At 37.6% G+C, this 144,179-nt stretch overlaps 1 protein-coding gene across 1 annotated transcript; it reads right to left on the reverse strand.

The window, feature by feature from the left end:
- Window positions 1–40,343: 40,343 nt before the first annotated feature.
- LOC114650065 (neuropeptide FF receptor 1-like) lies at window positions 40,344–112,366 on the reverse strand. Its single transcript, XM_028799543.2, has 3 exons — window positions 112,035–112,366; window positions 77,717–77,816; window positions 40,344–43,632 (listed from the first exon to the last, which is right to left on the reverse strand). Exons 1-3 carry the CDS (start codon window positions 112,342–112,344, stop codon window positions 42,780–42,782), a joined length of 1,263 nt encoding a protein of 420 aa, XP_028655376.1. The 5' UTR covers window positions 112,345–112,366; the 3' UTR covers window positions 40,344–42,779.
- Window positions 112,367–144,179: the final 31,813 nt, after the last annotated feature.

Below are 144,179 nucleotides of genomic sequence, written 5' to 3' on the forward strand. Positions count from 1 at the left end.
AGCACTGCGCCACCGTGTTCCCATGTTTAATAACATGCTTTCATTCCTATCATCATGAAAAAGATATCACGTATACATCTAAGTATTTTAATAATTCAGAGAGCTGTAATATCACGAATGTAATGGATTATGTGTCCTGTCGGAGAAAGAGAAAGCCCGTTTAAAAAGCAGGTAGTGATTCATACACACAGAGCACATAGAAGATCAAATACAGAACAAAGCATTTAACATGCCACTTTAGTTACAATAGGATTTGAGAAACTAGTAAAATAAACGATTTTAAGATGAAGTTTATGATGTTCTACTTTAATGGCAAAATAAACTACGTGATTAAAGTGGAAATTTCGAGATTAAAGTTGACATTTCGTGCTTTTTTCCCCACTGTGTGCCTTTTTTTTGTCAGTACCCTAATAAGCTTTCATATGACACTCAGACGGTTGGCTACGACTCGCTTTTTCACGGCGACTTTGATATGTGATTTCTTTTTTATTTCGGGCACTGTGCGACTTTGTGAATTTGATCTTTCGAGTTTCTCCGACACTCTGTCACTCGATCAGCTTCCTTTTGTTGATTATACCACTGTTTAAACCAACAAATAGTACGTTTTTCCTTTGCCTCCACTTGGTATTCGCTGAAATTCTTATATTTTCTCCCGTGCTTTTCCCATTGTCTTTTCACAGAAGGCTATTTATATTGATTTGCATATTCAAAGAGGCGTAATTCTGGGAGGAGTTGGGGCGGGACAGAAGGCGCGTGCACGTGCGTTACTTTTCACGCAAATCGGGATTTATGTAGTAGAAGAACGTGAAAGTATGCGTGCGCACAGATTCCTGCATCTGGATTTTTCTGTGCGTACGCACAATCCCGCTTTTGTGCTTACGCCATGTTATAGTGTGAGTTCTACGCACGGCGTTATACATGAGGCCCCAGGTGAGGAGAACAAGGAACAAGCACTCCTTCCTTTACCTTGTAAACATAACCAGGCAGGTCACAGAGTCCAAGGAAGGCAGTGGTAAAGGATTGCAGGTTTTTAAAAGTTAATCTTATTAACAGGAAGGTGAAAAAAACTGGTGCAGTGGGTCTTCATTTAGGAAGAAGAAACATCCAAACATAGGACAAAAACTACTTGTTGTATCCAAAGACAAAACATCCAATCAATAAAAAAATGCTTAAAAAAATCAAATACATAAATGAACCTTTGGGTCAGGCCAGTTGGGGTGCTGAGGTGTCCCTTGTTGCACGGCAGCACTCGGGTCTTAATCTGAGGCAGCTCATCTGGGTAGGCTCGCAGAATGTCTTGTCTCTCTGGCATGACGACCATCTTCTTCTGCTTTCAAAGGAGCTTTCTAAACTCTTCATTTCAGTGGCGGCATTCTCTGAGGTATGCAGACTTAGGACTAGCCAGGTCTCTGTAGATGGGTAGACCTTGTATTGGTGTGACAGTTCTGATGGCTGTGTTACTCATTGGGTACCTGTTACTATGGCGGATTGGCTCCTCTCAATGGTGTCCGATGTCACTCCATTCAATGAGTGTATTATGAGACTCTGATTAAGGTACTCTTTAGGTGCCTTGTCTGTTGTCTTAGTGTATGCTCCGACCATAGTGAGTGATGTCTTGATGAGGGAGACATTCTATTCGCAACTTCACTCGATGGTTGATGGGTGCCCACGAAGTAACACTCCTCAGCTCATGGGTGATTTCAGTGCTAACACTGGCACTGAAAGGGATGGCTATGAAGATTATGTTGGTTCCCATGGGTCTGGCGACTGTGGTGAAAGTGGCTATATGTTCCTTGATTCTGGTTCCAGTACCCAGGCTGATTACGTGAGGAAGAACACCATAAAAGGATGAAGAAAAATTAGAGCAGTGCCATCTGCTGAGCATCAACTGTGGGATTCAGAATGCAACAATGACAAAGATGGAGAAATGCATGATGAGAATTGCTTGGTGAGTTTACTGTTGTTTATATCTAGTCTTTTGTTGGGTCACACAACGCCCTCCCATAAGAAGACAAGACACTGAACCACAATGAAAAACAAAATGTAACCTAGTTGAGCAGCAGACAAACATGATGGCGTATGGGCTTGCAAGACAAATTCCAAGATGCAGAATACAAGAACACACCAATGCACAGTGACAATTGAGATGATTGGCAATTAGTCCAAACTTCCAACCATATGAAAGCATTTCTTTTACATCCTTACATGTATGTTTCTTTAAAGACTACTATTTACAAATGGTACATCAGCAAATGTGATCAGTATCAATCTGTATTTTCACATGGTGAAAACAAAAGAACATGTTCTTAAAATTGAAAACTTCCCTTTGCTCTAGATGAGCCACCAGAAGTAATAAAATACATGATCACTTCTAGAGGAAGTGAAAGAAGTAACTATTAGGAAAACATAAGAAGTATCAACAGCTCCTTATTTCTAACTTGGCTATTATTTAGCTATTATTTTAGGACCCAGAATCCATGTGTTTCAATCGTTTGATTATATTTTTCTCAACGAATAGAAAGCACACTTTCTGTCACTACTGTTATTACCACTACAATGGCTTTTTGGGATGGAAATGGATAGCTGTGTCAACACCATGGTTTCTTATGCCAAAACAGCTGCATGCAACTACTACTGCTGGCTGTCCTGACCATTTTTTTTTCATTAGCTTTGATTTGTGACATTTCACTTGTTCTATGTAAGATACTGTTAACAGCTGTAGTATCGGAGTTGAGTTAGTTGTAGATCAAAGTCTCTGATTAGGCTGTAGTGTTATCACAGAAGGTATAACCGAAATCTGTTTTTTTGTGCCCTAAATGTTAGTGTCTGGATGTCTGGACTGAGTTTGGTTAAGAACTCTTCAGGAAGTACTCAAGATCAGTGAAGCTTTTGGGTACAGCTTCTTAAAATTTTTTATGTTGCAAACAAACTTTGCCTTCCTTGGTGTCTTGACTTTGCAAAAGGTGAGGAGCTGTGAATCATTAGATCCTGGTTCCAGTGCCCTGAGCCACATCGTTGGACTTAGTTCTTCAATCCTGGTGGTGCAGTGAAGGAGATCAATCACATCCTCATGGGCAGACTTTGGAGGCTCTTACAGAACTGCTGGGTGTACAGAAGTGCCCAGTTTATTAATTATGACCACATACTTGTTGTTGCTACTCTGAAGATCCGGCTTAGGTCCAGTAGGCTACCACCTACTAGGAGAATGATGTTGGACCTGGCCAGACTCTAATATCAGGCTGTTTCTGATGAGTTTGCATGCAGTCTGCGTGAGGAACTTGCACACTTGGGTATGACTGCCAATTCTAATGTGATGTGGGAGACCTTCCGTTACAAGACCCTGAAGGTTGCTCAGGGTTGTTTTGGTGTTGCCAGTGTTCCCAGGAGGAATGTCATGTCACTGGGCACCCTGGATGTTGTCGAGAGGAGTCGCAGTGCACAGCTTGATGTAACTCCAGTCTGTACCAGGAACTGAGAAAGATGGCGGCAAGGGCTCTGAGGGCAGATAAGGAGGTGTTTGTTAGGGGAATCTGCAAGCAAGGGACACACCATCTATGGTCTAGTGACGCACGTCCTGCTTACAGAAGAATTGAAATATTAAGCACATCCAAATCTGTTCTTCAGCGAGTCACAGTCAAGGAGGGTGATTGATCTGTCCTTACAGATAATGCTGCAATCATGACCCTCTAGGCTGGCTATTTTTCGCAGCTGTTTAAAGCTGATCCTCCAGCTGGGATGTTGGACATTTCTGGGTCCATGATTCTTGAGGCTGATCCAAATAGCTGTGAACCACCCAATCTCAGTGAGATTGCACAAGTGATGAATCAGCTGCAGGGATATGTGGTATATGATATCCAGAGTGAACTTCTCCGGGCTGGTGGTAAAGCTGTCCTCCTGGCATTTTAAGCTGTCTTTGCTTCCATTTGGGAGACATGTGTCATCCCAACTGACTGAAAAACGGGATTTGTCATCACTGTCTGGAATGGGGTGGGTGATCGTCTGGATTACAGGGGGTAACACTGCTGTCAGTGCCAGGTAAGAGCGTCACTGGGGTCATCCTTAATGGGATCCGTGATCACTTGCTCACCTACCAGCAACAGGAGCAGTCTGGTTTTGCTCCTAAGATGTCTACCATCGACTGCATCCTAGAACTGAGGGTTCTCACTGAGTGCAAATGCAAATATCGGCACAGTTGCTTTGCACCCTTTGTCGATTTTTATAAAGGTTTGATTTGAACTGCCCTGCTGGACATATTGAGACTTTGCGGGATCCCCACAAAGTTGCTGGATGTCATTGCTGGCCTGTATGCTGGTACTGTGAGTACTGTGCAGAACTAATCCAGAACCTCTGTGTTCTTCCCAGTTGATTCTGGGATTTGTCAGGGATGATGTGATCTTCGTGCAGTCCATGGAGGTTCTGATCAGGGCTCTCGAGAGACTAAGCGAGGAGTCTGAGTGTCTGGGCTTGTGAGTGTCCTTGATAAAAACCAAGATACAGGCCTTTATTGATCTCTTGAGTGCAGCCATCAGCAGTGTGTCTGTCTGCAGAGAGAATGTCGACCGCATTGAGAGGTTTACTTACCTCGGCAATTACATTTATGTCTCTGGTGACTCTTCCTATGAAGTCATTAGACAGATGGGAGAGCATGGAGGGATCATGAGGTTGCTGGAAAGGGGTGTGTAGTGCTATCAATATCTTTGCAAGAGGACCAAGGTCCAGGTCTTTAGAATCCTGGTGCTTCCTGTTTTGCTATATGGAAGTTATCCAGTGACCTGACAAAGACTGAACTCCTCTGGTACTGTGTCTCTTCAGAGAATCCTTGGGCTCTGCTGGTTTGACTTTGTATCAAATGAGCGGTTGCTCATTGAGTCCTGAATGAGATATGTTACCTGCATTGTGAGTTGCAGCACTATGATCATGTGGCCCGATTCCCTGAGGGTGATCCGGCTTGCAGGACCATCATTGTTGAGGACCTGAGCAGTTGGACCAGGCCAAGGGGATGCCCATGTAACACCTGGGTGCTGCAGATAGACAGCCATTTCTGGAGGGTGGGACTGGACCGCATATCTACCTGGGGGATTGCCAGCTAGGATCCCGAGGTGTTTCATTATGTGGTTTATGCAGCAATCTGCTGTACTAGTGCATGCTCCCCAACCTGACATGATCCTGACCAAAGTTTTTATTTCATCTGGTTAGCATAGGTACATGTGGTTGTCCCATTCCACATCTGTAGGAGGTTCCCAAAAATATAAATTATAATAAGATACTTATAATTTGGTCTCATCTGCAGCAGCGGTGTCCACTTTGGACATGGCATCAAATGAGCTCATTCATAAGCTCATGAATGAAACAGCATTGAATGATTGCTTTACAGAACCATCTACTGCACCTCAGATACAATTGTCTGCAAAAAAGAGAAAACATGAATAAACAAATGATGATTTGATAATATAAAAAACTGAAGGGGTCTGAATACTTTCTGAAACCACTCTATATGTCTTTTGTTTATATCAGATTAATTGTCACTGTTCTCATGAAAGGAAGAACTTCAAAGAAAGAACTTCAGTGTACTTAGCACACTACAATAATTTTGTTCAACCCATTAGACAAAATAACTGCCACCACAGAACCAATATAAATATTTTTTTAGGAATATTTCATTCTCTGGTGTATGACAAAATGTCATATTTTGATTTAAGTTAGAGTTCTTCACCTGTAATGATCACAACTTTGTTACCTTGTCCTGTAGCAATTGTTTCAAAACAGTCCCTTCACACTGATATTTACTTGATCACGTTGACCTCTTTTGTAAGTTGTTTTGGATAAAACTGTCTACTAAGTGAATGAATGTAAACGTAAATTAAAATTTTACTTTTTAAGGAGCAAGAGTCAAATTTGTTACTGTTTGTTTGGACTAAAAATTATAACAATGAAAATGTTGTTTGAAAGCGTGAATTTGGGTTGCTTTGTGTGTGCTGAAACATGAACACTGAATTCAGTTCTTTGCCAAGTGTAACAGTAGTCTCTTTTTTTGAGGAAAATTCTGATTGCATGCCATAGTAAAAGCAGGCCAAACTTAATTTCCTTGTGGCATTGCATTATTCAAGAAAGATGCATTGTCTGTAGAGTACTGTTCAAACAAAATTAGTCTTTTGTATTGGTTGTATCTCACTGTAATGTTTGATATGTGGGATAATTTGTTTCTGTTTCACACAGGGACGGGAAGGTGACACTTGCTGACTCCCTGGGGGCAACAAAAAGGGAAAACAAAAAGCAGATTAAAACAGATTTGTTTGTCTCCTGCCATTCACTTGAGGCAAAGTCTCGAATATGAAACATTCTTTCACTTAGGCTACCATACAATACATTATTCAAAGTTAAAATATGTCACTCACTGATTGTTTTATGTTTCGAGCAGCACTTTATATTCATTACTTTTTCCTTATATCTTTTTGCCTTTTTTTTCTTGAAATAAACATACGCTTTTGTTACTGGTTCATTCAGCCATGAAGCACGTCAGAAATCCTATATAGTCAGTCTGCATTGTTACTTTATAACTGAAGGCTAGTCAGTTGTTCATTGTTTCTATATTTAAGGATTTTATACTTCTGTTAATTATATATCTTTCTTATGTAAGTGTGCATTATTTATTTATCTTTTGAATACTATTTATTCATTATTATTATTATTCTTATATTAATTTAATTTATTTTTCTTTGCATATAATTACATCTTTGACATGTTGTAAAGCAGTTTGAGCACATCCTTTGTATGAAAATATGCTATAGGAGTAGATAATGTTGTTGTTTTATTGTACATACTGCTGTTCTGTCATAAAGTGTTTTAACAAAGTATTTCAAATTCTTCTTCTTCTTTCGGCTGCTCCCGTTAGGGGTTGCCACAGCAGATCATTTTGTTCCATATCTTCCTGTCCTCTACATCTTGCTCTGTCATACCCATCACCTGCATGTCCTCTCTAACCACATCCATAAACATTCTCTTATGCCTTCCTCTTTTCCTCTTGCCTGGCAGCTCTATTCTTAACATTGTTTTCACAATATACCCATGCACATGTTCAAACCAATGCAATCTCGCCTCTCTGACTTTTTCTCCCAACCATCCAACTTGAGCTGACCCTCTAATGAACTCATTTCTAATCCTGTCCATCCTCGTCACACCCAATGCAAATCTTAACATGTTTAACTTTGCTACCTCCAGCTCTGTCCCCTGCTTTCTGGTCAGTGCCACCATCTCCAGCCCATATAACAAAGCTGGTCTCACTATCATCCTATTGACCTTCCCTTTCACTCTTGCTGTTAACCTTCTGTCACAAATTACTCCTGACACTTTTCTCCACCCATTCCACCCTGGCTGCACTCTCTTTTTCTCCTCTCCACCACAATCCCTTTTACTCTGAACTGTTAATCTCAAGTATTTAAACTCATACACCTCGGCCAATTCTACCCCCTGCATCCTCACCATTTCCTGACCTTCCTGTCATTCACACACATGTATTCCACCTCTCCAGAGTCTCCTCAACGTGCTCCCTATTCTCGGTACAGAACACAATGTCATCAGCAAACATCACAGTCCAAGGGGGCTCTTGTCTAATCTCATTTGTCAACCTGTTCATCACTACTGCAAATAAGAAAGGGCTCAGAGCCAATCCCTGTAATCCCACCTCCACGTTGAATGCATCCATCACTCCTAACGCAGACCTCACCACTGTCACACTTCCCTCATACATATCCTGTACAACTCTTACGTACTTCTCTGCCACTCCCAACTTCCTCATACAAAACCTCAACTCCTCTCAAGGCACCCTGTCATATGCTTTCTCTTTCTTGGCATGAAACCATACTGCTGCTCACTAGTCATCACCTCACTTGTTAACATAGCTTCCACTACTCTTTCCCATAACTTCATGCTGTGACTCATCAATTTTATCCCCTTGTAGTTACTACAGTCCTGCACATCCCCCTTATTCTTAAAAATCTGCACCAGCACACTTCTTCTCCACTCCTCAGTCATCCTCTCACTTTCCAAAATTCCATTAAACAATCTGGTTAAAAACTCCACTGCCATCTCTCCTAAACACCTCCATGCATCCACACGCATGTCATCTGGACCAACAGCCTTTCCATTCTTCATCCTTTTCAAAGCAGTCCTTACTTCCTCCTTGCTAATCTGGTGCACTTCCTGATTCACTATCTCCACATCATTCAACCTTCTCTAACTCACGTTCTCTTCATTCATCGGCGTCTCAAAGTACTCTTTCCATCTTCTCAACACACTCTCCTCGCTTGTGAGTACATTTCCATCTTTATCCTTTTTCACCCTAACCTGCTGCACATCTTTCCCAGCTCGGTCCCTCTGTCAAGCCAATCGGCACAGGTCCTCTTCTCCCTCACTAGTGTCCAACCTCTCATACAACTCATCATACGCCTTTTCTTTAGCCTTCATCACCTCTCTTCACCTTGTGCCTTATCTTCTTGTACTCTTGTCTACTTTCTGCATCTCTCTGACTATCCCACTTCTTCTTCACCAACTTCTTCCTCTGTATACTCTCCTGTACTTCGCCATTCCACCACTAGGTTTCCTTTTCCTCCTTCCTCTGTCCAGATGTCACACCAAGCACCCTTCTAGCTGTCACCCTTAGTACTTCTGCTGTAGTTTCCCAGCTGTCTGGTAACTCTTCACTGCCACCCAGTGCCTGTCTCACTTCCAACCTAAACTCAACCTTGCTGTCTTCCTTTTTCAACTTTCACCATTTGATCCTTGGATCTGCCCTCACTCTCCTCCTCTTCTTGATCTCCAACGTCATCCTACTTACCACCATCCTATGCTGTCTAACTACACTTTCCCCTGCCACCACTTTGAAGTCTTTAATCTCCTTCACATTGACTCTTCTGCATAGGATATAATCTACCTGTGTGCATCTTCTGCCACTCTTGTATGTCACCCTATGTTCCTCCGTCTTCTTAAGATATGTATTCACCACAACCATGCCCATCCTTTTCACAAAAGCCAATATCATCAGACCTTCTTCATTCCTCTCCTTGACACCATACCTAACCATCACCTCTTCATCTCCTCGCTTCATCCAACTCACTCCAGAAATCATCTTTCTCATCCATCGCACACCTTGCTGGGCATATGCACTAACAACATTCATCATCACACCTCCAGTTTCCAGCTTCATAATCATTACTCTGCCTGGCACTCTTTTCACCTCCAAAACACTCTTGACATACTGTTCCTTCAGAATAACTCCTACTCCATTTTTTCTCCCAGCCACACCAAGATAGAACAATTTGAATCCACCTCTGATCCACCTGGCTTTACTGCCCTTCCATTTAGTCTGTTGAACGCACAATATGTCAACCTTCCTTCACTCCATCATATCAGCTAACTCTCTCCCCTTACCAGTCACATTGCCAACATACAAAGTTCCTACCCTCAGTTCCACCCTCTTTACCTTCCTCCTCTCCTCTTTCCTCTGGACACATCTCCCACCTCTTCTTCTCCTTCTTTGGCCAACAGTAATTGATATTATTCAAAAAATAATAACACTGCACAACACAAAATAACGCATAAAGGCATCTTAAAATAGACAATATAATAAAGGGAAAAGGACACACAAGGACTTAAGTCAATGAATGGTTGAATCACAATGTGCATTTGTGGTTCCAGTGCTTTCAGATCAGTTTGGGAAAATAGGTCAACTGAAGTGGCACAATTTAGAGAAAGTCCATCCATCCATCTTGATTTTAATTTGATATACTGTATTAATCCACAAGGGGAAATTGTCTTTTCACATGACCTCTGAAGGTCAGAGTCAGGCCCTGGAGCAATTTTCACTCAAGAGCCCAATGGAGTAGGATCACTTCTGGCAGTAACAGGATTTAAACCGGCAACCTTCCAACTACCAGCTCAGATCCTTAGCCTCAGAATCACCAATCCATCCATGTTCAAACTTGCTCAGTCCAATTGTAAGGTGATGGCAGATAAGGTCAGTTCTATCAGCATTGGGCATTAGGCAGAAACTATGCATTCTTTGATTTTTGTCAGGTTTCTATTGAATTTGATGTAATTTCAGGATAGGTTATTTTTTTTCAAGAAATCAGCTTTAAAGGTAGCTTCTAGCATAAAATTAAATAATCTATCTATCTATCTATCTATCTATCTATCTATCTATCTATCTATCTATCTATCTATCTATCTATCTATCTATCTATCTATCTATCTATCTATCTATCTATCTATCTATCTATCTATCTATCTATATATCTATCTATCTATCTATCTATCTATCTATCTATCTATTTCATGCACATGCACCATGGGGGATCACATGATATTTAAATGCTATTATTAGAAATTGTACTGTTTATGTATACAAGAAGTACCTTTTCAATGATAAAGTGTTTGCCAGAGACTTTGAATCTATTTAGAGCTTTTGGTACCTTTTTTATCTATACAAAACATAAGGTGTATGATGAGCCATATAATTCTTGCTGGGTTGATGCATTTTACTGCTGTGTTTTGCAAAGTATGCTTGCCACCGTAGGATTGAGCAATTTTTCTTCTGTCTTGGTGAACTGAGCTGTTCACACAGCAGGACTCCATCCAATCTTTGTAATGAAGGACATCCATTGAGACCATTTTAGTGGTGATCTTGGCTGTTATTTAAAGGAAAATCCCCAGGCAATCTTTCTAGTAAGATACAATCTGTTGCTCTCAGCAGCCAGGTGGGAAAGTAGAAGCATCCCTGGCTACACACTTAAACAAGCTTCCTTTAATGTGGAAAGACACATTCTACAACTCAGTGAGGGCTCGTGCAATTTTCTATGCTTTGGTGAACTGGGCTGGTAACATTTTTTCAGAGAAACCCACCATCATATCAGCTGTGGGATGCATTCTTGTCCCAGTGGAAGAAGTAGAAGAGGAGAGAATAAAGACAAAACGGAAATCCTTTATGAAATAATACCCCACATCCTCTCTCCAACACTCCAGCATTGAGAACATTTAACCAATGAATTATTGAACAACAACATTTATATAACACCTTTTCATAGAAATAGTGTAGCTTAAAGTGTGTCTTTATAATCCCTCACAGTGCTCACTTATTTTTAGCAAAGTCTTCTTTATGGTAACTTTTGTGTGCAGTTGAGATGGGTTGTATTTGTTTCTTATAATATTTCATGAGTTCCTATAAAAAGCAAATCTTGAAGCAAATATGGTACTATCTATCTATCTATCTATCTATCTATCTATCTATCTATCTATCTATCTATCTATCTATCTATCTATCTATCTATCTATCTATCTATCTATCTATCTATCTATCTATCTATCTATCTATCTATCTATCTATCTATCTATCTATCTATCTATTGTAAATCTGGCTGAGCACCCATTGGCTCTAGCAGGCAAAAGAATTCAAAAAGAATCCACCCTCCAACTACCAACACGCAATGATTTTGTTTTAGTGAGTCACAGAGAGTTTAAAATCTTATGACTGAGTCACTACACGACTGGCAGCAATGACATACACTGTGAATGTCTGCAACTCACTACAACAGCTTTTTCATAACATTATCTAAATAGATGTTAGGATTGGTAATTGTTGGAAATGTTGTGTAGTGTGATGACTGTTCCTGTAATTATCTGTTTTTGGCTGTATATTTATGGGTTTCAAATTAATCAGTTAATCATCTCACCGTGTATATCTCCGAGTCTCATTGAAACTGTGGAATGCCACATATGGTATGTAATATATAGTGCAGTCTCAGGTCTTGCTGACTAAATGAGTAAAATATAAGCCTGGTCTTATTGGCTGCGGTTATTAGGGCTACTACAAGCCCGATTTAAAGCCATCAGTGTCCTCAGCTATTTTGTGACATTAATTGCCATATGCTGATGTGTTCTTTACCCACTTTTTGTACTCTGTACATCATTTAAATATTTAGTATTTTACTGTTAGTTATCCTAATGTAGCCAAGGTATAAAATGATCATTGGATTTGGTACAAATCAAAACTTCTACCAACGGCATTTTAAACATTTCAGAGTCAGACAATGATTCACTCAGAAATGCAAGGGTTAAAGGCTTGATGAAAGACTTTGATAGAGCAACTATGGTAAATGCTGAACCATAGTATATAAACAGAATTTTAATGGCATCCTCTGTGGACTAGATGTGATAATATATATACTGCAGAGAGTCCAACATATCTGGAACATTTTATTTAAAGTGACAAGGATAAATAAACATAGGCTTTGTATTGATCTGAAATGTTTTGCTGTCATTTGGCTGAAAAAAGAGTGAATTCATTTGAGCACTAACGTCATTGAGGCAAGCAGTTTGCTTGACCATAGCTAATTTCATCTAGAAGTTTTTTTTTTTCATAAACCGCAGGGGAGTGTGATGCCTGGGTTGCCTGCAGCTGCCATTATGTCCTTGAACCCAGGACATCGATAGTCATAGACTGAAATGGACTAGGGTGAATGGGACCCACATAACAACACTGGTTGATGCAAAAGTGCATTTTATTCAGAAAAAAATTCTTCAATCCAATAAAGTGCAGTGCAGTTCTTCATAGTAAACACACCGAATAAATAAGTTTGTAAAATCCAGTACTCAATGAGTAAGTTAAAATCACAATAAATACATACAGTGTAACAAAGAGAGTCAACAGACATCAAAGGTTTGGAACAGCCACCCGTAGAATATGCCCTGGCTGCAAATGGGTATTTTCTTGAGTTGTGTTCAGGTTGAAATCCAAAACAGAACTGACTTTAGTTTGAAAACATGGCGGCTTTAAAGGCCATGACAGGAAGTGATGTCATCTGGACAGATGGAAATGATGACATCAAGACTGGAAGTGACGTCAACCATAGTGCCGGAAAACCAGAAGTGACGTCTTCGGGACCAGAAGTGGCGTCATCCATGGCACCAGTACTGTACATCATCAATATCTCCGGCACCTAGTGGGATTTCCCGTGGATAGTCTTCAGAGGACTATTATTTAGGCCCTCTAGCTACCTCCCAATTGCACATGTGTGACAACAGTTCATATTTTCATAAAATGAATGTTAAACATGAGCCAGATTCAGTATTTTAAAATCCTCTCATCTCACTGTGCTCAGTCATCCATCATGTGTCAAATTCCCATCTCAGTCCCCATCCCATGGAGTCATCTGGGACACACTGAGCATGGCTCCATCTTCCCTGTTGCCTTGGCATCCATTGGATCCCTAGGTGCCCCTTCTTGACTCCCGTCCCAACCATTATCAAGGAGAATGCACTGAGCCCAGCTCCATCTTCCCTATTGTCTTCATGTCTGAGGGATCCTTAGGAGCCCTAATCACTCCTGCTCTCTACTGCGCAGCAGGAATGATCTGGTGTACCCCCGGTGCACCCCTCATGCTGCTCCACCACAGGGTTTCCCCTGACTGCTTTGCCTCTTTCTCTCCATACTGGTCCCAACTGATTCTTCTTCTTTCTTACTTCCTCAGTTCTTTATTCTCATTCTTTTATTGTTCACCTCAGGCTCCCCCTTTATACTCCTGTCAGTGTGGCTTCCTAATTATGATCCACAAAGTGCTGATGTGGAACAGCTGACCGAATCAAACAACTGGCTTACACTGTTTTTGTTTTAAATCTGCTCATGCCACAGACCCCTAATGTGACTTACCACAAGGTGGTTGTCATAACTACAAAAGTAGAATATGTTAGAACAGTGGAAGACAATGTAGCCCACTGTAAGCTTGTTAATATTTAAAATGAAATTCACAAGCAACAGGATCATGAATTCATCATTAAATATCACTGCACATAACCACAGGGTTTAATTATAATCCACATGTTTAAAAAAGCTGCTTCAGTGGATCAGAGGAAGGATATGGACAAGTGTTATACAGTAATGGTGCTTGAATGAAAAGTCAAAACTGTCACAAAAAAAGCTTTGCAACATAATATAATAATATAATTTCATTTTCTTGAATTTGTGGCTGCTTGCTGATGATATCTTCATGGTAACTTTACCTCAGGTTGATGTTGAGTCAGTTTAATTTTTGTAATTTTTTTGATTAGTATTTGTCATCCTCATGTTTTATCATGGTATGTATCTGTTGTTTAGGAGAGAGTTATGTTGGGAAGTAAATGTGATTTTTGTTTGTAACATTATCAATATAATTTTTTTTATCCATCCATCCATTTTCCAACCCGCTGAATCCGAACACAGGGTCACGGGGGTCTGCTGGCTTATTTTTGCTTTGCGCTCCCCTCTACTATAATCATCTATGGGGGAGAAGCGAAAGATTTAGATTCGTCAAAAATTTTGATATTCGGTTTACAACAGATCTTGACGTTTTAGGGACAATATCTTGATGATGGGTGTGTGTGTGTCTGTGTGTCACATTTTCTTGAGGACAGTCTAGAGCTAAAATGACTGGACAGATGAATCACCAAATTCGAAACTTAAGCCTGTTACGAGATGACGTTTTGATTAGTTTTTGAGCCAAAGCATGCAAGAGAAAGAGGCACTCTAGATAAACCCGTAATTCTGCAATTAATTATGAATTATTATCGTCAATTGCTATCACAATGGCCTATTTTATTACAGCATCAGAGCAGTAAATAATTACTGAAATGTTATAGAATAGTTCGGGTAACTTGGTTCCTAGGGCACAACGCCTACTGACGCTCACGTCCAAATTTTTTATATTCAGATCCTTTCCAATTGCTAATCTAAAGTAGTGAAATCCTGGTCCACATATCTTTCTGAGTATTTGTTTCCTAGAAATTACATAATAAAAATAACTGTAAAATAATTGGATTTTTATTGCTTAAACAAGGTCATTTTTATAATGTAAGAATATTTGTTCATATTCAAAGCAAAAAGTGTTTTTTACTGAATTTCACTAATCATTAAAGGTCATTTGTCATTCCCCATTGTCCTGTGGTCTCCACTCTATCTGCCCATTACCTTCAATATGACAGTGAATAGGTCAAGTATGCACAATGTTTAAATTGCATCCTGCTGGTCCCCAGTTCTGATGTACCCCTCTAGTTCAGGGGATGGTGCAGTATTAAGCTGTCTGGTGTGGTCATTGCCCTGAAGAACACACATGAATTTCTCTTGTGGGCAATTTCTGTTAAGTTGAGAAAAGTGTTATATTTAAAATATAAGTTTGATAACAATATCCGAGCTTCCATCTATCAGATTCTCAGATTTTGTTTTCTTCATTGTGTTTGCCGGGAATTGATGTAATATTTTTCAAAATTTTGTATTCATTGCTGCATTGTAATAAGCATGCTCAAGTGCAGTGCTGACATATCATAGGGAAAATTAGCATTCAGAAAGATAGACTAGTTACACAGTTTGCATGAATGAGAAAGCAAGGTCGTTTCAGAAGCTATTCTTACATATCACAGGGTAAAAGGCAACACTCTCACAATCATTTTTGTAGAGCAAGATGTTCAGTCACTGAAATATTAGACAGTTTAAGCAGAAAAACTGAAATTGAGTTAATGAGAAGAGCATTACTGTCCCAATTGTGAAACATCATGCAATAGACTTCATAATTATTCATTTAGAGCAGACCCACATATAACTGAAAGATTTCATTAGTTTAGGAGCGGACAGAAATTTTTATGGACTTTGTGAAAGTGCTGCTCATCAGTGAGGTGCACAGCAGGGTTTTTTGGTGCCTTCAGGGTGTTGGTTGAGACTGCTGCCCAGACAGGAAGCCAATACACCATCTGGTGGATGGGAAGCCAATGTGACACCCAGGGGTTAGTCAGGAACACCACCCGGATAAGAGTCCAGTGTGCTGTCTGGGGCGTGGTTGGGACCTCTGCCAAGATGGGACGCAAAGGAGCAATCCAAGAATTAGAGTTCCCGTCCCACATGAAGTACTGAAGTTGGCCAAAGGAGGACTAGAGCTCTTCTATTAGTCCTTATGATTATGAGGAAGTAGCCTGAAGCTGCTCCCATATTGAATCCAAGTATAGATGCACCTGGCCTTTCAAGTAGGTGTCAATATGCTTCACAAAGGGTTGAGGATGACCCAGAACCATTGGTGAGTCAATTGGCTGTGACCCCAAAAGTAGTCTACACTTCAAAAAGAGCCTCATTACCTCAGCCAGGTGAGCTTGGAATTAGGAGTGAAGTGTAGCAAAGGGCTTGCCCACCCACTAGAAACCCACCAGTATTATTGTTGGGACAGGAGGGAGAGGGAAAAAGGTAGGCAAGGGACAGAATATTGCGTATTGTGGTGAGTGTTTGTGTTATCTTTATATAACCTGTGTCCTGTACCTCCCTGGAACACTCTTTTCTATATATAAAAACCCCTGTAACTGAACTGCATGGTGTCTGTGTGTCATTTTAAGTGAACGGTTGGCTCAAGAGGAGCCCACCACTGGTCACACTTTAAATCAGCTAAATTTGTTAAACATGTATATTAAGAGATGTGAAAAGCAAAAAACAATCCAGACTTCAGCTGAAAGGTAATCTGTTGTAGAGATTAATTGAGCTACCAAATCAGCTGCTATTTTTTCAGGTATCTTAATTTGTGTGACAGTTTATTTGCTTTAATTAGGTCTTGTTTATCAATTTTTGTTATCTGTTATTGTTAGAATTAAAATAAATTATCTTAACAAATAAACATAATTTTCAGTTTATTTAAGTTGCACCTCAAATTAGTTTTCACTATTTCTACATACTAATTTGAGTTATTAAATGGGATTAACAAACAAAAACATCTAATTTATACTCTTATAATATAAATAGTGGTGCCCAGAAACAGTTGCCTTGTGAAGAAAAAGCATGTCAGAAATAATTACATAGCATTGGAATAATTTATTGGTTCAGAGTGGTAGTTAATATGGAGGTTATGAATGTATGATAAAATGACACAACTGGTTACCTGTAATGGCACTGAGGCACACACAGATGGCACATCCAGTCGAGCATGCAGGCAATAGTGGCTATGGGGCATACTCTAGCAGCCACCTCAGAATGTCACGCTCCTCGCCCACTGGAGACAGCTCTGGTGATACAGTTGATCAGTAAAGGTGCTAACATCTTTTATTTGGGATATTTTTGGGAGAGGGCAACTGTGCTTTGTTCCTATAATAATAAAAATGAGTTAGGGTTAGGGTTAGGGTTAGTTTTCCTATACTCAAGTGCCTTACAAACACTGATTCTTGGTGAGCTACGTATATTGCTTTTTATATTTAGAGCACAGGGAGGTTAAATGACTGGTTCAGAATTAAATAGTCATAAATGGAGACTGAATCAGCAACCTTGTGGCTTAAAATTAAATATATTAGTCATTAAACATCACTATTGCATCGAGGTCTTTGTGATAGCCTGGGTTCCCACAGACTGGGTATCTTCCCGTTCCCAGGACATCGATAGTCATGAACCAAGAATGGACTAGGACAAATAGGACAACAAGAAATGATGTAAAGTGCTCAGTGCATTTTATTAACAGTAAAACAAGCAGTGCCTAAAATCAAAAGTGCGGTGCCATTAATGAATAATCCTCTTTATTAATAAATATTTCATAAAAACTGTAAGGATGTTAATCATTTAAAAGAAGCAATAAAGATTCAATTAAAGCCAAGCATGAAATCAGAATCAGTCATTCAGAGGGCCATCCTTCCTTTCTTCCATGTTTCTCTCTACTCATCCATTTCCGAGGGATACGCAGCAGGGCAGAGATATCAATGAATGTAACGTACATATGACTGCCCGTCCTGCCGAACTTCAATTGGCATCCACCGAGATGCACTGGGACTGACTCTCTCATCTTGCTGTCTCTTTTCTTTTGTAGTTCTGAACTACTCAAAAAGAGCAATCCAGTCTGCTTCTGGATCACCTCTCACTCCGTTCCTTCACAGGGTCTCCCTGTCTGCATAGCTGCCATTCCTCCACACTGCCTCCCTTTCTGATTCTGCCCTCTCTCTCCTTTCAACAGTCAGACTAACTTGATTTCTTTGCCTTCTGTTTTTCCATCTTTCTTTTTCTCTTCTCTTTCTTTTTGTTTTCATTCCCTGTTTGTCCTGCCCCAACCTTTTTTTACTTTAACAGTGCAAGTGTTTTCAGTAATGACTTATGGAGAATTTGTAGGGAATAGCTGCACGTGAGTAATCATTCAGCCAATTTATCCATTAAACATTCCACACGGTTTTTCACTTGCATGCACCTACACACTCTCAAAGCTTGAGCTGCACTGTTTAATATAATTACGAGCCACTACGGACCTCTGACGAGCTTCACCACAGTCTTTATGTAACTGGGATCATTTATTGTAGGCCATCATCAAATAAACAATACTGTGTAACTTGCCAAGAGACACTTTTGGTAGCCTGCTATGACTGTAGATATTAAACAATTTGTTAATTTTTAAAACCACTGTAGAAGTATTAATTTTTATTTAGTTTGCCTCTTATGATATTTGCTTGTGCATGACAGAGCACAGGCGCATCTTTCAATGGATAGTCCTGCTCCATTAGATTAGTTTTGTAACAGTTCCTGTAGTCTGTAGGCTGCTCATTTGTTGTCACTTGAGAAGATTTTTCTTTTCTTAAGCAGTAATTGTCATTAACAGAACTTTTACATCTTGTATGAGTTGGTGGCTTGGTGACCTGTTGCCACATTGGTTAGTGTTGCTGGATCATAGATCCAACATCCTGGTTTTGAATCTTGCACCTGGCAGTTGTCTGTGAAGAGTTTGCACATAATCTGCATGTCTGTGCAGATTGTTCCCCATATACTCTAGTTTTCCTCACAAAATTTTCAAAGGATTCTCAGGTTACATTACTAGCAGATCCATAATGGCTCCTATAGGAGTTGAGCCCGACAATGAACTGACACCCTGTCCATGGGTGATTCCTGTCTTGTGCCCAGCGCTACCAGTATAGATTGTTGTAATGGAAAATAGTATCTAACATATAGCTTGATCATTTTTTTTATTATTCTGTAAAGACTTTGTGCTGCCGATTTGACAGGGCAAGTGACAGTAAGAAAACTATTCCTTAAAGGACAAAATAGGGTCTTGAAATACCAGATGTGGACTACTGCAGACTTCACAAAGTCTCTTCTTCAAAGTAGAAATTGAGACTTGCTTTTTTCCACCACTATTAAGCTGTGAATGAAGCTATTGTGCTGCGAGGCACCTATGACGCAAGCCGAGGACCCTCAGAAATGTGTCTTCTGATTGGGTTGTGACTTTGGGTCATCCAGATCTAATTCCTGTCAGAATTTGTTCCAGTTTCCAATTACCTTTGGCATGGGTAGGACGCCATACTCACTGTCACTTTGATTTTATTTTTTGGAAATTTCTCTAAGTGAAAAGCCTACACTTTTAGGGGTAATAAAGCTCTGTCTCATTTCATTTGTTAATTTCAGTTTTCTTGCCATTATTATAGGAATATTGTCCCACTCTGTTTTGATTTCCAACTCTGCTTTGGTAACCTGTGCAGAACGTGAAAGGTTTAATTTACTTTATTTGCTGCAGAACATCTGCAGATTGTAACATATTAGTTGTTTCCTGAAGAAGCCCCATTTGTAATATTCTGATATTTCCTTTTTTCAATTTTTGCTAAACTAAACTTTAAATTTAAACCTCTGGTAGTTTACTGCTTACCTTTTCCCCAATTATAAGTCATTCATTGCATTTCAGCTTCAACTTAAATTTGAAGAAAACTGGAAAAACTGAGGAGTTCTAAACCTTTTGACTGGTTATATATATATTTTACACAATCCACTCAAAGAATGATCCTACAAAGAGTTCAGAACTAAGATCTGTGGGAATCCTAAAAAGGTAAGCAATGACGTTAAGAGGATTTGTGAGTTTATTATAAATATTGTGTATCTATACATTTTTTGTATTAATGAGAATGTTTGATTTTCATCCAAAAAAAAAGGTTATTCATATTGTCAAGAAAACGCTTCTATATTTATTATTGTCTGTCATCATTTCTGTGGCCTCGGATGCATATTTTTATAGTGGTTTTCCATCTAACCTGGAGAGTGTGTTTGTCAGGTTGTACACTGGCAATACATGCTCTTAGAAATCTTTATTGGCTTCATTGCAGTACAAGGCCAGAGTTTTGCGTGACTCTTTCTGGCTGGGACTCTTTGTTTTCATAGTACTATAAATGGCTAGTCCAAACCTGGTTCCAAAAAAGTTGGAATGCTGTGTAAAATGTAAAGAAAAACAGAATGCGATGAATTGTAAATCGTTTCAATCCATATTTAACTGCAAATAGAATAGAAGACAACATATCAAATGCTGAAACTAAGAAATGTTATTGTTTGATGAAAAATATAAGAACTCATTTATAAAAGAAGAAACCCAATCTGCTCGTTATCTTCTGTTTCAGGGTCCCAAGGAGAATCTGATGGATTCTGTAACACTGTGAGCACACGTTTTGAATTGTCAAAACAGCATGGCCAACATGTGCAAAGAAGAACTTTAAATTGTAACTGAAAAAGGTATAGACAACAGAATATTTGAGAAGACAAGCTTGTTAAGATGCCACTCTGTGTTGGCAGATGAATAGATGTAATAGTATAAAACACATGGAAAAACAAAAACATGATATACCATTTATGAAGTACAGCCACCTGATGAGGAGTATAAAAGCGTTCTATATTCCATAGCATTTCAAGGTCAAAACACTATCATTCAGATGTTATCATTTTAATGCCTCTTTAATGTTATCATTTTTAAATGACTAAACACCTGAAAGATACATTCTATTAATCCTAACTTGTGTTCAAGCTTGCAAAAATAAAGATAGGGTGCTACCAAGATAATTCATGCACCATCAATAGGCATCAGGTCATTTGGCAACCCGACCCCACTTTTACTACATAACTGGTTCATCAACCAAATGCTGTCTTAATGTTTGAATTTACTGAGCCATCAGACGCTGGACCTTTTTTTCTGAACTAAGCTACCAGGACAAAGCTAAAGAGCCAAGACATAAACTTCAGATAGAACACTTGCTTGTGATCCTGTTGTAGAGAGTTTTGAACATGCTGCATTCAAGTGCTGCTGGTTTCAAGACGTTAAATCAGGATTTAAAGAGAAGCCAAGTGCTATTTGTTTCTCAGATAGGCAAGTGTTTTGTCCTTCACTGCCATTTTGAGGTGTAGGCATGTTTTTAAGTTGGCAATGGGTTGCACGATAAAAGAACCTGTTTTTCGGGGAGGATGTGCCCTCAGCAAAATGCCCACATAACGCCTGTGTGATGAGGCTTTTGAGAAGAGTTCTGCTTTGAAAAGCATTGTACTTACTGTTCATCTTAAACTAATGTTGAATGCAGCTTTGTTTCATTATTTATCTGTTTGAGATCACACTGTCATACAAATGATTTGTCTGTGTGCTTATGAATTTTCTTCCTGGTACGAATAAACAAACTTCCATAGTTTATTTCTTTAAATATAACATTTCATATTTATTGTTTTAAATTAAAACATTACCATCTGGTTTATGTCCTTTCTGAATTCATATTTTCTGCAAGTTTATCTGTTAATCTCTATAACTTAGAATAATGTAAGCAAGTAGAGCACTATACCATGAAAGGAAAACAGACCTACAATCAATGCCATAACTTTGGCTCCATAAACATCTGCAGCAGGTAATCAGACAATGGAAGCAATTCAATTGCAGCAGACTTCAGCATCAGCCACTTGCATCACTACAACAACAGTCTTTGAAAGTGACCATCAGTAAACAACCAAGGAGGAGGTAGAATGTCTTCAGTGCTTCCCTGCTACTCTGTTCTCTAGTCTCTTCTTCATCCTGCTTCACTTCTGACCCTGAGCAACTTTCAGTTGCCACAGGTCTTTTAATTGCCACTATTGTATAGACTCAGTGAGCAAATTATTAAGAACACTGTACTAATACTGAATAGGGCCTCATTTTGCTCTTAAAACAGATTCAGTTTTCCTGGCTTTAATTCCAAAAGGTTCTTTGAGATTCTGGTGCATGTTGATATGATTGCATTATGCAATTTCTATAGACTTTTCAGCTTCATAGTCGTACTGCGAATCTCCCATTCTACCAAATTCCAAAGGTGTTCTATTGGATTCAGAGCCATATTCATAAAACCAGATTGAATTTAACTTTGTTTTGCAACATGGTGCATTATTATGGAAGTAGTCATCAGATGATGGGTAAATTGTGACCAAAAAGGAATCCATGTGGTCAGCAGCAATATATACAGTAAATAGACATGGCATTCAAGATTGGTATTCATGGTCCCAAAGTGTGCCAAGAAAATATTCCCTACACCATTACTCCACCACCACCAGCTAGGACTGTTAACACAAGGCAGGTGGGTGCATACATTTATGCTGTTGGTGCCAAATTCTGAGCCTACCATTTGTGTGCCTCAGCAGAAATTGAGGTTCCTCAGACCAGGATACAATTTTCCAGTCTTCAGCTATCCAGTTTTGGTGAGCCTGAACCCACTGCAGCCTCAGCTTTCTGTTCATGGATGACAGGATTGGAACCTGACGTGTTGTAGACCATCCGCCTCAATTTTTGACTGCTTTTCTGCTCACCACAGTTGTAGAGAGAGTGGTTATCTGAGTTGTGAGTTGTAGCCTTTCTTGTGAATTTCCCATTGGGATTAATAAAGTTATCTATCTATCTATCTATCTATCTATCTATCTATCTATCTATCTATCTATCTATCTATCTATCTATCTATCTATCTATCTATCTATCTATCTATCTATCTATCTATCTATCTATCTATCTATCTATCTATCTATCTATCTATCTATCTATCTATCTATCTATCTATCTATCTATCTATCTTTCTGTCAGCTGGAAAGAGTCCATCCATTCTCCTCTGACATCTCTCATCATCAAGGTGTTTCCATCCAACAGAACTGCTGCGAACTGGATGATTTCTTGTTTTTCTCACTATTCTAAGTAATCTCTAGAGACTGTTGTGTGTGAAAATCTCAGGAGATCAGCAGTTACAAAAATGCTCAAACCAGTGCAACAATCATGCCTCCATCAAAATCACTGACATCACATTTGTTTTCCCATTTTGGTGTTTGATGTGCACATTAATTGAAACTGTTGACCTGTATCTACAAGATTTTATGATTGTGTTCCTGCTACTTGATTGGTTAATTAGATAATTGCATAGATAAGTAGGTGTACACTGTTTCTCAGAGAGTGTATTTTTTTCATTAACCCTTTAACTGGCAACTCCCTAAATATTCCCCACGCCAGGCGAAATCTGAACAATTTTTTTTACTTTTTTACATTTTTTTTACATTTTTTACATTTATTCAAGCAGTATTGACCACTAAATGTTGTGCAAATTGCCAGTGTATACACGAAATCTATAAATGTAACCTGAATTCTCAGCTAAGCAAAACATCTTGATACCAAACCGTGCCCTTTTCAATGGTAGATACTGTCGAAACTGTAAGTGGCCCTTCCACGACAATAAACTTTCATCAACTGCAACTGACGGTCCTGGCATGTAGGGCAACTGAAATGCTTCAAATAAATGATCAATCAAAGGACGTAGCTTGAACAAGTGGTCGCGGTTTGGATCTTTCTTATCTGGCTCGTTTCTGTTGTCATTCAAATGAAAGAATTTCAGCAGCAAAGAGAATCGGTTACGTGTCATGACAGCTGCAAAAATAGGTGTTGCATACATAGGATCTGTAGACCAGTACATCTCAATATCTGGTTTTCTGATTATTCCCATCAACATCAAAATCCCAATGAATTTTTTCATTTCGTTTTCATCAGTGTCAAACCAAGCACGAACACGGGAATGTGGAGGTAAATTGGGATTTTTCTCAATAAACTGTGCTGCATACAGATTTGTCTGATGAACAAAATGTCTGATCAAATCAGGTGACACAAACAGCTCATAAAACTGCTCAGCAGTGTAATTGTTTACATCAACAATAAAGCCACACGTTCCCTCAAACGAATGCAGAAAAGGTAGTTCACCACGGGCAGCAGCCCAGCTGAGATGCTGGGGATACACCCACTCAGTGCCGTCATCCGATGCGTCTTCATTCACAGTATCATGCAGGGCACGTTGCTGCTCATCACTGTCGCTAAAATCTTCTTCAGAACTGCTACAATCATGATCAGAACTGTCCAAAATCGCCTGCAAAGCCTCACTTGAAGTCAGTTTACGTTTCGCCATATTCACAGCTGTTACATGCGAATCATGTCACATGACCGGCCAAAACAACCACAGACTTGTCGAAATACAACGTAGTAATAATACCCACGCCAAACCGTCAGTTATACTACTTGCCAGGCATTCATATAACCACAGGCAAATGTGCCGGATAATTCCGGCAGTATGGCGTTAGCAATAAAACAACGGTGCCGGATATATCCGGCAGAGGGCGGTTAAGGAAGTGGAACAGCCATCTTTTTCCATAACCTGTGTAGGCCTTATCACAGTTAAGAGGATTTGGAAGCTTTCCTAGCAAGGTAAAGTGCAAAGCAGACACCCACCCTGAATGGGGTGTCAGTTCATCACAAGGTACACTCAACACTCATTAATAATCAATTCACTAATTGACATAAAATTCAAGTTTTGTTATGTCTGAAGAAAAAACCTGCACCTGAGGAAAAACTCACACAGACACGGTGGACCTGACCCAAACCAACTTAGCTAAAATGGTGCTTCCAAAAATTTGGTCTGTGATCAAGTAAACACACATGCCAACACGGAGATGCATTCCCACAGACACCTTGCTTGGTTGCAGTGTGCTTCAGTTAATAAGAAGAAAATTTGTGCACTGTGGAAACCAATTCTTTTAGAAAGCACTATTACTTTTTGAATGTGTGGGTGTCTCATCACTATAACAAGAAGATCAGAAAAGCAGGCATCATAATTAAAATGAATTGGTGTAGTTTGTACACAGACATCACAGCTACTCTCCTCATCATAACATACTACAGACCAACAAAATGAGCACTCAAATATTTATTCTACATTTTTATGAAAGTAATAACTATATTATAGGCCATACTACTTGCATTTGGGATAGTAAATGATAATCTGTGTAACTTTAACGAATCACATTGCTTATCACTGCTTATTCTCTGTTTCTTATGAAGAAAAGGAAGGACACATATGTGCTCAGAAGTGATCATTTGGGTTCTAACTGAAGAAAAATGCATAATGGTCAATAATGGGAAATAGGAGGGGCTTGAGCCACTGTAGGCACCCCTTCGTGCACATTCCTGATCACCAGTAGGCATTATAGTTCACTACGGCCACAAATTTCTAAGGCTCCCCATGATCCCAAAATAGAGTTTGGACATCCCCACTGAGCAGAATAGCTGTTCCTTGCCAGAGTCCATTGACTCTAGTGTCAGAAGATGATCTGAAGTAAACCATCACTAGTACAGCAATAATATGACCAGTTATCCATAAATGAGGCACAGGAACACAGTCATGAGTGTTATCAGTATGATCAGATCTGCTCTAAAAGAGAATTGCTGACTGAATGTCTTTTCAGCTTGCTTGCTTCCAAAGTAGTGGAAAACATTCTCCTCTCTCATCTTCCTCTTACCCTCTTTCATACAACCCTGACTCATCATCTAAACTGTACTCTGTCTAGACTGACAGATTCTGCTGTGGGGAATCTTAACCCCATTCCAGTCTCCTTGAATCACTTCTTGGCTAAACCCCAAAATCATTTCTGGAGTCAGAGCAGCCATCTTGCTACAGAGACTTAAATTAGAACTAACTGTTGTGGGTCCAGGAGGCTCTCCAGCCCACAGCCCTGTGTAAGGCTGATCTCTCAGGCAGCTTGCACACCATTTGGTTCCTTAATGAGACAACATGACCATTGCAAGGAAAATGTTCTGTGTGCCTTTATGTGTGCTTTTAAGTGTAACCAAGACTTAATTTGCACATCTATTTCCAACACATTCACCTTGGGGATGATGAGATTACATGACACTTAAATGTTATTATTAGAAAATGTACTGTTTATATATATACAGTATATATATATATATATCCATCCATCCATCCATCCATCCATCCATTCTCTTCCGCTTATCCGAGGTCGGGTTGCGGGGGCAGCAGCTTGAGCAGAGATGCCTAGACTTCCCTCTCCCCGGCCACTTCTTCTAGCTCTTCCGGGGGAATCCCGAGGCGTTCCCAGGCCAGCCGAGAGACATAGTCCCTCCAGCGTGTCCTGGGTCTTCCCCTGGGCCTCCTCCCGGTTAGACGTGCCCAGAACACCTCACCAGGGAGGCGTCCAGGAGGCATCCTGATCAGATGCCCGAGCCACCTCATCTGACTCCTCTCGATGCGGAGGAGCAGCGGCTCTACTCTGAGCCCCTCCCGGATGACTGAGCTTCTCACCCTATCTTTAAGGGAAAGCCCAGACACCCTGCGGAGGAAACTCATTTCAGCCGCTTGTATTCGCGATCTCGTTCTTTCGGTCACTACCCATAGCTCATGACCATAGGTGAGGGTAGGAACATAGATCGACTGGTAAATTGAGAGCTTCGCCTTGCGGCTCAGCTCCTTTTTCACCATGACAGACCGATGCAGCGCCCGCATTACTGCGGATGCCGCACCGATCCGCCTGTCGATCTCACGCTCCATTTTTCCCTCACTCGTGAACAAGGTCCCGAGATACTTGAACTCCTCCACTTGGGGCAGGATCTCGCTACCAACCCTTAGAGGGCACTCCACCCTTTTCCGGCTGAGGACCATGGTCTCGGATTTGGAGGTGCTGATTCCCATCCCAGCCACTTTACACTCAGCTGTGAACTGATCCAGAGAGAGCTGAAGATCACGGCCTGATGAAGCAAACAGGACAACATCATCTGCAAAAAGCAGTGACCCAATCCTGAGTCCACCAAACCTGACCCCCTCAACGCCCTGGCTGTGCCTAGAAATTCTGTCCATAAAAGTTATGAACAGAATCGGTGACAAAGGGCAGCCCTGGCGGAGTCCAACTCTCACTGGAAACGGTTTTGACTTACTGCCGGCAATGCGGACCAAGCTCTGGCACCGATCGTACAGGGACTGAACAGCCCTTATCAGGGAGTCCAGTACCCCATACTCTCGGAGTACCCCCCACAGGATTCCCCGAGGGACACGGTCGAATGCCTTTTCCAAGTCCACAAAACACATGTATACTGTTTGGGCGAACTTCCATGCACCCTCCAGGACAAAGTGTGTCTTTATAATGCCTCACTGTGAGTGCTCTCTTATCTTTAGCAAAGTTTTCTTCTTTATGGTAACTTTTGTGTGCAGTTGAGATGGGTTGTTGTTGTTTCTTATAATATTTCATGAGCTTCTTTAAGAAGTAAAATTTTGGGGCAAATATGGTACTACCTACAGTAATCTATCTATCTATCTATCTATCTATCTATCTATCTATCTATCTATCTATCTATCTATCTATCTATCTATCTATCTATCTATCTATCTATCTATCTATCTATCTATCTATCTATCTATCTATCTGTCCTCATCAAAAGTTTTCTGTCTGTGTACCTATTTATCTTGCAGTGCACGGTAGGTGACCATAGAATGGTTAAGTACTGAATTTGTTTCAAACCTCTTCTGGTCTTCTGTCTTTTACTATAACTGCTATAAAGAGATTTATTTGATTTTGTGTTGCCATGGCTACAAATTTAGGAAGACTGAGCCACTGCACCACCATGGGATAAAATTGATGTTAGAGCAGTTTGTCCTGTTGGCGACTGCAGTTGGAGAAAAGTGATGGTAATTTAAAAAAACATATTTAAAAACTTTTTTAAGTAAAGTGATTTTATTTACTTTAGTTATAAATGCACCAAAAAGCAAAAAATATTTTTTTCTTTAACCACAATTTTCATGGTTATACAGTATGTGAGTAAATAAAATCGTTTGGCGCACATAAATTAATTGATTCAAGCAATTTTTTAAACTTATTTAGCATGGTGGGGAATTACAATGTTGTTGTTTTTTATATTTTATGATGAAATTAGCTATTCTATTAATTCATTGAATTAAAAACTTATCACATTCAGTATAACATTTTCTTAGAACCGAAACAGAACAATTTGCAGCATATTTCAAGAAAAATGGATTCTTAGTTTACTGCACTCATGTACAGTAAATGGTCTAGTGCAGAAACTTGGCAGAGAGAACAATGGAGACTATTTAAGACTCAGCTAAAAGAAGCCAAAATGGAGCACTTCTTTTTAATGGCAATAAATATGCATCAATACCTGTAACTCATTTTATGCATTTCAAATAAACCGAACTTTGAAAATCTTCTTGAGAAAATGAACTACAATGAGCAAACAATGATTCATATGTGGGGACCTGAAAGTTCTAGGTATCTTACTCTTTCAGCAGTCATGACATACAAAACTCTCATGCATGCCTTGTGAGAGGGACAGCAGAGCCATACATTTACCTTGGATTCAAAAGTAATGGCCAGCTAAACAAAAGCAACAGTGCCAAATACATTATTAAGTTCAGTTTGGTGGATCCAAATAAAGTGCTGCTACCACCGCTTCACGTTAAGCTTGGTTTAGTGAAGCAGTTTGTCAAAGCCTCCTTTGGCATCTGCCAAACCGATCAAGGTTGGTTGTCCTCCCTACTTCTCGTTCCCCTCTCGTACCTCGAATCCACCATCATCGCACCTGCTCCTCTGAAACATCAGTGGGGATAATCTGTTCCCAGAGTGCCGTTCCTTCGGCCATCCATGGAGTTAACGACCACTCTGCTTCTCGTTCACCCGCTTCAGCACCCGATACTGATCTCATAATCTATTTCTTTCTCTGTTGGTGTTTCTGCCGTGAAGACTCCTTTTATCCTGCCTGTTTGGGTACAGGTGTGTTACTCTGCCTACTCCAAGTTGTGAATGAGGCACCTGACTGATTCGCTCACATTTGCACAAGAAACCACCCCAATCAACCCCTGGGCGAGTGCAGGTATGTGCACACCCACACCCAATTGGAGCAGGCATGTTCTGGGACTCAATTATTTATTTAAAACTGACCTCTTATGACAATGTTATGAATAAGTAATTTAATTAAATTATTTGTGGAATTTTTTAATCAAGACAGTATTTTTGAAAATTAATTTTTTCAAGTTTTTGATCCTGTGGTTTTAATATAGTTAATTGATTAATTTAATAAAAATTGTTTTTAAAACAACAACAGCGTTTATTTATGTAGCACATTTTTATACTTGCAAGATGTCAACTAGAAAGTTACAAGAAAAGAAAAAACAAATGAGATTAGACAAGAAAAAAGAAAATGTATTTTTTTTTTCCGATCTATCTATACAGCCCCAGCTTCTACAATTTAGTAGGACCATGTGTTACCACCTACCAGCCTGGAGATCTTCTTAACATGTTGCCAAATCTTTGATCTCTCTCTCTCTTTCTCTGTATGTTCAATTATATTAAATTACTTACCCTTTAATATCCACAGTCTTCAGTGTTTTCAGTGTCTCTGGGTACTTCACATTGTTGCTTTATAACCCTTAGGAGCCTTCCATCTGAGAACTGGGTCTACTATCCTCTAGTGACCCCCACCTTCCCACACTAGTTTACACAGGAGCTCTCTCATTGCTATCAAAGATTTCTCTCATTTTCTCTTTAAAAAAGTTTTCTTGGAGACAAGCATCCTGGTGACATTTATAGACCACTTCTTGCCAGCTGGACAACACTCCACACTATAAAGGCAGGAACAGTGGAGAAGCAAGGTTCCCTTTTGACATTTGTTTGTTTTATACTTTATTTAGTCCCTTTGTTGTTCCTGCTCTTGTATGTGTTCCTTATTGTTAGACCATTTTCTCTCACTTTATTTCACTTTTTTACTTCACTTTAAGATCTAATTAGCTGTGTTAAATTATCAATGACCTTACCCTTTATCACCATTAATAGACAACAGTTGAGAATCAAATTGATTTGCCAGTGCTTCTCTGTAAGAGCAAGAAATTGGAACGAGACCAATACAAAGCAAAGGTCAAGGAGAGGATAATTGAGTGGCAGAAGATGAAAGACGAGGGAAGAAAAGACAAGCAGCCCCTGAGATTTGTAGGGCGCGCTGAAAAGTGGTTAGATAAGAGAAAATTAGGGATTGGTGCTTTGGGTTGAATATTTATTATTCAATGCCTGTAGTGTCTTTACGTGGAGATTTTAGATTTTTTAAACACTTACCCGCATATATATCTGTATTTTATTTTTGTGTAGATCAAAAATGTTTGAGAATGTTTAATAGTGATTCTATATATGTACATATACAGTATACCATATATTATACTGTAACTTTATGATATTATGGATACAATTATGTTGATAAAGAACAGTAAGGTGCATGAAAGTGAAAGTAATTAATGAAATTCAATAATGTAGCTTAATGAGTAAGATGCAGTCTTATTTGCCAGACATATGGTAAATTCTGGATCTAGACACAGCCTTTCTCTTTCTGCTCTTTCAATAATAAATGTATTACAAGCTGTACCTGGAAGTCTTCACCTCATTTTTATCCTTGTCACACACAGATGCAGTACTGCTTGAAGGGGAAGGGAGTTTATCAGTCTGTTTATGAATGAACAAATGAATACTTCAGGGAAAATGACATGCTCAACAAAGAGACCCACATTTCAAGGGTCAGCGCTCACCTGCAATTGTATGTATGCTGCAGTTTGAGCCAAATGCTGTAAACCTGCCTCTGCTAACACTGCAACCTCCCTAGAGCCAACCAGTGAAGCAGCCTCCAACAGCGTAGACAATCTACAAACAAAGACGCTAAATCTGTATCAAGACCTTCAAGTGGGTCACTGCTCTCTCCGTAGCCCAATGCTACCAAATTCTACAGGCTATCAAGGCCCCAGTGGAGCCATAATGAAGCACCATGACTATCTTAGAGACTGGCACTGCACATCATACCACTCATCCACACCTAATCCTCAATGTCGTAAACTGTGCCTCAAGAATGGGGTCTAATCTGATGTATTCTAAAGCGAAAGTGTATATCCAAAGTAGGAGTTGATGATGCTCCCAGACATATTCTGAAAGAGGAGAGGAGGTTTCTCGATTACCTCTGAGATCCCAGAAAGCCAAATCCAAAGGCACTGATGAAACAGACTCAGAGGCACTAAAATACTATGGATTATGTTGTGACAGTTAGGAAAGCCAACAGGACAGGATGCAAGTGACATTGAGTATGACATCAGCTGGAAACTATTGCTTCTTCATTCAGCTACGACAGCCTCCTTTGACTCACAGAGCATTACCATTCAAGAATGGGGTGCAAACTTTCCAGAAAAGGTGAGTGCTCACTAATAATTCACAACACGAATGGGCCAAATTCCAGTCCAACAAGAAGCATAAAGGTTTAGCAGAGACTACACAATGTCTTGATTACTCCTTCTGCATACATTTTTTTTCTCTGTGTCAGCCAGTTTATGTTAAAGAAATAAGCTCCACAAAAATGATTTTTTTAAATGTTACTTATCCCATGTTGTTTGCTGTGATGGCTGAGAAAAATCTTTAACCTCATGTTTCAAACAGAATGACAAGAACAAAAAATTATGATATAACAGGACTCAGTGGTGACTAATGCTGTACACTTGCAAACAAAATGAAAACATTTTCTTCCTCACGGTCATACTTTCTATAGCGGCTAAGCCTACACTATAAATAAATTGTAATTGTTTTATGCCACTTCATTGTACTTCCTTATAGTTTAGATATATTGCATAACCTATTACATTGGGCCCATCAGGGATTAATGAACTATAACAATCTGCCTTTCTTAATTTCCTCGATATTTTTATTACTGTGCATGAACACACGCATCAATCCACAAAAAGCGCATAAAAATGAGTGTTAGTTAGTATTACAAATTTAGTGATCCCATGAAAGTTGTCAATTGCAATGACACTTTGAAATATCAGAGGTTTTCATTTGGCAAAAAATGTAATGCAGTGTAATCAGTTCAGTTCCTCTTTATTATCACGTGTGCAGAGTATAATGGAGTTCACATTTGCATTCTTGATCAACACAGCACACATGACAGTATCCGGTGCTGCAAATGTTACTCAGTTGCTTTACTAAGATAGCAACACAGAATAGAAATCCATCCATCCATCATCCAACCCGCTATATCCTAACTACAGGGTCACGGGGGTCTGCTGGAGCCAATCCCAGGGCGCCAGGCAGGAAACAAGCCCTGGGCAGGGTGCCAGCCCACCGCAGGGCACACACACACCAAGCACACACTAGGGACAATTTAGAATCTCCAATGCACCTAACCTGCATGTCTTTGGACTGTGGGAGGAAACCCACGCAGACACGGGGAGAACATGCAAACTCCACGCAGGGAGGACCCGGGAAGCGAACCCGGGTCTCCTAACTGTGAGGCAGCAGCGCTACCCACTGTGCTACCATGCCACCCGCAGAATAGAAATTATTCAAAAATATCAACTGCAGTCTATGGGGCAATAAGGGTTTATTTGCTCTGAAAGCACTACATTGCATTAGAAGAAACACAAATGAACTTTAATGGGGTAAAAAGTAACAAGCATGTCTGGTGTTTTAAAACAAGTTATAACAAACATGCAAAAGTGAAGCAACTCACTTTGATATGCTGCTTTCTATTTTTTTAAGAAATACTTTATGAATATTACCAAGCTATTTACAGAGTTTATATCTCTCATCTATTGACTTTGATTGCTTTTTTTTTCTTTTCCATCTCATGGGGACTCCACACAGCTTCAGCTACTGTATGTTACTCATTCTAATCTTGTTAGCTTTGAATCTGCAGACTTCTGATCCTATCAAGTCTTAATTGTGTTTTAATTTTTTATGTTAACTATTCATTCTATTTTCATTATTTTTCAGTTTACAGTTATGACGGTAATGCCATTTGCTCATGATTTTGTGCCTTTGGATTTTATGGAGCTGCCATGCCATGTGTGTCTTGTCGCTATGAAGTAATGTACGGGGGCTGAGCAGGGCAGCCATGGTTTAAAAGATTGTCACATGCATTGAAATGTGTGCAGTTTGTGAAGACACACAAAAACAAACATTCAGGTAGACTTTTTTTGTTTTTGTGTTTGAGTTGGGTTTTGACTATGGATTTTAAGTTAGTGCTTTGGTTTTGATAACAGTCCCTAAAGAAAGCTGTGTACCTGAGGAAAGTTATTGTTAATGTTAAATTCACATAAGTATTTGCTTAAACCAAAAAGGGTCATTTCCATGAATTGTTCTGTTATCAGTTTTGCTTCTTCTTTATCCTGTGTAAAGGATAGCCCGGCCACAGACAGACACGACACCAGAATGTCCAAACACACACACGCTTTATTCACAATAATTACGCAATATTTCCACACTTTACTCAGTCCTTGTTCCTTCAGCCGCCTCCACTCCTCTCTCACAAGCTCCTCTTCATCTGACTCCGGCTCCCTGAATAGTGGCCGCAGGCTCTCTTTATAGTTCACCCGGAAGTGCTCCAGGTGGCAATTAACCTAAATTAGGCTGCACTTCTGGGTGTGGCTGCGTTGCCACCCACTCAGGCTCAGGAAGCCTTGCAGCTCCTCCTGGCGGTGGCCACGGAGCCCAACAGAGATGTGCTCTGGTGTTCCAAGGTATTGGCTGCCAGGGGGGCTGCCACCAAATGTTCCAGGGGATGTAGTGTGCATCTCATGGCTGCTCCCCCGGATCCAGTATCAAAGGGTCGTCCCGGCCAGGCATGGGTCTCAGCCGTCCTCCACACCTGTCACATCTTGATTTCTCACATTACAGTATGAGTCCAGTGTGAACTTTTTCAGTAGCAGCTGAATTTTGAAAACATCAACGGTCAGCCACACAGACCTTACCTTTATCGTCTGATTATTCTTTTCTTTTCTCCCTTAAAAAAGCCAGTAGCTCATCTCTGCCACATTGCAAAGAAATCCTGTTCTGTTGGGTTCACCATATAACCAACTTGATCTCACTAGCAAGCGTTTTAGTAGCATCTTTGCTAACGAAGACTTTCAGATTCGATTCATTGCTTCAAAACAGTTTTAGCCACTGACAGCTACTCCATACTTTATGGTCCTTCTTGTACTTCAGTCTCTTCTGTTTGTTGTCTTTGCATAAGAATAGCTTTTTAGCTGCAGCACACCCTACAATATTATTTGTTTTAAAACGTCTTTACACAGTCAAAGAATGCACTTTGCTGCCAAGGATCTGGGAAAGAATTTCACTGGATTTATTTCTGTCTTGTAAGGGAATGTTCATTAAACACTGTTCATCAGAAGCAGACAGCTTTATTGCCTTCAACTTGCCCAGTTTCTTTAAATTTCCTTAGAACAGTATAAACACCATAGCCTGAAAATCTGGTTTGGTGTGCTATTGATCACTCACTATAGCCATGGTATCTATAATTGTAAACTATAATTTAATGTCTTTCAGAGTTATTGTATTATGTATTATATATAATTTAGCTGTTATTAAACTTCTCACCAAGGCACTCCTGTATTTGAGGCTACAATTAAATGCATCCATTTATTTATTAATCTTCATTACAATTCTGTCTGTCATGAATAATAATTCTTTGCATTATATAACGCTTTTCTTGCTACTCCAACAGAGCAGAGTCCCTTTTGGCATTTACGGGATTCAAACCGGCAACCGTCCGATTGCCAGTGCAGATCCCTAGCCTCAGAGCCACCACTCCGCCTAAGAAAATATCTTTATTCTGCTCAACATGTCGACTCCCGCCCGGAAGGTGGAATCAAACCATTTTGCCGCAAGGCAGCTACAGGTCTGAAGCCCTTTGTGTAACATTTGAAAAAGTAAATCCTTGTATCACATTATACTTTAGGGTTGCTGCCAGGCAAGAGGAAAAGAGGAAGGCCTAAAAGAAGGTTTATGGATGTATTGAGAGAAGACATGCAGGTGATGGTGAAACAGAGCAAGATGCAGAGGACAGAAAGATATGGAAGAAGATGATCTGCTGTGGTAACCCCTAACAGGAGCAGCTGAAAGAAGAAGATTCAGTCATTTTCAATTCAGGTTAACATGGGTCAGGAAACAAACCTGCCAGCACTGAGTTCAATGCAGGAATCATTGGGGACTAGTCCATTGCAGGACACACTCATGCACACACACACAGTTTATAAGCAACAATTAGCCTAATATGTGCTGTCACACACATGCGTGTAGGAGACAGATAAAGGGCCTGAGTTATAGTAATTCTACGCCAGACCTGGGGGCAGAGGGGTGCACTGACTGTCTTTCTCAGTTCCATGTAGACCATTCTCGGGAAATCCCGCCCTGTTCCAGTGCCTTCGATGATGTCACTTCCAGCTCTGGTGCCTCCGATAACGTTACTTCCAGGTTGTGATGCTGATGACGTCATTACCTATACTGGCTAATAAAGACCCCATCTTTGATACCATGTTTTCAGTTCTGTTATGGACTCGGATCTGTGAATATGTCTGTTCAATTTAACCCAATTTTTCAGCCTTGGAACAATATATGGGTGGCTGCCCCAAACCTTCATGATGTCTTTGACTCATTCTTGTGACAGTGCATACTAGTTGTGCTACCAATCTAAGATTGAAATTTAAGAAATTAATGTAGAGCTGAGCATTAATGTTTACAGTGTACTATTCTATGTATATGTCTCTGGTATATACCATTTAGTATGGGATTAATATAAGCAGTGCTAAAGTTTGTAATGCACCATCTGTTGGAATGACATATGCATTGCAGTTTGTTGCTGAAATGTTTGTGATGCGCCATCTGTTGGAAAGACAGAGAAATCGCAACCAGATGGACACACAGATACAGTACTTACCATTTTATTAACATAGATTTAGGAAGCAAATTAAAATTGGAGTACTAGGAGCAGCCCAAGAACTCTGCTAAGCATTGTGTCATCCCAGTAATCCTCTTTAATAAAATCCCTGTGTGCGTCCATGTGTCCATGTGTGTGTGTCTTCTGGTGAATTGCGCATGTGCTGGGCACGGTGCGATGCTTCAAAGACCGCCTGATGCGCCACACAAAACAGAGAGGGCGGGACCTATAAAATATCGCACGGCCGATCCAATCGGATTTCGGTAAATGAGGTAAGACCTAAAACATAACGCACGAAAAAATTCAATTGGGTACTGAGACACGGAGACCAGCTTCCCCAAAGAGGTGGGATTAGTGTTTGTTGTTGTGAAAGTGTTCACTCTGAGGATGTCAGATTTGCGATTAACAAACTTGGCCCGGTAAAGTGTAAAGTGTTTTCCTAAATATATGAATTTTCATGATATTACAATAGGATGACTTTTAAAGTAGATTTATTTTCGCGCACATAAAATCCGTTGCTGGGGAGACACCACACATACAATAATCAGCTGCACGCCAGCACAGATTAAAATACTTGCTGGAGAGACGTATTACTGTGAGAGAAAATTACAGGCACACAATACAGTGACGCATATTACAGCCACATACAAGCCAGTATTACTGTAACAGAAAATAGACAGTCCTTTGCCATTGTGAGATATGGCCGGCCGTTCATCCCGGCCAATACCCCCAGGCCGCTAGATGGAGCCTTCCCTGTAGCATGGAAGTGCCCCGAAGACCAGCAGGGAATTATGGACAATGGAGTTTTTATTCCCGATCCTGCTGGACACCGTGGGGCCCACTAGAGGACGCTACAGGGAGGCTCAAGGACTCATTCGTGCCCTATAACCCGGAAGCACGTCATGATCATATGACTAGAAGGAACAACGTGTTTCCAGGTTGAAGATAAGGACTGTTTACCCTGACCCGGAAGGAATAAGGACTTGTGGGTAATGGAATAGAAACACCTCCAGGTCAGGGAATATAAAAGGACTCTGGGAAAGCCAGACGTCAAACTGAGCTGGGTGGAAGGGTGGCAACGCGTCTGGGAGTGGAGGATTGATTATTGATTGTTTTATTATATTGGTTATTAATTATATGAGTATTGTGGAGTGTAGGTGCTTTGCGCACGTTAGATATAATAATATATATTCATCTTTGGATTTTACCTGGTGTCTGACATCTGATCTGAGGGTTCAAGGGGTCGACAGGGCCTCTATCTGTTACACCATTTAATATAGACTGTTCCTACTAATGTTTATGCACTACTATTCTAGCACCCGTTATTGTAACGGGCTTAATGTCTAGTATTTGATATAATCGTTCTTTATCTGTCTGACTTTTCTATACAGTTATCAGATATGACAAGTGCTGTTTGGCCTCTTCTCACCTTGTGTTCTGAAACTATAAGCTAAACCCAAATGATATGGGATACTGCACTGCTGTGTATTAAATGAGATTATAGTGTGGATTTATAGTAAAAAAAAAGTACTGCAACTGACCACAAGGGAGAACTACTCTTCTGGGGTGACATTCCCAAAAGCATCATGACACTCCAAGGCCATCGTAAACGGCAACTTCTTAAGATTGGTCATTAAGAACTGTTCTTCAAAACCCAATTTAACTAAAGTAAGAAATTAAAAGCATTTTTATCTTCATGCTTTGCAACCAAGTGATTCATAAATCGATTACCTTTTGTGCCAACAGTGGTGACAAACACAGAATACATTCAATTAACATTGTGACAATATTCTAAATGTTCATTTGAGACCATGATGAATTTTCATGATGAAATATATGAATGCATTTGTAGGATTGAATTACTGTAAATAGATACATTCATTTAAATGGTTAATAATAATACATTTGAATTAAATGTGAGTTAATATTATATGTTCTTTAAGTGTCTTGAATATCCTGTGCTTTAAGGTGTCATTTAAAATAACAGGGAAGGACAAGAATTACAGGCTTGTACATTTGGAGAGAGACAGAATGACTACAGTGAAGAAAACCCTCCCCAGAGGAAAACCCATTCATATCTGTGCCTGTGTCTGTAATCACCATCTCATCAACCCAACACTCGGTCATTATTTAAATTAAATAAGTGGGTTTTAACTGATACTCATTCATGCTCCCAGCTTCTTGGAATCTCGTTACACAAGCTATAACAGTTATGTACATTGAGTATATATGTGATAGTGCAAACACTAACAATATTTCACAGATAGGTTGGAAAAGTAGCATGAATCTTTCCTCTGTGCCAATTTGATAGCGTGCCAAAAAACAAATAATGATAAATTTAGCAGTGAACGACTACTGGATTTTAGCAAATTTAGTTCATATCTATTGACACATTAAACTAACTCTGAAATGGCGGCCAAACAACAATACAGCGCAGCATGTAACCAAACCTGTCGCTTGATGGAATGCAAGACATGAGTATACGTATAGCTGTTTGGAAAACCATAAATCATTCGGCAACATCAGATTTTCATCTCAGCTACACTATATTGCCATCGTTTTGTGTGCTATTCTGCAAAACATTACTAAGGTATTAGAGCAAGATTACCCAGACTAGTGAAGAAGTGGAAGGGGAACTGGAGATTGTAAATATCAGATGTCCTGGTCTTAGAGCACTGAATGAATACCAGGCTGGTGTGGAGACTAGGTAGGTTACCATCACTATCGTTTTGCTCTCTAGTTTCTGATTCAGAGAACTTGCTTGTATTCCATGATGCTGAAGTTGTTCCATATACATTATATTTGAAGAAATAAACACAATGCATGCCGACCAAGGGAGTGCTAGAATTTTCACTTCATGCTTAAATTTATTTACTCAACTTCATTTAAAAATTATGGAAAAATAACAAATTATATAAATGAATTATACATAACCTATACCAACTCTAATATACACTATATATATGTGTCTGAATGAAAGTAAATTTGCATTTGTGCGGCTACTTATTATCTTCATTGTTACATCCCACTCTAGTTTTTTTTTTCTTGTTGCCGCTACCTGTGCCTTAGTAAACAATGACACTGTATTTGCATCTAAAAGAATACGCTCTTCTTTAGAAAAGTGGTGCTGTGATTTACAGAGAGTGTCTGTCATTACTTTGCAATTGTCTTAGAAACAATATGTGTCAGATTTTGTGCTAATTCATATGCTTTGTTTTAATTGTTATTTACAATTTGATGTCATGTCTACTTCATTTTATTTTTTACAACTTTACTTCATTCCATCAGAATACCAAAAATGACACCCCATAATGAAAGTAGTGTTTTTCAATTGTTTTACAATCCACTTATGATGCCATTTTGTAAATGACTTCAATGGCAGAGCTAACAAAGTAGTACTTCATTCTCACTCACAAAGTAGTCAGTTCAGAGGGGTTTCGAATGACTAGTTAAACGCTGCAAAAAGCTGCCATAAAATATGTTAACTTAGCTGCATATTTTAATAGCAATAACTGTTTCACAATTAATGATTCTAAACTGATAAAAAAAACTCACATACATATAGGGGCATTGCAGCACCCCAAGCCGTAGATGTGACCTCACAAAACACAAGTTCCAGGTGCAAATACAAGGTTCATTACAATAAAGAACCTTACAAATAGGCTTCTTTGCAATAATAAAACACCAGCACAACTCTTCTTCTCTGTTTTCCTTCTCCTTCCACTCCTCCAAGCAAGCTTCGTTCATCTTCCAGCCAAACACAACTTCTCTGGACGAGGTTGAGCGACTTCTGTTATCTTAGACCTGGAACTACTTCCAGTGCTATTGAATAGCAGGTTGGAAACACTTCCTGGCCAAACATAAGTTCCATAAAGTAGAGATAGATAGATAGATAGATAGATAGATAGATAGATAGATAGATAGATAGATAGATAGATAGATAGATAGATAGATAGATAGATAGATAGATAGATAGATAGATAGATAGATAGATAGATAGATAGATAGATAGATACTTTATTAATCCCAATGGGAATATTAACATTATCCAGCAGCAGCATACTGATACAATAAATAATATTAAATTAAAGATCGATAATAATAATAACGCAGGTGAAAAACAGACAATAACTTTGTATAATGTTAAATGTTAACGTTTACCCCCCCGGGTGGAGTCGCATAGTTTGGGGGAGGAACGATCTCCTCAATCTGTCAGTGGAGCAGGACAGTGACAGCAGTCTGTCGCTGAAGCTGCTCCTCTGTCTGGAGATGATACTATTTGATGATACTATTTAGTGGATGCTAGTAGGTATCATGGATCTCAACAGCACCCCCTGTTGGCACCCATGTAATCTGACAAGGCTGTCCAATGGCAGCACAGTTACCAGCATACCCTTTAGCTGTCTCCTTGTCAGGTAGTCTCCTCCTTTCCTTCCATCACACTGAACTCCCGACCAGGTAAGTGTGATCAGTCCATCCCTGCCAGGAAGCCAAAGTTCCCTCCTGCATACTGGCATCTTTTACCGATCTTCTGGCAAGGGCCTATCCTTCTTCGTGCTCATTCACTGTCATGTCATTGTTAATCAAAATTTTATGTGTAGTTACATTTAACAGGTTGCAAGCCAAATATGCAGCTTGGCCAAATGTTGCTCTTTAATTGAAATAGTTTAATCTAATGATGGAAATGATGATCGAATATTAATTGTCTACTGCTGTGGAACGCCACCCCAACCCTGACACAGACAGGCAGAGACACAAGTTCCAGAACAGCACACGTTTATTTACAAGTGGGGAAGCGCTTGTCCCTCACTCCCCACAGCAGCACAGTACAATGCACCAATACACAGTTCCCTTTCTTTTCCTTTCCGCCTCCACTCCTCCACAGTCAAGCTTCGTCCCTCTTCCTCCCGACTCTGGCTCCCCAAATGGAGGGAGGCAGCTTCTTTTATGTTACACCTGGGAGTGCTCCAGGTGGCTCATCAGGGTTAATTGGAATCACTCCCAGGTCCGATGGAATCCCAAAGTGGAGTCCTACAACTCCCCCTGGCAGCCCCCACAGAACCCAATAGGGCTGTGCCAAACTCCAACCCCAGTGTGCCCTGCGGGAATCTGTGGTGTAACAGCCACCCAGGAGATCTGCCTTGTGGATGCTCTCTGCCCCACTGGCTGTCCTCCACATTGCATAAGGCTTTCTATGCTTCTGACCATTTTTTGCTTGCTAAAAGACTGGCATCTCAGCTGTCATTAGTTTACAGTTTAGTTTGAGCCATGGATTAAATAATAAAAATTCTGCAAAGAGATGTTTTTGGAAACAGATTAACAAGTGTGGGATAATATCACAAGAGCACTAAACTGTTTTCTCAACATACTGTTAGGCTACACTTATTGGAAGGCACCTCAATTTTAAATTAGCAAGATCCTGACAGCAGAGCATAATGCTGGTCATCTTCTGCCTTCTTCTGCCAGAGATTGTCAATTAAGCCCCAGAAAGAGGGAGAAAGTTTTGAATTTATGTGAACCAAATGATCTTCTACGGCTGTCCAGTTTACTTTGCACAGGGAGACAAGAAGCTGAAGAAAGCGAAAAAGGCAGTCTTTAAAGGCAAGAGATAGGCCAAGAATCAGCATCACGTAACAAAGTAAAGCCAAGTCAAATCACCATTGAGGTGGCACAAGAAACAAAAGAATGACAAAGAGTTGTAAAATTGAGCAAAGATGCATTACAAGATCAAGCATTAATTGAGAATGACCATTTTGTTTATATATTGTGAAATTTAGCAATGAGTTTTGTGTGTGCTAGCATTCTATAAATAACCAACCAGTGATGAGAAACCAAGGGAGTTTAAGAGAAGGAATACACCCAGAAAGATGCTTTGTATAGGTGGTCCTGAAGGGAAGCCAGAAAATTCAGTGTAACACTAAAAGTATAAAGACACCGGAGTAGCCCTTAAATGACTGACTATAATGACCATTTAAAGTACAGCATTCCAGACAGTTTTACAAATTTGAAAGAAATAAACACATTTCTTAGTAGTAGGCAGGACTCATTCTATTCCAAGTGAAGCAATTTTCATTATGCTGTCTTTGGTGATTTATGCTACCATAAAAATACCTTGAACTACCAACATCTGAGAATCGTGATCATAGAAGGACGCCACATTGTACATCATTTCAAACACGTGAGCAGAATAGAGAACAAGCAGCAATCAAATGTTGATATACAAGTCAAAATCTCCCTTTAAGATAAGAGGGAAAATGCTGTAACTTCCAGAGATATCCCAAACATATGGTAAGGTGAAGAAAATGCCCAATGTTCAGTTCAAGACTCTAGAGGTTGATAGCTGGGAATCTCCACCTTCAGACTGTCATTTAATAGATCATATTTGAAAATGGTTGTTTCAAGCAATCCAGCGCTCAGAAAGCCATTCCCTCTTTAATGTTTGAAGCTCCTGAAAAACATACTCATTATCCAAATGACAATTTTTAACAATTAAAATTATGGAAAAGGAAAATGTTAATCAGCACAATGCATAGAAATGAGGCAGGTCAAACTCATGATAACTGCAGTGGTAGAATTGTTCCAAAATCCAAGAAGAAATCAATTTCCAATGAACATGTTAAGTTAATCATCAAGTTTTACATTGTAAAGACTGACTGTGCAACGATGCAAGGACTGTTTGAGATATATGCATTCAGAAGGATACCACGTGCAAACTTATCTTATACATTGCCAGTTAGATAATTAACACTAATGACAATAATAATACAGAAATCCACTCCATTGGTTGGCTTTGACGTAATTCACAGTGACATTTAATACTTGACTTAAAGCTGCAAAGCTGTATCAGCTGTCCTCAATCCAGCATCACTTCCAGTGCACAATCATTAATACCCATTGATAAATCCCTGCAGTCCGCAAACTCTTTCTTTTTCAGTTTACCCAGGCAGTGCTGACCCTGTTGTGAGTTATGATTCTGTTGATGTCCTCAAGTTGTATTACTTGATTTCCTGGCTGACTATCCCTCAAAGTTAAAGGTCTTTTATATCCACTAGACTCGGTGTACTCTCCATTGGAAACCTTATTTTGAAACCGATACCCGACATTTGCTGGAGACCTCTCAGAGTAGATGTTCTTGTGCACCATCTCCTGGGAGCAGAAGTGGAAGGTGAAAACTGCCTGGAATCCCCGCTTGAAGTTCTCATTAAAGTAGCCATAAATGATAGGGTTGATACTGCTGTTAAAAAATGCCAGCCAGTGGGCAAATGGGAAAATATATCCTGTTAGCAGGTTAATCTGCTCATCGTCCAAGTCGGTGTAATCTGTGAGCAACATTAAAGTCCAAAGGGGTAACCAAGAAATCATGAAGAGCAGAGCAACGATGATCAGCATTTTAATCACTCTTATCTTCTTCTTCGATATAGAAGTCCTGTCTTCTGGCAATTCTCCAGTGCCCCTACCCATGGGCCCAAGGTAACTGAAGAGCTTAACTACAATTCTTCCATACATCAGGCTAATTAGGCCCAAAGGAGCAAGATAAATGTGGACAAAGAGGACAGTGGTGTAGATCTTGCGCATCTCTGGTTTGGGCCACTGTTCATAGCAGGTCATGAGGGGGTACGTCTCATTATTGTAAACCATATAAGTGCCTTCAAGGTGCACAACAGTCATCATTGCAGCTGATGGGCTCATTATAGCAAAAGCCAATCCCCAGATAAGCCCAATGGTCAGTATAGCCTTCAGGCGGCTTAACTTTTGCCGAAATGGATAGACTATGCAATGGAACCTGTGGGAAGACAAAAGTAGGCATTTTTAAAAGTAGTAAATTGAAACTTTTACCTATAAGTCTGTATCATAGCTGCTGTAAAAATAGAATTTTAAATTGTAAAAAGAGCATGATCAATACTGTCTTGTTCTAAAGTTATTTTACTAAATACTTGCTTTTTAAACCTCTGACTTTGCTGGTGGCACTAGCTGACTGCTATTAGCACCCATTTTCTGTACTTGTTTATCCAATTCACGGTTGAAGGGGCCACAGCTTATTTCAGTATCATCAAGTAGCAATCAACCATGAATGGGACATTAGCTCCTGCACAAACTAATTTAAAATAATCAAAGTATCTAAAACAGACATATTTGAGGTGCTGGAGGAAAACTGGAGTACCTGGAAAAACTCAGATAATGGGACAATGTGCAAACTTCACTCAAACTGTACCCTGATTGGGATCTGAACCCAGTCTCCGAAAACTCAAGCGAATAACAGCATTACCTTGCTGCCACAGTTTACATTATGATATTTATTTATAGAAAAAATGTATGAACCCTCCAGTGCTCTTATGATCCGTGGCAGGCATAACAGTAGGTGAGACTTTAGAAGTCTGAAAACATTAAACATTTGTATCGTGCTTAGCAAGAGAACTACAAAGTTCAAAGTTATTAAATGTTCATAAATTATACTGTAATACAGTGTAATATATTAAGTCTGGCACTCTTGTGATCTGGGTTCACTTCCCAGGTCCTCCCTGCGTGGAGTTTGCATGTTCTCCCTGTGTCTGCGTGGGTTCCTCCGGGTGCTCTGGTTTCCTCCTACAGTCCAAAGACATGCAGGTTAGGTGCATTGATGATCCTAAATTGTTCCTAGTGTGTGCTTGGTGTGTGTGTGTGTGTGCCCTGACAGGGATTTGTTCCTGCCTTGCACCCTGTGTTGGCTGGGATTGGCTCCAGCAGACCTCCGTGACTCCGTATTAGAATATAGCAGGTTGGACAATGACTGACTGACTGACTCTTGTGATCATATACTGTAATGCTAACATTCACTATTCTCTCTCTAGCATAGATATACTCAGAACAAACGTAATACTGTTCTATGCGATGCATTTTTAAATGTACTTTTTACTTACCTAATCTGTTTTTAGGAAAATTGCAACAGGACCCAAAAATTGTACTGTATTCTAAATCTTTCTGGCAAGCAGTACTCTGCCTAATTTTCTTAGCCCACGTAATCTATTATAGAATCATACCTGCTGGATTTATCTCAGTAGCCTTAGGTGTAAGGCAGGATTTGATTTAAGTTTGAGAAATTTGCATGCAAAAAATCACTTCAGAATAACCAACCAACCTCAAAAAAGCAATTGTACCTGGGAAAAAAACACCTCAGCAGACATGAACAGAATTTGCAAACTCCATAGAAGTTGATTAGGATAGGATTCAAACTAAGTCCCTGGAGCTTTGAAGTGGCAATATGAAACACACAAACGAAGAGCTTATTATATTTCAGTAAAATGTCCCTCCACTCCCACTTCATACTCCAGGTTAATGGCTAAATATACACCAGTTGTGAAGAAACGTGCATGAAACAAAGGTCAGCATGATAGTGATAAGACTCCACGTGAGAAAAAATCTAAAACTGGTTTAGCAAAGATTGCAGAGCAAAGTACCACCTAGTCAATTGAGGGTTAGCCTCCTGGTTGGTGGTCATCCTCCACAGAAGCGTGTTCCAAAACATAATATTTTCATTATCCCAAAAATCCTTTGTGCTGCAAAAACCTCTGTTTTAAATGCTGCTTTTTTGACAGTTTCTTCTGACTCAGTAACATAAGGGCAGTGTCCCACTCCAGTACCTGATATAGAGCTTTGAGCTCAGGCCATCCTATTTGTGGTTTTTCCTCTTCTTGGACACTCTACAAGACTGCTGAAAATAGGAAAATAATAACAACTGATAACATATTTTAAAAGTGGATTTAATTGTGTGAGATAGAGGAGTCAAAGATGAGGACAATAAAATAGTATAATCAATAAATGTGACCAAAACGCTGATAAATAAAGTTTACAAAAGCCACAGAGCTGTGCAAATGTTAACAACTCTCTGCTCTGGCAAACAGTTGTAAAAACATTCAGTCAGAGCAAAAGCAGAAAGTCCACAATCTGAGAAAACAATGTGGTTAAGACAGACTTAACGCACAAAGTAGAGTTTTCAGATGAGTGACGACTGAGGACATCCTGCCCAAATATTAGTGCACGTAAGGATCAAACAACCTTAGGTCATGGCCGAGTATTGTGGTTGCCAGACTCAGCGAAAGCTGACTAACAGACTGGCACAGGATAAAGTTTTATATTAAGGCACTGCACTAACACGTCACTTCAGTACTGTTCTTGCTTCAGCCTCACAACTGTTTGACGAATGAATGAAAGGGAGAAATTTGTGTCAACAGTGGAACTTAACTAGCAGACATTTTTTAAAACAAGTATTAGCAAAGGAAGTGCACACTTTTTTTTTACTGTCTTTATTTTATTACAGTTATTAAGCAAAATAAATTGCTTGGAAAGCTGACAAATCCCATTAAAATGAAAGCATGACTTTAAATGAACCTAAGCTGGAAAATCTAGAACCTTAGACATTGGTGGCCTTATCTAACCTCTACAAACCTAGCATCTCAAATTCATAGCTTGAACCATTTTGAAACAGTGCTAGATAGATCAATCCATTTTGAATGGCAATAGTTTTTTTTCATGAATATAATAGCCATTGACTTGCTTGTATGGAGTGTTATTTTCTTTTCATAAATTCAATAAAATGCCTTAAAAATAAATAAAATGAAAATCAAAAAGGCATAATGAAAAATACACTCAGTGCAAATCATTTCTTCCAATAGCTGTGCCTATCATTAATCCTTAAGCCCTTCATCATGATCTCTAAAGAGATAAAATAAACATGGGTTACAAACTTTCCAGCAGCAAGGTAGGGCCAACAAAACTGACCAGAAGCATTTGAAAAGTATTGATTATAGGTTTATGGTTTCATTTAGTCATGTTTACACTAGAAAAAAGAAAATCTTTCTCTTAGTTACATCCATAGAGAAAACAACATGCATTATGAAACAATAGCTTATAATCAGAAAGTATTTCACATAAACATTCAGAAGCATTCACAGCAACTAGTTTTAAAAGTATCTAAAAACGGATTAGGTATTTATACCATGTTTATGTAGGCACACTACAATTACTACAATTTTTTTTTTTCTACTGGTGATGCTTTTTGTTACAAACTAGCATGGCATAGCAAGAAAAGCATTCCAGAAGTATTCTGTGCAGGTCTCAAGGGCAACTGTCTTCCTTGATTTATTGAATGTAAGGGTTGAATACAATGTTTGGCTGTCATAAGCTTAGAAGATTCCTTGTTTCTTCAACATTGTCCTCTGACACACCTGTCATCCACATCATCTCCAATAATTTTCAGCGCCTGTCTGCCACCCTGTTTGAGATTCTTCAGAATTTGATTTATTAGGACTCTTAGCTAGGCAATGGAAGTGATGACAGGCTAGATCATGCTGTGATAAAAGGGCAACATGACATCCCTGCCCACCCTGAACTCCCCGAGTTTGCTCAGAAGAAATAAACCATGTTTGAATTTTGGTAGTATGCATTTCTGTTTATATTAATGTTCAAAATTCGAATATTAGTTTGAAACATTTCTAGATATTTATTTTTGTTCACTATTTTCATATCCTTTCTCAGATCTAAAATTAGTAAACATGTACTGTATATATTTTTTTGGATTTTTGATTTAATTTGATATACCTTATTAATCACATGACCTTTGGAGGTCAGAAGACAGGTTGAGCCATTGTACAGCACCCCTGCAGCAATCTTAGGAGTAGGATCCCTTCTGGCTGTAACAGGATGTGAACCGGCAACCTTCCAGATTCCAGTACAGATCCTTTTATCACTAAAATTGAAATGCTATTTCTTTAGACTCTTTGACACTCAGGGTAAGATATTGTTATACAAGATGCAATGGTATGGATTTAAAGGGTACATCGGGGAGAAAGATTTTCAGGTGACATGGTAGCTTGCTTCTCTTCTTCCTTGCAGGAGAAAAAGGAAACTGACTCTGCCATATGCTCCTCCTCTACTGCTCCATTTGTTATAAATTTTGAGAAACAGCAGATATAATTGTCAGTACACAGTGAAAGCCTAATATGGCTACTAACTTTACAATTGTTTTACAACTCTTAGCCAATCCAGAGCTAGTAAATATGGTTAGATGGTAGTAGCCTATAACCTCCTTTTTAAATTTAGAGATTGTACAAAAGATAAATTCTTCCCTACCTGCTAGAACAAAGATGTTGCACTAGTCCATGCAAAAATACATTCGCACTAAACATTTTTGAGTGAGCAGAGAGAAACAGTGGTCCCAAGCCAAAGCTCTCTAAAAGCCACCTGTGATACTGGAATGAAGGTCAGTGCCTTGGCTGTCCATGAGACAGAATGAAGCCTGGAAACAAGGCATAACGAGTACATTTATGTTAGGCAGAATACTCAGTAAGGGCTGGGTGGTCTTTTGGCTTTGGAACCCCTGCAGATTTTGTTTTTCTCTAGCTTATCTGTAGTTTTTTTTTTTTTTATTTTGTCCTCTCAGCCTGTTATAATAAGTTTGTTATAATATTATGTTTAATGTCACTGTCTCTGTGCAGACATTTTAAATCTGTTTTTCTTTTCTTTGTACATGCATAACTGAGCCAGATTTAGTACACAGGGGCTCAGCATTTAGAATTGCTGGGTCAAGCATAGGACAAGATAGACAAAGACAGCTGGAGGAATGTATAGTCAGCCCAAAGACAGATGTATACTATTTTGTCCTATGTTAACAGTCAGCATAAAATCTTCTTTCCTTGTTTGGAAATGGACTATTTGCCGACGTGGGGGCCTGCACATGGAGCACCCAGTATAACAAGACTTGGACATCAGCAAAACACTTTGAAGCCAATGGACGGATGGGTGATATCGTCATCCGTCCTGAAAAGCCTTCCAGCGCAGCGACGGAAAATGGCAGACTGTATACATCGAGATCCCACTATACAAAAAGTATTGTCTTGCCATGGCTTCCTCCATCTGTAATGCCATGTAAATCGTCAGTAAAGAAAGCTAAGTTATTTCCTCTTATGTGATTGTTACCACCGTATCACTATGGGAGGGATATCGCCTTTTAATATCTATATACTCTTCAGTTACTTAAAATGGCGCAATTACAAAAGAACTTATTCCAACTAGGGAGCTAGGAAACACAGCCATCTGACCTTATCATCATATTCATCTTTAGAGACTTACAATATGATACTATACAGACTCTCTACCTTTCTTCTAATTGTAAATCTATTTTATGTGACTCTAGAATGATTCTTTGTTATTTATTCATTATTATTTGTACCTAATTTAATTTGTTTTTCTTTTCTTGCAGCTATTTCTTTGACATTTTGTAAAGTACTTTGAGCTACATGTTGTGTATGAAAATGTGCTATAGAAATAAATGTTATTGCTGAAAGGCATAGACAGACATGTCACAGGATAGAGTACAACCTCAAAAGTTACAACAGCACATCTGTAACCAGTTGGAACAAAAATTTCACATCCTGTGCTTCACAACTTTGGAACTTATGGCAGGGCTGTCATTTGGAAGCTGTATCCAAGGGCAGGGCACAAGCATGAATATCCTGGTCTGAGAAGTAGAAAACCTGAAAACCTCGGCTGTGGAAAAAAATAATATGGTCTAATGAGTCATTCAAATAGATTTACATCTGAAGAATGGCAAAGAATGATTTTAGATCATAATGTTTTGGCCAGCTGTTGAACCTAATGGTATGGGCAGCCATATGCAGGTAATCATTACATCCAATGATTGCTCTGCATGGTTATACAAAAGGCAAAGACATGCAGTATGAGGTGAGTTTACAGCAAGAGATTCACCCTATGGTGCACATGCTGCTCCCTTATGTTTTCCTATTCAAGGATTAAAATGTCCCCAAACTGTTTCAAGAGTGGTTTCATGAACACTAGGATGAACTCAAATGTAATTGGCCTCCCCAATCATCAGATCTAAACATTGACCTTTATGGGAAGTTCTGAAGTGCAGAGTGTGATGAAGATTTTCACCTCTTTCATACCTCAAAGAAACGGAAGCTTTTAGTCTCGAAGAATGGTGAAATATCCCACTGCACACAGTTCAAGACTTGTGTGACAGCATTCTTAGAAGGACTGAAGCTGTTCTGATAGCCCTAATATTTATCAGGTCCTTCCTATTAATATTGCCACCCCTGATTCCTTAAACAATACACTTAAAATGCATACACAAAATAGTAGTAGTAGTTTCTTATTTAAAAACCATTCATATCTATAAATGCAATACAGGAGAATGTAAGAAAACTATACAGAGCCATCCAGATCTACTTCAGTGCCTGACCTGCTGGCCACCAGCCACAGAAATAATAGCAGCTGAATAACTTGGCAAATCAGCAAAATAATTTTGCACTTAGAAAACATGATTATTAATAATTATTTCAGCAGGCTGTTGTGGTGGGTGTATCATAGCTCCAGGGTTCCTGAGTTTGATAACTTGTTCATTTACTGTGTATAATTCTACTTCACACCTGAATGTTTCAGGTCAGGCCCCAGGCCCCAGGCTCTCACATCCTTGAAATGGATTAGGCAGGTTAGAGAATTTTATGTAACATTTCAACAGTCAATAAATATAAATAATTTACAGAATCCCTAACTACTTTGTAACAATCTGACTTGATTTTTGTCTCACATAGTAATGTAATTTAGTTTATGTAATCATTCCTTAAAGAAATCCTTCTACCGAAAACCTTTAATCTTCTTCCTCTTCATCTTTTCCCATTTCTTTGGGGGTTGATATTTTATAGGTTTTGGCATGATTTCTGCAGCCGGATGCCTTTCATTAAAATAGCAAAAACTAAGCACATGTTATATTCCACACTTTTCAGCTTAATTGTGAAGAAGAGTGAAGATGCAGCATATGGTATACTTTAAATGGAAAGATAAAAGGATGATCTTCGTAATCTCTGACTATTAAAAAATCAAGTAGACAACAGGCAGCAGATGGTGCCGTTGAACTTCAGCGGAACTAGCTCTACTGTTCAATATACAATTTTAAGCATCATTCATTTTTAGTAAAATATGAACCAGGCACTCACTTAAGTAAAAAAAGATCAACCTTATAGCCACATTTTAATTTTTGCTTCACATTTTCCTATACCAAGACATGAACAGAAGAATAACAGAGGTTAGTGTTGAAAGCTGGAACCATGAGAGAATAAGAAGTGACTGTTCTAGTGAAGTAAGCTGTGGTATATACTGTCTGAGTCATAATTTTTGTGGGGAAAATAAACTATATCTTGTGCATCAGACTAAGAACTTATGATAAACAATATATGAATACTTACTATGTCAAGTTATAATATCTCTCATAATTACATGTGTTTCTTCATTTATGAAAAGTCCAGACAAACCAAATCATAACTTTAAAAGTCAAGGTAGAAAGCATTTAAAAGCATGCAGATTTATTATTGATTAGTAATACCAGTTAGAAAAGGTTGTACTTTTAAGGAATATAAGACTGCTGAAATAACATTTGCTTTTAAATAGTTACCCAATTTTATGACGAAAACTGTTTTTTTTTAACTGTGAATGATAGGTAGTAAATGTCTTATGGCATTTGGAAACACTATGAAGCACACATTGCAAACCTATTTCAGAGGGTTAAATATATAAATATATATTGTTGTTAAAATATAAAAATAGTGACTCATATAATTCAGGAGCTGAGAACATCACCTGAGAAAACGGTGTTGTTACAAATCTGCCAAGCCACACATAAAACCATTGGTGCCATTGCTCACACGAGCAAATTTAATTAAATGTTAAACATGTTAAAATACTTTCAAACATGCAGATAATTTGGAGACAACATAATGATATTAATATGGCATTGTCCAAGATTGGGGATAATAGAACACTCCTTTAGAACAGTTGGTGCGTTAAGGAAACATTGCTGGAATATTTATAAAGGTCTTTGAAGTAAAGCTTGGTGTAAGGCACAATATAGCCAAAACAACTGTATCTCATTTTGTAAAGAAGAGATTTCAGTACGCCAATTCTTGGGTGGTGCTTTGTCAACAGCAAATTTTGTTAAACACTTTATGAAATGTTTTGTAATAACCCAAAATGAGAATCCACATTTTACACAAAATCTCATAACACTACCTTCATTTTTACATAGCCTAATAGAGTACAGTACATTTTCTAATGTAAGTAGCAGTACTTAGGAAGCAAGAATGGCAGATTTGAAAAACATAATTGGATGTTTGAAACTTAAAAGGACATCTTATGAGAATGACAAAGCAGGAGTAGTTGACTCTTCCCTTTCCATATCCAAACAGAGAACTGAAACAATTCAGAAAGCTATTAGGATGTTATAATGCATAGTGTAGACTCTACACTGTAGAGTAAAAGTCAAGGGAGGTTATGCATAAGTTATGCAACTCACTAATTAGGCCTCATGTGAGTACACTGTACAGTTTTGGTTTTTATGTAACATAAAGATACAGCAGCATTAAAGAAAGTCCAGAGAAGAGCAACTATGCTGATCACAGGGATGAGCTGTATGAACTAAGAAGAAAGAGTTCATGTTGTGAACTTGAAGTCAGAGCACTAAAGAGTTGAAAAACCCTTTGCAATAATACCTACTAGGGGGAATTTACCATCAAAGCACAGCTATATACAAAAAGGGACTTTAAGAGTCTTTAACAAATAAAAAGGTCCAATCCTGATGAGAAAGCTCAGACGTAACATGATGCTCCATCGAGCGCAAAGACATAAAAGGACCACCTAAAGCAAAACCCCAAAACAGAATTCATGCTATAGTCTAAAACAGAACATGAAGTCAAAAAACCAATAAATAACAATACCACAAATATAACAACACAAGAACTCACCAACTACAGAGTGCATTCAAAATGAACCGCCAGGAACTGTGGATTTATAGGTGATTTATTGGTGATTGGCCCTATTCCTTGGAAACACCCACAAAACACATGGGACATTGCACATGCATTGAAACAAACACACTTAAAAGCAAATAATAATAATAATTCTTTGCATTTATATAGCGCTTTTCTCACTACTCAAAACGCTCTGCAATTGCAGGTTAAGGGCCTTGCTCAAGGGCCCAACAAAGCAGAGTCCCTAGCGGCATTTACGGGATTTGAACCGGCAACCTTCTGATTGCCAGTGCAGATCCCTAGCCTCAGAGCCATCATTCCGCCCAAATAAAAGTTAATACATACAAAAAAAAAAAGCCAAAATGAAAAAAGATGACAAAAAACATGAATATGAATCTCAGCCAAGAGAAGAACCTTGGCCAAGTTACTGTATAACAGTTCAAGGAAACACAGATTAAGAAGTGACATGATAGAAGTGTTTTAAATTATGAAAAGAATTAGTGCGGTATATCCCAGCTATTACTTCAAAACAAATTCGTCAAGAAGAACACTGTGACACAATTGGAAATTAAGAATAAATTTCCCACAAAGAATGGAATGTGTTTCCTCACACAGAGAACAATAGACCCATGCAATAAGTTACCAAACAGTGTGGTAGGATTCTACGGACCTTGAGATCTCGACTCAGTGTTATTTTGAATAAAGAATGTATAAAAGATTGGTAAGCTTGTTGAGTTGAAGGACCTACTCTTGTTAAAATTATATTAATGTTCTAACCCTTGTGTCTCTTAAAATGGTGGGTTAAGTTTCACCATTTTCTGTCAGCCATACCTACACATTCACACACATCTAGACACCCACAAAATGTTATTGTGTTTACCATTTGAGGATCAGTAGATGATAAAACATGACTATAATAGAAAAAAATCTCTAGGATGTGGAAATGGGAAGCATTCAGTACAATGTCCATCCATCCATGTACTTACCACATGCCCCTACTTAAACGGCAGATCATGGTTTTAGCGTATAACAAGACTGAATAATACACAACAGATAATACACGCCCTTGAGCCTCCCTGCAGCATCCTCTGGTGGCCCCCATGGTATCCAGCAGGGCTGTGAAGGAAAACTCCAAGGTCCATGATGCCCTGCTGGAATTCAGGGCATCTCCACACTGCAGGAAGGGCTCCACTTGGTGGCTTGGGGGTATTGGCCAGGATAAGCTGCCGGCCACAGTCCACAATACATAAAGTAAGCACTAGAAAAAAATACCCATAAACTACTACACAAAAGGAATTCAAACTTCCCAAATTTGAGCATCTGTTCCTCCATCATGTTTTTATGATTTGGGTTAATTTTTACCGTTTTGCAGATGTTTTATATTTAGCTGCAATATTTTAAATCTATTTTTAGTTTTAGAGCATGGTGAATCCAAACGTACCAACTTTTTTTTAATCTGAAAATTATTTAAAGTTATTAAAAACAATTCGTGCCATTTCCACCGCCATTTTACTTTATCCATGGGCGCTGTCATTCTGTGAGTGCTGTCATCAAGGCGTGTCTTCTGTCTGTCAGGGGGTGTGGTCTCAGAGACTGCAGCAGTTAATGTCAGTTCTGTAACAGGAGAAAGGACCATTTCTATCTAAAATTAGCTAAATATTTTCTTGAAATTCGTTTCTGGTTAACTAATTATGGCTCCATCTTTTTGAATATAATTTTTTTTATAAGTATTTAAGAAAAAAGAAGTTACAGTATATATATTTTAAAGAGCTTCAAATTGTGCCTGCCAGTCCCAGAACTGTTACCAAGGGAACTATAAGATAATCATGTTTAGAGGTAGCAGAGTTAAAGATGCTAAGATTTGGACTGGGTGTGACGAGGATGGATAGGATTAGAAATGAGTACATTAGAGGGTCAGCTCAAGTTGGACGGTTGGGAGACAAAGTCAGAGAGGCGAGATTGCGTTGGTTTGGACATGTGCAGAGGAGAGATGCTGGGTATATTGGGAGAAGGATGCTAAGGATAGAGCTGCCAAGGAAAAGGAAAAGAGGAAGGCCTAAGAGAAGGTTTATGGATGTGGTGAGAGAGGACATGCAGGTGATGGGTGTAACAGAACAAGATGCAGAGGACAGAAAGATATGGAAGAAGATGATCCGCTGTGGCAACCCCTAACGGGAGCAGCCGAAAGAAGAAGAAGAAATATATTTTATTTTTAGGTACTTGTGAATAAGAAGCTTCCCTTTAGAGAAAAATGAATGTACCAAAGATTTCTAATATATCAACTATTTTGGGACCTTTAGATAAATTTAAGGCACAGGTGTGTTAGAAGAATATATCATTAATCTGTATGTTGGTGTGAACTGAAATGCTACCTATGTAAATTAACCTAACTTATTTAAGAACACTGCTCTGTTAGATTGGCCAGTCTTGTCACACTGTATTGAGTAGTGCATGTGTTAGTCTCCATCAAGCTTAATGTAATAAAGGATGTCCATTTAGAATTTATTGTTCACAGTGACTCATGACTATTTTTTATTTACAGTTTATTTTCCCCTACAGGGACCATTTTCTAGCTAGTAGCAAAATGCATGTAATTGCTATTTATTAACCTTTGCATAGCAACAGACATGTCTAAGAAGAGCCAGGGAGGCTTTAGCCAGACATAGGGATGGAATAATGACTTATTTCCTGACATTTGCAGTTTATGTTTTGCTATAACACTTTTAATTCTCTCTATGTTTATCCCACTGTTATATTTTTTGAAATAATAAAATGTAGTGGTTATTCATCTCTGTACATTGCAACATTTGATATGCTAGCAAAATTAGTTATGAATATTAAGGATTCACAGGTCTTATCAGAAAGTATGCAATATCAAGAGGCATATGTCTCACCATTTCAAAGTGAAGTTATTTTAATAGGTCATATTGCACAGATGAATGACCACTTTACTGATGCTTTATGATGTGTGTTATTAAAACCAAAAGAAGCCTTTGTTAAAGTCTTGTTACATAAGAGTAAATGTAATAGATGTATTGTTGCAGCACCTAAACTAATGTGTTACCTTTGACCTTATTCTGGGTAAGGAAGTACCATCTGACACTCCCTTTTACAGTTAATATAAATAGGTGCAGAGGTGTTGCAGAAAACAACTAGATCCTCCAGTACACTATCCCTCACCCCTGCTATGTATTATGCTAATGAGACTAAATGGGGATTTTTGGCTGATAAATAATAGTTGGAGCTAAACAGTATAAGAACAACTGGGGCTTCCACTGAACAGAACAGATTCTGAGGCGGTGTAATTTCTCAGAACCTCACTCAATGATATTCTCTGTGCCCTTGGGTCAATCTTGCATAAAGAGGTGGAGAAAAGTGTGATAAAAAATTTAAATGTCAGTCCAACCCACAATGTGGGTAAAATAAATGATGCACTGAGTGGGTTAACATTGTGTCATACCTTCTAAGATGTGTAAGATGTTTGTGTGTTCACATTGCACTTGTTAAATCACTTTTTCACATTTCCAGTAAAATAAATTCTACAACTGAGAATCTGTTTGCCTTAAATGAGTTTTAACAGGATTAGGAAATTGTTCCAGAAGAGAAACATAACCCAGAATGTACAATGAAGATGGACGAGAACATAAAATATGCCTTAACTACAGGAAGGGCAGCCTTTCATACTTCTGCAATGCTGAGAAAAGTCTACTTTGCCTTTTGCTCTAGGAACCCCATTTGGGACAATAAATCACATTACAGGGACTCCATCCAGAATGTCTGGGTTCAAGTGATCCTGAATCATGATTTGCTGAGAGAATGTATATTATCTAAAAAACAAATGGAGTGTGGTCAGCTATTTATGAAACCAGGGATTAAAATGGTAATAATAGCACTTTTCATTTTAATTCAAACAATAATAATTAATAATTAAGCACTGGTCACACCTTTTAAGATTGTAAATATTTTATAAATTTCTGATACAGCTGGTGGTTATTGTTTTGGAAAGGGCAATTCTCTCCAGTTAAAGTAGTCTAGTGCATTATTCCAGTAAATGCTAATTGCATATGAAAACTTTTCCATAATCCAGTAATACACTGAACTAATCCACACTATACTTCACAGCTATCAATCACAGTCACCTTTTTAAGATCTTGATTTATTTGTCCTTTAGTACCTTTTTGCAATGTTTTAGCTGGCATTAGAGGGATTTAAATGTAAATGCATGTCTGTTGATTTAGAATTTCTGGCGCCAGTCACCTCTTCAAGAATAGAATGTCTTTTTTTTATTCAGTACTACACTGCCTTTGTCAAGTTTACTGCTCCATCACTTAAGGCTGCAATTAGATCCAAAAAAGTCGAATCCTCCCTTGTGCACAAATTTTCTTAGTGGCAGGAATTTGAAGGTTTCTGGTAATTTATTTGAATAGCACTTCATTTATACATACGAAATGTGAACAGAAACTGGCTAATGACACGAATTATAAGCAACACAGGGCACTACCAGATGCCAACAGGGCTGTAGAGAACCATAAATTAGTTCAATTAAACCAATGACTAACTCCTTCTAATATAATGTGAATCACCTCAGGTGATTAGGTTTTTGCTACAGGTATTTAACCCCTTTGTTGTGCATTGTGTTCTCTGTGTTGTGTTTAACCACCCGTGTGATAAATACCCGTGAAGCTTCTATACTTTTGGACTTCTTGGTCATAGTTTGGGTATGGGGTTTATTTCTGAGTAACACATACAGTTCATAATACATTTTATACAGATATGCCAAAAATATTTTTTCCTCGATTAAATTATCTACTTTTATTTAAACTAATAGTTTGTATTCTACAGGTAATGGTTAGACATTATTATCCGAGAGGGAAATTTGTTTGAAGCATGAGAATACTTTACAAGTACATTAAGGAATTGATTATAGAGCTACAAGGAAATAAGCCAAGAAACAGCATCTGACAAGCAGTGACATCAATGACATGAGTACAAACACACACAATTTCTACAAATAAGAGTACCTTTAAGACTACACAATCAGAATAAGTCAGAATTAAAATTTCAGAAGAATCCCTACAACTAATTCAAACAAATTCAAAATGCTTATAAAATTAGAGATAAAAGAGTACTTAAATCTGTTACTTTTTGACCATTGGAAACCTAAATTTGCAAGATAATCTATCTATCTATCTATCTATCTATCTATCTATCTATCTATCTATCTATCTATCTATCTATCTATCTATCTATCTATCTATCTATCTATCTATCTATCTATCTATCTATCTATCTATCTATCTATCTATCTATCTATCTATCTATCTATCTATCGACCTTCTGCAAGAAGACAAATTTAATCAAATTTGGAGAAATAAAGTCCTATATATCTACTGTTAAGGCAGCTTGAGGAGAAGAGCATCTAAAATCTACAGCTATATCCTTTCGTCTTAGTGATATTTAGTTATAAAAAGGAACAATCACACCATGGAACAAACTCATCATCAACAGGTCTATGGCTTTCCTCCTTGTTTCATTAAAGACTCACAATGACAAAATCATTCAAAATAACTTTGCTTATAAGAACTCCTGTAGTTATTTGTGTACAAAATAAAAAGACAAGGAGACAGACAGCAGCCTTGGGGTAGTCCAGTAGATTAGTTAAAACTATCAGAAAAACAGCCATTAAGACTCACTCCCTGTGTTCTATTAGTTAAAAAGTCTAAAATCAACCTCACTGAGTCCAAATAGAATTTAACAATCAGTTTGTCAACTAAAATATGAATCTTGATTGCATTTAACACAGACGAGAAATCAATAAACAATAATCTTGAATGTTTTTTGGTCCATTCCAACACTTATACTGTAGACTGAGAAGTGCCACTGTGGCGTACTCCACCCCAGTCTTTGCACTGTATGCAAATTGGTAAGAGTCTAGATACAATATATGGGTTGTATTTAACATGAAAAAGATTTCATGATATGAAACGTTAAGGCCACCAGTCTGAAGTCATTTAGATAGATAGATAGATAGATAGATAGATAGATAGATAGATAGATAGATAGATAGATAGATAGATAGATAGATAGATAGATAGATAGATAGATAGATAGATAGATAGATAGATAGATAGATAGATAGATAGATAGATAGATTTGTCCCAAGGGAGAAACTGAGCTTTTTACAGAAGCTCAATAAATGAATATTATAACAAACAATAACAACACCCCTCAAATACATATCAGAATTACTGAAAAAGAAAAGAAAAATTTCTTACTTGGCCAAAGATAAAAATTAGCAGTCACAGTCACATTGAGTCGTGTTTCTTTATACAATTCTGTTGAGTAATCCGTTGGTTGAAAGTATGCAGTGCTAGTGTGCCACAGTGAGGATGTGCAGCCTTGCTCATAATGGCACTCAGTTTTGTCTTTATTCTCTCCTCTGCTGCTAACTCCATTGGCTGAAGAGTGTTTCCTATAACTGAACTTGCCCTTTTAACTAGCTTGGTGATTCAATAGGCCTCTATTGAGTGATGTTATCAGCCCAGCACAACACAGAGTAGAAAATCACACTGTCCACCACAGTATAGCAGAACATGTAAATGAAGTCACTATCCATATTAAAGGACTTCAGTCTCCTAAGAAAAAATAATATACTCAGCCCTTTAATACACAGTTCCTCTGTGTTAAGAGACCAGTCCAGCTTTGTAGCAGTGTACCACTTCCACCTCTACTCCCTGAATAATGATCTGGTGTCAAGGATTTTTGGTATGTTGAAATCTCTTTGATTTTGGTGATGTTAACCTGAAGACAATTTCTTGTGCGCCAAGAAACAAATTATTCTACCTGACTCCTCTACTTTGTCTCATCCCCCCTTATGAATACTCCTCATTAGTGCGGAATCATCTGAGAATTTCATCATGTGACATGACCAGATGTTATATTTATAGTCAATGGTGTACCGTGTGAAAAGAAAAGGAGGCAGGGCAGTTTCTTGGGGTGCTCCAATGTTGCTCACATACACATCAGTGCTAGTCCTTAAGCCACACAAACTGTGGTCTGCCAGACAGATAGTTAATTATCCAAGACACCATAGGCTAATTCACCTGCATATCCCAAAGCTTACCTCTTAACATGGATGGCTTGATGGTTTTGGAAGCACTGGAGAAAATACATAATCCTCACAGTGCTAGTAAGTGTATCAGGTGGGAATAAGCCTTGCGGAGTAGATAGATAATTGCATCTTCAGCTCTAATTTTTGTCCAATGACAAACAGCAGTGGGTTCAAGTGGTCTTTCACAAGAGAATGAAAACCTCTTAAAAGTTTTCATGATGTATGATGTAAGTGCCACTAGTCTGTAATCATTAGGAAAAGAGGTCCCTGCCTTTTTTATAATTAAAACAACATAGGAGGTCATCCACAGCAAGGGCACTTTCCAAGCCTAAGTAACAGACTGAGCAGGTAGCTGAGGATACCACGGAGTTGGTCAGTGTAAAACGTAAGAACTCAAGGACTGATTCCATCCAGTCCTGCAATGTTTCCTATTTGTAGCCTCCTCAGTTGTCTTCTCGCTTGATCATTACTTTTAGACAGCCTATACTGATGATCAGAGGTAGAATTTGTTGATGTAGTAGGAAGGGTGGTGGCAGAAGGGAGGGAAATCTAATCAAAAATGGTTTAATGTATGTAGTTTTTGCTATTCAACTAAGATCTGCCTGTTTCCAGAGTGTTAGCACATGCTGTAAATGCGGAGCCATCTGAGGTACAGAGTGGAATATTGGAGAGAGTTGCTCTGCACAGAACAGATGCAGATGTCCACTTATACTGCCTGGGTTAGAGCTTTCGTTGATTTTAGTTTGCTGAAGGAGATTTCTTATATTATTCTGGTCAAAGAAGGGCCGACTCCTGTCTCCGATCCTGTGTCTGATCTTTTGATGAATAATTTCTGAAGCAAAATCTTGTGTCTCAAACCATAAGCAAAATTCATTGCATTTTTGAGCCAACGGATGATCAGCTTTAACACTTGCCAATTCAACACGATTATTGCTTTTTGTATGAATGCCAACCATCATCTTCATGCCATTCCACAATGAATCCAGGTTGTCAGTCCACAGTTCATTCTCAATCCTGTCCTTATTCTTAAGCTTTACCCACTTCATTTTGCATTTCACCTCCTTCTGAAGTTCTTTCTGTTCAGTTAATTTTCCACATTGAAATGCCCTTTGTTTCTGTTCAGCAGTCCTTTTAAATCTCTGATAATCCATGGCTCGTTTTTATCATCTATTATGACTCATTTAACAGAGATTATGGCATCCTCATAGAATTTTAAATAACAGCTTATTGTGTCTGCCAGTTCTAACCTTGTTCACTGATCATATGATCTTTTCTCTTATGCATCAAGGGATGTCTTGGCACACATATACATTTCAGACAATAAATATGAAAAGTGTGAATGACTAGACTACAGACATGTATTCCTAACAGATTTTAAAGTAGTTTTAAAAAGTAAAAGAGACCTATGAGAAAACCTTATACCTTGTAATTTCTTCATTTCATATCAACCTGGGTACAAACCATATGGATTACATTGAGTGCAATATTCAGAATAAATTTAAGGTTATCTTAGAATTAAGTGACTTGTAAAATTGAAAAATTACAAGATGGAAGAGTGGCTTCTAAGCTTATCCTCAATGATTTCTAGGAGAAACCTATCTCTCAAATAATCATTGACTTTGCTTGGACTGGTCAAAAACTGGTCAAAAAAATGCTGCTGCTGGAGTATGTGAATTTCCCCTTGGGATTAATAAAGTATCTATCTATCTATCTATCTATCTATCTATCTATCTATCTATCTATCTATCTATCTATCTATCTATCTATCTATCTATCTATCTATCTATCTATCTATCTATCTATCTATCTATCTATCTATCTATCTATCTATCTATCTATCTATCTATCTATCTATCTAAAACAATGACACAGCAGAAGAGTGTCAATGGCTTTTAATGAAAATGATATAAAAATTGACAGAGTTCCATATGTGACAAAGACAGAGGCAGAGGCATAGGTTGGGAATAAAAATATCAAAAAGTTACTTAATAGTAGATGTCAATCATGTATGACTGGGACTGTTGCAATTATAATTTAAATTATTTTATGCTATCATGATGAGAATCATGAAAAGACTTATCTATAATAATAAAAGGCAAAGCCCTCACTGACTGACTGACTGACTCACTGACTGACTGACTCACTCATCACTAATTCTCCAACTTCCCGTGTAGGTGGAAGGCTGAAATTTGGCAGGCTCATTCCTTACAGCTTACTTACAAAAGTTAGGCAGGTTTCATTTCGAAATTCAAAGCGTAATGGTCATAACTGGAACATATTTTTTGTCCATACACTGTAATGGAGGAGGCGGAGTCACGTATCGCATCATCACGCCTCCTACATAATCACGTGAACTAAAAACAAGGAAGACATTTACAGCACGAGTCACACGCGGGAATGAAGGTAAATGACGTTAATTTTTGACTGTCTTTTAATACTGTGTAAGCATACATATTAACACATGTGCAATTAAACGTTTGCATTTACGGGGTGATTTCTCAGGCTTAAAAGCTCACCTTTTATCAAACGCGGGAACAAAGGTAACTGACGTTGTTCACTGTCTTTTAATACTGTGTAACCATACATATTAACACATGTCCAATTAAACGTGTGCATTTACGGGGTGATTTCTCAGGCTTAAAAGCTCGCCTTTTACTAAAAAGGTAAATGCAAAACTATTTTCAATCAGTTTATTGAAACGCTCCCGTTAAGGATTGCAATAACATATTCGCGAGATAAAAACACGAAGTAGGGGGAAATGGAGGAAGAGCCGCAAACAGCGAAGAGCAAAAAATTAATTAAACAATTGAGAACAGAGCGAGTTAAGCATACAAGCATGTTCATAAGGGAAACAAAGCACGGTGTAAAACGTAAGTTTAAATTAAGTTTATAGAAACGCTCCCGTTGCGGATTGCAATAACATATTCGCGACATAAAAGTTTAATGAGAAGACACGAGGTATAAACGAACCACACGCCGTGGCGCAACGTTAGGGGCAACACTTTCAACCATTCTATGATCTGCTTCTCGCAACTGAAAGACGGCACATGGCGGATGTTAGCCGACTTGCTGACCGCAACGTTAGGGGCTTCAACTATGGCGCTGACGCCACATCTCAGTGCCAACACTTTGCAGACTCTACTTAAAACACACGCCCTCCTCACTGGACAGTTAAAAACACCAATCAAACTAACGATGACATCAAGTATTACCCAATCAAAAGTAGGAAAGGAGGCATCTTCATAAAATGCGTGTGGGATGATTTGCATGAGACGCTGCTTTAAAAAAAAAATGATAAAAAAAATACGGGATAAATCACGTCCAGTATTGATTCAAAACGGGACGCGCAATTTCATTCTCAAACGCGGCACGATTCCGTATTTTAAAGGACGGGTGGCAACCCTACAGTGCCAGGTAACCACCCATACAATCAGATTGTGATTCAGACTAGGAATGCAATGAATGTAATTACCCCGATCTACATACAAGGCGAAAGTCTTGCAACATTCAAAGATGATGGTTTGGGATAAGTACACCATACAACATAAAAGAGCTTATGAAGCCTTGAACCGAAAAAAGCAAGATCTCAGAGATCGTAAAAAAAAAAATAGGAGGTAATGTCGTTTTACTCGCTGTAGATTTTAGTCAAACATTACCAGTTATTCCACGAGGGAGACCAGCAGATGAACTCAACGCGTGTTTAAAATCCATGCTTCTCCCATGCTCGGTTATATGTCGCGTGTTCTCGGGTAGGTGCACCAAAAAATTTATACATTTAAGCATGTAATGGGCAAACAAAAAATGAGGTATACCCGAAGGCACTGCAGTAGTACTTAATGTAACTTTACTTCTTAAATGTTAATGTTTTACTGTTTAATAATTTATACGCTTCTTATATGTTGTTCAAATTCTTTTATCAAAATACCACTGACAGCGCAATGCACGATAACATGGAGTGAATACACCATACGCATCCGCCCACGGCTGCCCTGCTGTGCACAGATAGGAGTTGATTCTACAATAAAATAAAATAAAGATAAAAAGAGTAAAACAATCATCACCCATAAAGCGTGTGTGTGTGTATATATGTGTATATATATATGTTGATATGTGGATGTCTATATGTATATATATATATATATATATATATATATATGTAGATATGTATATATATGTGTATATGTATATGTATATATATGTTTATATGTGTGAGTGTGTATTTTATATATATAAAACACAGCAACACTCATAACAATGACAACACAATTACATTGACAATCATGTTACGTTATTTTTAAAATGTTTCCTTTTTTTTTCATAACCTCTTTAACACACTACTTCTCCGCTGCGAAGCGCGGGTATTTTGCTAGTATATAATAAAAAAGAAGAAGACATGACTATTTTTTTTGCAAGATAACAAAAAGACCTGCAGATTGTCAGCTGTAAAAGGGGTACTAGATATTTTAACATGGGTAAAAGCAGAATAAAAAAATATTTTCATTATTACTGCTACTGAAGACAAAGATAAATAATTACATTTTCAGATAAACTGCAATTGAATAAGCCTGAAAATAAAAGAGCAGGTAGATGAAAATAGCTAATCATTTGTTCAATTCAGAATTCAGTTCAAGAATTATTAAAATTATTCCATAAAAATGTCAATTTGTTTAGCAGCTACAGTTTCTTTACCAGGGTAACTGAAGTGTAAAGTGAAACAGAGAATGTTATTGTCATGATTCAGTTATCTATTTATTTTTCCTGGGCTTGAGAAATCTTTCTCTGAGAACAATATATTTTTGTTAATTAATTTGGTTTCCATTGTGTATTCTGCCTTAAATTTGATTGAAGATTTGCTCTTTCATTTTGTTTTTAATTTTTTGTTCATGGGTTGGTTGTGTTGTAATTCGGGCAGCAAAACAGCAAGAATAGATGAGGCCTTCAAAAATACCAACAGAAAACAGGCAAGTGCCCATATTTATCAAGTGTTTCAGAGTGGGAAAAAATGTCCTAACTGGCTGAAAAATCTCAGAGTGACACAAATTTGTTCCTATTCATAGAAGTAGTAATTAAAGCATTTTATTAAATTTCCTAATTAAGGAACTTCAGGATTTAGGAGATCTTGTGATATAACTCAAGGAGCTACCAGAAGATGACATACAGGCAGAGATCGGCATGCACAACCCACGAAATGCAAAAGGTTTTGCAATCGCTGGACAACGAAGAACTCATAAAAAGATATTGATCTGAAAGAGCTGGAATAACATTTGTAACAAATTTTGTACGTTACGTGATTGCATGCACTGTCAGCCGAAATTAAAGTGTTGGTAACGTTATGTGTAAGATGCATCTTTGCAATAACAATGATTTGGATGTCACAACCAACCTCTTCTTGAATTTTGCATCGAACTCTGAACACCCTTACAGTGAGTGAGGTAAAATGCAGATTTTTATATTTCCCACATCTCATTCTGAGGTAATGTGAAGGCAAGCAGCAGTCATGTAAATCAACATTCACGTTGTGGCCTGCAGAGGGTGCTCCTGCCACCCAAACCCGACACAGACACATGCAGAGGCACAAGTGCAAGCACACGCTTTTTTATTTTTCTTTCTCCTCGTGGGAAACGCCTTCCCCCATTTCCCACAAGCACAACACAGTCCCCAAGCACAGCACAATACAACTCTCTTCTTGCTTTTCTCTTTCTCTTCCTCTTTCCTCCACTCCTCCTGGCAAGCTTCTTCTTCTCCCACCCGACTCTGGCTCTCAGAGTAGTGGCTCCTTTTATAAGGCACCTGGAAGTGTCTTATAAGGCACTTCCGGGTGTGGCAGAAGAGCTGCCCATAAGGGCTCAGCAGTAGCTGCAGCACCCTCTGGCGGCACTCAGATATCCCAACAGAGCTGTATCAAAGTCCAGCTCCCATGGAGCCCTGTGGGAATTGGTGGCACTGCTGTAACCCAGGGAGGCTGCCACCTAGTGCTCCCGGGGTGGTAATGCTCTGGATATGCTTCCACCCCCCGTTCTTCCAGCGTGGAAGCGTCCCAGCCGGGACAATAAATGCTGTTTCAAAGTGGCAACAATTATGTGCAGTTTAGCACAATATCCTACTTCATTATGCTTTCCTTTTTCTTGGATTACTTCTTTGATTATTAGTATTATGTTTGTGGTGCAGTCTTAACATTAGTTTCAGAAACCTACAAAACATCATCAAGAGTTCCAGTTTGCAGCTCGGGGTATCGTTAACTCATGATATCATTTATTTTCATACATGAACTCCTATTCCCTCTCTGTGAGTTTGTGAAGGATGCTACGTAAATGCTTCTTACGTCTTACTCTGAGGTTGAAGAAATTCTTATTCTAGTCAGACTTTTAGTGCAATTCCTAGGAGTAATTCTAAGATGTTTGGCCCAGAATCTTAACTGGCCTGTCCAAACATAGGTCTCACACTAGGGGACAGGGAGGCTTCAGTTAACAAAGACCCAAACAAAGTGAACTAGAAAAAAAATTATAAATATCTGAAAATATATCAAGAATATCAAATAATAGCTTACTATGGGAAGAAGCTGTAAACATTTCTGACAATAAGATAAACCCAAGACAAGATTCTTTATAGAAGCGGGTTTTATTTAACAAAAAGCAGCAAAGAAAAAAGTAGTACAAGTGCTACTTTGCCAAAAAGTAGTTGCCTAAAAGGTCCACAATGATCCACAAACCAAAGGAAAAATCCAAAGATGTAGCAAAAATCACAAAACCAAAATATCTAAGAAAAAGCTATACTTGTAGAAATACACGCAACATTGAGCCACACAGGACTCACTTCACTAGCCTTCTTTAACTGGCTTTGGGCGGTTTAGCCGTAATACACAGGGAACATAATGACATTTAAAAAAGCCAGTAAATAAATATTCTTAAATATAATAAAAACAATAAAACATTAAACTTATCTATTAAATAATAACGAAACTATCGTAACGAAAGAACAGTATTGAACAATGAATGAAAAAGAAAAGGAAAAGGAATAAACATAAGCCAGATAAGGAATCCTAACTAAATCATTATAGGTTGCTATTATGTGGCAACCCGCTGCTAGGAATCTCACTCCTGGATGTACTTAAACCATCGTCACATATTGTTTGTGATCTTAAAACGTGTAGATGTTTTGTATCATTAAGTTAAGCCTTTGTCAGTGCTCTATTTAGATTTTCCAGTTTTTGACTGGGTAATTTTAACACTGACATTTGTTTTTTTGTTTTGGCTTTGGCGCATGATCATTTTGTTTTCCGAATGTTGATCTCCGCTCATTTTTTTCTGATTTATCATTCATCTCACCGTCCTTTTAGCTCATCTTGCCAGCCAGTGCCTATCCCGTGGCAGTACAATTGTGACTTTATTTTAGTACTTTAGATTTAGAGGCAACTTCTGCAAATTGATCACACCTGTGCCCCCCCAAACTGTGAAGGATTAGGAATTTAGGAATTCTGATGTAGACCCCGTAAATAAAAGGGCAAGTTTGCTTTCTGCAGACATCTTCTCTATAATGTGACGAACTGTGTTTACATTTAATCTCTAGAATGGCGACATATTTGAATGTACCGCCTCTCATTTTGAATACCCTACTAATTTTAGGGGACACTTTACAATCTTTTCGGTAGGCAGTTTAATACCAAAGCAAGCTTTTAATTTTATACTACATTGTTCAATATGAAGCCTTTGAATATTACCATGAACATTACATCTGTGAGGTATTTTTTCAAAAACAAAATTAAAGCACAGTAGGAAGATTTTTTAAACTAAAATAAAGCTGAAAGAATACATCAAAATGTCTTACATGATATAGAAAATACTAGACCATGGATATGTGATGTGACAAAAAAAAGCAGCAGAATTATCAAAAAATTCACTATGATAGGCTTTGGCTCTCCCAAAATCTAAAATGTGATTTGCAGAAATACTGCTGTAGACATCAAATTAATTAGAGTTCCCAAAATGTTTCTTAAGATATCTCAATATAGAGTTTTGATCAATGCCCTTTACCTGTACTGTAGTGCTTCCTTTATCACCATTTCAGCAACTGCTTACCATTAAAATCTGAAGATTTTAATAATACTTTTTATATATAAGAAAGCAAAATTGTGCCAATCTGAACAGCTCCCTTTTAAATGTAGAGCAGGTTTAAAGCAGGACAGTCTTCTTAGATTCAGGCTGCACTGAAACCACATGTTCTGTTGTAATCCAATAAACACACAAAATGTTTGAGAAGGACAGGTCATACATCCCAAAAAGAGTTTAGCAACAACATCCATCTAATGAGGAGAAAATCTAACATAAAAAATAGTTTCAGAAAATAAGAGAAGCAGATACTACAGTATATGAAACTCTTCCATCCTGGATTGTTCCCAGAAAGGTTGACTACATCAAATTAGACAAATTTGAGTTTATTATTCATAAAATAAGAGTGGTTTGCATATTCCTCACAGGTTTGACTGCAGTGGAAACAGCGAAGTGAAAGTACTTTACATAAGGGACATACAAATAAATAAATCAACACATCACCACTCTGCTTTATACAGAGGTATAAAAAGGTGCAGCAGAGTTTTGTTTAAACAGGAAGAATCTTTAAGGAACTAAAACAAATGTAATTGTTAGAGAGGAAGCAAAGGAGAAAATGTGACAACATTTTAAAAAATGCAAAAGCATTTTTTATTACAGCAGACATGTATTTAAAGAACAAGTTCTCAAAGTGTGCCATTAAGGAAAATTACATTTTATAAAAATAATCAAATTAAATAGGTACTAGAGGGTTCTCCCTGCTCGCTTCGCTCGCCAACCCCCCCGGCCTGCGCTATGTACCAGCCACCTTGAGTCTCTGCCACTCGCATTGTGAAGAGGGGAGTTGAACGCACCCCAAGGAGACACGGTCGCTCCTCTGAAACCCCCTCTTAAATGGTGATACAATGGGAAACAAATACAGTTTTGTTTTTACCTCCTCTTTGCTTAATCTGCAGCTGGATTGCTGCTGCTGCTGTTGTGTCACGTGATCTGCATCTTGCGCTGCGCTTTGAACATTTAGAAGCCTGTACAGCAGCTGTCCTACTCTTTGTCTTTTATTTCTGGCCCAGGGTGTGGTTAAATCTCTTGGCACAAACTCTCGTCTCATGGGACGTGAGTTCTTGATATTTTTTAGTTTATAATTTAAAAACAGAATAAGAATCTGAAATCTAACAACATCACATTAAAGTTCGATAAATTCTGAAAAGAATGATACCAAACATATATATGTAAGTTTTAAAATAAGCCTGATTTAAAGTGTGACAAAAAACGTGACATAAGATTGTTGCACTTTTAGGCTTAGGATTTTATATATAGAGTAGATAATTAGCATCTATACAGTTTATTGACAATAGTGGAGCCTGACATGAGTTCTGTTTAGGGTTTTATTTGGGGATTTTATTATGGATATAATGCATTAACTTCCTTTTTTGTAACTGCTAAACACACTATATTTAAGTACGTTTCAACTGAGAAGAACCATGAAGGATTAGGAAACTAATATTATACCTTCTTGGATTAAACAACAATCACGAGTAGGAGTAACAAGCAAAAGTATGTAATTAATAAAACAAAAGTCACAAGGTAGATGTCAAAAACAGAGCTTTAATCTAAGCAACACTATGAACAGTAAGGCAGTAACTAAGAAAACAACTGTCACATTACATGCAGTCATTTTTACGAAACAAAGCATGGCAGAAAGTTAAAGCCAAAGCATGACAATACCTGCTTTTTAAAGTCAATAAGGTATGGCCCATTAGTTTTCCAGGAAACCAGAGATAAAATCATTGTAAATGAGCTGAAATTCTGAGGTTGGACTGCAGTCTCATCCCATGGCCTGTACCCTTGTCTAGCATAAAGAGAGGTTATAATCTTTTACAGCATTTGTGTATTTGAAATGACTACATAGATAATCAGGTATCTACACCAGTGGCATGCTTTTGAAAAACATCCCAGAATTTTTATATTCTTGACTTTTTCTAAAGTGGAATAACATCGTAGTTTAGTTGACTGAGCAAACAGTTGTCTGTATCTGTACAGGATTATTTGCTTTCTGGTTTAATATTTCAGTAACAAAAACAGTAAAAACAGCCATTTGAAAATGTAGTTAAGTAAAAATGAAAGTAAACAGAAAGATTTGTACACAACAACAAATATACTCAAAACATACTCAAGTACAGTAACAGTACTTTGTTATTATATAACGTTGTTATTCAGATCACACAAGTCTTCCCTTAGCCATATACTGAAGTATCTAAAAGGTTAGCCACAATTCAGCATCTTCAGTTAATGAAGGACAACACAGATAAGTCTGGTCAGACAGAATGTAAAAAAACACTTTTTTTATTTATTATAAGCTGATTTTTTATATTTTCAATAAACTATAACATTCATTGCCCATTGTTTTATAGCATGTAGATTGGGAGAAATCCAGTTGTACAACATAAGTTGAAACAATGTATTGTAGGGTAAACATTGTAAGCAGGAGTTCATTCACAATATCAATAAAGTTTTAATTATGTAAAAAGAAAGGAAGACTACCAGTGAGAGAGAACAGCCAAGTGAAGTGAAGTAAAGAATAAGTTGCTGATATTGCTGTAGGAAATTTATCTATACTTTACTTGAGTAGATTATATTGAGAGGTACTTTACCCCCAAGGTTGTATTTAAACACTACATTTGTGTAATGTAAATGTGCAAATGCAAAGGTGATTGATATATAATGCAATATTTTTTGTGCCTGTCAGCACCTAAACAAATCTCTCTATTTTCAAGAATTCGCCTTCCAATTTAAAGAAGCATATTGAGGTAAGTGTTTTTCTCCTCTTCTTAAGCAATCTGCTATGGAGCCTCTGAAGCCCCAAAAAGTGTTGTCTTTGTAATATCAAACAATTCTTAATTAGTGAGCAGTTTTTTCTGCTATTTAACATCTTTTGAATTCATTTTAATTGACTTGCTCTTGAAGACTCAGATCCCTTAATTGTTTGTTTTTCTTTAATTAGCACCCAAAAAGCAAAAAAACTTGACCAACAAACTGTGCCCATCAAACAGTATCTGAAAAAATATATATATACTGTAAAATCCTAAGCCTAAAAGTGCAACTATTTTGTGCAATGATTTTATGTAACTTTTTTTGTCACGCTTTAAATCAGGCTTATTTTAAAACCTACATATATATGCTTGGTATCATTCTTTTCAGAATTTATTGAACTTTAATGTGATATTGTTAGATTTTCAACTTCTTATTCTGTTTTAAAATTATTAACTAAAAAATATCAAGAGGAGACTTAACCAAGAGAGCCAAGAGATTTAACCACGCCCGGGGCCGGAAATATGAGGGTTGTCTGGGTTCCACGCGGAATTTTATCGTTTGTCGAGTGTCAGCCTGTCGAAACCTGTTCTGCTGTGTAGAGGAATTATTCAAGTGGTTGCATGTTTTTGTTCAGATGTTTTGCTCCCGCTCTTCCTTCAGAATGAACACAAGAAGCAAACGAACTGAGAGTGCACAGCCGGTGCTAGCGGCGAAACTTCCGACTCCGTGCATGTGTGACTTTCTAGTGATGATTTTTTACGACTTTTCTGATGGTTTAATCTGCTCGGTGGAATGCACCATGTTTGCCATCTTTTTCAACATCGATGGCATTGTCGCGTCAATTCCGCTGATGGAGAGGAAAACTGTGACCTCTGACCTCAGTGCCTGCCTGACGTTTTTTCTGTGATGGCTAGAGGCCGGTCCAAGAACTTGCGAAGGCACTTTTTGCATCATGACAATGCACCAGCCCACACGTGCTAATGCGACGAAGCATTTCATTGAAGACAGTGGTGTCAACGTTTTGAACCCGCCACCCTACTCACCTGATCTTGCACCATGTGACTTTTGGCTCTTCCCGAAGGTGACAGAACCCCTGTGAGGCCACAACTTCGAAACTCGAGAGGAACTGATTGCAGCTGTCAAAGAACAGCTGGACAACCTCCCAAAGACCGCCTTTCGCGAGTGTTTTGCGGCGTGGGTCAGAAGAGCCCAAAAGTGCATTGATGTTGGCAGTGAATACTTGGAAAAAGTTTAAAAGGATCGAAGTACATGAGAAAAATAGAAAAAAAAATCCTTGGCTACTTATTTCGAGTGATTCTGCGCGGAACCCAGACAACCCTCGTAAAAGACAAAGAGTAGGACAGCTGCTGTACAGGCTTTTAAATGGTCGAAGCGAGATGCAGATCATGTGGCACAGCAGCAGAAGCAAGCCAGCAGTTGATCGAGCAAAGAGGAGGTAAAAAAAAAAACTGTATTTGTTTCCCATTGTATCACCATTTAAGAGGGGGTTTCGGAGGAGCGACCACATCTCCATGGGGTGCGTTCAGCCCCCCTCTTTACAATGCGAGTGGCAGAGTGGCTGCAACTGGGGGGTTGGGAGCCAAAAGCGCCAGGGGGGCTTGCCCCCCTAGTCTGAAAATAAAGAAAGATGAAGGTCTCAGGAATGTTGATCTGCTCAGGTCCCCAAAAAAGTTTACCAGTTCTCTTAGAAAAGAGAAAATCAACAATTTCAGAAATGTATGCTATTGCACAATGAGAACAGCAACAAGTCATGGAATTAAAGAACTGGTTTAATTAACAATAAGAATCAGCACATAATTAAGTAAGCAACTTGTTGGAGTGAAATTGGATGGAGTTTGAGATCCTGACTGAGTTGGTCTTCTGTTGGCTCACTCATGTCACATTTCATTTCTGTTTGGGTGCCATTTAAGGACATAAATAAAGTAATTCAGAGGAACAATGAAGAAATGCAGGGGAACACATCTTAAAAAACAAGTCAATTAAAATTAAAGAAAAAGGAGTTAATTAGCAGCCAAAATCTGGTCACCAATTAAGAAAAAATCTGTCCTTATTATTAGTTCTTTATGCAATGCAGCAGACAGTATTTAAATTTAACAGAACTGACCCAAGTCCTGAGGATTTTTCAGCAGATTACTGACTCTCAGATCTGTATTTGCTATGTTATTATGTTGCATTGAAATTTAATTATTGTAGTATAATATCCATGTGTGTTAGTTTAGTGCATATACAGTATGCACTGGAAAGTGTTATTCTGTAGAATTGAAATTCTTAATTGGAGTACAAAGTATGAATATGTATTATGAGAGAACTGGTATACATCTGTTATGTTTGAAAGTAAATATTATGCCTTGAGTTTACTGTAACTGTGATTAATTCCATAGTTTACTTGAGCGTTCAACTGAGTAAAGGAAACCACTACTTTCTGAAGAGAATTCTTGTATTCTTGTAAATAATAAACCACAGTTCTGAAATGATTGTGTTACTATTTCATGTAATAATTGACTTCTAAAATCCATCATTATTTTACTGAAGTATATTAAACCCAAACAGTGTTGATTTTCGCTGTTATTTATGTTGTGTATCTGCTAAAGTGATAAGGATGAACAATGTTCACTTAATTTGTTGTTCTTTTTAAATTTATTGTGAATTTCCCCTTGGGAATAATAAAGTATCTATCTATCTATCTATCTATCTATCTATCTATCTATCTATCTATCTATCTATCTATCTATCTATCTATCTATCTATCTATCTATCTATCTATCTATCTATCTATCTATCTATCTATCTATCTATCTATCTATCTATCTATCTATCTATCTATCTATTCTCATCAAACGTTTTCTGTGGTTATATGTGAATAAATAAAATCGTAGGGCGCACATACATTAATTGATTCAAACAATCAAACAGTAGGGGATGCACAGTGTGAGTCATATTCGTACTCTCTAGTACCACACTATGACAGCAATCTTCACATGTCTGGACACCAAAAGCGTACAGGGTGGAGGTGAAGCAAACTGGTTAGGGTACAGGGGCCCAGGCCCTTTTGTGTTCCTGCTATTCAGAGAGATTGGATAATTTCTATATCTATGAAGAGGTCATAGTCCTCTGCATCAAAACATCTTTCTTGTTTATTGCTGTGTCTTTTTATTAATAGGAGTAAGTAAAATGAAATAGATTTTTTTTAAATTTTTAATTGGTTGTAGGATTAAAAGAAATAACAAAACTGTTGATCATTCATAGCATAGTTTATGTGGACATTAGTTACACATTTCAATTTTCTGCAGTCAAATTTCATGCAACAAATTTTGTTTTTCGATTTATTTGGATTCATATAGTTGCCAAAGTTCATTGTGCACACATTAAGCTTACAGTACTTGTCCTTGAGGGAACAAGAAACAAATTTTGCAGCCAAACATTAATATATTTTGTATATGGTGTTATTAGTTCGTCCAAAAAAATGATTTATTATATTTTGTGACCAACAGAGAAAGCATCCAACACAGGTAAAAGAATTGTGTTGTCTAGACAAGCAAAGCTTTGTACATTCTCATTATTATAAAATGTACTTTTACTTTTGGTACTTTAGTATTTTTGAAAGTAAGTACTTTTTTTACTTTTACTCAAGCATTTTTTTAACTGAAATACTGCTTACTACAGTGAAATTAAAAATTTCACTAAGTACTTCTACTTTTACTCAAATATCTTTTCTAAGTACTTTTTACAACTCTGAATATAGCTGCTTAAAATATAGTACAGTTTTACTTGCATGTGGACAACTGCTTCAAGCAAAGTGACTTGCTAGCTTGGCATAAGTAAACCAAACGGTTGTCTTCAGACTTGAGCTACGCCTGCACCACTTCCCAAAGCAGATGCCCGCTCACTATTCTGCTACTTTTTGAAGACATCTCTTCTCAACTGCTACCCCTATAGGAATATGTCAATCACCCATACCAGGTGCTATTTACACTCGACCTTGGCCTAACCAAATGATATAAAATCACTATTGCTATAAGGCAAAATTTATAAAACAAAGTAAAATCAGTAGTAACAAAAGTAGGGAATGCATTTGAGAAGAGTCTTAAAAGGTTAGGAAATCTAGTGCTAGGATACAGATATTAATGAAGACGAGTCTTTCCAGGTCTGTGTTCACAGCTGCTTAAAGCTTCTTAAATCCAGAGATATCTTTTATCTTGCCAGTTTTAGTGGGAATTTCAGATGTTTGAATGCTCTTCTTCTTGTTTTTATTCTTTGTTCCCTTTCGTCTGCAAAGCTTGCTCTCCAAACTTAAAGGCCTCACTCCATGTGGAATTACCAATTACCATTGTTAAATTACATAATTGATTTCTTTTCCAGCCTGATATTCTTTCTAATCCTTATTAGCCTTATTAGTCTAGCGGTCTGCTTTTTTTGGAATCTATAAATATGATCTAAAAAATTCAGAGATCAAATCAATATAGATACAGTGTTTAAATCCATAAATAGAAGTCAATGAAGACACGCAAGTATTTCAACACAAGAGTTTCTTTGAGGTTAGGTATAGAGTCCATTAGTCTGTAGGTCAATATGATATATGTGAAAGGATTGTAATAATTTATGGAAGTTTTGTTTAAAACAGATAATTGTCCAGTTGGCCTGATTGCTGGATTTTTAAATCAATATTAGTTTTGTGAACTTCCATCCGAGAGGTAAAATTTGGATTTCAGATTTGTTTTAAATACCTGCAGTCAAGATCCACTTTTATATATTGTTTAAGTTATAGTTCGGTATTGTGAGATTGAAATATTATTAAAATAATCTTTAAATAGTTTATTTCTGTCAAGGTGGAGAGCTTGATATTGTAAGTTCACATTCACCTTGTTAAAATTTGGCACTTCTCTGTATAAATTGCTGTAAGTCAAGCACTTTTGTTATGTTACTATAATATTGATTGATGACACACGGACGTTGAGAAGAGATTCTTAAGTAATTCTTTAATAAATGTAAAATGCATGTCAATTTCTCATTGCGTTCTCTGAGTATAATAGGAAAAAAAACCTTTACAAGAATTTCCTTTTAAAATCCCATCCTCAAACTTTCTAATGGAAATTACCAACAACAGGAATGTCAATCAAGATCAATATAAATTTAAAATGTTAATGGACATACAAATACACAACAACTGCCAAAGTCTCTCAGAAGTCAATAAACAGCCTACAATGGACTCTTCAGAAAGGTGAATGTAGCAGGCTCCTGTCACCAACTCTTATGGCACCACATCTAGAAGTACAGCTTTTACATCATCATAAAGAGATGCTCACTCCCATTGGCTGTTACTCCCAACCAAGCTATTACAGAATTCAAACTGATGAATAAGCCAAGGCTTTACTGCAAAAGAGTACAAACAGGTGACATTTCAGAATGTTTCACCTAGAAGAGCAATAGCATCTGTTACAAGCTGGGTGCTGACACAGCTATATTTGGATAGTCAATGGAAACATGTACAGTGAACAATTTTGAGGAAGAATAAAGAGATGTCTGGCTATCTTTTATTATCTTAGAATGTAACTCTAAGGTTCTGACCCCAATAAAAAGTATAAATTATTTCTAGCACAGTGAGCCTAGAAAGTCTCTAACTTGCATGTAATAGAAGAACTACTTTGACAAAAGCTTATCCAGTCAATTCTCATTATATCTAGTGGTTACATTCCTAGAAAATGGGAATACTGAAGCATTGATTCTATGGTAAAAACAGAGTTCTAGTGGAAGAACCAATGGTGGGAGATGGGGTTTTGGTAGGTGCACGGGTCCTCTTCTCTCATCCAATGAGGCTTGCTAATGATCCTTCCACTGTTTCATTTACAGAAACTACATTATGACTTTTACTTCCTCTGTAATTAAGTTCCATTGTCTTACAGGTTCTCCACCAAATGCTGCAAGCAACTACAGCAGCTCAGATTGAAGGACCAAACTAAACCATCCAATCTGTAGTAGCAAGAGGTAGTGTGTACAAATGGGAGGAACTTAATCATTGCAGGCGTTTGTCTCCATCATGGATGGGGTTCATTGGATAACCCAAACATCTCAGTGTCCCTCTCAACACATAGCTTTCTATTTTTCATGTATCCTGCTAAGTTTTGGGACTTAATTATAGCTGTTAGCTGTTTTCCAACATTAAAATTTCAGTTTTCAAATTTGGTCTTGTAATAACCAGACTTTTTTTCTTTTTGTTTCCCCAAAATTTAACATTTAACATTATATTATCGTTCTGTTATGTTCTCTTATGCCCTATATCTTGGAAGACCTGGTATTCAAAGCTAGTGATCTGGACAACTTTGAAGAATTCATGAATTTTAAGTATAGTTTTATTCTCACTTAAAAGTTATGAATGAAGAGGATTCCATTCCTGATACAGAAGTATGACATCAACCAATTGTCAAGTGTATATTTACTATCCATCCATTTTCCAACCCGCTGAATCCAAACATAGGGTCACAGGGGTCTGCTGGAGCCAATCCCAGCCAACACAGGGCACAAGGCAGGCACCAATCCTGGGCAGGGTGCCAACCCACCGCAGGACACACACAAACACACCCACACACCAAGCACACAATAGGGCCAATTTAGAATCGCCAATCCACCTAACCTGCATGTCTTTGGACTGTGGGAGGAAGCCGGAGCACCTGGAGGGAACCCACGCAGACACGGGGAGAACATGCAAACTCCACGCAGGGAGGACCCAGGAAGCGAACCCAGGTCCCCAGGTCACCCAACTGTGAGGCAGCAGCGCTACCCACTGCGCCACCGTGCCGCCCGTATATTTACTATCGATTACTTATTCACAAAAAAAATTATTTAAACAAGTATTAAAGTACACATATACATTACAGAAACCTGTAATGATCAGATTCCATGAGAATACCTTTTTAAAATCAATGTTGCAGGGGCTAGGTGCACTTTGAAATTTTTAAATGTCACTTGAGTTCATTCCTTCGGCACCCATTATTTATAGAGAAAGCTGGTCTAACACTTCCAATTTTGCACATTCTCATCACCCTGCTTATCTCTGTTTGTACAAAGGAGTCTAAGAAAGAGGCTTCTTACCTGTCAACAGCGATGGCCACCAACGTGAAGACAGAGGCCGAGACAGATACTCCCTGGATCAATCCGCTCATTGTGCAAACTGCCTGACTGAATGGCCAGCCTGCAGACACATTAAAGTAAACACATAACTAATGGTACCGTCACCGTTTAAACATTTTTACATTTTAAACTATAATATAATTGGTAACAGCATCGGGGTCACATGTTTGCACTGTACTGAACTGAAGTGTAATACCATCTGTGTACCTTATAAATGACAACTTTTGTTTTGTACTTGCAGCTAATTTCTATTCTATATCAACCAACATCAAAATAGTATATTATTGCAGTGTGTGACACTGCTCGACTTAACTATAAGGAAATAATACAGAAGTGTCCCTGTAATATTTCACTGTCAACACAAAATGGATATGTGAATACATATTTTCAAAAATCAACCAAATAATTTTTACTTTTTAGAAAATTTATTTGCATGTACTTTGCTTTCATAAAAACATGCTACTTCTGGAACAGTTTGTGCTGGACAATGTTATTAGATAGGTGTATGCTTAAAAAAATCTTCAAAATAATTTCCAACTTGTACATATGCCAAACCAAAAGAATTTCATTATTAATGATAAGGTTTCCAGTCTTGACACAAAGGTATGATATTTACAAAACAACTCATACTTAATACGTTATTGTTAGGCAACAAGGCAACAAAACTATCCTGTTACTCAAATTATACACTAGGGAGCAGTGTAAGTCAAGCCATTCATTACATTTAACAAACAATGAACAGATTTTTTATGTATCATGTTTCACGGCCAACTGACTCTAAAGTTTTTCAAACTCGGCAACAAAAATTATTCACTCAATTGTGAACATACTAAACATAAGTCCTTCTGAACACTGGTTTCTTCAACCAGACAATTTTGAATCTAATGGTTTGTTCACTTTGTAGATGTAGAAAGCTGGACCTGCTGTATTGAAATGTTAATGTCTTTAAATGTAATCCTGTGGTACATCTGGACAAGTCTCGCCATCTTACTACCACCTGTTGTTGAGAGCAGTAGCTGTCCCCGTCTCTCATATTTTTTTTTCTGTTAAGTTTTAATAGTGGGGACAAATAAAGTACATCTAATCTAATCTAAATACAGGGTATTGCAGTTTAAAAGCTGAGGAATTAATAGCTTCTGGAAAAGCTTCTTTTTTGAATGTCTTATTGTTATTAAATCATTGACTTTTTCTTTTGTTTGCTAATTAAGGGTTTTTGTTCTTTAGTTGCATTTATTCTTTCATTTATTTTCTTCTGTTTATACTATTAATTTAAATTTCCTTTACCAGAATACATTTACCTTCTTCTATTTTTTTTTACTTTTTGTTCTCACCTTGTAGTCACTGGCTTACTGGACTTCAGAAGCTCTTTCTTAACTTTTTCTACAGCTCCAGTGTCCTTTGTGTAATATGGAAAGTTACAGGACAATTGCAGAACTTCACATAACCTTCCTTGACTTGTACTTCATGCAACATGCCACTGTTCTGTATATAGTCCAGCATCCTAGAAGACTTATTTCACTGTTTGTGGATGGCCATAACTAAGACATATTTTATAAAGACTCTTTTCCACGTCTAGACGCAAAAGTTTCTTAACATAGTTTGCATTTCTATTTTGTATTAATAATACTACACATTTATTTATAAAATAACTTAATTTGATGAATTTGGAATTTTGTCCTGGTCCCGTGATAAGAATTTGTTTCACTATAGGGTCTACTTACAGTCATTTGCAAATTTAATCATCATGTTTGATAGCTTTGTATTGAAATTGTTAATTTCATTGTAAAAAAAAAAGGTGGCTTCAGCGCAAAGCCCAAATACTGTAAAAAAAAAGATAGTTTCATTTTTTTTAAGAAAAAAGAATGGCTGATGAGGGAGCAGAGAGAGGGAGACAGAGACAGGGTTTCTCATTTACCTTGTACTATGCCCATGTTGCTGTTCTCAGTCATAACCAGTTGAAGAGCTTTCATCTGAAATATTTTAAAAGTTCAAAGGAGGCATAACACAATTATTTACTTCTACTGACATGTCAAAAATTTAAAAAGAAGTTTTTCTTTTTTTATTAGGAAAAATTAATTCTACAAAAACACTAAAAACCTATATAGTTGACCAGTGTGTAAACGTTGTAAATGGAATGTTCTAGGACTCAACTATGAACTAAAAAGAAAAAAGTGTTATCACATCTCCTCTAACTGAGTCTTCATAAAGGTGACTCATTTATATATTAAAAATTAGTATATATTGAAAATAGATTTTAATTCACAAAGCAATTCATAGGTAGCTACTGAGACGGTTTCTTTTTCTTAAACTCTCCTAATTAAGTTTGGGACAAAGAGTCTTATGATTCAAAAAATAATAATATGTAGTCAAGGCTCTTTCTTTAGTTCTCAGAATATCGTCTCATAAACTTATAATGGCAGCGGAATTTAACTACAGTATGTATTAAATTAGACCTTAAGTAAGTCATCCCCAACCACAAATACAACATCTAAAACAGCCTCATAATTTCACATTTTATCAAGGATCACAAGTTGTTGGGTCTATGAAGGTAATTTCTGTCATGTTAAGTCTTTTTGTTTTCAATTATTTATAAATTGTAAAAATGCTTTTTACTTTAACTTAAAACTAAGGTGTATTGTGAAAGTTGCAATGATTCCTCCATTTGGTGGATGAAAAAAGCATTATGTGTATAAAAAAATCAAATATAGTTCTGGCTGGTACTAATTTCTGCAAGCCCAGAATGTCAAGAAGCAGGCTGCCTTTAGACTCTGATGGCAATACAATGTTACAGATGGTAGCAATTAAATAAAAAAACTTTGAATGATTTTTTAAATAGTCTAGCTGTAGGTAATGCACTTAAAAAAATACAGTCTTTTTTCCTGCACAATTTTTTTTAACTTCATGAATGATTGAATTAATTCATTAATTAAGTAATTGAATGAGCTTGAATAGTTTAAATAAAATTGCCACTTTAATAAATATTTTTTCAAGTGTGATCTGCAATCCATAAAAATGATTACATATGAATAGATAATTATAATGCATAAAATTAAGAAGTGCTAGAAGAACAGTCAGTCATTATCCAACCCCGCTACATCCTAACATAGGGTCACCGGGGTCTGCTAGAGCCAAACCCAGCCAACACAGGGCGCAAAGCAGGAACAAATCCCTGGGCAGGGCACCAGCCCACCACAGGGCACACACACCAAGCACACACTAGGGACAATTTAGGATCACCAATGCACCCAACCTGCATGTCTTTGGACTGTGGGAGGAAACCGGAGCACCCCGAGGAATCCCACGCAGACACAGGGAGAACATGCAAACTCCATGCAGGGAGGACCCAGGAAGCGAACCCAGGGCTCCTTACTGCGATGCAGCAGCGCTACCCACTGCGCCACCATGCCACCCACTCACACAACATTGTAACTGAAAATTTTTGCTAATGGCTGAAAGGTTTTGCTCACAGTAGCCCAGTCCTTGGTGAAAATATTGCTTGCAATTGTTCTGGCTCCCCTAACAATATTATAGGAGGTGGAACAACAGGAAAGGGGATACAATTAAGCTATGATATGCCTACTGTGATGTCTATGCTACATTGCTTGCACATCCACTTACCTTACTTAATTCAAAGCAAAACTCAAGATTAAGTGATATTATAAGTTTTTCAGAGACACAATATTGAGTAATTTAAACAACAAATTTATTGATTACAATCTACTCCCTAAGGCAGTGCTTGAAGTGGCACAATATTCAAGCTACATATTTTATTGATGCAAATATTTAAAAAAAATTCTTCATTGTAAGAATAATAATAAAAAAGAAACTTTTTAATTCTTAAAATGATTTTTTTTTCTTGTAATTACAGTACATGTTTAAATATTCTGACACTGTGGACTGTTGGTAGAATCAAAATGTATTTTCTTAGCTTGCAGTAATAAACTGTAGTTCAGAACAGTAAAAACAGAAATATGTTTTCCTCACACAAAAACAACTTGAAGAACACTAAAGATGCAGCATAGACAAAATTATTGCAGTCAAAGTTTCAAAAAAAGTTATGATAGTGTCTAAATTTGTACCATTGACTTAGCACTGATTTATATTTTCTAAAAAGATAATCATCTTTTATAGATTAATATTGATGTAATGACTCTTTGTCCTAGGGGCCAGAAATGACAAAACATACATACCTGAAAAAAAAAATGCTCTGCAAGTAAAACAGTGACAGTTGCAAAGAAAAAAATGATAAACATTAATAAAGATTAGAAAGGAGAGAAGTTTGTACTTATGATATTATGTCATATCACTCCCAGGTAATAAAAAACCCTTTCTAGGCAATAGCAACACAGAAGCCTTAGGAAAGTGTTTTTCAGGCACCGTATAACTCTATTCCTTTACTTAAAAGGAGATTTTTGGTTAGTATTGTGGTTTCATTTTTGAAACAGATGCTGTTCTAATGTAGCTTGCAAACTGCACATCTTAAAATAAAAAGATATATAAAAAGTTTTCTAGAAACTGAATTGCCCTGAAACTATTGAAGACATCTCACCTAGCTTGGCGATTCTGGGAGTAAAATTTGTTTTTAAGAGCGAGAGTTAAGATCCCAGAGCTTATTTAATATCTTTGGAGGAGAGCGAGTGGCTGACTAACATAACGAGAGAGTAACTGAGAAAGAGCATCCTGATTGGTCTCTCTTTTTCTGCAAAGTAGACCTATCAGTGTTCTCTGTGGGAGGGCTGTACAGTCGACCTCTCTCTCTCTCTATGATCTATCAGTTCAGTATATTGTCCAGCATGCCATGGCAAAATGCCCCCCCAAAAAAAGATTTAAAACATATTCAACTTCACATTATACAGAAGTGTACCCCTGCCTAGTAGCACTAAAAAGTAATTACAGTGTTGCGTGCTGCCCTATTTGCAACAGTGATTTCAACATTGCCCATGGCCTTTGGGAGTTAAATGAATGTAAAACACATGTCGAGGTGAGCTTAACAGGTATCATTTGTTCATTATCATAGCTTTTATCATTTAAACTACCTGGTTAGCTGCCAAGGACCTATATCATGAGGCCAGTCTTCATGTAGACTCTCTGCCCCAACAGAAATTCATCACTGACCCTCATTTAAATTGGTGAACAGTTAATAATTTCTAATGGCAAACTCATCTGTGCAAATAGTACACAGTTGTCTTTTTATGGGAGTCCTGATTCATTTAAAAGTTCAATGGATTTTGAAATGTGGAACTTCCAAAAACTTGGATGTATTTAAAATATACCAAATGACAGCTTGTATTTGAATTCATTTATGTGTAAAAGTGAAAACTCTGCATTTGTTAACATTGTACAATTAAGATGAATTTCTATATATATAAACCACAAATGGTTTACCCGTAAAGCAGCATTTCTTAGGGACAGTAGTTTTTATTTATTAATTGATTTATTTGTTTGTTTGTTTGTTTACTTTTTAATCATGACACACAGTGCTACAGAACTGAACAGAACTTGTGATACCTTACTGAAGATGGACAGTGTACAGTTGTCCAATCAGTGTTAAAAAATGTAATATACAATAATAAAGTTGATATTTTTTATAACCATTGCTGAAGTAAATTTAACTTGATACGATAAAACGTTTATGTTTATATTACTTAATAAAACAGAATATATACCTGTATGCACATTTGGAAGTTTCTAATGTATCTTTAAGAGTTTCTGTGAATGAGGAATAAAATTGGTGGTACTACATGCCTGGGTTGGTTCAGCATTGTGTGGGTAGGGGTGCTTGACTTTTTAATTGTGTAAAATTGGTTGCTTATGCTTTATACTTTGGTAGCTGGAACATTTCAATAAAATTCTGATTGATTGCAAAACTAAATAAATGCATAAATTGGAGGCTTTCACTTTTTTCGCTTCTGCATTAAAATTATTGCATAAGGAAAGGATCTCTCACTCAACCGTTACATGGATAGCTGGGTTGTTTATATTTGTTGCTTGATTGGAAATGATTGCAAGATCTGCTTAATAAAGAACTGTCCACCTATCTAAAAATACACTGCTCAATTTGTGAAGATCAGATTCTGTTTTGGATGTACTGTACTTCAATATTTCTTAAGAATTTTTAGTTTCACTTAGTACTTCTAAGAAATTATCAAATCTATGTTAAAAATGTAATTGTTATGGATTAGCTTTCAGTGACAATATGGAAATGTAAGACTATCATTCCTGACTCTAACTTATTCATTTAATTCAGTTACCAAAATTTTGTTACAAAATCCATAACGAAATCCAAAAAAACTTAACATTCAGCAGTTTGCCTTAGAATAAAATGCAATTCTAAAGCAGAGAGACAAATATGTAGTATTTTTTCCCTTAATAATAATAATAATAATACATTTTATTTATATAATGTCTTTCCCATGCACAAGGGAATTATGTATTCATGATATACATTTATGCATGTATCTCCACATCTACCTATCTTTTATTTAAACTTTGAAAAAGAATGACCTCTCTTGTTTTCGTGTTTATAAGAATTACTTATAAATGGTTTGAAATCACTCACATATGATACACTAGTCAACTTGTCTTGATGTCTAGCTATGCAAGATGTTGAACTTATTGGGGTTACACCCCATTTTTAGCCAGAAAACATTTTAGGCTATTTTTGACCATACTTTGTGCAGGAAATTACACCCTTATAACAAAATGCAAAACAATAGGTTTCTGCAGGAAAAATAATCAGAAGGACTTGAAGTTGTGCATGCCACATCAATTGACACCCCAGGATTAACTCCATAATGGGATACGAGGACTCAAAGTTACTCTTTTTCACAAAACTTTGAAAAAAAATGGGGATCAGTAATTTCAGCACGTGGAGTGTCATTTTACGCTATATCAAGGTTGCTGATCATGAATATGATAATATTTTTGATATTATGATTCTTTACGACTAGTCCTAGCATTCTAGAAGACACTACCAAAAGGTTAAAAATTTAAAATTTGAACCATAAGCAGGTGGTAGTTTTAGGCTGTTTCCAGGTCAAAGATTACAAATATTAATAGTTTTTTACAACTGAAAACATTTAGACTTTGAGCATTTCATTTTAAGTACACTTTTTAATATTTCAAATGTCTGGTGCAACTAATCTTATTTATTATGTACTTCTACCTCATGAAAGTGAATAATTCATTTTCTTATGAATACCACAAATTAGGATGCCTTATGCTATTTTAGATTTCCCCTCCCCCCAAGTGACCCCTGCTTGCCTGGAATTTTCAAACCTGGCATGAATTGGCAAAAAGAAGTAGAGAATGAAATGAAGTTGTTACTATGGACTTCATGTGAGCACAAGGAAAATTCAAATTAGAATGAACAGAAGACACTAAATTGCAGAGTCAATAATAAATGAATAATGGGAGACACAGGAGTGGAGTCTTAATGTAAGACATAGTGGTAAATTAAAATTCTGCCAAGCATGGAGACTCAGCTTTATCCACTACAAAAGTAATTGTAACTGGATGAAGATCTAAATTTCGTGTATGCTATTGAAAACAATGACAATTTTTTGCTGTCACTATTTCCAACATTGAAATGGCCAGCATCATGGATGTAACCATGGCCTAACAAAAGTTTGCAGTTCAAAAATAAGTTGGGCATTAGTATATTTTGGTCTCTTTCCAGAAACAAATGGTCATGCTTCAAAGAATGCACTGTATATACCTTTTCCAAAATTAGATCCTACAGACTCTATGTATTAATGGCTCTTTGACTTGCTAAAGGAGGGGCCATCTAGAAGAATTTTAATGGCCATGCGTGATGAAAGAGAGTTCGCAATTTAGGTCTAATGTAAAAAACCGGAGGGGTAGTCTCAGATCATTTGAAGAAATGTTCCGTCAGTGGTAGTAGTAATAGTAAAACTGAAATACCAGCCAAAAATATAGACTCGTTGATTTAAAAAAAAAAAACTGTGGTGTGGGTGTGCCATTTTGAGCATGATTCTTGAGTAGTTCCATATGCTTTTTAAAGCACTTGGAATAAAAGGACCATATGTAAAATGAAAGGGTTTATACTTCACGGAATTAAATAAAAATAGGTCACCAGAGTGACTACAATTAGTTGAAAGTGGAACCAAGACGAAGCTCTGCAGAAGTGTTAATCCAAGACCATACTGAGAAGTATAACTGAACACACAAGAGTTCAACATCTCACTTCCCAAATTCCAAATTCCCTGTAGATTAGAATGGAATGTCTTAAGCAGGATCTCTTGCTCCCCCATTGAAAAAGGGAAAGGGATATTCTGACTTCGGCTCAACCCAGTGTGGATAAATTATCTAATGAATTAATTTACTGAGAAGGCAGTATCAGGTTTGCTAGCAAATTACCATCAGAGTTCACCACCAAGATAGTGAAATTACTAAAGCATTCAGAGGGGTCTTTATCTATTTAGGTAACAAGGCGAACAATACTATGGACAAGTTAATAGAGGCTAAATAAATAACACATCCGAGCCTATAAATCAGAAGATTAGTAAGTTGAATGTAGTGCTTTCCTCTGTAATGAAAAGGTAAGGTCAAGTAAAGAATCACTGTCTTGAGTATGCCTGGAAAGTGTGAGGCCTTCAAGAAAAAAATTAATATCACAAAGTGAGAGATGGTGAGAGTCAGCAAAAAGGTCAAAAAATTCCACAGGGCATGTATTAGTTTAGCTAGGTTTGCTAGTAATAAGACCAGAAGTCTTTTTTGGTAGAAGGGATTAAGGCAGTCCTTCACACCTCTGTAGTGCAAGAGAGAATTATTTGCAAGGTTTAGTCCCAGAAATGTAATAGTGAACACTTGTGCATTGGGTTTCAAATTTTGCTTTTCTTTAGTAACAGAGAAATTATTTTGGGCTATTAACATTTTATGTTTTCATTCAACCACATGAAGGTTTGCATAATATGATAAAAAAATCAGGCACTGTATAACTCTGAAACAAGCCAAATTACTTGCGAGACAGAGATTATAACATCAGAAACTGCATCTTTATAAGCATTGGATCAGTCCCAGAGCCCTGGTTAGTTAAAACAAATTGGTCTAATTTATAGACAAAATTTAAATAAGTCAGAATTTTAAACTTTAATGAAGAAGGGTTAACCAAGAGAAAGTGGTCCACTAAATTGGAAGTTGTCAACTTTGCAGAGGACATAAGTTGAATAGCAATGCAATGAAAAAATGGTAGGAGCAGGGTGGTTTCTGGGCATAGGCAGTCTAAACAAGCTCCTAGGGTGCCTTTTAGTTGTCAGGATGCATTACTGCAGCCCCATGTAGAGATTCCTATCTTCATTTTGTTTAGAAAAATTTGTCTGGATCAGACCAGAACACAAAAAAAATGTTTATGTTGTGCGTCTCAGCGGCATCTGCACTGTCTACACTATGCACAGCACAATCTGTTTCCCAGAAACAGCCCTGGGTTAAATATACAGACCTACAAACACTCAGACTGATTATATTGTTTTATATTAGTTTGACATCCTAATGACGTTTGGTCTTATCGTCTGATGACCTACACAGTCTAACAATAACATGAACAACATCAACAATGATGATAATACCAATAAGAATAATCCTGAAACTGTAGCATAGATGAGACAGACATGGTGAAATAAAATTAAATGATTAAAATGGTAACAGGACTGTAGCTCTTGAGTGAATTGCTAAAAACTGATTTAAATCTAACAATGACTGTTTCCCAAATGGATATACATTAAAACTTGTGTTAAAACTTGGCAAATATTGTACTCTACTGCTCACCACCATTTGTGATATTCGCTCTGGGCACACTAAAGCAGTTGTGCATTTTTTTGGATAGGTAGATTTCATTATTTGCATACATAAGCATACCGTTAATAGGAATTGTGGGTAAAGATTCCTTTTTAAAAATATTCATTATATTCTCAGTTTCACTGAATGTTCTCATTATACTAAGTTTTTGATTTATTTTATTAATCTAAATGACATATATATGTCACAGTAATGTATATGTAGAATGTCACCATCATCAAAAGGCACACTCTTAGCTAGTGGTTTAAACAGACAACTATAGAACTTAAACTGCAGTTTTAGCAATAAGTTAAGTGTTTACTCTTTAATTTTCTTTAGAGAAACTTTAAAAGCAATAAGTAAAAACAACTAATATAGCCCGATTCCTACTTATTTTCTGAAATGGTACTGCTCAACAGCGTATTTTTCTGAGACAGTCTTGTAGACAGATGTTTCTATACTTCAACATTCTCAAATTGTGACTTTGAGGTCCTAAATAACCAGTCCTGTCACCAGGGACCTCATGTACAAACGGTGCATACGCACAAAAATGTTGCGTAAGCCCGTTTCCACGCTCAAATCGCGATGTATAAAACCTAAAATTGGCGTAAAGCCACACTCATTTTCACGGTAGCTCCAACCCTGTCGTACGCAAGTTCTCCACTCGGTTTTGCAAACTGGCGGCACCCAGCGTCAAAGCAGTGCTGCTGTTCCTGGGTGGTTTCCCTTTCTTTTTTACATCTACAACACCGGCTTTATCAAATACACTGAAATTATCCGCATATTGTTCATTAGTTTAAGGTATCTGATTGTAATTAACCTGTAACAATATAATGGTCCACGGAATGGCCAAACTATTCTAAATACCATAGCTGCTTTAGCATTGTTACTCTCACTGCACCTACTTCTTCTACGTTCAGCTGCTCCCGTTAGGGGTTGCCAGAGCGGATCATCTTTTTCCATATTACTCTCACTGCACCACTCGGAGCAGCGGATCAGAAAGAGAATTACCGGTATACAGAATCAAGCACACGCTGCCTCAGCCATTCGCTATTTGAACCACTCTCATCCAACAAACGCTTCAGAGCCTTTCCTGTACAGACCTCACTGTTCAGAAACAGTTTCATCCCAAGAACTATAAATGCACTCAATCAGTCCATCAAGTGCTCCTGGTAGAACTGTGATTGTGTGGTGATTGGTTACATGGAGAACGAAAAGGAAGGACAGGAATTGGGGGTTAGTACGTTTAAAAGAGACAGTACTGCTGCAATAAATTATTTCATCGAAGGTCACGCACAGCGCAGCAAGCATCTTGCAGGAGGCAGGAACAATCTCTAAACTATCACTACACCACCGTGTTCCCATGTTTAATAACATGCTTTAATTCCTATCATTATGAAAATTATATCATGTATACATCTGAGTATTTTAGTTACTCAGAGAACTGTAATATCACGAATGTAATGGATTCTGTGTCCTGTTGGAGGAAGAGAAAGTCCGTTTAAGAAGCTGGTAGTGATTCACTCATATATAGCACATAGAACACATACAAAACAAAGCATTTAACGTGCTATTTTAGTTACGATGGTATTTGAGAAACTAGTAAATTAAACAATTTAAAGATGACGTTTTATGATGTTCTACTTTAATGACAAAATAAACTAAGTGATTGAAGTGGAAATTTCGAGATTAAAGTTGGCATTTCAAGCTTTTTTCTCACTGTGTCCCTATTTTTTTTTTCTTTTCTCTTTACCCTAATAAGCTTTCATATCACATTCAGATGGTGGGCTATGACTCGCCTTTTCATGGCGACTTTGATATCTGACCGCTTCTTTTTTATTTCGGGCATTGTGCATCTTTGTGAACTTGAGCTTTCGAGTTACTCCAACACTCTGTCACTCGATCAACTTCCTTTTGTTGATTATATCACTGTTTAAACCAACAAATAGTAAGTTTTTCCTTGCCTCCACTTGGTATTCGCTGAAATTCTTCTATTTTCCCCAGTTGCTTTTGCCATTGTCTTTTCACAGAAGGCTGATCTTAAGGGCTATTTATATTGATTTGCATATTCAAAGAGGAATAATTCTGGGAGGAGTTGGGGCAGGACAGCAGGCACATGCACGTACTGTATGTTACTTGTCATGCTGGCCGGGATTTATGTAGCGGAAGAACATGGAAGTTGGTGTTCGCACAGATTTATGCATCTGGATTTTTTTGTGCGTACGCCATGTTATAGTGTGAATTTTACGCACACCAGGTCTCAATGTACAGGTTCTGGCAGGGATGATTCCTCTCAAAGCAAAGGGGGTGGTGGGGTGCCATTTACATCTTCACCTAGGGCAGCAAAAATCGTAGAACTGGCTCTGGTTGGGGGATTAGTCTGAAAAATGATTCATAGTTGCATTGGTATCAGAACCAAGAATTATTTTTTATCCTTGATTGATATGAAATTATTCTTGATCATATTGATTCGGAAGTAGAAATCAAGAGATGAATTGATAATGGACTGATGAATATGTGCTGCAAAATGAAACTTTTTTCTCAGCATTTCTGCAATAAGATAAGAGAATCTGTTCAACCTTTAAGTCAGAGCCCACTTCAGATTTTTAAAAATTCAAAGAGTGCCAAGTTAAAATGAGCAACCCACATTATATGACAAAATGCATGGACTTGTCTAGCCTATGAAAGATAGTCATGCACAGCTTCTGTCTTCCATATATTAAACTCCGTTTTAAAAAACTCTTTCTTTCCTTTGTGTTAGTGAAAGTTAACAGGCACTTCTGAAATGATTTTAGTACTAAGTTTAATTCTTTGGCAACATTTCTTGACTATGGGTTTGGTTTAATTTAATTTTTTTAACCTTTGCCTGTTTGTCAGGACCTCATCTTTGCCGTAGCCTAGAGCAGCTTCCACTCTTCCTTTAGGTTTACTAACTAAATCTTCATAGGAAGAAGATGACTCGGTCATTTAGGCTCCTAAAATTTTAAACTGAATGTTTAAATTTGTATTTCATAATATACAGTTTACCATTACCTCTGGAACTCATTCAAATTTTGACAATGAAAACCAGGATCTCTCAGCTCTGGAAAGGAACTTGACCACATGTTTGTCCAGATCTCCTGCTTAATGATTTTTACACATGTAAAAAACTTTTATATTTCCATTGGTGTCTGTTTTCACCCTTATACTTCCTTTAAAGTTAATTTATGTGAATTAATATCTAACAGATGTATATATTTTAAATATCTCACTGTCAGTCTGAGTGTTTGCGAGGCTTTGAGATGATGGCCCTGTTATCATTTACTCCATTTTCTCAACCATTCCTATTATGCAGATCAAATAATATATATAAAAAAAGAAAGCTGTAAAAAGAGTTGCATGGCCCAGCGGTAGAAACCAAAGCCATACTTCAGGAGCAGGAGTGATGGTCTTTGGTCAATTGGGGCTCTAGGTGAGACCACACAAGGCACCACAATCCTAACCCACGCCTTTCATTGGCACAAAATGTACTTGCAAATGCTGGAACACTACAATTAAGTTGTACCCCATTTACTGTAACTAATTCTTTTAGAATGAATATAGCTGCAAAGTGTAGTAATATGTTTTACGTGCTAAATAGCAGTCTTAAAAATAGGAAATTAAATAATGGCACAATACTAAAAAAGAAGGTAGGTAAATGATTGCAAACATTAGATTTTAAACTGCAAAGTACAAAAAAAAACTGAACACTACCATTGCTCTATGCTGTAGTTGCTTCTCAACTGGGTTATATAAATGTCAAAATTAACATAACCCACATCTTAAATTAGAGATAAATTAGCTACATGCCTACAATCATTAAAGTGAAAATGCAGGATTCCTTTCATGGAATGAATGCAGTCAAGGTGGAAAAAACAAATCCACCAACATTGTAGCTTTGCCTTTTTATTGCAGCCTGCTGACAGTGTTTTAGGATAAGGTTCAGTTTTATTATATCTTGTTAGCAGACAGTAGCAGTAGTAGTAGGAGGAATGTAGAACAGCAATAGAGGCATGGCCTCTGCTATGGCCGTGAACATGAGTACAGTTTGGATGTGATCATGTGGATCAAAGAGACTGGAGTGTACTGTGTGTGGGATCATTTGTCCTCTCTAGGCTTTTGTCTGTAATACTTATACCAGAAACCATGTCTGTTTGGGAGCAAAGCTACAATGAATTGCAGAGCTTATTGTAGGATCAATGAACCAAAGAAGAAGGAAACTCACTCAAGTTAGCATGCATACTGAAAAATGTCACAATTCTAGGCACCAAAGGTATACAAGCAGTTAAACATGTATATAGAATGATGGCTGTATCAGAACATTCATAAGCTTGTAGTTCATGACAAAAAAATAACCTATACAGTTTGCAGGCATATATGAATTAAAAATGTGCATTAGAACATTCTGCTGCAGTAATTAAAGGAGAACAATTACATTTTCCTGTCTTTTTTAAAATGATGCAATTGCTTTCACATGAATAGGCAGAAAAGAGGGACCAGTGTTGTCACTGGTCTATTATTTGGGTGACAATAGAACTCAAAATCCCAAGAATCAGCACAGCAGTGTGAGCTATGCTGTGCATTCTCTGTTGATTAAAAGATACAAAAATGTGACTGTTCCCCTTTAACATGTGAATTATATGCTTGGGTAGCCAAAATAACTGGAAGGTTCACCCATAATGCATCAGTTGTCAGCGATATGATTGCTTCATTTAATCTCTTCACTGTGTATAAAGATTAGATTAGATTATATTAGATTAGATACACTGTATTAATCCCATGGGAAAATTCAGATGCATGCTGAAGCAGAAACATAAAAACAAGGATATAGACTCACAGGACAAATAATATAGCCAATCAATCCATAAATAAAAATAAATAAATAAATACTCTGAAGATATTTCAAAATGAATGTAACAAGTATATTGGGAGGAAGCCTGATGCAGTGGGCAGGAAAGATCCTCAGATATGCTTCTTAGCACACCATGGTGGAATGAGCCAGTGCCTAAAAGTGTTCCAAGAGAGTGCTCCCTGGAGGGAAAAGAAGGGATTTCTCATGATGACATTCAGTTTTGCTGCCATCCTCTTTTCCAAAACAGCTTCCTGTGTATCCAGGGTTCGCCCTGTGATGGTGCAGGCTTTCCTGATAAGTTTGTTCAGGCATTGTACACCTTTTGAACTCAAGTTGCTTCCTCAGGATACTGCATTGTACAACACCACATTGCTGTTACTGAAAGCCTTACTTTCTTTGTAAAAATTTGCATAAACTGTTGACTGGTTACTTTTCAAACTGAGATTTAGTATTTAAGTGTAGTAGCAACATGGGATTTTTGTGTTTGGGAGACGGATGCAACATGAGAATTTTCCTTTATTATGCATCTTTTAATAAGGTATTATGGAAATGAGCATTATCTAAAAATAAAATAGGAAATATTGAATTTCTGAGCATTAAAATGAAATTGTATTTATTACATCCATCCATCCATTTTCCAACCCCAAACAGGGTCACGGGGGTCTGCTGGAGCCAATCCTAGCCAACACAGGGCGCCAACCCACCGCAGGACACACACAAACACACACACACACTAGGGCCAATTTAGACTCGCCAATCCACCTAACCTGCATGTCTTTGGATTGTGGGAGGAAACCGGAGCGCCTGGAGGAAACCCACGCAGACACGGGGAGAACATGCAAACTCCACGCAGGGAGGACCCGGGAATCGAACCCAGGTCCCCAGGTCTCCCAACTGCGAGGCAGCAGCGCTACCCACTGCGCCACCGTGCCACCCACTATTTATTACATTCAGAATTGAAATGAACAAAACTGTATTAAATAATCTCTGAAACTGAGCTCTAACAATGTATCCAATAATTAGTTAACAGCATTAGTTCATCAAGAAGTTAACAGCTTTTATTTTGAAATTTTATTTTGTGTGGAGTGCTTTGTCACTATTTTCACAACCTTAGCTTTCTGATTTTCTGATTTTTTGAAATGGTGGTCCTTACTTCTCTTTAATTTGTAAAGATTCCTTCTTCCCGGATAAAAACAAAGTACATATGGTTTTGCATGGTTGCAAAGATCTATGGTTAATGTATCTTTCAACACACCCTTTATTCAATTTTTAAAACAACAAATTTTAATGCAATGAAACTGCTACTTGTTCTGTATACAGCACTTAGAAAATAAACAGGATTCACATTTGTTAAATCTAGGGGGCTTTGCCCCCTGCTCACTTAACTCGTCAACCCCCTGGCCAGTGCTATGCGCTAGCCTCTTTGTGGTTCTGCCGCTCGCATATGGGGATGTGAATGTACAATTTAAACAGATTTTAATTTTCAGGTGAAGTGTTACATTTGCATCCACATGACATATAACTGCCCTTGATTGCATTTTATTTCTTTCTCTCTATTAAATAAAATGATTTCGAATGTTTGGCTCTGAGATTTGTTACTTGTCTTTACAAAAGTTATTCTAATGGGAAACTGTTAACATTTTAATTTGAATGGTTAATCAAGATCTCCTTTGGTGTCTAATGTTATCCGTGGAAGATGTAGTACATTACCTTTCTTGGATACATCCTTCTTTCTACAGTAATTCGTGTGGTGGAAAACCGGACAGTGTTAATGGTTGTAGATATTTTTTGTGATATTGTAAGTTGTCTTCATCTTCTGCACGATCACCACCAACTGTTTCAGCATAGTCTATTGATACGCATTTAACCATTTTGCCGTGTTACCAATCAACATTTTTGGCGTAAATTCATTTGACTTCCCCATTTCTAGGTTCTAGGATTGCCCGTGTACTCATTTTTCTGTTGATAACCCTTTGTGATGAAATTCTTCAATAAGATTTGGACATAACACATCTTCTTTAATTGGGAACATAAAGTGAAGAAAACGTTAAAATTTATAAGAGCAGAGAGCACAGGAAGTGTGTCTGACAAAAGCATTCATGAGAGGTGAGAGTACCGTGGTCTTGTTTGAAAATGGTTGCTAGGAGGGCGTGACTTTTAAAAGTATCATGGCAATATTTTCGGCTCGCGGGACTTGAAAAAATCTTTTCCAAAAAGTCATGTCTCCTAAAAAGTCTTGTTGTGTCAAAAGATTTTTTTATATAATAGAGAGATGTTTCAGTTTGAATAAAGATTTTAATGATAATATCATTAATGATTGAACCTTAAATTTCTGAAAGCTAAAATACAGAGCAGTGCTTCTCAAAGTGTGGAAAAAAAGAGTTTCTCAAATGGTCAGTTATCCAATCTGAGTAAAATAATGTTTGAATCAGTTTGTTACAAAAGTGTGTATGTTTTATTATAGATTGAAGTTTTTATTCATTTATAATAATCAGGTTGACTGGGACTTTGCAGATGAAATTGCCCTTCTTGCACATACTCAGAGAGACATCCAAGAGAAGGCAAACAGAGTGGATCAGACTGCAATAAGTGCGATACTCAGGATACACCCCGGCAAGACCAAAGAGATGAAGGTTAACACCAAGAGCACAATGAAAACAACAGTGCGCTGGGTGGAGGTGGAAGAACTGAAAGACTTCATATATCTAGGCAGCTACATATTAGAGAAAGCGATTTCTACCATAAATGGTCTGGCAACACAAGTCTTCAGCAGACTCCAGAATGTTTGGAAGTCATCAGCTCTGCAGACTAGCATCAAGATAAAGATTTACGGGTTCAATATATGCTCTGTCCTCTATCAGCAGAAATCTTAAGAGCTAATAAGAAGAATGAAAGCTGACAAAGAGGGTTCAAAGGATGGGGTCTCAGAAGGATTCCCAAAATCCACCAGGAACAACGTGTCACCAATCATAAAGTCAGCAGAAGAACAAGTATCAACAACATTATCAATGAAGGAAAGCAGAAATGCTGGAGGTGGCTAGTATGTAGTGTGGATGGAAAGGACCAAACACCTATATGCTGTTCTCAGATGGACACCATTAGGAAAGAAAAAGGGAGGGAGGGAGGGAGACCATTAGGCACATTGAGAAGAACTGCTGAAGAAGAAATTAAAGTGATGAGCAAGACCTGTAATGAAATCAGCTGGCACACCCAAGTCTATGAGGGGTGGAAAAAGAGTCATTGGTCTTATGTTTCAGCAAGAGGTAAGAGGACTGATAATAATAAAAATAATATAAAAATTGTGTGTAAAACTTGTTGTGCATATGTGACAGTCCTCATTCAAAAAGCATGCTCTATAATCCAAGGAGTGGGGGCTAGGCAGTCTCATGGCCTTGGAACCCCTTCAGACTTTGTTTTTTTCTCCAGCCCTTTGGAGTTTTTTTTTTGTTTGTTTTGTTTTTTCTCTCCTCCCTGGCCATCAGACCTTATTTTATTCCTTGTTACTTAGTCTAATCGTATTTTTCTTTTTTCATCTTGTAAAGCACTTTGAGCTACATCATTTTTATGAAAACATAGTATACTAGGAGGCTTCGCTCGCCAACCCCCGTGTTTGGTTTTCCAGATACACACTTTTAAGATTTTTTTTTCTTTGAATTGTTGCTATTTCATTAGTTTCACTTTTATTTCAGAACTTCTGTAAAACAATATTTGTAATCTTGCGAGTCCCAATATGCTGAATCTTTTTAATGAGGTCAGGATGGGTTTCTCTGTTTGGAATTTCAGCACAGACAAAAAGATCTACATCATCAGCAGTTAATAATTTTTTTTTTTAGAAAGTAAAAAAGTAAGCAGAGTTCTGCATTGGACTCCTGTCTGTAAAGTCGTGCTATTTTCCTCACAGTTCCAAAAGTACATGGGGTTACCAAGGTGATACCCCAGTTTTTGTACAAGGGCTAGACAGAACGTTTTTGACTCCTGGGGTAAATTTAGCTTTTTAAATAAGCAGACAGATAAATATATATACACTAACAAAGTAACCAATAAATGCATGTGCGGTAAACTCCGTTTTTGAAATTCTCAAGATTCTTTATTTGTCACATGCATAGTTATACAGGACAACACGCAGTGAAATGCATCCTGATCCGCTTATCAAAAACTGTGCAAAGTTAGAAGAATATCAGTTAGATTAACAAAAAGTCATAGATTGAAAGATAACAGTATAGTAAAACATAATAAATAAGTAAAATTATGTGAATAAAGTAGAATTAAGTGTTAAGGTGCAATAGTGTAGTAATTATTGTGCAAAACCAAAGTTAGACTGGTGCATAGTTAAATGAGGCAGTTTGTTTGTTTGTGCTACTGCGATCTTTACTTTCTTTTTTTATATTTTCTAATTTTCCTACTTTCATATCATTTAACTTTCTCCACATGTGTATAGCGCCAACGTTTTTGTTTTTTTCCAAGCCTTTCTAATTTCATTGGTTTCATAGTCTCTAACCTGCTCTGCATGTGTTTAGCGCCAACGTTTGTAAACGTCTTTATGAAGTTCTACTTTGTCATTTTACTCATTGTCTTTTAATTCTGAGCTGTACGATACATAGAACAGAATAAATCCTCAATACAGTATAAAAATAAAAATTCTAGGAATACGGAGTAGAATTTCACATTAGATGATATCACATAATATGATTTGGATATGTTTTAAGTCCTGGAGACCTCATTCATTAAGCTGCCCCCCCCCCATTTTGCCATTCCACATCTGAAATAGCGCTAATCCGATGAAAGGACCCCTCATTCCCACGTCCCCATTCATCAGGGATGACTTTACCTTAGGCAGGCAATCTACAATTTAAAGAGATTGTTATTTTCTTGTGAATTGTTACATATGCATTATTTTCACTTTTACTTTAAAAACTGTTGTAAAAACAATACTTGTCCTTTATTTTCGGCCACGTGCGTGGTTACATCTCTTTCTTCCCAGACGTATAATACTGCTCGTGTTGTGAAGGGCGTTGCGGCTGAACGTACGCTAAGGATATGCCTTTGGATCATTAGCTGTCTTTTTGCTGCTTGCTAGCTGCCTCTTCTGCTTGTCGCATGTCGTCGTTTTAAGAGCTGGGAACACATGATGCTTGCCAGCGAAAAGCAATCCAACAACTGCTAGCTTAGAGGTCTGTTGACTTGTTTTAAATGATGGCTCACTGCCTGGTCTCGCGTGACGTTGTAAAAGCAATACCTGTCTTTTATTACTGGCCCCGGTCGTGGTTTAATTCTTTCTTGCAGGATGTATAACGCTGCTCGTGTTCGTTTGGGGTAGCTGCTGTTGCACTGTCCTTCGATCTTTTTAAAGTCTGTACAGCCGCTGTCCTTTTTGCTACGGCCCTGGGACAATCTCTTGGCACCAAGTGTCATGTTTACGGTCCCCGCGAGATGCACCATGGCAAGTCTCCTTGGTCTCGCGGGTCTTTATCCTCACAGGTGGCACAGTGGTAGTGCTGCTGCTTTGCAGTAAGGAGACTGTGGAAGATTGTGGGTTCGCTTCCCGGTTCCTCCCTGTGTGGATAGCGCTTTGAGTACTGAGAAAAGCGCTATGTAAATGTAATGAATTATTATTATTTAAAATGTCTTTCGAGATTATCACGTATCGTAGCCTTGCATTTGCTTTGCATTCCAGGATTTTCTTTTATATATAGAGAGTGTCAGAGATGGCTGGGGTGGCGACCCAGCCGGGACGGCCAGGAGGACCGAAGGAGGGCTTGCACCTCCTCCAGACCATGAGGGGGCGACCGCCCTGGTTATGTTGGGGACCACAGGTGCAGGGCTTGCAAGCCCAACCCTGTAGGGGCCCGTGGTCACTGCCAGGGGGTGCCCCAGTGCCTAGAGAACCCTGGACCTCAGCACTTCCGCCACACCTGGAGTGCTGGGGGGAAGAAGAAAGGGGACACCCGGTGTCCTTCCTGGTGCACAGCCGACACTTCTGCCACACGGGGGAGTGTCGGCGGAGGAGTGTCGGAGAGCACCTGGAGCCCATCTGGGGTTGTATAAAAGGGGCTGCCTCCCTCCAGACAGTGACTGGAGTCGGGCGGAAGTGGACGTAAGTCTTGGAGGCGGCCGGAAGAAGGAAGGCACTGGAAAGAGAGGCCTGGACTTTGGGGAATTGGTGCTGGAGGCACTGGGTTGTGCACTAAACCGTAAATATTGTACATAATAAAATGTGTGTGTTGGGTGACAAACCGTTGTCCGTCTGTCTGTGTCCGGGGCTTATTCCATAAGAGATGTTGTTGTTATTGTTGTTGAGTCTTAATAGACTGTTGCTCTGGTCAGTATTCAGTGCTGGTCCTTCTTTGTTTATTTTGTACTTAAATGATCCTGGCTTAATATATTTTCACACACACACACAGTGGATTCATAAAGTATGCTGCACATGTATGCCATTTTTGCCAATCAATCTACACTAAATAACCCATAATGACATTATGAAAACGTGTTCAGTATTAAAGGTTTGCAAATTTATTAAAAATCAAAAACTAAAAACTCTCATTCATATACCTATTGAGACCTTTAATTCAGAACCTTGTAGAAGCCCTTTTGGCAGCAATTACAGCTTTAAGACTTCTTTGATAAGTGTCTAGAAGTTTTGCATGCATGAATTTGGACAGTTTATCTCATTCTCCCTGGCACATCCTCTCAAGCTCCATTAGATTGGCTGGGAAGCATCTGTAAACTGTCATCTTCAGGTCTCTCCACTCATGTCCCGTGGTTTTTAAGACTGGGCTTTCACTGAACCACTCACTGACAACTAGAGACTTATACTGAAGTTAGTCCAGCTATGTTTGTGTAGTATGCTTCAGGCAATTATCACTCTGAAGTTGCATGCACTCTAGGACCATCTCTGTGTTTAGCTGGATTCATCCCTCCTTCAAATCTGACCACTTCCCTAGTCCCTGCTGCTGAGAAGCACCCCTGTGGCATGGTGATTCCAACAACATGCTTCACCGTAGGGATGGCATTAAGCAGTTAATGACGAGTGCCTGTTCTTTGCCAGATATAATGCTTGTACTTCAATTTTTGTCTCATCAGACAAGAGAATAGCTTTCCTCATGCTCTCAGAGTTCTTTAAAATATCATATACCTTTTATTCAAGAGTGGCTTCCGTCTAGCCTCTCAGTAATAAATGTCTAATGGAGCTCTGCTGATATGGCTGTCCTTCTGACAGGTTGTCCCATCTCAGTAGAGGACTTCTTTAGTTCTGTTAGAGTGAACATGGGTTCTTGGCCATCTCCCTGATCAAGGTCATTCTTGTCCTGTTACTCATTTTAGCCAGACAGCCAACTCTAAGAAGAGTCCTAATGGTTCCAAACATCTTCCATTTCACAATTATTAAGGCCACTGTGCCCCTGCTAACATTCAAATCTTTACAAGAGGTTGCATACCCTTGCCCTGATCTATGCCTCACCACAAATTTATTGTGGAAGTCTACAGAGAGTTCCTTGGACTTCGTGACTTGGTGTTTGTTCTAACATTCATTGTGAATAGTAGGACCTTCTACACATATGTGTGTGCCTTTCTAAATTGTGTCCAGTCAATCCAGTTTGCCACAGGTGAACTCCAATCATATACTGTAGGTGCACATAAAGGATAACTAAAACAAACAGGATACACCAGATCTCACTTAGGAGTGCCACAGCAAAGGCTCTGAATACTTAAACAAAGGGCAGATTTCAGTTTTTGATTTTTAATAAGCTTATGTCTTTCAAGGCTGCTCTCCTGAACATGAGAACAGTGTATAATAAAACTCTTATCCTGCAAGATTTTATTACTGCAAAGAAACTGGATTTCTTTTTCATCACCGAGACGTGGATTGTTAATGGTGACTCTTCATGTTTTACTGACTTGGTACCACAAGGTTATTCATTTTTGAACTCTCCTTGGCTGTCTCGTCTTGGGGGGGCATTGCCACTGTTTTTAAAAGTATGTTCTTTTGTCTGAGCCTTACAAGGGGTCTATTTTTAGTAGCTTTGAACTGCAACATTTCGAAGTTTGTAGCACTCCCTCTTTGTTGTGTGTCATAGTTTATAGGCCTCCTTTAATTAATGATACCTTCATTTATGAATTCTCCGATCTCCTGACTGATATTACGCTCTCCTATGATAAAGTACTTTTTTAACATACACATTTGTTGTCTGTCTAAACCACAGGTGTCGAACTCCAGGCCTGGAGGGCTGCAGGTTTTCATTCTAACAGTTAACCAGTTTCCACTGCTAATTAACTCCTTTTCCCTTCATTTTACAAGCCCTATTTTTAAGGATTCAGTCCTCTCAATTGATTCTTTTCTTCATTAAATGGCAGCCAAACAGAAATGAGACATGAAACGAACCAACAGATGACCAGCTAAATTGGGGCTTCAAACGCCAACCAATTTCACTCCAACCAGTTGCTTAATGAGAAGCCAATTCTGGCTGTTAATTAAACCTGTTGTTTAATTCCATGGCTTGCTCTCATTCTGCCACAGCAGACATTTCCCAAACTGTTGATTTTTTGTTTCTGATTACTGACCTGAGAGATCAACCTTACCAAGACCATCACCTTTCTTTATGTTCAGATAATGTGCTTAGCTGGTCACCTGTTTGTTCATTTTGTGTCAAATTATTGTTTGGCTGCTAATTAAGGAAAAAAGAAAGAGCTAAAGGGTCTTAGTTGAGTTAATTAAAACTAAGGCAAAAGTTAATTAGCAGCAAAACAGGTCACTAATTAAGAAGGTGGTTAGAATGAAAACCTGCAACCATTGCGGCCCTCCAGGACCGGAGTTCGACACCCCTGGTCTAAACCATTGGCTAATGACTTTAATCATTATTGGACACATTTGATTTTATCCAGCATATTAATGCTAATACTCATTCTCTCTGTCACACCTTTAATCTCGTTCTTTCATGTGGTATTTCAGTTAATAATATTGATATATATGATGTTCCTTTTACTGATCATTTCTCTGTTACGATGGATTTGAATATTATTGTTGATGTTACTACTACAAGCTGTGCACCATGTACATTCTTGCTTTTTAAATTCTTCTATTATATCTGATTTTAATGCCATATTCTCCAGTCTTGATATATAAGGCCAGTGTGATACTATTGAAGATTATGTCTTATCTTTAAATTCATCATGTAAAATGATTTTAAACACACTCCCCTCAAGATACACTATAAAAAGGGATGACCAACTCCTTGTCTTAATGACACTACACAGCAGCTGAACTGCGCTGGTAGAGTTGCTGAAAGGTGTTGGAAGAAGCATAGGTTGGCTGTATCTAAACAGATTTTTAGGACTTCTCTGTTCAATTTCCAGGATGCAGTTAAGAAATCTAAACATGATTACTTCACTGATTTGGTATCCTCTCATTCTAATAAACCTAGGGTCTTATTTAATGCAATTAATGCAGCTATTTATCCCCATTCTGAGGTGGGATTAAATACTACTGTTCTTTCATGTGAGAAGTTTCTTTCATTCTTTGTCAGCAAAATTGATACTATACACTCTGGCTTTGTTCCAATTGGTTATGTAATTTCTGTTGTTAATCATTGCATTGTCTTGGAAACTTTTAATGTTGTTTCACTTTCACAAGTATAAAGTACTATCGACGCACTTAAACTTTCAGTTCTCTTGATGTTATTCCATCATGCCACTTAGTTGAAGCTTTTGATGTTCTGGGTCCATCTTTGTTAACTATTATCAATGTTTCTATTAATGAGGGGGTTATGCCTTCATTTTTTAAACATGTGATGGTGTGACCTTGTCTAAAAAAAGGAAGATTTAGATCCTGGAGTGTTAGCTAATTTTCATCCCGATATCCCAATTGCCATTTCTGGTTAAAATATTAGAAAGAATGATTTAAAATCAATTGGGTGATCTTCTTAATTCCAATAATTTATTTGACATCTATCAATCTGGCTTTCAACGTTTTCATGGTGTTGAGACAGCTCTCCTGAAAGTATTTAATGACATCTCTCTCATTACTAACTCGGGTGGGGTTACAGTCCTTGTCCTCCTAGACCTTACTGCAGCTTTTGATACTATTGACCACAAGATCTTGCTGTTGTGGCTTGAACATCTGGTGGGACTTAAAGGGGCTGCTCTTAACTGGTTCAGGTCACATCTTACTAGTAGACACTTTTCAGTGTCTTTCAATTCCTGTTTCTCATCTGCTACTCCTGTTAAATGTAGTGTTCCTCAGGGGTCCATTTTGGGTCCTGTTTTCTTTTCTATTTATCTACATCCTATAGGAGCTATTTTCAGGAAATTTTATATTTCTTTTCACTGTTATGCTGATGATGCACAGGTTTATATTCCTGTTTGTCTTTATGAACTAACATCCTGGATGGCTAACAATTTTCTTGTTCTCATTCAAAATAAAATGGAAGTGCAGATAGCTGGTCCCCCTCTCAAAGCTCAAATTGGTTTTCGAGCTTCTCTGCTCTTTCGCTGACTTTTGCAAACCTCAAGTCTGTAATCTTGGTGTCATTTTTGACAGTAACCTCTGTTTCAAGAAACAGATTAATTCTGTAGTAAAGAGTTGCTTTTTCTAGCTTCGTCTTTTAGCTAAGGTCAAACCTTTTTTATTTCATAGGGATCTTGAGAAAGCTACTCATGCTTTTATCTTTTCTCAGCTAGATTATTTTAATCAAATGTATTCTTGGATCAGCAAATCCCTGATACGCAGGTTACAGTTGGTTAAAAATGCTGCTGCCTGTTTTTTAGGTGAGGCAAGAAAGTCTGATTCTGTTTCCCCAATATTAGCTTCTTTACACTGTCTGCCTGTTAGTTTCAGAATTGACTTTAAAATTTTGTTGCTAGATTTTAAATCATTACATGGGTGTGTTCCTGCCTGTTTACCTGAATTGTATGTTTTACACCAGCCATACAGACAGCTTAGATCTACCAGTCAGTTGTCTCTAATGGTCGCTCACACTAAGTGTAACAACTAAGGAGGATAGGGCTCGAGCAACTGCTGCACCTCGTCTGTGGAAGTCATTGTCTCATTACATTAAGGAGTCACCTTTGATTAGATGATTAAAACTAGATTGAAGACCCATTTCTATTCTCTAGCTTTCAGTGACCTTCACTGATACTGATGGTTGCCCTAATCTTAGTCATCTTCTTTATTTTCTTTAAACTCACCGCTGTCTGTATTTAATTTTATTGTACTTTATTTCTATTTATTTTATTTATGTTCATTGTATGTTTTAATGTAAAGCTCTTTGGCTGACAGTATTAATGACGTTGTTTTAAATGTGCTCTATAAATAAATTGACATTGACATCGCAAACTCTTCTGAAAACATGTTTTCACTTTGCTATTATGGGTTACTGCATGTAGAAAGATGAGCAATAATGGAAAATCTATTCACGTAAATGAAATCTACAACACAATAAAGTGTGCAGAAAATGATGGGGTCTGAATTCTTTCTGAATCCACTATATTATATTATATTTTCTGGATTCATTTAAGTCAAGCACAAGCTTCCACAGGGCAAAACCCTATCATGGCAGCATTAAGTTAAAATGCACAATACATTATTATTATTATTATTATTATTATTATTATTATTATTATTATTATTATTACTACTACTACTGCTACTGTTTTTATTTTCTGTTATGAAAATGTACTTTTAATTTACTTTTAATTTTCTGTGTGTGCACATAGGCTTGAAAAATACACATCACTTTGACAAGCTGCATGATAATAACAACTGCCTATCAGGACCAGCAGTCTTGTTTATTGAGAATGAGATGGATCCTGCAGTTAAAGGAGGCTGTCACATCTTATGCATTCAGTGACGAGATTCTCCCTGAAAGAGAATTGGATGGGCTGTCTAGGGAAGCAGGGAGCTAGTTTGGAGAACCACTATCTTATAGTGCATTACACAAACACATTTACGCTGCTCATACACACAACAACTCTAAAGAAAAACAAACAAATACCGCCATCCAAGCCACACATATAATAAGGAACTTTATTACTTGTGTACTTTAAACAACACCTCCTTCACTTACTAGAGGCATAATCCTATGTTACAATGCTATATATGATCAATTTGACACTGCTTGCAAATAAGATAGTTCAGTTGAATTAGAAACCCAGATACACTCACTCATATTGTATTTTATTTATATTGCTGAGCAATATGTGAAAAGCCCAATGCTTGTATAAATTGTGTCTGCTTCATATCCTAGACTACCTGACACATTACCTTTTCAGTGTCTTCATGTTTTTTGATATACTTAGTAATATCTCTGTGTCCTCCACAGGAAATTGAACATCTACTCCTACATGTTTAGCTTATCAGTTTATTTTTCTTGGAACCAAGTACATGTTTTTTTTTTTCATAAATTTAAATCCTCTCTGATGTTCTTCGTTAAACAAGCACAAACACAATCATATTGGTGGACTAAGTACATAGCTAGAGCCAGGAGTCTCGAACTAAGCGCATCGATATAGCACTTGCACAGTTTCCAGTTTAAAAGCTTTGCTTTAGAAATACTGATTGGTCTGATATTGCCTGTTTTGAACAGAATTGATATGATGGGTGATTTGAATGAATTACTTATGTATGTCCAAAAGTGCTCTTTCTACAATGACTTGCATAATGAACTGAAAAATGAGTCATGTTTAGAACAGGACAGGACAGATGACAATTTTAAAAAAGTAAATCAGGGTACCAAAATTGGGCAAAAAATATGTGAGTGCCCCACAAAATGCAGGTTGTCTGGTAAACTTGTTTGCTCAAAATAACTAAACGAATAACATGAGCCAAATAACTCATCATACATTGTCAATAACCAAAGAACTAAATCCCCACTCCTTTCACAAGAAGCTAGGTTCGTATTCAGCTAAGGACTACTCAGTTCACACTGATGGATTTGAGAAAAAAACAAAACAAAAAAAAAAGCACCCAGACTGATGCATCCTAATTTCTTCTAATTCTCGTATGTTGGTCCTTGGTACTAGTAGAGCAGGTCTGAATGGCACAGGAACATCTGTTTCCAAACACAACACTAAGGCAACATTTTGAAGAGAGATTTTTCAACAGAATATATGTAGTTCTTTATGCTTTAAGTTTAAGACAGTCCTTGAATTATTCCATGAAATGAACTGAGCTTTACTTGCTTCATTTTAGGCACATCTTCACTTGATCAACCATCGGTGGCCTAGACTGAACAAGCTATTCTGATAGTTATACATCACTAACCCATTTACAACAACATGGGACACATTGGAATGGCCCATCATTCCTGTGGATTATCGAGTGCATGAGACTGCCATGATGGCAAATGTGATAGAGTCTTATTAATAAGGAGGCCACACATTGTACAGTAAAGACAGCCTCTTAACATTTTTTTATTCAATTGCCCTTGCATCAAGAAATGTTCCTTAGTAGTAAATGCAGCTGACTCACCTTATACTAAAATAAAAGGATATAATATACGTCTAAGTTATCTGGAAACATATATAAATAAAAGTTCATAAGAAGCTGGTTAATAGATGTTAATGCTTTAATAACCTCCGACTGTTGCCGGAAGTTCTCTGAATCCTCATTTTTGCAGATCACTGTTTACTGGATGGTAAATTCACCCATTACTATTGCTTCCTTCTTCAAACTTGAATTCCATTCAATTGTTAATTGTCATTACTGTCTGAGTTGGGGGGTCTGTACTCTTGCCTATAGGCTATAATTTTCACTTCTAAATCTAATATCCTTTTCCCAGTTGACTTGGTGACTTTTTAAATACTTTAATATTGTATGTAAATGTGTCCATCCTTCCAGACATTTTATTATTGAATGTCTTTTCTAAATAAAGTGCATCCATTTATACTATAATCATCTGCATTTCCGAAACAGACATTTTCCTTTATTGTTTCAATATCTTATTCGTATGCAGCTATATCTCCAGTTCAACCTTTTAGTACTTCTGGCATTAAAACAAGCTGTCATTGATTCTCTGCTTTATTCTTCACAGTCGGTTAGCATTTTCAACATTATTAAATTTAAATTTTTTTGGTATATTTTTAAATATTCATTAATTTCATAGGCTACAGCATTGTTTCCACTGTCATCTTCCCGCACCATCATTTTTTATTCAGTTCCCTGATAACCCTGTTTATTCCTTCCACTGCATCAACCTCAAACTAAAATATAACTTTGTATTGATGACACATTAAATATATTATTATAAGTTTCTGTAATGTGTCATTCTTGGGGTCCATTGAAATATTAATTTAATACCTACTATTGGCATTAATGTGCAAGGATGAAAAGAACCAAAGAACAGAAGAATTCCTCAGACTTTTAGGAAATATTCTATTTAAGATGTGGCTCATTTACTTTTGAAGTAGCCTTAAATTTGAATATTTTCTTAAGAACATAGGCGTCCTTCACCTTTTAAAGCTTTTCTAAATAATTAATATACTCATTTCCATCCCAAGAATTTAATCAGGTTTCAGTTATTAATTCAAAATCAAATAATGTGCTGTCACCTACAACTTTAAAATTTTTCTTTATTCTTAATATTTCTTGCACTGAGACATTTTACTTTTAATGTGTTGGTATTTTTGTGCTTGTTTATTCTCTGCTGGTTGGTCATTTTTTACTTCTTTCTGTTTCTATTTTTGTAGATTTTTCTTTATATTTCTGGCCAACCTGGCCAATGTTATGCACCCTGAATTAAATGTCCCTCAACCTTCCTATATCATTAGTGCCCCTGCTGTTCAAATATAACCACTCACGGCATTACAGAGACACTGCATTGTCTCATAAACCTGTGCCACTCCACCACACTCCAATATCAGATTTACATGTTAAATCCAGCATTAGCAGTATTTCCAAAGAGAGTTCATTGCCAGTTCTGCTTTTAAGGTTATTTACCAGGCACTTTAAATTTGTCTTACAGCAAACTGAAGGTTGTCCTTGGCGGTATAATTTATTTTACAAGAGCATAATGTTAATAGAAAGCACTCCAGTGTTGACAAAGGATTATCCACTTGCCCGAATATGTCTCCGTCTTTTGTATCAAGAAGACACTACACCAAGCCAGGCACTTCCTCAAAGAGTTAAATGTCTGTGGTGGTAATAAGTAATTCCACTGTCATCATCGCTTCCTTCTTTCTGGAGGTGAGTTTAGCCTAACTTCTCAGAATCAAGGTCCTCAAAGCTGTCTCAATTTTGATGGATTATTCAGATCAAATTTCTCTGCATATGTTTAACAGTTTCCTGAATATATAGTACTTTTTCATTCCTTAAACATTCACAGTATGTTGCTAATTTGGAATTTACATGACCATTGTGACCTAAGACAGTTTAACTGGATCTGTAACATGACCATGAATCCCTGGGTTGAAGCTTCTGAAAAATGTGTTATCCTGGTCACGTACAATAGTGATTCTCATGTTTACAATTTTACAGACTGGAAACTCCTCCTATGCCCCCTTAGGAATACACACCATCTCTCTGGTGACCATTTGGCCAAGTTCCTCTAATTCACTACTACAACATAGTTAACTTGCTTCCCTCTGAGGTTTAGAGACTGTTGGATTAGCTGATATCTCCTGTTGATCTAGGATTTCATGAAAAAGACTTCTCGTGAACCTAAGCAGCAGGTAGCACTAACATTGCAATGGCCTACTTTTAAAATAGGTGATCTATAGTAAGTGAATATTCTGCCACATCTCTGCTCACTGCTAGTTACACGTTCATGCTCTGCATGCTTTGTCCTTGTCGGGGAGCTTTCATTTCAATAACAACCGAGATTTCCATTGTAATGGTTCCAGTGGAAATCCTTTATTACAGGGGTGCCCAACTCCAGTCCTGGAGGGCTGCAGTGGCTGCAGGTTTTCATTCTAACCCTTTCTTAATTAGTGACCTGTATTTTGCTGCTAATTAACTTCTTTTGAATTCATTTTATTTGATTTGCTCTTGAAGACTCAGACCCCTCAGTTGTTTCTTTTTCCTTAATTAGCAGCCAAGCAATAATGAGATACAAAATGAGCCAAAACAGGAGCAGCAAACTGTGACCATCCTACAATATCTGGAAATAAAGAAAGGTGAAGGTCTCAGGAATGTTGATCTGCTCTTAGAAAAGAGAAAATCCACAATTTCAGAAATGTCTGCTATTGCACAATGAGAGCACCAACAAGCCATGGAATTAAAGAGTTTAATTAACGACAAGAATCTGCGCCTCATTAAGCAACTGGTTGGTGTGAAACTGGTTGGAGTTTGAGGCCCTTAGGTGGTCTTCTGTTGGCTCCCTCTCTTCACATTTTACTTCTGTTTGAGTGCCATTTAAGGAAAGAAATGAAGCAATTCAGAGGAACGATGAAGAAATTCAGGGAAAAATTTCTTAAAAACCAAGTCAATTAAAATTAATTCAAAAGAAGTTAATTAGCAGCAAAAACAGATAACTAATTAAGAAAAGGGTTAGAATAAAAACCTGCAGCCACTGCGGCCATCCAGGACTGGAGTTGGGCACCCCTGCTTTATTACAACAGACCTAAAGGGGTCTGCATATGATCACTTCGGTTTACCATAACATGACTGAAGAAATATGGGAGAACATTGGTTTATCAAGGCTAGAAGTATTTTCATAAGCCATTCTTATCTATCATTTAGTACCCATTTCTAACATTTTTTACATGTTCTAGTTTCCATCTGTGGTTGATAGCTGTCAGGCCTTACAGAAGCTCTGGTCCAATGGAAGTCTAGGTGGAGTTGGTACTCTAGGGACTAGCTTTCCTCTAACATCCAAAAGATGTGCAAGTTATGTTATTTGGAAAGTGTGACCAGTCTGAGTGTGGATATATGGCCAGTGTATGATACTGCTAGGAAAGACTCTGGTACTCTGAGATTTAGAGAATAGAAGTAGGATGAATAGTCTGCCTTTACCTTACTATGAAGATAAAAAATTTACAGTGCCCCTGTCCACACTTCCTTTATGTGCAAACATTGTTCAGAACATACAGACACCTTAACTTAACTTGCTTTTGTGAAAATTGAATGAAATTAATTAAGGGACAATAAGTGCTGTATGACTGTGTGAAGCACAACTCACCGTTGAGCCAACACAACAAACAATCAGAATGGTTTATATCAGCACACAGCCCACGCACTGTACATCAATCTGACATCAATGCAGTGTTTGTCTCCTAAGAAAAATACAACTTTTAAACAGTCATATAAACATTTACTCCTGTAAAATAACATCTCTATTTAATGTATATAAAATCTAATGTCTGTCTGTATGTCTGTCCGCTTTTCATGAGAGAACTACTTAACAGATTTAGATCAGGTTTTTGTCTATAATTTCCTTGAATATTACAGTTGATTTTGCGACTTGTCTCATTGCGCTATGTATCATAGTTTGCTTGTAGTACCGATTTATTTGCGTGAATCCAAGAGACACGCAGTGGGCCGAGGGTGGGGGGGACGGAGCTCTCCTCACTCATGCGCAAGCCTCGGGGAGTACTTTACATCCGCTTAGCTAGCAAACGAGAGAACTACTTAACAGATTTAGATTTTTTTTTCTATAATATGCTTGAACATTCTGGTTGATTTTGCAACTTCTCTCATCACGCTATGAATCATAGTTCGCTTGCAGGAGCGATTTATTTGTGCTAGGCCGAGGGGAGGGGGAAGCGTGACATCAGGAGTGGGGAGCCCGACAGGGTCCTCCTCACTGCCCTGTTTCACTACTATGTGGGTGGAGCTGCATGGGACAGCTAGTATAGCCTAAGTGCAGAAACAAATTAATATATTGCACAAGTACGAAACAAACAAATCTATGCTCATTTTCCACTGTCACACACGTGTGCATGGGAGGCAGCTAAAGGGCTTGAGTAAGGGCAGTTCCAAATCAGACCAGGATGTGGCAGAGTGCACTGACTCTTTTTCTCCCTTTCCTGCAGACCATTCACGGGAGATTCCACCTGGCCCTCTTGATGTCACTTCCGGGTCCGAGCCTATGGAAGAAGACCTTGCCAGCTCCGGCCCCTGTGATGTCATGTCCGGATTCGAGCCTATGGTTGAAGACCCTCATGAGCCCGACCCCTTTGACCTCACGTCCTGTCTTCCCCTTTAAAAGCTTCCACCTTTTCCCTATTCCCTCAGTTCTGTTTTGGACTCGGTGTTGTGCACATCAGTGCTGTGTAATATACTCACAACTTTGCAGCCAGGATACCAATTATATGGGTGGCTGCCCCAAACCTTGCTATGGCTCTTTGTGGCTTTTGTGACACCACATGTAGATAGAAAACACCTGCATGCAAATATACGTGCAGAAATTTGCTCAAGTGTTAGGAATTGGAGAGGTTCACAAATTTTTTTTTTGGCTGCATAAAAATTGATGGCTATGTTGTCAAGACACACTTCACTGCTACTAGGGACTATGATGTACCACATCACTGATGTTACATTTTATAACCCTGCGCTACATTCAGTACAACATCCCAGGGTAAGAAATCTTCCTTCAAATAACTACAATGGGTGAACTGTTGCTGGTTAGCATCTTTTGATCATCAACTCTCCAAAACTTTGTTTACAGTTTGGTGTCTAAGATTTGTTAATATTGTAGTGTTATCAGCTTCTGGTGATTCCCCTTTCACCATCATTTATGGTTCAGTGCTTTGGTTTTGGAAAAAATTCATCTGATTTCTGGTATTGCCCCTCATTATGTTTTCTTGAATATATTGTAAGTGTACTGTATCTCCTTGTATATTTACCCCATCCTAGTGGGTGGCCAAATTTCTTCTTGCCAGCAGGTCTGCCCCAACTAAAAAAGACAGGTGGGTGTTGTCCATGCCATGGTCTGGCAACAGATAAAGTGACTGGGACAACACAAGTACACATTGTTAGTAAGAAAATGTATGGTGCACCTGCTCACGTGATCTGCTTGCATGATACCCTTCAAAACACACTGAGACTCAGACAATAAGACAGAATATACAGCAGTTATGCAGTAGAAGCTTTAAAAGCATATTCTCCTTAAAAGCATTCTGTACATGAATATAGGCAGACATAAACTATAATAAACCAACATGATATGAATAAACAAAAGTATATTTGCACTTAATCATAAAAGCGCACATACTTTACATAAATACACAGAGAGTACACATATATAGTGCACTTGCAGTAAACAAGTAATAGATACATACACATTATAATATACACACTAATATACATTAAACCAAACGTGACCAACACTTTGAATAACAAATTATTTTATATTTTAAATTCCGATTAGGCTCATATTCTGGAAACTTCGTTTCTACTTTCTTTGTACTGATTTTGAAAGCTGACTGCTCATGAGAGGTCTCCTCTTAAGGTGCATTAGGTGAAATTATCTTTCCATTTAAATTCCTCAGTGCCTTTCCATCTTTCATCAGCCATCTCTACGAAGTCTTTGTAAATACTTTAATTTCCAAGCTTTTTAATCTAATGCTTTTAAAACAAAGGATGGTGGTTATAGTAAATTCTCTTTAGATATTTTTTATATTGTTCACAGTGATGTGTTTTCTAGCCATTCCTATTTGTGCTTGTGCATCAAGAAATATATTACCCACCTGTTATAAGGTTGTCGACCAGTGTTGTGGGCACACAGAAGATGCCAACTAGCAAGTCGCTGACTGCCAAGTTGAGAATAAATAGGTTGGTCACTGTGCGCATCCTGTGGTTACGCAACACAATATAGCAGACCAGGCTGTTCCCCACCATGCACAGGATGAAGATGAAGAAGAAGGAAATAATATAGCTGGCAGCTACAAGAGGTGAATGTTGATAGTAGGGGAGCAAAGTAATGTTCCCGCTCACTGTGTCCAGTTCAAGACTCAGTGTCCTATTGATGTCACTCATCAAGCCCTCTTCCAGATTCATTCCTTCACAAAGTAAGAACAATAGGAAAATAGTGTAGTCTGGAAACAGAAACAGAAAATAAACAGGTTTTATTGTCAAAACTGAACTAAACTCAAATGCTGAAGACAAAAGTGGTGGTGTTACTGCACACATAAAGGGTTTATAGTTACCAAAGGAGTTGTGAGCATTACTTGTATGGGACCAGATTAGACATGCCAATCCACCTAACCCACATACTTTTTGAATGTTGTAGGAAGATCAGAAACCCATGAAGACAGGGAGAGAACTTTCAAACTCCATTCAATTTTAGTCTCCAAGAGCATAATAATAACAATTCTGAGCATAATATATGAATGGTAGGATTTAAGGCTAAATACAATTATAATGACTACTTTTTTAAGCTGGATGTGAAATATTGCATTAAAAAAGTGTGTGGTTAAAGCAAGATGATTTTTTTTAACTATGTTACTTTATCAGTGGAGTAATAGTGGGTAGTACCATTGCTTCACAGCTCCAGGAAACTGAATTTAATTCCTATCCCTTCTATCTGTTTTTCTCTTTTTCTTTATTAACTGACATTTACATTAATCCTGAAACAGGAGATCTTTTAGAGTTACAATTAGGTTATTCTGTTTTGGAGAGCTATATACAGTATATTCATCCATCCATCCATCCATCCATCCATCCATCCATCCATCCATCCATCCATCCATCCATCCATCCACTATCCAACCCGCTATATCCTAACTACAGGGTCACGGGGGTCTGCCTGATTCAATCCCAGCCAACACAGGGCGCAAGGCAGGAAACAAACCCTGGGAAGGTCGCCAGCCCACCACAGGCTATGTATATTCTTTTAATGTTAATATTTCCATAACTATCCATTCAAAGTAGATTGTGTCTACAATGACATAGTTTAGGCGGCTCTGCTCTGCTAATAACATAACCTGCTTAGTCTAATTCAAGGTAATTGAAGTGATCACACCAGAGCAGGACCAACACATCAGACTGGTCCATCTAAGAGATTTTTTTCAGATCCACAACTGCAGATTGCACAAGAGGTATGAAACAGTGGTGGCTACTGGAAGTGTTCACAGAAGATACTGCTAAAACAGATTAGAAAACTGGTTAATGCTCAGTTTCTATTAGTTTCCAGATGGGTTTTGTGTTGTTGTACTGCATTGTTTTTCTGTTCTTCTCATTTCAATATTGTATTATTAATAAGGGAGTTTGAAAGTTTGGCCCATCAAAAGTGTCCTTAAGTATATGTAGATATATTGTATGTGTGTGTGTATGACATACACAGAACCGCCCCTTCCTATACACAGATCATAAACTGTACATGGGTCCCATGACCAGAGTTTCGCAGACCTCTGCTATTCAGGAGTTACGCTGGACAGCCAATTGGATTGCACATTTTTGTTGCTTGGTTTACTTGACTTGAGTCAGATAATACAACCATAATATAAACCATAGTGTAACCGGGCATGTTGCATATAATCACTGTTGTAAAATGCAAATCATTAACCTCCTTTTTTAAATATCTAAATATTCATCTTCATTTTGTTCCTGTATTTACTGCACTAAGTAAGTTTATTAAGCACGTTCAGTAGTAGTAGTAGTAGTATTTTTTATTTTGTTATTAGTATTTGCAGTATTTTATATACAGTATTATTATTAATAGTAGCAGTAGTTGTATTATATAGTATTATTTTTATTATTATTATTACTACTGATTGTAGTATTTATTATTATTATTATCATTATCATTATTAGCAATAGTAGTAGTAGTAGTAGCAGTAGTGTTAAAATTGTTTTTGGTGTTATATCACATCACAAATAATAATATTGGCTATATCAAACAACAAAGAGTAACAGCACATTGATGCTGTGGACCATTATTATTATTATTATTATTATTATTATTATTATAAATTAGGTCTCCATTTATAAAGAAAACCAAACAAGTGGTATATCATTGCCATTAAATACCACTGAAGTCCATATCTATGGGTTGACCTTCGGATTGCAGTAATCCTCCCAGTTACTAGTCAAAACTTAAGCCCTTCAAGAAATACCAGAGGTCATAGTGGCATAAGATCATATAAGCAGCCTGGCTATCATCAACATCAACTCAGATCTTACACAGAAGCTGTTGTGTGATGACCTGATAAATGATTTTGCCTTCAGAATATAAATATGTATGCTGTTTCGATATGCAACAAACAGACTGAAGAAACCCATTAACATTACCTTTCGAGTTTTGATTATTTTAAAAAAGGATTTGTATTTGACGTTAAAAGCTATAGTTAAGATTGTGGTGTGAGCTTCTTTGTTTATTTCTATATTTATTGTTCAAATTAAAGCTGTTTTAAGAACTACTAATGTAGTGGTTTCAAGGTGGTGTGGGATGGGGGTTGGATGGCTCCGTAAAGATTCTGCTTATGGCCCAAGTTTGGCCTGGAGTGGCACTAGACCTTCATCACAAAATGCCTCCATTTTTGAGTAGAAGTTACCTTTCATGAACCCTAACATGTTTGGTTTTTGTGATCAAATTTTTATTCATATTCTATCAATAAAAAATAAACAGTCAAAAGTTTCAAACAAAAAGTGTGATAACAATGTAAAAAGAAGAAACAAAAAAAAAATCCAAAACAGTACATACTTGTAATACCGCCAACCCACCCCCCATTCCAACATGAAAATTACACCATAAAAGAACAAATTTAACAAAACCATAACCTGCAAACCTGCCAGGGGCTCTGGAGTTTCAACTATAGATATACAAGACCACGAGAGATGCTTGACAGCAAAGGTGCAAAAAGGAAAAAGAAGCAATATATAGGCTTTTAGTGCGCCAGCAGCCGACCTCCATAGCTTGATAGATTGATTTCTCCATATCATTGAATCTCTTCCTAATTTAGAATCTCCTGCTATCCTTTTGTCTTTAGATGCTGAGAAAGATTTTGACCAGCTATATTGGGAATATCTATGGTCAGTCCTGCATAATATGGGCTTTGGAAATTACTTATTAATATGATTAAAACACTCTATTCCTCTATGTAAGCTGTAGTACTTGTAAATTCTTTAATGTCTTACCCTATCCCTATAGCAAGGGGATCTTGTCAGGGTTGTCTACTCTCTCCTCTCCTATCTGCATTATGTCTTGAACCCCTGGATATAGCAGTTGAAGGTTTGTTGAAATCTCTCCTGCTTGCATCACAGGCTCCCTTCATGCAATCTCTTTATATGCAGATGATATCCTTTTATTCTTGAGTGATGCTCCAGCAGATATTATTAATGCCTTAAATTTGTTTATAAAGTTTGGGAAAATTGCTGGACTTAAGATCAATTGGAATACATTGGCATTGTGCCCACTCAATTTCATTTACCCCATCTATAATATTCTTGCTAACAGTCTTGAATACAGTCAATTCATATATTTGGGGCTAGATATATACCCATCACCGAACAAAATAGCTACTTCAAATTATCTCTATATTTTGAATGAAATCAAACAATCTCTCTCCTCCTGGTCCTCACTTTGTCTATCCCTTCCTTTTTGAATTGCTGCAATAAAAATTAATATTGATCCCCATCTGAATTTTGTTAGTTCCATGATCCGACTCTCATCTCTCTTACATTACTGGCACAATATTAAGACACTCCTTTCTAAATTTATTTGAAATGATGGACACCGCAGTTGAAATATGCAACTCTAACTCATGCCAAAGACGCTGCTGGCCTGTCTTTGCCAGACTTTGAATTATATCATTTGGCTTTTGTAGTTCATCCCTTGTTTGTTTCACTACATGTCCCTAAGTGTTCTCCCTCTTCATTACCACTTGAGTCATCTACAGCTAGACCTTACAATCTAAGTAATATTTTATTTTGTAAACTTCCCATACAGTCTTGAAGTCTCCATTTTGGGCCTGGTTTAACCCATTCCATTCAGTGCTGGCACTCGATCAGGATAGGACTTTTATACGCAGGTGGCAAAGGCAAACAACTATATTTAATAATTCAGCTATTCCAGCTGGAGGACAACCTTGCATATTTCCTCCTTGGTCCCATCTGGGTATTATGACACTAGGAGATATTTTACTGATTCTGGACAGAAGGTTTGAGTCCCATAAATACCAGAAGTGACTCTACTCCTTTGTGCCCTAGAGCAAGGCCCTTAACCTGCAATTTCTAAGCCCTGGGTATGACGTTAACCTGGATCCAGCCCTGCAAGCTGGAGGAAAACTTGGGGGTTGGTGGCAGGATTGGCACTCTAGCCACCGTGAAAAACCTCACACTGTTCAGTGTGGTGCTGAGGTGTTACCTGCTGCTCTGGGTGGTTCATTGTGTCGTGGGTGCAGCTCAACCTCTCTATCTCTCTCTCTCTGGATTGTGCTTTATTCAATCTGCCCTTCACCTCTTTTTACTTTAATCTCCAGCTCAGGTCAGTTCTTACGACCAATGGTGTTGATATAGAGTCTAGTCTTCCTTCCAATTCTCTATTTCTCTATCTAACTACTATCCCTACTAGCAAAGGCCCTGTATCAGCTATTTACCCTTTATTATCCAAAGCCTCTTATAAACCTGCTTCTGTCATTTATCTGTGGACTAAAAACATATCCTATTACTAAAGGAGCATTTGCTGGAACACTGTATTTAAGAATGCATGTATGTCTTCCAAAAACTCAATCAATCAGTTTTCACAATTTCAAATCATTCATAGAACGTTCCCTACTCCTAGGGAGGCAACACGAAATGGGCTTGGTATTCAGATGTCATTCCTGCTCTCTAGATCTCCCTGGTACTTTGCCTTCTGGACTATAGTTGCCCATTTGCTTTCCTGTATATTAAACTGCATCATTCCCATTTTTACTTCAGTGGTTCTCCTTGCTGATGACGCTTCCCTTTCCTTTAATTGTTATCAAAAGAGAGGGTTCTTATTATGTACTGTAGCTGCTAAAATTATTATGGCATCTAGATGGAAATCCCCAGAATTGATGACTGCTCAACACTGGGTTGTTTCATTTTTTAATTTAATCCATTTAGAAATGTCCACTGCTAGAATTAATAATGCTTCACCTAACATCTTTGTAAGTATACAGAAGTTTTTTGAAAGTCATAACTGTACTATACTGATTGTATAGAATAGCAGATCTGAGGCAAAATATTGAAACGACTGTGCATAATAAATGTGTGTGGATAATGAAACACACTTTAGTGTTCTTCTACAATTTTTTGATTCTTTTGCAAAGTCTAGCTATGTGCTGAAGTAGGTCAGATTTATATCTTTCTTTTGATTTATTACAGTGAATTTCTTTGCAAACTATTTTTGGTATGATGCACAATTCCCTAAAGTTCCATAACTTTAAGATTTCTGGTGAGGAATACACTACAGAATACTTACAGTATAACTCCTAAAAAGATATAATTTTAATTTAGGCTGCAACAAGGTTATTATTGAAACATGACAGAAAACATTTATCACACAGAAATAGAAAGGTCACAGTAGCTGATATGTGTTTCTTTTAATCAAATTGCTAGCCAAGTCCCGAAAGCGAGAGAAGGGGTGTGCTGCTGTCTCAAAAACACATCTCTCTTCATTCCACCCACTTATTGTTGTTTGCAGATGGAAATTTCTCTCTTGTCACCGCTGAGAGATTTTCTCCCAGGTCTTTTATTTTTAAGCTGTTTTCTTTCATAATTCTCACTTTACTCTTGGGTTTGCTATTTGTTTTCCTCTTAATTTATTTTCTTTTTATCTGGTCTGTTTACAATGTCTCCATTCCATGAATTGGTTGTACATTTGCTTACCTTTTTTTTTTTACTTTGCTCATTTCTTTAACTTTATGTATTATTTTTCTTCTGCACTGTATAACTGCGAGGAGGCTCACTGGTGGTTTTGAGTACCTGAACAGTTACTTATATTGCCTTTTGAAGTCCACAGTCCTGACGGTGTTCAAGTACTGTAAGGATACAGTGTAGCTCACTGTGCAGCTGACAGTTATATATTTTTTACTTTCTCTTCACCTGACAATTACTCTTAGGATATTACATTTTCATTTTACAGGTTTTGTTGCATTCGTGATCCATTCCTTGAGAAACTGATTATACTATAGACATAATGTGGAAAAACAGAACATGATGAGAATATCATGCTATTCAATATTTTTAAACATTTTCACTATCACCAAATAATTAATTTTCATTGGAAAACCCAAGAAATTGAATCAATGTGCTTGTTTTATAAGAATGTCATCATTTACAAAAGACACATAGTAGAGAGGGCGAAGCTACTGACATCCTATATTATATTTACTAAAATAGTGCTGTGCATTTCAGAAAGTGGCAGCAATTACCTTAGAAGAACGATTGCGATAGTACATAAAGCAGTGCAGTAAGACACTGGAAGGAGAAAATCAAGAACTCATCAAGGATTGTAACTGTCAATTGTTTTAGGTATTTTATTGTGTGGCAGAAGGGGTCATTTTGGAGTGGACCCCATATCCTCAATAATGCCAAGGCAGTTCATATAGGTACAATGAAGGGCATTTGTAAGGTATACAAAGGATGTAAAACAGGAATAAACACAACACAAAAGATATAACATAAAACAATGACTATGCCACCCTGGGACTTACTACATTCTTCTCATCTAGCTAACGGACTAAAATTAAACATTCAGTCTTAAAATGTCTTGGCAAGTTTATTTACTTTGTATAAAATATTTTTTATTTCCACAGCTTTATTATGTGGTGACATGTCCACAATGGCAGTATTTCCACATTTGTCTTCAAACTTATTACGCTTCAACATTAAATTAGTCCCAAAAACATTACACACCTACTCAGACTTAAGGCGTATTTCTGAACACAATCGCAATCTCCTGTACTTTGTCCACTGTCAACAGACCCTCTCGGTCTCACTTCTGGCTAGAAATACAAAAAACAATCTGATAGTTTGTTTGTAAAAGTTTTTTTGACCTCACTCACTGTTTATTTTGCTGTTTAAACACTTCTGCTAAACTCTATTAATGTGTCTTTACTATACTCATGGGAATGTGTGCTGTACTAGAATTATAATTAACTTTCCTTTTTTTCTGATTGTCTTGAAGGTATGTCTGTGGTTTACATAAAGAGTCAATTAAACTAACCAGATTACACATTTTTAGCTTTAATTAGACTGAGACAAAGCCTTTTAGATTCCAAATTTCAGATATAAGAGGAGCAGAATCTCATTGTATAGATAAAGGCAAAAACTAAAATGTCAACAGACCAGGCTTTAAGACGTGTTTTCTGCATTTCATTGTCAGGGAATCAACTGAGCTAAACAAGGAATTATTTTGCCAGTGAAATCCACTTAGCTGTGTATTTTAGTTTTACAGGACACAATATAGCCAGTGACAGACAAGTGCATTGTGGCTTCAGAGTAGGTTGCATTTCAGAGACAGGTGGCTGGAGGAAACAGTGACATTGTCCTACAAGGCTCTATTTGGTATAATACAGATCAAATACAAACAATAATACAAGAGCATAGAAAACTGTGGTCTGAAAAATAAGCAAGGATGAAAAAAATAGGCTGATGAGTAATGGCTAAGTGGAAATTGATTTTGCAAACTTAGTGTTTTAATCCAATTTAATTTGTTTCAGGTAAAATTTGTGCCATTGCTGCAAGAAAAAAGATGTTTAGTGCTGTTCGGAAGCATTTACATGCGTTAATTCTCTTTGTATCCATCTGTCATGTAGTATCTAAATAAATATGTCTACTGAAAACAAAATCACCAGAATTATTTCCTGTAGACATTTTTGTTGAGCTTTCATCTGTTGGTTGCTCTACTGGTGTTATGCCCAGCAGGTATGAGACTTCAGAGGGTGACTGGAAGTCAAGGATGTAGTCAAAAAACTGTTCTGAGGATCAGAACCAGTAGAACACCTATCAGTAAACTAGGCCAAAAATCAGAAGGAGTGCAGAAAGTTAAAAATCTAGTGAAACAAAACAAAAAAACATTTTTCAAAAAGGTTTGAAGTGTTTTGAAATCCCTGTAGTTGGGCAGGGAAGTGTACCCCTGGAAGATCTTTTACTCCATTGCATCATGATTGACAGGCTATGACCTCTAAGGACACACCAACTATGGGTCAGTCCTAGCAATGGGAATCGACAATAGTGCCATTAGAGTAGCAGATATATAAAAACCCAAATCACAAATCAAAATTAAAAATTGAATTACATTTGAAAAACAAACGAACCCAATGGATAACTTAGGGGGCAAAATTCCCCAACAGAAGAGAATGATTTTCAAAATAGGAGTCCCAGACAATTGGTGCAATCCTGGCCATCACAGTCTTAAACATGTATCGGAAACAGAAAAGAAAACTGAAGCTATACCACGCATGCAGCATGCATACCATCAATTTCATGTGCAGGCATCAACACAACGAAAAAGGCAGATGCTAGGTAATCTGGTTTGGCAGGAGGCAAGCAGCTTGCTCTGTACTTAGTATTCCTGTGGGGAAAACATAGTAATATGCATTACGGTGCATTTCAGGTTGTCTTCATATAGAAAGTTTGCATCATATTATGTTTAAAAAAAATGTCCTCCCTTAAATAATGTGAATGAGAGAAATAAATGACCTGGTCACCACTCTACCTTCCAATACTGTAACAATTGACCCATTTGTACTATCTATCTATCTATCTATCTATCTATCTATCTATCTATCTATCTATCTATCTATCTATCTATCTATCTATCTATCTATCTATCTATCTATCTATCTATCTATCTATCTATCTATCTATCTTGATTTAACTGGTGTGAAAGTGATTACCTCCATTACGCCACTGTTGAAAAGAACATAGGTAAATAGGGAAGTGTGAACAAGACTCCAAGGAGCAATTATTCTTATTTTCCACTCCAAAAAATGTAATACTTCCAAAAAAAAAAAACTCTTTTTCATTGAGTTTTGTATTTTGAAATGGCAAAATATTCGCCAAAACAAATTTTAGGGTCAATTTTGCAAAACAGGATGTAAATTGAAACAGCTGTTTCACTCATCACTAGTGAGCAATGAAAAACCTGTGTGTAATGAATTACTGTACAGCATGAAATGCTAAAGCAAGAAGAACCTCTAACTGGTATCAATGACATCCTAAACATTGTTATGAATGTAAAATTGGTAAATTAAAACCTGATTTGGATTAATTGGGTTTATGTGAATAGTTATTGCAGTGATCTCTGGAGTGGATCAGTGCTATTATGAAGGGCTTCAACTTCACACAGTGTATCAAATTAGAATAACCAGCATTATCTTTCCGGTAAAGCCACATTTTGCACTTAAAGGGTTAGACACTCAGTTTTCTTGCTGAAATCCTTCTATTATGAATGCAAAATCTGAGTGCCTCTTTACTAAATCTTTTTTGGTGTAAATAAGGAGCAATATGAATATGTCAAATTCCCCATAGCCTACTCCCCATTAATGTCACCCCTCATGAAATCTTGATTTTTCATAAGACTTAGTTACAGTGCTAGATTTTGAATGTAAAACATCTATTCTTGAAGCATATTCTTAACCATTTACTCTTGCAGCATACTCTCATAGACTCCCCATAGCATCCACTGTCACATGGTGGGGTTTGAATTTTTAGACCAAAATAACCAAAAAAAGTCTTTTCAGTAGCATCTAGGAAACCAATTACACTGGTGGCAACTCTTTCTACCCCAGCAGGGAGACCTCAAAAATAGTAAGTATTTTTCTTTCAGGCAAAGGACAGTGCCTCCAACTTCCCTCTGGGTCCCCTGTGCATTCTGGAGAACCATCGGGAACAAGGTCTTTTTTGCAAAGCACCTAACCTACCTATACATCCAATTGAAAAAGCCCTCTCTGAGCCACAACCAAACAAAGGACAGTGGAAACTAAGGGGAAGTGCACTTAAAACTGAAGCAAGGAAGCAGTTCTTTACGGAAAGAATTGTGGGACAAACTACCGAGACATGTAGTTGAAGCAGAAACCCTGAGAAACTTTGAAAAAATCTGGATAAGATATTGGGACAGCTTAGTTATCAGCTAAACAAACAGGCTTAATAGACTGAATAGACTCCACTCGTTTGTCAGATTTCTTATGTTCTATTCTTATGTTCACCTCTATAGGTTTGTGGAGAAGATCACCTCAAATGTCTATGTCAGAACCTTACCTTATCATTTGCCCCTAATGCATCCACTCTACTCATAATAAATATAGACAGTCTTTGTACCACTTGCAGATCACAAACACCTTAGCATTGTAATAGTCATTATCGGTGGTCACTCGAAGTCAAGTATGACTGTCCTCCTTCTGTGTCCTGTGTCTTATGGGTCTTCAGGTGGGTAAATAGGCTAATCCTAGATGCACATACAGTGTTTTTTATGTAGTGTGAATAAAGGAAAATGGAAATTATTGGTTGTGTCGTTTTGGCAACAGCATTCCCAATCTGAGTCTGTGCTTGATTTCTGCAGCACTGTGGAGATTTTGATTCTAAAGTGCAGCACCCTCACAAACAAGTTTTCCTCAGATCACCCTATCAGTTTCTGATGCTTCTTAAATATTGAGATCTATGTGACATCCATCCATCCATTATCCAACCCGCTATATCCTAACTACAGGGTCACGGGGGTCTGCTGGAGCCAATCCCAGCCAACACAGGGCACAAGGCAGGAAACAAACCCCCAGCCGGGCACCAGCCCACCGCAGGGCGCACACACACCCATACACTAGGGACAATTTAGGATTGCCAATGCACGTAACCTGCATGTCTTTGGACTGTGGGAGGAAACCAGAGCACCTGGAGGAAACCCACACAGACACGGAGAGAACATGCAATCTCCACGCAGGGAGGACCCGGGAAGCAAACCCAGGTCTCCTTACTGCGAGGCAGCACCGCTACCCACTGCGCCACCGTGCCGCCCTACTTTATGATATTTGACTTGATATTCTATTTTGTTATACATGGGCATTCGGGAAGTCATCTTCAGGGTTTGAAGGAGGTAAGTAACACCAACCCGACCTAAGAGGAGATGCTATTGCTAATTGGTCTTTCTCTTTTACAAGGAAAAGGACATGTCCAGAAAGAGGAGTTTCATTTCAGACCTAATCCATAGACGGCATGGAGCCCTAATAGGCTGAACAGACCTAATTTTCTGTTGTGCCCTGTTGGCAACCCAGGTTTTATTTATGGACTCCTTGCATCCTTTTGCCGATTACACCTTGAACCTCTTCTTTTGATCCCCATTGTGCATGTCCTCCTGTAAAAGTTTGTGAATAGAGAGCTTGTTTGGTCATGTGTAAGTCTGGATGATACGGCCTGGCCATCTGAGCAGTAGTGGCAGCAACGGTAGGAATGTTGGCTTCTTCCAGTACACTTAAATTAGTATATTTTTAATGTTTGAGAATTTTTCTGAAAATCTTTGTTGATAAGCCCAAGGAGATTCCCCAGTTTTAGTTCTATGTTGTCCACAAATCTGACCTGTAAAGTAGGGTGGTACATTCTACAACTTTATATACCAGGATTTTGTCCTGGCCTGGAGGTCTTGGTTTTCAAAGAACCTTTTTCTTTGTCTTGAGAACAACCCACTGCCACATCCAAGGCAGAGATATATTTTATAACCTTAACATAACAAATGAAGGAATATCCACCAGTGATAATGTGCATATTTAACATTAATTTTTGCTATAAAACAATGAATTAAATATGAGTTGTTAAATGTGTTGCACCCTGTGAGAAACTTTAGAATGTATCAAGTTGATTATATTACTGAGTAAGCCCATGGCTCTCATTATTAAACCAAAGCCCATTTATCTAGTACTCTCAACAAGGCACCTTTCTCCTTTTGGTCCTGTTTGAACCATAAGTAATATAATCCCTTCTGGCGAGTTTTCTTTGGCTCCCCATCTCTAATTCCAGGTGCCACTACATGACACTTGCTATTCTCTTGTGTATTTTAGGATTGCCTACAGCATCTTCATATGTTTTCCTTCTCCTCAGTTTTTTTTTTACTGCAATAATCATTCCTGCTCTCACCTACTTGATTTTTAAGAAGGCATCTCAGCCACCTGAGCTCAGTCTGAACCCTAATTAAGCCCAACTGTCAATGCGCTTTTATTACTTGGTAATTTACCGACTAATTATGGGAATTTAATCTGGTTAATGGAGGGCTTGGATACTTTCAGATGCTCTCCTCAGATTCCATAAACAATAATACTTTAACATTAAAATGCAATAGCTAATAACACTTAAAAAAGAACATGAATTTGTTTACAGCAATTCATTTTGATTCAAATGCTCCAACAAGGTATAGTAAAACATAGTTTGCATAGGGATGTGCATACTTTACATATTTTAAATTATTTCTTTCTTTGAAATATGATGCATTGGTTTTTTGTTTCAATAGCAATTTAAGTCATAAAACTGAACTTGGGCTATTTGTGATAGACACTACCTCTTTTTCCTCAGTGTACTTATTTTTCTATTGTAGTTTTTTTATTGTGCTTTTTGGCAAAATCTGTATCTGGGCATGATCTGTCTCTTATCTTTTTCCCATGCTAATCCATATTTTCCCTTTATGATCCAATAACATTACATTTGTGATGTGTTTACTTTTCAATTATGGAGCTCCAAAGTATTTTGTATATTAGCACAAGTTTAATTTAAAATATATCTATAATAACAAAACATGGGGCAGTGTACAATTAATTGTAATTACTATTCACACTCTGGCAAACATAGATGACTTCTGATTGTAAAAACATTCAGACACAGAAATGAATATGTTAATTCATATACTGTAGTCAATACTCAAATTCACTGAAACATAAGACAGCTTCATTATAATGATTAATGCCATAAGGACCACTGTAATGATAAACAGAAGAGCTATCCTCGGAGTGTAGATCATCAGGTTCTTATTCAGAAAATAATTCTTTGAGAGAACTGAGCTTTAAAAGCTCACATGCTGACACTTACACTGCTCAACCTGGTAGCATGATGCATTCATGAATAAAATGTAACATAGGAAAACCTTTCCCATGCGAATAATCAAGAGAAAACTCACCATGGACAAAAGTCACAACAAAACAAAATTTAAAAATAAAATACAGAAATGTATATATAGAGAATAATGGGAGAACAATGACTGGTAAAATCAAACTCTTTATCAAAAAGTAGCTGTATCTCTAAACAAAACAAAGAAAAGATAATTAAAGAGGGAATATTAAGTGTTCAATAAACAGAAGTAAAGCAAAAATAAGCTTTTCTACTGGACATCATTACATCGAGTTCACACCCTAATTGTCATGAGGAGTGGTTTGTCTCACAAATGAGGTCAACATAACTGCGTCATCATCAGTTAGGGAGGTCCACAATGTCAGACACTTCAAACACTAAGTGCACTACTATCCGTCTCTCCCTCTGTCTCTCAAACATCTGTTCATCTCTGGCCTCAAAAGTGATATGTGTGCAGAATTTCGTTTTACAAAACAGTGCTCAATTAAAATTAATGATTAGATCTAAAATGACTAATTAAACACTTGCTACAATCATTTTCCAATTACATAATATGTGTAATGTCTGTTATTTTCAAACATTCAGAAAAAACTAAATGTCCCAAGAAAGAATTTCACTTTTGGACCAGTTTTATGAAAGCTTTGTTTTAGCTGTCAGACATAATTAAGACTAATAGGATTTTTCTGTTTACTGTTTTAACTGAAGCTTTGTCATCTAATGACCATGGTAAGCAATCTGTTGTTTAGTAAAGTTTTTCTTTGTGTTGTTCTTAAAGGCAGTTGAATGAAGTCAAAGAAGCAGTTATTGATTTATTGAATTAGATAGAATGATATAAAAGGCACCAGCCTTGAAGATTAAAGCAATATTGTTACAAGCTTCTCGCTATTACATTGTTCATTTTAATGTGTAATGTGTTTTGATTCATTGTCATGCAAGTAATATGTGCATTCTTCTCAAGGACATGGCCATCTTGTTGTAGCAATAATTGCAGTTATAATAAATTTATGTCGCCCTTTACATAAACTTTCAGGTGGTCCAGTATAAGACACAGAGAACCCAGTGTCCAATTATTGCTATTACAACTAATCTTGAAATGTTTGTTTAAAGACTAGTTGGGGATAAGAAAACAATACATTATTGACCGCTGCTTTTATCTTTTGTTTTGATTTTGATGCTTGATCATTTTGATATCTCGGTTCACAAATCAGCGCTATGATGGACTGGTGCTCCTTTAAAAGATTGTTCCTGGCTTTTGCTCAGTGCATGACCCATCTTGGGATAAGTTTTTTTTGAAGATGGATGTATGTGAGGGATGGCCGGCACCTCAACCTGGGATGCCCAAAGGATGGAAGGATGGGGGAAGGCAGATTTTCCAGGACACTGTCTCCCCCAGAATGCTAAATGGCAGCTCCACTGGAGTATAGTGGTGCCCTGGATTCCCGCAGGTCATCCTGAGATTTGGAGTCCGGTTTCTCAGCCCTGTTGGGTGCCGTGGGTGCCGACAGTGGGAGCTGTAAAAGGACCTGGGGAGTCATGCTTCCCTTGCAGCCCGGAAGTACTAGGACGTTATGAGGACAGAAGCTCCAAAGTACTTCTGGGCTGATTAAAGAATTGGGATTCTCCATCTGACCTGAAAGTGCTAGCAAGTCACGTGGGAGGAAGAACAGAAGCACTTCCGGGTCATGGACTATTTAAAGGACTGATGGGAATCCAGCAGGTGAGCCTGAGTCGGGAGGTGTAGGACAGAGTTTGCTGGGAGGTGTGGAGGAGAAAATTATTATTATTATTATTATTGAGAATTGAGAGTATTGTGTTCATTTAATTGCCTATTTATTGTGGCTGGGGTGCTTTGGAGGTACTGTTTAAGAAGAAGAAACATTAAAATACTTCTTAGTGCCTTTACCCTGTGTCTGGTCTGTCTGTCTGTTGGGTTTAAGTTACAACAGCGACCCCTGGCGTTTACAGAGTGGATAGATGGATATATGGCTGGATCGATGATTGATGAATTTCATTCTTTTGCCTGTTCCCGTTTACTTGTTTAACTTCCAATCCATTCTTAATATATCTTCAGATGTGTTTTTATCCATCAAGGCCAAAATACACAGTAATCTATTGAATTACCTGACAACTGACCACGAACGTTTTATGGAATTCTGCAACTTTTAAGACTATTATTAAACTTACCAGATCTGTGTAAAACAAAATATAGCTATTATTTGTTTATTATATTAATTATTATTTGTTTATATATATTATTATATTTTATATATATATATAATATATATTATATTACTGCAGTGGGTTGGCACCCTGCCCAGGATTGGTTCCCTGCCTTGTGCCCTGTGTTGGCTGGGATTGGCTCCAGCAGACCCCGTGACCCTGTGCTCGGATTCAGCGGGTTGGAAAATGGATGGATGGATGGATATATTATATTATATATATAATTATGATTTGTTTATATATATTAATATATATGTTAATAATGAAATGTTCTCTTTTAGTAAAAGTAGCTGGCATTATCAAGCAAAGTCATTTTTGGACGTATAGAATATATATATACATATTTGTATTTTTATTGATTTTAAATAGAAACAGATAACATTGCATGCAGTCAAGACAAATGTCACAAATCAAAGCAAAATTCAACCCCCCAACCAAGAGAGAAAGAGAGGAGCCAGCAGCTGCAGCTACTCAAGAAAAGGAGAAAGAAAAGAAGGTATCCTTTTCCCCAAAATGGAAGCTTATTCTAAAATGTTAATGTTTAGATCCTGCCATATTTTGAAAAATGTTTTGAATAGACCCTCTAAGTGAGAATTTCGATTTTTCTAAATTTAACTAGTATAGAACATTGGTTACCCACTGACTTAAGAGTGCTGTGTTGGGATTCTTCTAGTTGAGCAAGATAAGTTTATATGCTAATACTGTATTAAGAAAATTACGCTTTGATTGTCCTTCTCCACTTTAAGGCTGTCTGGGAGTACACCAAACACAGCTGTTAATAGGTTAGGTTTCGTCCGTTACAGGAGATGGACGTCTGAAGTGGAGCTCCATTAGCAGCGGCTTTATTTTCCCACGTATTTCTTATTATTTAGAGGTATCCTGTATTTACCCGACCCAAGGAACTTCCACTACAATATATAATATATAAACATGAGTAACAAGAAAAAAGGTCAGAAAGAACCGGAGAAGAAACTTAAAGCTACATCAAAGCCTGGACAGATATCAAGCCCAAGCCCGAGCATGAGGTACGGCCTCTCGGAGTCTGACCTGGAACAGGCAGACGAATGCATAGACTTCCCAGGAACCCGCTCCACTGCATCGTCTCCAGTCGAAGAGCGAAAATGGGAGCGAGGGTGCAAATGATGCAGGTCACGATGGATCGTCGATTTCAGAGGATCATTCGAAACTAGAAAAGGCCCTGCAGTATGTGCTCCCATCTACTCATCGTGAGCCCACAGCATCGGCTGTAATAGGAGCTGCAATTCCACCTGTGGAGCACGAAAGCCAAACGATCTGTTCGAACTGAAAGAGATGATCACATTACTGGCTACTGCCACCGCCATAAGTGAGCTTAAGAAGGATAACAAGGACAGGGAAACGCGTCTATTTAATTGTTTTGATGCAACCTTTAAAGGCATATTGGGGAAATTAGAGGAACACATTGAAGAAAATAGATCCAAACTGAAAAAACTTGCCGGTCAGCTGGATGACGTTACCGATCAGCTAGATGACATTAAGCAGGCATTCACGGCTCGAATTGAAACAGCGGAACAATTGGCATCTAACGCCGATGAAAAAGCTACAGTTGCGAATTCCGAATGCAAAAAACTTGGAGACAAACTTGTAGCCCTGGAGGATGGGTGCAGAAGGAATAATATTAGAATCGAAGGTCTACCTGAGAAACGAGAAAGTACAAACCCAGTGAAATTTGCAGTAGAATTACTCTCTAAAATAATTGGAGATGACTTTAAACCAGATACCGAGATAGCAGCAGCTTATCGTATACGCAGTTCAAATACCTTTAAACCTAGGTCTTTTATTGTTCATTGTGATGGCACTTCTCAGACACAAGCAAGAGATTATATTTGAAAATAATCTCATCCGTATTTTCCCCGACTTCTCACCTTTAACAGCTGCAAAACGGACAGCCTTCTTCAACATTAATCAGCTGTTACGGAAAGCCGATATCAAATACAGCCTCTTGTATCCCATCAAACTGAAAGTGGAAGTTCATGGCCAATTTTATGTATTTTAAAGCAAGGAGGAAGCTGAAAATGAATTAAAGAAGCTGTTCCCGACACTCTTTTGAAAGACAATGATGAGCCGTATCCTGTCATGGCATGGCAAAGAGCTATCACCTGCCATCTGATCCACTTTTAAAGATATGGGTATTATAATCATACATTTTCATAACTGTACACCAAACACAGCTGTTAATAGGTTAGGTCTCGTCCGTTACAGGAGATGGACGTCTGAAGCGGAGCTCCGTTAGCAGCGGCTTTATTTTCCCATGTATTTCTTATTTTTTATTCTTATTCCCATGTATTTTCTTATTTCTTAGAGGTATCCTGTATTTACCCGACCCAAGGAACTTCCACTACAATATATAATATATAAACATGAGTAACAAGAAAAAAGGTCAGAAAGAACCGGAGAAGAAACTTAAAGCTACATCAAAGCCTGGACAGACATCAAGCCCAAGCCCGAACATGAGGTACGGCCTCTCGGAGTCTGACCTGGAACAGGCAGACGAATGCACAGACTTCCCAGGAACCCGCTCCACTGCATTGTCTCCAGTCGAAGAGCGAAAATGGGAGCGAGGGTGCAAGTGATGCAGGTCACGATGGATCGTCGATTTCAGAGGATATGTGATGGTCATGGGCAACTTATTTAACTGTAAAATGATTTTCATAACTGTTTATGCACCCAATGTTGATGATAAGGAATTCATGCAAAATCTATTTGCATCCATTCCCAATGTGAACACTCATAAAATTATAATGGCTAGGGACTTTAATTGTGTTTTAAATCCACTCCTAGATAGGACTCCTGCCACAGGAGGGACGACTTCTAACACTGCAAAGACAATTACACAGTTTGTAACCGACCACAACTTATCAGACCCCTGGAGGTTTCTAAACCCAAACTCAAGAACATATTCGTTCTACTCACCAGTGCATCACAGCTACTCTGGGAAACTCTAAAGGCCTTCTTAAGCAGGCAAATTATTTCATATCTTTCCCACAGAAATAAATTAAAAACCAACCTTTCCTAAACAAAATAAGGACTTGTTACAATGTGCATCATACAAACCAATTTCACTTCTGAATAATGATGTTAAGATACTCTCAAAAATTATAGCTGGAAGAATTGAGAAAGTGCTGCCTTCGGTAATATCACAGGATCAAACTGGATTTATTAAAGGCCGACACTTATCTTCCAACCTTTGACACCTGTTTAATGTAATATATTCACCAGCAAAGTCAAACACCAAAGAGATATTATTATCATTGGATGCATAAAAAGCATTTGATATGATTGAATGGAACTACCTTTTCACTGCATTGGAGAAATTTGGGTTTGGCCCAAATATTTCTGCATGGATCAAACTACTGTACACCAGCCCAGAAGCTTTAGTCTGTAAATACAACATTAGTTCAGACTACTTTAAACTAGAACGTGGCACCAGACAAAGATGCCCCTTGTCACCACTGCTGTTTGCAATCACCATTGAACCACTGGTGGTCCACTGTCGAAATTCTTATCAAACAAAGGGGATTATCAGAGAAGGACTGGAACAGAAAATTTCTCTATATGCAGATGATATGGTTTTATATATATCAGACCCAGAAAACACTGTGCCTGCAGTTTTAACAGCACTTTCAGATTTTCAAAAGATCTCTGGTCTCAGAATTAATTTGAATAAAAGTATACTCTTTCCAGTGAACCCACAAGCATATAATATCGGATTGGACACCCTAACTTTTACCATAGCAGATCAGTTTAAATACCTAGGGGTAAAAATCACCAGTAAACATAAAGCTCTTTATCAACAAAATTTCGCCGTCTGTATGGTAAAAATTAAGCAAGATTTGCATAGATGGTCAACACTTCATCTCACTCTAGCCGGAAGAATTAACGTTGTTAAGATGAATATCCTTCCTAAGCTTCTTTTTCTATTTAAAAACATCCCAATATATATAAATAAATCATTTTTTAAGCAATTAGATTCAACTATAACCTCATTTATTTGGAACTCAAAACACTCACGTATCCGAAGAGCGACTCTACAATGACCTCAGCCAGAAGGTGGCATGGCTTTACCTAATTTTCAGTTTTATTACTGGGCAGCAAACATACAAGCCATAAAAACCGGGACACAAATAAATGAACATACACAAGCCTGGTCCGCAGTAGAAGTAAAATCCTGCAGCACTTCTTTATATTCCCTGCTCTGGCACTCCAATAAATGCAAGTTATTGCAAATATACTAATAAACCAATTGTGCTTCACTCACTCAGAACATGGAACCAATTTAGAAAGCAATTTAAGATGGAAAATCTTCTATCTGTGGCACTCCTGCAAGAGAACCACCTCTTTCAACCCTCGCAAACATATCCAGTTTTTAATATCTGGAAATGATTTGGGATTAAACTGCTCAGAGATCTTTATATAGACAATATCTTTACATCCTTTGAACAATTACATTCCAAATGTAACCTTCCAGCTACACATTTCTTTCGCTATCTTCAAATTAGAAACTTTGTCAAACAGAACCTGCCTGATTTTCCTCATCTCGTACCCTCCACCATGCTGGAAAAAATACTGCTCAACTTCGAGGACTTAGACACCATTTCTGCAATATATAAAGTTTTATTAGAGTCCCTTCCTTTCAAAGATCCAAGAGGAAAATGGGAAAAAGATTTCTTAATTAATATATCAGAAAAGGAATGGAAGGTAGCAATGCAGAGAATTCACTCGAGCTCCATATGCGCAAAGCATAGAATTATTCAACTCAAAATTATATAACGAGCTCATCTGTCTCGCTTAAAACTGTCCAAAATGTTCCCAGGGCAAGATCCAACCTGTGAACGCTGCAACCAAGCTCCTGCCTCACTGGGTTTTGGGCATGCACCAAATTAACAACATTTTGGACCAAAATTTTTAAATGCCTTTCAGACAGCCTTGGTGTCACAATCCCTCCTAACCCATTAATAGCTGTGTTTGGTGTTCTTCCAGATGGATTTGAAATGGAGAAGGACAAGCAAACTGTGATTGCACTCACTACACTTTTGGCACGCAGACTGATCTTGTTATATTGGAAGAATCCTAACTCACCTCTAATAAGTCAGTGGGAAACCAATGTTTTATATTATTTGAAATTGGAAAAAATCACATTCTCAGTTAGGGGATCTGTACAGAATTTTTTCAAAACCTGGCAGGATCTAATCAATAATATTTTAGAATAAGAAGAGATAATTATTTCCATATTTCTTTTCCTTCTTCATTTATCTTTTTTTTGCCCTATTAAACTCAATAATTTACGCATGTTTACAAGCCTTAAGTTTTATTACTTTGGCCATGCTCTCCTTCTCAGGGGTGAGGTTTGATTTGTTTTCAATCCTATTTTTTGTAAAAATTGATCTATATGTACCATATGAATACAATAAAATTAATAAAAAAAAAAAAAGGTTAGGAGTGATTGTGACACCAAGGCTGTCTGATAGGCATGCAAAGATTTTTGTCCAAAATGTTGTTACTTTGGTGCACTCCCAGAACATGTGGCTGGAGTTACATTGCAACATTTACAAAATTAATCTTGCCCTGGAAACATTTTGGACAATTTTAAACAAGATAAATGTGCTTGATAAAAGATTTTAAGTTGAATTACTGAATGCTTTGTACATATAAAGATCGAGTATGTTCTGTGCATGGCTGTCTTCCACTACTTTTCTGAAATATTGAGTGACAGATCCTTTCCCCAATGTACTCTGGGATCCTTGAAAGGAAGAGACTTTAAAATATTTTTTATAAATTGTAGAGTTGCTATCCGAGTCTTCATGACTGATCAATAATTTTTTTGGAATAGAACCGAGTGGAAGGTGAGGAAAATTGGGCAGGTTCTGTTTAGCAAAGTTTCTAGCTTGAAAGTAGTGGAGGAATTGTGTTGATGAGAAGTTGTATTTGAAGCGTAATTGTTCATAGGATGCAAAGACATTATCTATGTTCAAGTCTCTAAGTGTTTTAATCCTAGACTTTTTCCAGACATTGAAGAGTATATATGTTTAAGAGGGAGGAAAAGGTGGTTGTTATGTAGAGTTACAACAGATAAAAGCTTTTCTGTCTTAAATTGCTTCCTACATTGGTTCGATATTCTGAAATAATAAAGGGTAATTGGATTTTTAATATAATGACAGTAGTTTGTATTAACAGGGGCACAGAGCAGGAAATGTAGAGAAGTACTGCAAGTTTATATTTCTATTGCAGACCAGGCTTGTTGATATTCATTAATTTTTGTCAATGTCCAGGTTTTTATAGCTTGTATATTTGAAAGCCTGTAATAAAACTGAAAGTTGGGTAGTACCATGCCCCCTCCTGCTTTAGTTCGCTGTAGAGTCGCCCTTTGGATGCATGGATGTTTCAAATTCCAAATAAATAAAGTTATGACCAAGTCTAATTTCTTAAAAAATGATTTAATATATAGGGGGGATGCTTTGAATTAAGAAGAGCAGCTTGGTAAGGTCATCTTAACAATCTTGATTCTCTCTGCTCACATAAGGTGGAGGGTAGACCATCTAATCACGTCTTGTTTAATTTTTTTCCATTCAGACAGCAAAATTTTGTTGAAAAAGTGCTTTATATTTACTTGTAATATTTACCCCAAGATATTTACTTGGGGTAAGTAGATAAATGGGAAATTGTCCAGTCCGATATTACGTGCTAGGAAATTCACTGGAAAGAGCAGAAGTTAGGTACGTATTCAGCCGTCTTTTTATTTGCTCCCACCTACGTGCTTGCTTGCAACCCACAACTGTACTTTTTCACACAGCTTTTGCAAACTAGTTACTTATTCTAAAGACAAAATATTGTACATTTGCGACTGACGCCTTTATCCAACATAAGATTTAGTTACTACTGGTTACATTTCTTATGCTCAGCTATCCCGCACCGTGCCACACAGACAAATGAAGTGACTTTCATGGTCACACAGTGTCAGTTCCAGGACTTGAACACACAAACACAGGGTTGAAAGTGCAAAGCCCTAACCACAATGCCCTAATGCTTCCATATCTACAACGTGTGTATTATTTGACATGATTTAAATGTGTCCTTTCTTTGAAAAGATAAATATTCCATATTTAGGACCTGCATAGGTGAGTTACATCATATTGGGCCATCTTACCTTTCACAGTTTTGTGACAAGGCAGATGCTTTTTTAAGATGCAGCTAAGTTTTGCCCTGCCTAGTTTGGGTACCTGGATGAAACTGACAAAGTATTTCCACTCCAATATCTGATAAATTTACTGTGATATTTGACGGGCACTGTAAAGGGTTATAGCACGTTGAACCACCTTCATTTTCAGTTTTGTGACAAGACAGATTCCTTTGTTAAAGTTGAGTTTAACATTTTTGACCCGTGCAGGACCAAAATGTGGAATGTTTATTTTTTCAAATAATGTTTGATTAATGTACACACTGTAGAATATTTTGCCTTGCTGTTAAAATAGAATACGAAGCTGGTTTGCAAAAGCTGTGTGAATAAGTAGCTGACTGCAAGCTTATACTGGATGTAGCTAGGAGTGAATAAAAAGTCAGCCGAATGCGTACCTAACTTCAGCCCCGTGATCATTTCAGAATTACGGAAAAATACTGTTAAAAGTAATTACCACCAAGCCCTTTCAAACACATACAGTGATGTGCAAAAGCATTCAATCCCTTTAAAAGTCATCTTAATTTTCTGTATGACAAATGATTTCTCCACATGTTTATTCATTCAGTCTTTTTAATGTGAACTCTTGTGCTGTAACGATACATTTCCAAAATGTAAATAAACCCTTTTCTGTAGATATTTAACTGAAGAAGAAAAACTCCAAAGTTAGTGTTTGCATTAAGTATTCAAGCTCTACACGTTCATACTTTGCCGAGAACCCTTTTGCTGCAGTACAGCCTTCACTTTTTTGGGGTATGTAAGTATGTCCCAGTTCTGCACATTGTTCAGGAATGATTCTTCGTGGCAGGATTTCTAGAGACCCTGAACGTTGGTGAGATGGCACCTCTGAACCGCAGTTTTCAAATAGTGCCACATATTCTCAACATGGTTAAGATCAGGGCTTTGACTTGGCCACTCCAAAACATTAACCTGTCTGTTTTTGATCCACTCGAGTGTCACTTTGGCTTAATGCTTAGGGGTCACTGTCATGTTGAAAGATTTATAGCAGACTGGAACAAGTTCTCATGCAATATTGTGTGGTATTTCTGCCCATTCATTGTCCCTTCAACTCTGACAAGATTCTCAGAATCAGTACATGAAAAACCATGCCACCACCATATTCCACTGTAGGAATGTTGTTTCTTGAGGCATGGGCAGTGCTATTGTTACACCGCACATACCCCTTTGAAGTCTGACCAGAAAGTTCTATTTTGGTCTCATCTGACCATAAAACATTCTCCCACATCTTACTTGGGTCTTTCGCATGCTTTGTGGCAAACACTATATGTGCTTTTATGTGCACCTTCTTAAGGAATGGCTTCTTTCTTGCTACCCTCCCATGTAGGCCTGTTTTATGGAGAGCTCTTGAAATTGTGGACCCCTGCACCTTCACTCCAGTCTCAGCCAAACAGTATTGCAGATGTCTGAGAGCAACGGTTGGATTTCTAGTCGCCTCCCTCACTAGTTAATGTCTAACTTTGGTGTTTAGTTTTGAGGGACGGCCTGTTCTAGTAAGAGTCTGGATGCTGTGATGAACCTTCCACTTTCTGATGATGGGTCCAACGATGGGACATTCAAACTCTTTGATATTTTTATAGTCATTTCCTGCTACCTTGTGCATTTCAATAACTTTGTTTCTCAGTAGAATGCTTCTTTTGTCTTCATTTTTGCAGTGACTGTCCAAAAAAGACTACAGCCCATAAAAAAGGGTCTTTTTATATCCAGAGAGGTAGAAAGGACTCACAAGTAGGACCTCATGTTTAATTATGACTGTCACCTTTGCAATTAATTTGTCATTGGTGTAAACCTGAAGCTTCCAAAGCACAGATGTTCAAGTACTTATGTAAACGCTAATTTTGGAGTTTTTCTTCTTCAGTTAAATGTCTACAGAAAACGGTTTATTTTGACTTCAGAAATGTTTTGTTACAGCAGAAGAAAAAATACTGAATGAATAAATATGTGTACACATCTTTTTTATTGCAGAAAATTATGATGACTTTCAAGGTGATTGAATACTTTTGCATGCCACTGTATGTTTGTGAAAGGTCTTGGTGGTAATTATTTTTAACATCTGAAATGTTCATGGGACTGAAGTTAGGTATGCATTCACCTGGCTTTTTATTCACTCCTAGCTACATATATGTTTGCAGTCAGCAACTTATTGACGAACCAGCTTCTTCTTCTATGTTAACAGCAAGGCAGAAACATTGTACAGTGTGTACATTAATCGGCAAACTAATATATTATTTGAAAAAATATTACAGATTTTGGATTTGAATGGGTTTAAAATGTTAAACTCAACTTTAACAAAAGAATCGGCCCTGGACAAGTTTATATTATGCCAATTAATATACATGTTGTAGATTTGCAAGCATTGGGACATTGTGGTTAAGACTTTGCACTTTTAAACCCTGCGTTTGTGGGTTCAAGTTCTGATACTGACACTGTATGACCATGAGCAAGTCACTTCACCTGTCTGGGAGGCACTGTGCGGGATCGCTGGGTATAAGAAATGTAACCAGTAGTAACTAAATGTTATGTTGGATAAAGGCGTCAGTCGTTAATGTACAATATTTTGTCTTTAGAATAAGTAACTAGTTTGTAAAAGCTGTGTTAGCACTACTTTCTTCTGCAGGGAAAAAACTTAGTTGGAACTACAGTTGGACTTAGATAAGGTCAATATGAATATACCATTTTTTTGTATATCTTATTTAGTGTGTGCTATTGTTGGGAAAGTGGGCAACATAAATCTGGAGAACATTTATGCTAAGCTCTTCACTGTATGTGTGCTATCTACAGTATATCATTTGAAAATGTTGGCACTGTGAACTTCAGCCCAGTTTTTGGTATCAGGGACTGATTTGTTGGTATGGAAGGCTACTGTATATCATGGAAAAAGTGCTTCAAAGATCTAAATATAAACAACAGTTAGCTCTTCGCCCATTATTTACAAATGTAACAACTTACACTTAGTTATGAATTCTGAACACATATGTATCTTGACCTGGGGGAATATCAATAAATGGGACTGCACATACCATGCATTAATTTATATACTGTAAACATTTCTACCCTCCAGTAAAGTTCCCATCAGGTTGCCGCTATCTAATTTTTTGTTAAACTTCCAGAACATATCAGGTCATAAACTTTTGAATAAGACCAAGATCAAGGTTCTACCCCATTATTTCTCGAGTAATTACATGACAGACGGACAGAGATTAGCATTTTATATCACCTATATATATATACAGTGGAACCTCGGTTAACAAACTTAATCCGTTCCGCAAATCTGTTTGCTAACCAAAACGTTCACAAACCAAAACAATTTTTCCCATTGATATTAATGTAAATACAATTAATCTGTTCCAGTCTCAGAAATTTTGTTTTTTTAAGGGATTTTCTGTAATGAAAAATATATTTAAAAATGTATATATCATTAGTACAAACAAATAAACTAAATTACATAAAACAGCACTGTATTTACCTTGTTTGTTGTAGTTGGTGGCATCAGTGGATGGCGGAGGAAGAGGAGAAGGAAGCTACTGTTTTGAAGGGGAATCCCCCTCCATAAAAACATCGGGTAACACTGATTCGGGGGGTTTTTCATGTCGCGATTCCTTTTTTTTGGACACAAGAAAGCGATCTAATAAGATTTGTCTTTTTCTTTGCTGCAGAATTTTTCTAAAATCTGATATTGCATTTGTTAATTGCCCTATTAGCCACTACTTTGTTAGTGTGGTGCTTCTTAATAAATGCCTGCACATCATTCCAGTTATTGCAAATTTCCTTTATCTGAGCACTAGTGATTTCCTCCCTAACCTCCTCTTCCTTGCATTAGCACAAAATAAAAGTGTAAGCCTGTCTTTCATAGACTTGTGTCCAGGTAGTGCCTTCTCCTCTTGGGTGATGTAGGTTCTTCTGGGCATTTTTTTCCAGAATAACCCAGTCTCGTCACAATTAAACACTTGACGTGAGAGGTAGCCTTCACTTTCAACAAACTCCGCGAATTCATCCACAAAGGCTTTTGCTGTTGTTTAATTTGAACTTGCAATCTCCCCGTGCCATATAACACTATGAATTCCACTTCGCCAACGAAAATTATCAAACCACCCTCTACTCGTTTTAAAGTCTCGCTCGTCGGCACTTGCACTGGGTGTTTTGGTCAACAAATCACTGTGTAACTGCTTAGCCTTTTCACAAACTATTGCTTCGCTAACACTATCTCCAGCCAGCTGCTTTTCATTTATCCAAATAAACAGCAGTTTTTCCACTTCTTCTAGCACTTTAGACCTTTGTTTCGTTAACACAGTCACTCCTTTAGCCACTTCAACAGCCTTAAATGCCTCTTTGTTCTTTAGAATTGTACAGACAGTCGATTTCGGCATATTGTATTCCGTTGCAATGTCGGAAACACGAATGCCATTCTCGTGTTTTGATATAATTTCTTTCTTTACTGCTACACTAACACGTTTCCTATTGCCACTATCACTAACACATTTCTCTTTCGTAGGTGCCATAACGAGTAAATATGTACATAAAAAATAACATCGAAACTGAAAAAATAACAAAAAAGTAACGTTAGTGAACACAACACTCAGAAAAGCAATGTTTACAGCAAGCATGTCAAAGCACAAATGAGCACGAACGCACAAAAACCGGTCTGTGCTTGTGTTTGTTATCCAAATTTCGGTCGTTAACCAAGACAAAAATTGTTCAAAATAAAAGTTTGTTAACCAATTTGTTCGTTAAGTAGTGCATTCTTTAACCGAGGTTCCACTGTATATAAAATCCTAAACCTAAAAGTGCACTGGTGACGTTTTTATGTCACGTTTTTTGTCACGCTTTAAATCGGGCTTATTTTAAAACTTACATATATATGTTTGGTATCATTCTTTTCAGAATTTATCAAACTTTAATGTGATGTTGTTATATTTTCAAATTCTTATTCTGTTTTTAAATTATAAAATAAAAAATCTCAAGAACACACGTTCCGCAAGACGAGAGTTTGTGCCAAGAGATTTAACCACGTGAGATTTAACAAGGAAATAAAAGACAAAGAGTAGGACAGGTGCTCTACAGGCTTTTAAATGTTCGAAGCGAGAAGCAGATCATGTGGCACGGCAGCAGAAGCAAGCCAACAGTTGATCAAGCACAGAGGAGGTAAAAAAAAACTATTTGTTTCCCAGTGTATCACTGTTTAAGCGGGGTTTTGGAGGAGCAACCCCGTCTCCTTGGAGTGCGTTCAGCCCCCCTCTTCACAATGTGAGCAGCAGAGACACAACGTGGCTGGTGAGCAAAGTGAGCGGGGGGAACCCCCTAGTATATATATAAATCTGCGTTCAGGGATAGTTTAGTAGTGCCCCACAGGTCACAGAGGATGCATTTTTCTTTTTGTCTTCAAAACTCATGTATGGATAATTGCTCAGCACTTTACCCATTTGGCTATTTTGTGCTAAAAGTTTTATTTCCAGATTATTTGTAATGTCAGATCACTGAAAACTCCCAACCAACACCATTGTTTTCCTTGCAAAATGCTGTTCATAACATATAGAAAAGACAATAGATATTCATATTTGTTTAGAGCCAAAAATATGAACAATTTTGCTGTTATAAACATTGTTTATGAAATTGTGATATTTTCAAAGTGGACATATTTCTTGTGTTTTAAGGCTTTTGTTTCACAATTTGAACTTGTGACCTATTGATGTGCTTTGTAATAGTAATAATAAAATAATAATAATTCATTACATTTAAATAGCGCTTTTCTCAGTACTCAAAGCGCTATCCACACAGGGAGGAACCAGGAAGCGAACCCACAATCTTCCACAGTCTCCTTACTGCAAAGCAGCAGCACTACCACTGCGCCACCTGTGAGGACGGTGTAAGTCCTTTAGGGAGATAAAGTGTTGTATATATATATATAAAAGTCAATGTGTGTATGTATGTATGTTCCAGCATCACGTCTGAACCGCTGGAGCGATGTTCATGAAACTTGGTACACATGTTTCTCATTGGTTGACTAAAAATACTATAGGGTGAAATCAGCCCTATCCCACCCCCTTCTGGATAGGGTGGGGGGTGATATTGTGGTCTTGTATGCATGTTATCATTCAGTTGACACTCGGAACAACCACCAGAGGGCAAACTGGAGGTGACTGCCAGCATTCTTTATGTTTGACCACCACCGCGCCCCTGTTGCTTTTGGAATTGGGTATTTTAAGCTAGTATAATTACTACATACAATTTTAATCTAAAAAGCTAATGTTTGGGGTCAAAGACAGGGTAACAGTATTATGAATAAAAAAACTTTAACTTCAGAAATACATAACATTTAATGTTCTTTTATTCCATCCTCAATGCTTCAAGTAACAACATTCACTTTCTGAAACTCAATAAAAAGTAACAGACAGCTTTCCTCTTACAAGTTTGAAATACTACTTGAAATGCTGGGAGATTTTCACAGCAGTCAGTTCTACCCAGCCACACAGAAGTAGCCTACTTTAGAAATGTCATTGTAAAAATGAATGACTTCATTTAAACACTGACATTTTTCAAAATTTCAACTTCACTAATGATCTGAGCACTGTTTACTAGGGGTTAAACCTGTCAAGTCATTTCCACCAGTTACCTGACAGTTATTAGAAGGAGTATTTTTTAAGTAAATTCTTAAGACGTTTTGCACGGCAGAGTCCGATTATTCCCAAGTGGGAACCCTGCTGAACCTGTGGGAGCAAGGCCATTTAGTCTCTGCTGGAACCTGCTGGACCCTTACATTTTGCTTTTAATTTATGCAGTGCTGAGGCAGGCATGGAGATTTAACAGCTCCCTTGGGGCCTTCCAACGCCACCGCACACAAATTCTGTGTGTCAATGTGAAGATTATTGGATCAAAATTCAGAGACTTAGCATACCATAACATATCATGAACAACATGTTCAAGCAGGCAGGTATGAATCAGTAATCTAAATCAGTAAAGAATAGGACTGAGATGCTTTTTCAAAATAAAATTAAAAGAATAGTGTTAAAAGAGCACAGGTTCAGTGACAAGAGGATTAAAACTGCCATCTGACATTAATGTGTAGGTAGAACAGAGCTAGAATCTGTTGAGGAAAATGGATTTTTCAGATCTACGTCTTTTAAATATGAGTAGCTTTGAGTCAGCTTTTAATCTATTCACCATTGTCTCAGAAAAAAAGTGTATTAAAAACCTTTATTCTTTTATAATTAAAAATCCTGATCCTTTAAATTTGGAGATTTGAATTTTCAGAGGCAAATTGTTTTCAAGAATGATTGTGAGCATAATGTAGTTTATTTGAAGTTTCTGAAAAGTTTTTCATCTTTTAACTTTTAAATATCAGAAATTCCTTCACTTATATAATAAAATAATAACAACTGGCAAACCATGCACAGCAGTTTTGCTTAATAATGCTGAAATGTTATAGCCTCATGTTCCATTTGGAAAAACTTTCCTTTGAAATGTCAGCTCTGTCTATTCTCTTTAACGTTTTAAAGCCCTATACAGTATCAGTGTAATTACTTAAAGATGATTTTGCAGGGCTCAAGAAGCTGGGACCACAGCCAAATTACCAATTCAACTCAAAGATCACTCTTATATGCAATTGTTGTATTTTGGTTTTTTTTAAGCCGGTTTATGCTAAAATCATCTTCCTAGATCATTCTCAAGGGTCATTGTAGTAAAACACTTTTGATGACCTCCGAAAGCCATGCTAGATAGATAGATAGATAGATAGATAGATAGATAGATAGATAGATAGATAGATAGATAGATAGATAGATAGATAGATAGATAGATAGATAGATAGATAGATAGATAGATAGATAGATAGATAGATAGATAGATAGATAGATAGATAGATAGATAGATAGGACTTTATTTGTCCCAAGAAGAAAATTTGCATTTTCACAGGAGCTCAAGAAATACTATAACAAGCAACAACAACAACAACCCACATCATTTGAATGGGAGACAAAGTCCTAAAGGAAGCACAATCTGAGAATGATTTAGGGGTTTATGTTAACACAACATTTTCAGCATCTAAGCAATGTGCAGAAGCACAAGAGAGACATAACAGCTCTTGAAGTTATGCAGAGGAGAGCAACCAAGGGCATCTTAGGACATATGGTCATGTCCTACTCTGACAGACTCAAAGAATTAATCATGTTTAGTCTCGAGCAGAGGAGATTGCCTACTTCAGGTCTTCAAAATTCTCAAAGACATTGATAAAGTAGATCTAGAAGAATTCTTGCAACTTAACAGTGAATCACGTAAATGAGGACACTTTGGAATTTAAAGCGAAGGGCATTTAGGACCGAAATTATAAAGCACTTTTTTATGTGAAGAGTTGTGGGAATCTGGAACAAACTATGAAAACATGTAATTGAAGCAGAAACCTCCAAGTGAGATATTGGGACAGCTTAGCTATTAACTAAACAAACAGGCTTCTTGGGCAAAATTGTCTCTTCTCTTTTGTCAAATTTCTTGTGTTCTTTTCTTTTAATTTTAATGCTAGAATCCCTGAATCCTACAGAAATATTCATAATGCTAGGCCACCTTAATTTTAGTCACAGCTCCTTATCACTGCATTAATTGCACACCGATAGCAACCTTTGTTTTTTAAATGTGTCAATCAGCCACAGGCAGGCAGCCTGCTCAGCCATCCCTCTTAGCAAGGGAGCTGAAAGACACAAAATACTCACAGCTGAAGTCTGTTTATCTGGGAATGAGGTGTCTGGAATTGTATAGAAAAGTATCACTATTTGAAACACATATATTTCATGTGTGTTGTATGTAAATGCAGGATGACATAATTACAACAGAAATTTTTTCATATGTATGTGTGAAGACTGAAGTCCAAATATCAAAAAAACACTTTCAGAAAAAAAACATATAGGTTTGAAGGAGGCCCAGAAGAGTTTATTGACTATTAAATAATTAATTGGCTAAAAGTACTTAACATTATTGTGTCAGAGAGTGGATGTGCAGCACGTTTCATAATGGCACTTAGTTATGTCGTCTTTCTCTCCTTCACTACTATTTCCTAGGGGACCAGAGTGTGCCTCATAACTCAGTCTGCCTTCTTAGTTTGCTTGTTAATTCGGTGGGGCTATCTTGGAGTGATGTTAATAGCCCTGCATACTACAGTATAGAAAATTGCTGTGGCCATAACAAAGTTGTAGAAGATATGACTGATGTCACTGCCTACATTAAAGAAACAAAGTCTCTTAAGCCAAAAAGTCTGTTCTGCTCGTTCTTACATAGTTCCTCTGTGTTACTAGACCAGTCTTGCCTGTCTCTGACATGGACCCCCTATTACTTGGAGAGATGCACCCTTTACACATTCACTCCATGAACAGTGATTGGACATAGATGC

Source organism: Erpetoichthys calabaricus, chromosome 1 (genome assembly GCF_900747795.2).
Source record: "Erpetoichthys calabaricus chromosome 1, fErpCal1.3, whole genome shotgun sequence".
Taxonomy (NCBI): domain Eukaryota; kingdom Metazoa; phylum Chordata; class Cladistia; order Polypteriformes; family Polypteridae; genus Erpetoichthys; species Erpetoichthys calabaricus.

Coding starts and splice junctions, on each gene's coding strand:
- LOC114650065 (XM_028799543.2), bottom strand. CDS start 112,344: ATGAATCTGGAAGAGGGCTTGATGAGTGACATCAATAGGACACTGAGT. Junction 77,817..112,034: donor GGTCGACAACCTTATAACAG/GTGGGTAATATA, acceptor ATGTGTCTGCAG/GCTGGCCATTCAGTCAGGCA. Junction 43,633..77,716: donor GTGGCCATCGCTGTTGACAG/GTAAGAAGCCTC, acceptor GTCTTCCCACAG/GTTCCATTGCATAGTCTATC.